The 144,179-nt window shown below is 38.4% G+C and overlaps 1 protein-coding gene across 1 annotated transcript; it reads left to right on the top strand.

Annotated features, from left to right (window-relative positions):
• The first annotated feature begins 37,538 nt into the window (after window positions 1-37,538).
• On the top strand, window positions 37,539-94,885 carry LOC132127563 (GDNF family receptor alpha-2-like). The gene is made up of 9 exons (XM_059539481.1): window positions 37,539-38,546; window positions 40,134-40,448; window positions 67,658-67,735; window positions 76,456-76,840; window positions 86,399-86,508; window positions 87,320-87,460; window positions 87,670-87,857; window positions 92,906-92,950; window positions 93,567-94,885. Exons 1-9 carry the CDS (start codon window positions 38,495-38,497, stop codon window positions 93,717-93,719), a joined length of 1,467 nt encoding a protein of 488 aa, XP_059395464.1. The 5' UTR covers window positions 37,539-38,494; the 3' UTR covers window positions 93,720-94,885.
• The last annotated feature ends 49,294 nt before the right edge of the window (window positions 94,886-144,179 follow it).

Here is a 144,179-nt window from a genome sequence, read left to right as displayed (position 1 = left end):
TGCTTCTCTCTCTGAAGAGCGAGAGAGAGAGAGAGAGAGAGAGAAAGAAAGAGAGAGAGAAAGAGAGAGAGAAAGAGAGAAGCACTTTATTATATATACCATCCCTAGACTTAGCGTCAGGAGATTTGCTGTGCAATTTTTCTTATCGTATCAAGAAAACCTTATATTTTGAGTTTTAGTCACTTCAGTAATCGACATTTACAAAATCTTAGAGTAAATAATTGACACACACACAGAAATGCAAAATTAGTCCAATAAATTTGCAATTAACTTTCATCTGCAAAAATGAAACAGTTTATATATGTTTCTATGAACACACATGATGTTTCAATGAACATTATTTCTGTAATGCAATATTTTTACAGATGGTTGCTCAGATTTAACTAGTTTATTCTTCAGCTGACTGTTCTAATAGCAACCCAGTGACATTAGAACTTGCATGAAGAGATCTTCCATATAGCTCAAATTACCATTGCATAACTATATTAATATCTCATCTGGGCTGTCACCATCTCTGGGGGGAGTTTTATTGCTCAAAGTTATTCTTTTTTTTCCTTTTCCAATGAATAATAAAATAAACACCTAAGTACGGTGGCCGAGAAGCTCAACGTGCTGCAACTTAAAAATAAATAAATAAATAAAATAAAATAAAATAGAAAAAGCACCAGCAAAACAAACAAACAAAAAAAAAGTACGCTGCGAATGCTCACATGCAAACAAATAAAGAAATGCACTTCAAATGCTCACAACGCAACCAAATAAAGAATTTTATTTGCAGTACGTTTCTTTGTTTGGTTGTGTTATGAGTATTTGCAGTGCATTCTTTATTTGGTTGTATTTTGAGTATTTGCAGCATGTTTGTTATCAAATTGATGAAGTTGTTTCTACATTTGCAGGATCTTTTTTTCTATTTGCAGTGCATTCTTTATTTGGTTGTGTTATGAGTATTTGCAGTGTGTTTGTTGTCAAATTGATCATTTCTGCCCTACAAAAGGCAAAAGACCATAACTCGCTAGTGTGAAACGGAGAAAAAAGCCTCTAAATTTTTTTTTTACTTGTCCAGCCAAATTAATTATAGGTAGGTCACTGGAAATTTAACAATTAGATGTTTTAGGAATTAAAATTATCTACATTAAAAAAATGGTGAGTTCAAACTAGATTTTTACCCCTATTTTGAAATTAATGTACTCTGCCTTTGCATTGTATGCCAAACGTGAGAAGTCCACACGTTTGTGTTGAGAGGTGCGTTGAAGCCCTGATGCAAGTCGTGTGAAAAATACTTTTCTGGATGTCAGCAGAATCTTACTGTAAGTGACAGTAAATGTCAGATAAAGGAAGAACTGAATGGTAATCTTTCACATCTTTTCCAGCTCCCCATTCTGATAACTGCTTTCACAATATGTGCACTTCTCGGAGAGAAGAGTTTTTGTCGAGAACATACATTAAAATTTAATCTTTTCAATTTCTTAATGTCAATCTCTGTAATGACTGCTCATTCAGAAGTCCTTCTTTCATGTTAATTTTCCTGGCATATCTCATTCTGTTCAGCTTATATTGATACCTTTTTAAATAAACTACCAACCTGTCACACAGGGGTGAAAAGCAGCACACAGCTATGGTACAAAACGATTAAGATTATCTGTCTGTGACAGGTCAGTATACAAAGTCATTGACAAAACGGTCAATATGTAGCTAAGAGCCAGACTTGAGTGAGCTGGAGTCTGAAACTCGCTAAAGGCAACAATCTATTAGAAAATAACACCAATACTCTGGGCTGCCTATAAGCTGCGGAAAGATTAAGTCTTTAATGATACACATCGATAATGATATAAACGTGATAACTCTTACTAATTGTGAATCCATATGGGTGTTCAAACTGTGCTATTGAGACACTGTATGAGGCAATTTTGTCATAATAAATAAATATTATATATATTATACTTTTCAAAATCAAGATTACAGTATTTTTTTTAGAGTTTTTTTGAAGGATTTAAAAGCAGAAATGTGTCTTGTAAATCAATTTTTTTTTAGTTTTGTTTGGTTTATGACATTCTGTTGTTATGGCAATATATTTATAAAAACGGATATAAGTTCACACAGAAAAGGTCAGCAAGCAATTTATTAGCACTAAAAACATGTTAACATTCATATTGTGTATGTCTTGTGGCAATACTACTAAAACAATGAGTGTTTTTATTAACTAAAGCTATTAAAATATTTTGCGAAAAAAAAAGAAAGAAAAAAAACAACAACAACAAAAAGAATTGTTGCATTGGCAGCTAACCACAATACAACAAGTTTATTTTGAAACTGAAATTTCTAAAACTTAAAGGGTTAGTTCACCCAAAAAAATTAAATTCTGTCATTTAATTTTTACTCACTCTCATGTCGTTCCAACACAGTAGGACCTGTGTTCATCTTTGGAACACAAATTAAAATATTTTTGATAAAATCTGAGAGCTCTCTGACCCTCCGTTGAAAGCAATGCAACTGCAATGTTCCCAGGTCCAGAAAACGTAGCAAGGACATTTGTAAAATAGTCCATGTGACATCAGTGGTTCAACCGTAATTTAACGAAGCTTCGAGAATACTTTTTTGTGCAACGAAAACAATAAAAACATGATTTTTTCAACATTTATTCTTCCCGAGTTACTGTCTACATTTTGTAGAGTATCCACTGAACGCGATCAATATAATCAGCGTTGTTTACGTTCAGTAGACAGCGTGCGCATGCTGAACATAAACAACGCTGATTAAATTGTTTATGTTCAAAGGATACTCTCCAAAATGGTGACAGTAAATAATATAAATAAATTAAATCGAAATAGAAACAAACAAACAAAAAAAGATAAAATTACTAAACCTTAAAATAATGCTGATAATAATAATAATAATAATAATGTAATAACTTTTATAATTGAAACTAATATACAAATTAAATACAAAATAATTCAAATATTATTAAATACTAAAATAGTATATAAATAGTACTAAAATGACACTATGAGTATTTTAATGTTTATGTATCGTTGCCATGCACTTCCATTGTACACACCTCACTATAATCCATATATTTGCAATAAAAAAAGAAAAACGAGACATGTAAGTTAGTTTTTGTGATTTTGTGTTTATGCCACTAATAATGCTGGCTAGACATACCTGTAGACATTAAATGTGTGCACTGAAAATGAACTGTGCCAGCATTACCACCCACTTTCTGCAGGTGTTAATACCACAATGTTAAATATAACCTAAATTTATAGTTGAGACACAAAACAAGCCTAATTTACATAAAAAGGAGGCATATATATACCAGTGCAGATAGCATCTAGTAGTGTGTGGTTATTGAATAAGACGCCCATTTGTGCTGAAATAAAATGCAAAAGTGACTTGATGTTTCAGTAAACTGGGCCTTAAATTTTGGGGTTGATGACACAATCACACATTTGAATCACATTATAAACCTGAAAATGAAAATACCAGTGTAGCCGACTTTGAGTATGAACTAAGAGTTCTGTAATTACAAAAGATAAGTAGTAATTTCACAGATGAATGATTATGCAGGGTGATATTTCCCCACCAAATCAAAGCAATCGACATCTCAGTAAGTAAACTGGCATGTGGCTCACTCCCAGATTCATTGAGAACAAATACAACGTGAAAACATCCATCAGCCTATTCAACATAATTACTATATATCTCTAAAAAGAAATAAAGAAATAATATTGCTTTGAAAAATGGCTCTCAGAATGCAAGTTCCCCATTCCCCATAGTGAAGCACTGCAGTCATACCCAACAGAAATACCCAAGCACTCAAGGAAATTGTGATGTTGTCATATGCAAGGGAACGCCTGAAGACTTCCAATAGCCTTTTAAAGTGAAGTGTGAGGTAAAGAACAAAACAGATGATTTGTTTGTAGTGCAGCGTTTTCAAAAAAAAGTTAGACGGTCATGATTTTGTAAAAAAAAAAAATTACAGAGTGTCCACTTTACAGAGGACCAGAGTTGCTAAGTGGGCTTGTAAATTATCTAATGGTCTTAGTGAGCCTGTGTGTCCTACATTATGTCTCCGTTAAGGATATACTCATTATACACAATGAGATAAATTTATTCTGCAGCTGAACCAGTGCCCTGAAGAAATTTCTTTTATATGGTGACCCTAATAGTGATATACCCTAAAAAGTGCACAAAAAGCTGTTAAATAACTGCCATAGTAACTTTGAGTTTTGTGTGTTTTTAGTGGTAGATGTGTGGGATTATGTAGGTCGAAATACGCAAACAGCTCAATTGAGACCCAATTATTTCCTGACCATTACATGACGTCTGATGATTGGTTCACAGCAGCTAGGACAAGCTTTGTTTTTGCATATGGCTATGCTAATTATGCTTTATACCCTACACTTAGTCCACAGCAATACAAGTGTCCTACTGTTCTTTAATTGAGTGTGCATTTTTAAAGGCTTTTCGATCCCCTAAAATGGGAAATGGGCAGAATCGTACCAGGAGACAAAGCTGAATCCATGAAAATGTAAAAGGACCATGGACCGTGACAAAGCAGCTATTATTTGGAAATTACTATGCAGTCACTTTCAAGTTAAGTCAAGTCGCAGCAGGTTCAAGTTAGTCTGGTGGATTAGTTGCGTTGACCAGCAGAAAGCTGCTTAGTTTGAAAGTGACTTCTGTGTGTGAATTGTGCTTTATACATCACTACAACAGCCCAGCTAGCAAATTCCCAGCCAACAAAGAACGTTCCCCTGACATTATTCTTTGGTTCCCATTAGTTTTTTTTTTTTTTTGAGAACCAAGAAATAACATTATAGGAATTTTCTTTTTTGGATTTTACCATAAAATAACATTCCTAGGACATTGCGGAGTGGTTTTTTCAAAAATAACTTGAATGTTACCTTAGGCCACGGTCAAACAGAATGCTTTTCTATTGGCAGTGAGAGTTTTGCGCACTGTTTATGCACTCCGAGCACCTCACGATTTATTCGCCTGCTGCTCCTCTATGGAATAAAATCACTGTCAAAAGTAATCGTACGTAATTCAAAACATTTGTGTGTAATTTTAATATACTCGTGCGTAATTTAAAACTATTGTACGTAATTCTGTTTTTTGTCAGAGTTGGATTCCAAAATCTACGGCCACGACAGTTTACAGATATGCGATTTTGTGTGTTTTTTTAGAGTACAACTCTAAAATGTACAACTGTGACAGTTTACAGACACGGCGCTTGTTTTCACAATAGCTCTGTTACACACACGACATGCGAATTACGACTACAAAGTGCGGTGTGCGAAACGACTGTCAAAAATACGTCATCAAGGTCACAGGCATTACTATCCGAGGGAAGATGAATCGATTCAACGAAGTGCGCATGCGCCCCACCAACGTTTTAAACCACTGGCGCCGAAATGGCGGATCAGCAGCCAATCGCTCACACACCTCGTCTCAGGTAAGTTAATTGTTATTATTTTTTTTTAATCTGACATATTTAAGCAGGGGTCATCAAACTTGTTCCAGGCGGTCATGAGGTCGAAGCTAAACTCTGAAGGACACGGGCCCTCCAGGACCGAACTTGACGACCCCTGTTTTTAAGGGTTAACGTTAGTTATAACTAATAACCGAGAGTAGCAATATTACAGAGATAGTATAGTAGGTAAGATAAGCTCTCAGAGTACATGTAACGTTAGGTGCTTAAAGAAGACAGTTGTTTAGGAGGTCATCACTGCAGCCTGTAGCGCGATGAGATAGGGTTACATAAAAGAATGAACAATTTTAAGTGTTGACTTCCTAACAACCGTGTTACGTGCACTGTACGTTAATACACAGGTCATGCTATATAAGTGTTCACTGTTTAAGTATTGAAGTCATATTTCATTTATCACTAATAGTCTAGTCAATTTAGGAAAAAACGTTGAACAAATTGCAACAGAAGCAGACTGATTTTGTATCAATATGTACAAAACATTGGGTCTAGCCAGGTGAAAATGTCTTGTTAAATTATGTTGACAAATAACAGTAAAATACTTGATATTAAGATCTGAGTGGAACCCATTTAGGCTACCCATGAGCATTAATACAGAGAGGCCGGAAGAAGTACTTTGGTTCCTACTTAGGCTGGTTCCTTTATTCATTTTTAAGAGATTATACTTGGGGCTGTTTCTGGGGGACGAGTCTGAGGCAAGAACATGAGACAATAGTAAGGAGAATGCAGAAGACAAAAGGTAGGCAAAATAAAAAGTAAATCCCCAGAAACAGTCCCACGGACCCAACCCCAAACCCCATCTTTGCATTAGTAATTAATAAAGGCTGGTTTCTAAAGTACGTCTTCCTGCCTCTCTGTATTAATGCTCATGGGTAGCCTAAATGGGTTCCATTCAGTATTTTACTGTTATCAACAAGATTGAACAAGACATTTTCACCAGGCTATACCCAATGTTTAGATCGGTTGTGGTATTTATGCAAATTAGCACATAAATTTATTTAAACCATTGATTTATCTCTATCAACATAATCACACACAATATTGTAGTAACAAGATGTTGTAATCTTTATTTGCTGGAAAATGACAATCAGTCAAGTTTGTGTTTGAAGCACATCTGACACATCCCTAAACCTGAAATGTAAAGCAGAACGTGCTCCACTGGCAGGTTATTGTAGAATATGTAAGCACACTGCCATATGCATAACTTATTTTTGCACTGTTAATCAATTTTACATTTTCACTTAGTGCAGGTTAATGTAAGGAAGATACTGTACTACAGGTATTTAAATCCTTTTAGTATGTACTCCACTTCTTCACTGCCTGACCATCATCTTGTTTATGCAGTTCAATGTTTTTATTATTTTTTATATCTAAAGCACCTTGTTCAGTAAGTATTTAGATGTTTTTCATATCTGTCACGGTCTAAGCATGATCTGTTTCTGTTGTTCTGATGAAGGAAGCTTGTGTTGGGGAGGATTCAGTGTCTGTTGAGGCACATGTGAATGTGCTACAAAGTGAGTTTCAGAAACACATTGACTGTCAGAGACCACACGACAGGAACATGCTCCTGGAGACGTTGAGAAAGCACGGAATGAATGTCAGTGGAGGATGTACTCAAAAAATACACATACTTCAGGACACCTGCTGGAGTGAGTATATTAAAAAAAAAAACTTATCAACTGTAAAATATCTTGTTTCAAATCTTTTCAGGTAATATTTTATTCTTCTGTACCCTTTTAGCCCATCTGTTAAAAATTTAAAGCAATAGTTTTAGAAAACAATGTAAGATTTATCAGTGTATACAAGAACATGAAATGCATGGTATATTGTGAACCTTATACATTAGCTTCTGATTATATCTGCAGTTATGCAGTGTATGTAGCTACACCGTCTGAGCCAAAGAGAATGCAACAGAATCTGATGAATCTGAAAAGTGTTTTCTTTTTTTCTCTTTATTTTTATTATTATTATTATTATTGTTGTCATTATTCTTTTTATTTATTTTATGAAAGGGGGACCCGGCTACACCTTTCCTACCATACACCTGATGGATACTGACTGTAAAATGGCAATCATAGGAGGAGGGCTCAGTGTGGTGACAGAAGATGGAATAGATGTGTGCCAGTGCACCAGCCTTGATGAAGCCTTTATAACAGCCTTGTGGATGTGTTTTGTGTTCAACATTGCATATCCACCACACCTGAGAAAGACACTGACTTTCCTTCAGAGGCACATTGTCAACATTAGAAGATGGAGACAAGCACTGTCAGTAACGTTACTCTGAATGATTTGCCTCTTGTATTAGATCCTCATGCCTTGACTGTACCATCGCCCAAAGTGCACTCGAATGACATTCACTCTTTTGAAGTTAATCCAACATGTTGGAGTGGTACATGCACATGAACCAAATAGCTTGCTCTATTCTTTTTCTATTCTATCTGTTTTCTTTTTATTTATATTATTTAAAAGCCCTTGCTACGTGTACTGTGTTAAGCTAACTGAGACTTGTTATAGCTCTTATATATCATTGCTCTTTTTGTTGTTTTTGATTGCTTCCACTTTGTCCTCATTTGTAAATCGATTTTAATAAAAGCGTCTGCTAAATGAATAAATGTAAATATTATTATAACCTGTGGTATAGATGAGTGCCAGTCAACTTATTCCTGATTCCATTCTTTTAGAAACCATGCACAGGAAGCATATGTACTTCTGGTACTCAGTGAAGAGTCAGTAGTACAGTTGTATTATAATATAATGGAGAAGGGTCTGGCTGCAGACTTGCACTCTCAAACACTTGCGCTTCTTTTTTTTATTGGATATTTTATTCTACTTATTGGTTACTATTTGTTTGAATCTCTCAACATTTGTTTTTCTCTTGTGTAGGGATGGTTGACTGGAAGTCTGTCAGTCCAGATGTGAGGAAGACATGCAGAGTGGAGCTGGAGCTCAGCAGATGTGTGATGGCTGTAGATACTGTGGTCTTGGAAAAAAGGGCATCTTCACAGCTGGATTCTGTTCTATGGACTGCTACTGCAGAATGAATGAATGAATGAGTGGTCTATCTATCTATCTATCTATCTATCTATCTATCTATCTATCTATCTATCTATCTATCTATCTATCTATCTATCTATCTATCTATCTATCTATCTATCTATCTATCTATATATCTATCTTTTTACTTGAATTGGTGACTGAAACTGAAAGATAAATAAATGTTTTAGTGGATAAAGCTGTGTCTGTTTGCTCAATTGGTTAATGTCACTTAAAACAAGGTTACTAAACTCTTCTGAGTAATTTTTAAATTTATTAGTTTTTATAAATTTTTACAAATTTTTCTTTATCAGGCAAAACCTAGTTTTCTAGTGTAACACTTTACAATAAAGTTTAATTTGTTGACTGATGTATTAACTATAATTAACTATGAGTAATGCATTTGATACAGTATTTATTAAACTTTGTTAGTTTATAAAAATACAGCTGTACGTTGTTTGTTCTTGTTAGTTCACTAATGTTAACAAATACAGCTGAATTTAAATGACTTTAACTTAAGAACAGCAAGTGCGACTAACCGTGTTAAGAGACGTTTGTATTCTCAAAAATAATTGTAATGTGTTTTTGATTATTGATAAACTAAGACCTAAACGTGCGGTGGTGATTACGTCAGTAAGCCGTTTTGAAGGTACTTTCGAAAGTAATTTAAAATAATATTATTTACATCATTAACGCTGTTTTTACATTGGATATATTTCTATTGGTTTTATAGGATTATGTGTTTAATTTATCGCTTTCTATTAATCTATAGGCCAATAGCGATAAAGAGTATGACTCTTCGTTGAATCGATTCATCTTCCCTCGGATAGTAATACCTGTGACCTTGATGACGTATTTTTGACAGTCGTTTCGCACACCGCACTTCGTAGTCGTAATTCGCATGTCGTGTGTGTAACAGAGCTATTGTGAAAACAAGCGCTGTGTCTGTAAACTGTCACAGTCGTACATTTTAGAGTTGTACTCTAAAAAAACACACAAAATCGCGTATCTGTAAACTGTCGTGGCCGTAGATTTTGGAATCCAACTCTGACAAAAAACTGAATTTTGTACAATAGTTTTAAATTACGCACGAGTATATTAAAATTACACACAAATGTTTTGAATTACGTACGATTACTTTTGACAGTGATTTTATTCCATACTCCTCACGTTTTTGTAGGAGCACTCTGAGCACCTGAAGTTGAAAAAAGAGCAGAAAAGTGCCCAACGTCATTCAAACTTTTTTTCCATTGTCCAATCGAACGAATGGAGAGATGGACCTTCTGTTGTGGTGACAAAAGTTTACTATTGCTTAGAAAGTCTGGAGACTGCAATGATGGAGGAGAAACTTTTGGTGTCTGTCGCGGGTTACCCAAAGCTGTATCTTTAAGGTTTTTGCAAATATGACAGTTTACTTAAAGGTGCTGTATGTAGGATTGACACAGAGTGGTTGAACTAGGTATTGCAGTCCAAATTCAAAATATTTGAGAGGGTTTTTCACCCAGTCCCTCCTCCTCAGACTTGACGCACAAGCAGGTTGCCAGGTTGACAACACAAACAGGAACAAGTGCACCTGACAATGGAAGGTGATCAGCTAATGTGTAAGTTTGCAATATTTGTATTGTGTGCAAATTATAAACCACCTCATTTGTATTTTGTAAACCTGAATCTGTGTCTCATTTTGGAGGATCCTGCTCCCGGGTTTTACAAAACAAAACAGAGATCGACATTCTGGCCTAGAATTCACAAGGAGAATAACTGACTGTAGCATTGTTTTTCAGATAAACAAACATGTTAACTTAGCATGTTTCTTCAATATCTGCAAACATATTATGGTATTTTTATGCTTTAGTAGAGTCAAAAACTTGCATACAGCACCTTTAACAGCAAAAACCAAAGATTTTAGAGCACTCACGGTATAATCCTTTGATTAGACTAACAGGACAGCTAATATGGTGGTTGCCTAGCTACAGAACAATGGAGGCTCTGGAGGACTATTTTAACCTGGCTCTGCAGTTGAGTGGCTCAGCCTTCAGGGTGGAGTTAGCTGCGAAGTCCGCTCACAGTTCTCCCAAAGCAGCAATCCAAGGGGCATCAGAGGCCTGGTCTGCCACTCCCATTACCTCAAGCCTGTTCCAGGAGCGTTCCCTGCTGAGACACAGCATGCAAGAACCCCCGCTGATGAAGCAGTGGAGCCTGCTGATGTCCCTTTGAGGCAACGGAGCGCGCGGCAGGCCTTCCAGAAACAGCGGAACCCTCTAGTATGCCCTTTGAAGCGGGAGAGCTCGTTTCATGCCTTCCCGAAGCGGCATAACCTTCTAGCACTCTCTACGAGATGGCGGGGTTTGTTTTCAGGCCTTCCCAAAGTGGTGGAACCTACTAGTGCTCTCTCTGAGGTGGCGGAGCTCGCTTCAGGCCTTACCAAAGCGGCGGAACCCGCTAGTATTCCATTCGAGGCACCGGAGCTCGTTCCAGGCCTCCCCGAAGTGTCAGAACCCACTAGTACTCTCTCCGAGGCACCGGAGCTCGTTCCAGGCCTCCCCGAAGTGTCAGAACCCACTAGTACTCTCTCCGAGGTGGCGGAGCTTGTTTCAGGCCTTCCCGAAGCGTCAGAACCCACTAGTACTCTCTCTGATGTGGCGGAGCTTGTTCCAGGCCTTCCCGAAGCGTCAGAACCCACTAGTACTCTCTCCGAGGTGGCGGAGCTTGTTTCAGGCCTTCCCAAAGCTTAGAAAGTCTGGAGACTGCAATGATGGAGGAGAAACTTTTGGTGTCTGTCGCAGGTTAACCGAAGTTGTATTTTTTAAGGTTTTTGCTAATATGACAGTTAACTTAGCAACACTGGAGGACTACATTAACCTGGCTCTATAGTTTAGCGGCTCAGCCTTCAGGGTGGAGTTAGCTGCAGAGCCCGTTCACAGTTCTCCCAAAGCAGCAATCCAAGGGGCATCAGAGCCCACTGATATTCACTCTGAGGCGGCGGAGCTCATATCATTCCATCCAAGGCAGTGGAGCTCGTTTCAGGCCTTTCCGAAGTGGTGGAGCTCTCTGATATTCCCTCTGAGGCGCCAGAGCTCATTTCAGGCCTTCCCAAGGTGGCGGTGCCTGCTCACATTTCCCCCGAGGCGGTGGTGCTTGCTTACATTTCCCCATGAGGCGGCAGAGCCCGCCATTGCCCGTTCCAGGATGGCAGCTCCACACACACCACTGTGGTGGCTGCTGGTTCTGCCCTGGGTCCCCATCCTGCAGGCTCTGACTCAGTTCCCAGGACTCCCTCTAGCATATGGACCTGGTTATTTTTATAATCTTATTATTTAAATAACTTTTATAATTTATAATACATTCTTTTCCATGTAAACATTGAAGGTATTTATGTGTAATGACCTAATCAGAGCCCTGACATTTGTTAAATACAGTATTTAATAAAATACAGAAATTAGAAGAATCAAAACAAGAACAAATAAATTTAACATCTGAGTACCCTGTAATCTTAAATATTAATTGACAAATTTAAATGTATTTAATCTGACACATGATGACTGATGTGCTCAGATTATTAATTAAACAATATATAAAAACAATATATGTTTTTTTATTATACTAATAAGGCTTGCTACTAGCTTTGCTAACAGATCATTTCAATGCTGCTATATTGGAGAAAAAAGGTTCGAAGAACTGGTAATAACATTAGATAAATGTTAGAATAAATCTGCAAGCAAAAAATAAAAATAAAAATATATATTAATATAATTATAAATATAAATATATATAAATATGTGGTTTCCTGAATTTTACCGTAATTGTTTAAAAAAGTTAAATACTCTAATTTCATGAACTAATATAATGTTAATATGTCAACCTGTTGAAGTACTTAAATCTGCTTTGAACCTTTGTAATACACAAATGCAGATGGTGATGAGAAAGTCGCATGATGAACCAAAGACCATCACAAGCATCTTTTAAATATTAACACATATAGAAGGTGCACAGTGTCATTCACACAGACACTAAATACCATCATGGTAACACACATGAAACTGAAATAATGCAATAAACATTAATTTAACAACATTAGGTTTAACCTAATAAACAAATAGATAAATAAATAAATAAATACAATTTTACATCAATTTTACCATACTGTAAAATTACATGTAATGTCTAATACAGTTTTTTAACTGTATATAGTAGGGAAATTTACCATTAACCATTTAACAGGTTTTTACTGTAGCATATTTACAGTCTTTTACTTTTAAATCACTGTAATTTTGATTTATATTGAAAAATTTCCTCAAGATAACATTAGGGGGCTAGTAAGCTAGCAAGTTAGCATCAGCTAACACAGTTTTTTTAATAGGCTTTTATAATTTTGTAATTCATAATGATTAATTAAGTGATGTTTTATAAACATATTTCGGGAGGAGCACGTATGGCTAATTAACACGGCCAGTTCATCATTAGTAATTACACCATCTATCCAATCATCCTAGGATATCTTTCGAAAAGAGTAGAAGTGTGACCTCGGCATCCTGGCTAAATTCGCCCATTGGCCTCTGACCATCATGGCCTCCTTAACAATCCCCATATCTGCTAGTTGTCTCCTCTCCACCAATAAGCTGGTGTGTGGTGGATGCTGCACACTGGTGGTGGATGAGGAGATACCCCCCGACAATGTAATGCGCTTTGAGTGACTAGAAAAGCACTATATAAATGTAAGGAATTATTATTATTATTATTATAAAGAGAAAACGTCTATAAATAATCTAGTATGTTCTACCTTCGTTATCTCTCGACTTTCAGCATCCCTTCGCCACCCCGATCCCACACCTTCAGCCAAGTTTCTACCCCAGCACAGAAAGAAGCACTCGAGGGAGCGCTTTGGGCCAGGCCAGACACCGAGCTCAGACACCTCTCCCTGGACAGCACGCCAAATGCACATAACCTTTATTCAATTATAAGTAAGTGTGAACTTGTGAAATTCTTTTTAATTTTGAGCAAAAACTGTGCATTTAACCTCACCCAACTGGGGCGTTTTGCCCCATAAATGCCCCTTTGTTACAACTACAATTAAAAAAAAAAAAAAAAATCTAATATCATGAAAGCTCAGGACATTTTTCATACTTTGTTTATAATTTATGTCATTGTCAGTAAAACTATTACACTTTTTTTTAACACGTTCAACTTTTGTTTTGTCCTCAAAGGGGGCATTTTCCCAACTCTACCATATTAGGGATGCATTCTCATTCTAGATAGCATTTGATCTGTGTTTAGTGCACTAATCATAAATATTTTGCTCCAAGGGAAATATTAAACATGTTTATTTGCTAAAAGTCGACTTTGCTAATTTAATGCTAGCAAACAGACATGGGCTAGAAGCCACAAAGCACTTATTTTTACTTCATGGGATCTTTAAAGCAAACAAACTCCTATGATCTCAGATCAAACTGGCCTAGCGACTCTTTTGGGGATCATTTTAGTCTTATTGGATACAGAAGAGTGCTAGACTGTATTAGCATGGAGATAAGCTAATGAAAGAAATTAATCTTGTTTCATTACTGATGGACATTTATGAGCCCCCTGAACTGTATTATGCTGTGATTTGAGTCCTGAGGGTCTTTTTTTTTTTTTTTTTTTACTAGCAATTAAGCATAAACTGGACGATGGACAGTTCTTATACTCTACAGTGTCTGAATGGTGTTAACCTCTCTGGCCTTAGATTCTCCCTGTAATTAGATTACTTAGAAATTATCATAGTAAAATAGGAATGTGTCTGTGAATAAAAGCCATGACCAGGCCCATAGACAGCTATGAGGTCACAGAGGTCCGGACCTCTGTAAAATTTTAATTTTCAAAATAAAATTTGTTCTCTGAATGACTAATTTGCTGTTTAAAACTCCTCATATGAATGTCTGCATGACATTTATATGACATTTAGTTTATACAGTTTGCAAGAATGTTTGAAATCGATCGTTGCGAATCGCTGAGATGCTGTGTGAGTGAACGAGTCTTGAGAGAGTTGTGAGTGAGCATTTGGGCACAGTCTATGTGTTTCCAGATCCAGTAATTATAAGCAATTTTGGACACGTTAATTATTGCAAAATATCATGATATTGTCTGTCAGAAACTTTTTCAATGCTTTCAAAAACAGTAGCATTTAAGCATTTAACACTAGTACACAGAACTGTACAAGTATGAAATGACATACCCCCCCCACACCTGACCTTACTAACATGGCCATGACATATGGTGGTCCAATCTTCAAAGGATTTACATTTTGAATTTATGAGAACCATTTCACTCTACAGCCATGATTTATACTATAAAAATCATGATGCAGCCAATTTAGTTCAAAAGTATATATTTTAGAAGCATCTTTACCAAAGTCCAGTGCAAAGGGATCATTATGTTCAGGAGAAGACGCTGGATAAATTAGTGTAATGACTCTTGGCTTGGTGCAGACTGACTTTAGAGATGAACACATCTCAGAGCTGGCATTTTCAAGAGAGTCCACTCTACTCAGTCTAATAGACTGTAATGATGAAAATGTGCCTGAAGTACCCAATCAAAGTTTTATTTCACATGGTTTGGCTGAACATAGCAGGTGCACTCCAGGAACAAGGTCATAAAAGGACCAGGGTGACCCAAAACTTTGATACCATGTGCACTTTGTCTGTCATCTTAAATGCTGTAATTAACTGCAGACTATGTGTGTGTGGCTGAGAAAGACAAAAAGAGAACTAGAGAAAGAGCATTTTGATTTTGAAGATCTCATGAAAATAAAATAGGCCCTGCCCACACAAACACGGTTATTTTTAAAACAGTAACTTTTTCTATGCGGTTTGGCAGTTCGTCCACATGCAAACGCAGTACCAAGTCACTGAAACTGAACATTTTTGAAAACTGCCAGGGTGAGGATTTACAAAAAAACTCAGGTTGTAGTGTTATCGTGTAGACAGCGAAACCGGAGATTTTGGCTTGTGATGCACAGCTCATTGCAGCACGGGCTGTTATCTCCGCCTACAGGAAACTTTTTCAAGCTTCTGATTGGCCAACATGGCTTTACGGTTGAGATTATATTGCCCCCTGTTGGATTGGCATACTCTTGACAGTGCTTCATGGCTTGTGTTTGTGTTTTTTCATGTGGACAGAGATTTTTTTTTTTTAAATGGAAGAATGAAAAACGCAGTTTTAAAAAAATACCCGTGTGCGTGTGGACATGGCCTTAAAGTCCATGTGCCACGGAGTTACGGTCACCACCAACTATGCTCACCATATCCCAATCCCCTGATTATTAATCAGCACCACCTCTCACTACTCATCAAGAGCACTATATCCTTGCACTCCTTGTACAGTCCTTGGCTGCATTCAAAATCACATACTCAATGATTAGGTACTTAATTTCAGTAAGTACTTAACGAGCGTTAAATGAGTATGTAATCTACAGCCAAATCTCTGCTGCATCCAAAAGCTCTAAAATGCTGTCTTTGGAGGTAGCATTCCATGGCAGGAAGGCAACAAGGCACATCTGAATCCAAATTATTTACTTTCTATCTCCGTAGGGCGGGACCAGCTGCACTCCCATAAGGATGGCCCTGATGTGATCTATGACCTTATAAAAAGCACAACAACTTAAAAGATACAAGTGACAGGTTTAATTGATCTCTCTGTAAATATTTTGATGATTGTGATTGTAGCATAACCAAATCAACTTCTAATGTATTAGAGAAAATAGTGCCCGTGTTGCCAGTCATTTCATCTAGTTCATGTGTATTTTGGGGCACAGAGAACAGTTTAGATAAATCAGGCAGGTTACTTGCGAATTAGACTTTGGTGGCTGGAGTAATAGTTCTGCCCAGATGCTAATGCTGAGTAGGGCTGGGCGCTATATATCTAAAATATATGTATATATATATATTATAAAAAAAGAATAAGAAATAAAATACTGCTGCAAAGTTCTCAACTAAATAAAATACTCTCAGTCTCAAACCAATATCACATAATAAAATATAATGAAAAATATAAATAAATAACTATGATTACAGTGCAGCATTACCAATCCCAGCTTGTAGGCCTGCTCATATTTAAAATATATATATATAACTTTCCCAAAGTGTAAAGTGCAGCAACAACGGTTTCAGTTTTTAGACCTGCTCAGATTTCGTTATAGCGTTGGCCCGATCGGAATTAAGAGCAAAGGTCTGTTTAAATGCCGACGGGAGCTGCATTTGAATTACGGTTGTTTTTTTCCTAGTTGTAGTGATGTTCACACTTTGCCTTTTGAAAACTTTAGAATCAGCTGCAGGGCGGGATTTGCGCTGAATGCGGAGACTACCGCCACTTAATATGTTCGTGTGGAAACACGAATATGTACCTATGTTCCGCACTAGGGCTGTCACGATATTAGATTTTTCATATCATATCATATTATTGTGGGCATAAGAATTCACGATGTTGATATATCGTGATATCTATAGAAACCTTGGGGTGGGGAAGATATCAGTCAAATTATTTTTTACTTTGTTTATTGAGTTTTTCTTTTTCACCCAACGAGCATAATATTGATACTGATAAACGCAGGGCACAAGACTCTGGCTTTCTCCATCTTCTTTGAAGCTCTTATGAAATAACAAGAGAGAAAATACTGTCAAGTTCAACAGTGTGATGAATAAAGATTAATGGTAACACTTTACAATAAGATGCCATTTGCAGGGGCGTCGGACTGGGGGTAAAACCAGTTCTGATTACCAGGGCCCCAAAGGAAGAGAGGGCCCTTAAAAAGTCTGAAATACATATTTCGAAGGGGAGGGGGGCCCATTAGGACTGCCTATGCATAGGGCCCGGGATCTTGTGCAGCGCCCCTGGCCATTTGTTAACATTAATGTATTAACGAACATGAATGAACAATGAACAATACATTTATTACACAATTTATTAATCTTCGTTAATGTTAATAAAAATCGAGTTATTCAATGTTCATGTTCATAGTACATTAATGTTTACAAACACAACTTGTGATTTTAACAATGCATTAGTAAATGCTGAAATTAACATGAACTAAGATTAATAAATGCTGTGGAAATATTGTTCATTATTATTTATGTTATTTATATATGTTAACTAATGTAATTAACTAATGTTAACTAATGAACCTTATTGAAGAATGACCACAGATGAGGCATTAAGTGCATGGCACTGTGACCAACTTAACATTTTACAGAGTTTAATGTAGCAATGTGGTCGCTCAGTTTTTCAAGATCCGTTTTAATCGTGTAACTGTTAATAGATTTGAACAAAGAAAAAAAGAAAAGTGTTACTACGCACAGGCCGTATTGATTGCAAATACAAAAATAAGACGAGTAAAGAAAACGCAGTACTTATTAAAATAATCACCCTTTACTTAAGTATATGAACACAGAAAACCGCTGTTAATAGGTTATATAATATTTCCCAGTCTATGACTAGTAAAATAATAACAACTTACTCTGATGAACACAGCTCTCCTCACAGTAGCTGCGAGTGCTGCGTCTTCTTCTTGTGTGACAGGCAGAGGTGGGTAGTAACGAGTTACATTTATTTCGTTACATTTACTTGATTAATTTTTTGGGGTAACTAATACTTTTCGAGTATATTTAAAGATGGGTACTTTATACTCTTACTTGAGTACATTTTTTGGGAAAAATCTGTACTTTTACTTCGTTACTGTGGGCGACGCTCCTCTCGTTACTTTATCTTAATGCAATAAATGTTATAAATGCTTCAGTTTATTCCAAACGCTCCGTCTACTTTTTTCTGGGCAATGAGCGATGCCCATTCGCGAATGATTCATTCTTTTGAGTCAATTCTGTTCAAAGGCTTAATCAAACCAATTTGCAAACGAGTGAATTGGTTCATGAATCAGTTTGAATGAGTCGTTCAGTTCCCTGCCGCACGCGCTGAGCGTCTGAAGTGGTTCACTCAGAGTTGTAACGTTTAAGATCATCAGCAGCGTTGAAAACGTGGCTGGAACTGCACTGAATTGAAAGCAAATCTGCAAAGGCTATTATTTGCTAGCGATGGAGATCCTTATTAGATGAACACCGCGTGTGCTGTCTACTGTTTAACAGGTAATAACTTGGGCTACATTCGATTACAGTACACGATACCACTGTGACATTAGTGTGTTGTACGTGTGTGGCTTATAAAAGAGGGGAGTCAATTTGAATGCAGCTTCCAAAAGACAAAAAATAGCCGATTAAAATTTTATTAATTTTAATACAGTCACACGGGTGCGAGTACGTTCAGCAAGTCCAGCTGCTAAATTCAGATCTGATTGCTTGCTGGCGCTGAGCCAGAGATAGATGCGTTTTTACAGCACTGCGCATTATAACAAATCACACATGATTCTTTTGAGCTTATTAAAGCATTGGCCAATCAGAGGTGTTCCGATGAGTCATCGCTAAAATGCCGGTGCTTCCTTCACTCACTGACTGAATACCTCTTTCTGGCGAATTCTCTCGTCAGAAACAACAAAGTGCAGATGTGTGTACGAATCTTTAATTAAGATATTGATTTCACAGTGTTAACAGTTTCACTGATTTTAATGGGAGTTTCTGAGAGTGATTGAAAACAAGACTGTCAGTGAAAATGATCTTTAATAATGTAAATGTTATTTGCTCTCTTTCTGAACAATTAAAGATTAGTAGCAATATTTATATCACATTAACTTTCAATGTTAAATTCACATTTAATATAAAGTCAGTCGTATTAAAAATATGTTATGGCATGACACCTAAATCTGTTACTTAAGTAAACAGACTGGGTTTTATAATAAATTACATAAATTGGGAGTAAAGGCTGATGAAATATATACATTTATACACGCATGCATACATTACATATATTTTATCTATATATCTAAATAAAAATAGGCTCAGTAGATATGACCCAAAGTAACTAGTAACTAACTACTTGAGTAGATTTTTTATCCGATACTCTTTTACTCTTACTCAAGTAACTATTCAAGACTAGTACTTTTACTTTTACTTGAGTAAATATTTCTAGAAATACTTTTACTTTTACTTGAGTACAGTTTTTGGGTACTCTACCCACCTGTCACTGACAGGTGTCAGAGTTAAGGCACGATACTGCCACCTGGGCACTCAACCAGGTACTGTTACCAAGTATTTACATGTGGTGTCATCATAAGAGAACTGTTCATTTTAAATATTGCAGTTATCACTAATACTGGTATATCCTCATACACTAAATTAACACGATATCGATAATTGTTTATTTGAATATCACGGTTATCGTCAATACCGGTATCGCGACAGCCCTATTCTGCACAATATATATATATATATCAATTATTGTCAATTTTTTACGATATTCGATATATCTCCCTATGTTTGCATTTGCATTTAAATAATAAAAATTCTGGGGGAAATAATTAAACTTTCTTTTTTACAAGTTTTTAGCTAAAAAAATATGTATTTGTATTTCTCTTATATATATATATATATATATATATATATATATATATATATATATATATATATATATATATATATATATATATATATATATATATATATACACAGTATATACCAAGTCTTATAAACTCTTATAAAACTCTTATAAAATCTTATAAAAGTCTTATGTGGAATTAGTAATTCCACATTGCCATAGCCTATGTTTCTCTATTCACACAATAGCGATTGTACGGTGGCGGAGAGAGATCATGAGAACATGTGCAACTTAAGAAAACACATGCAAATTGAAAAACACATGCAAATGAAGAAAACATCTTCATCAGTTTGACAACACAAGTTTTGCAAATCCTCACAACACATGCATATAACGAAACGCGCTGCAAATTCTCACAACACATGCATATAACGAAACGCGCTGCATATCCTCGCAACACATGCAAATTAAGAACCGCTGCAAATCCTCACAACACATGCATATAACGAAAAGCGCTGCAAATCCTCACAACTCATCCACATTAAGAAAAAATTAATGAAGCATTGAAAATTTATTATCATTAACCTTGAAATTATATTTAGCTGAGGATATTAAAGTTAGCCATCTTAAGTAACGTTTTACATTTAATCATGTAAATATTCAGCTTATTTAGGCTACTAATATCCAAAAGATAAAGGAATCATGCAATCAGGGTGTTAAAAAAAAACAACTCACATTTCAGTTCACCAACAGTTCACTCCACTGCACTGACCAGTAGCCACTGCACGATAAGCAAATCCCAGCCAGGTCTGACACTTTTTGGGGTCTCCTTGAAACGTTTCCATTGTGGTCAGTGCTATTTGCAGCGCGTTTGTTAATTTGCATGTGTTGTGAGGATTTGCAGCGGATTTCGTTAATGCATGAGTTGTGAGGATTTGCAGTGTTTCTTAATTTGCATGTGTTGTGAAGGATTTGCTGCGCGTTTTGTGATATGCATGTGTTGTGAGGATTTGCAACACTTGTGTTGTCAAACTGATGATTTTTTTTGTTTTTTTGCTGGTGTTTTTTCAATTTGCATGTGTTTTCTTAAATTGCAGCGCGTTGAGCTCTCTCGGCCACCATACAATTGAGTTTATATGCATTTATACAGTGATCACAATCACAAACAATACAGTCGAGATCTCATGACAGAACAAAGACCAGCTGAATGACACTTTTATTGAGATGCTAAACTACAGCTTTGTTTTTCAGATCACCTGCGGTGGCGCTTCCACGATGAGGAGCGAGTTTGCATGTACATGGTTGCCAGATTGCTTAAAATAAGCAAAACAGCTGGAAGAAAATGTATTTATGCTACAGTGAAGATCTGATACAGGGATTTGAACTCTTGATATCTGGCAACCGCACTCATGAGAGTTGACGTAGTAGAGGAATGTAGAGCAGTCCTTAATAACATATTCCCTTTTTTGGACATTTGGCGCATTCTTTTGGGAAAGTATGCTTGAATCTATCGCTAATATTCTATATATCGCCCAGTCCTAATGCTAGTTAATATCAGTGATATGCAGCATGCACGATGCAAGGATATGGTCGGTAACATCATCACTTTGAGGTACCTATATCAAGATCAATTCAATGCAGTATAATTAAATCTAGTGTATGATTAAAATGATGAGTGGGCCCGGTGACATTTTGCTTGACTCCAAAAAATTTTTTTAGGTCAGTAAACGCAAGTTCTAATGCATCATTTGTATTATCAACGTGAATATTAAAATCTCTGACAATTAGCATAACCAAATGGTCTGAGAGGAAATCTGCTAATTCTTTTAGGAATTCTGTATATGGCCATGGTAGTCTATACAGAGTAGCCAGAGCAAGAGATACAATAGATTTCATTTGCATATCTGACAGTGTAACATCAAACAGAAGTATTTCGAATGAGTTAAACCTGTATCCTGTATTCTGGGTAACATTGAGAACATCACTATATATTGTTGCAACACCTCCGCCACGACCAGTCTGACGAGGCTCATGTTTATAACAGTAGTTTGGTGGAGTAGACTCATTTAGACCAATATAATAATTTGGTTTTAGCCAGGTTTCAGTCAAGCAGAGTACATCAAAACTATTATCTGTGATCATTTCATTTACAATAACTGCTTTGGGTGTGAGTGATTTAATGTTTATGAGCCCAAACTTTAAAAATGGTTTTTGTTCATTTATTTTACAATTTTCTGGTTTAATCACAATAAGATTTTTTCTAAATCCTACATTAAATTTAATATAAATTTCTTAATAGATTAGACAGCGCAAGTACTTCTATCATTTAAGCAGGTAGAAAAAAAGTCATCATTTGCTTACTAGTCATACGGAGTAAAATGTCCTGGAGATGTTGTCCAAGAGGAGTTCCGCCCTGACTCTGCTGGGGTGCAGGCCATCAGCGCGAAAAAGCCTAGGACGCTCCCGGAAAAGATTCCAGTTATTAACAAAGAACAGTTTCTGTTCTTTACACCAGTGGTTCCCTACCTTTTTCAACTCGCTGCCCGCACAACCAGACACATATGTTTGCGTGGCAATGAATGAACTGGCAATGAACAGAAAATAACTCGGGCTGGCACCGCTTGGCTCAACTGCTTTTGTTCTGTAGCATACGCAGCTACAGTTTATATGTATTTTTTGTTAATTATATATATGAAATTATGTTCTTATGTTATGAATTAGACATTTTTACATATATGAACTATAATATTATTTCTTTTAATAGTAATTGGCGGCCCACCTGCACTACCATCGCAACCCACTAGGAGGCCGCGGCCCACAGGTTGAAAATCACTGCTTTACACCATGACAATAACCATTCATTTAAAGCAACAAGTCTACTGAACCTTTCGTGTCCTCGTCGATACGTGAGCAATGGTCCTGACACAATGAACATCGCCGCCATCGGCTAGCATAGCACGGACGATGGAGTCTTTGGTGTCGCGATCTGTCTCGAGGAGGGGAGCGAAGCGGTTCCGGGTGGAGATCTCGAAGACCGGAGGGGGAAAAGTCGTTGCCCGGGCCTGGCTCGCGTCCTCCACTATGGATACACCCTGGGTCCGTGGTGTCCCAGCGCCAGAGTGAAGGACATCTGATAAGATCACGTCTTAGGTGCACCGTGCCTGAAGAAAACACACAGAGTAGAAGTGGTGGGACTGTTAGCAGTAGTGTTAATTTCGTCACCTATTTTTAATTTAGTCTTAGTCTTAGTCTTGTGCCAAATGTCCTTGTTAGTTTTAGTCATATTTAGTCATTCACATATCTTTTTTTGTCAGTCAAGTTTTAGTCGACTAAAAGTCTCATCATTTTAGTCTAGTTTTAGTCAAAAGAAAACTCAAGGTATCTTAGTCGACTAAAAGTCTTTTAATTTTAGTCTAGTTTTAGTCAAAAATTTTTAGTGTTTTTTTTAAATAACACATTATTACTGATAAACATTTCAGTAAAAAAAAGTGTTTCACATATCTCAAACATTGGTTAAATTTCATTATACACTTGTTGAATGATTTTTGTTGGACGCAAATGTTAAATGTGTCTGGTTTTCAAATTCTGATTTAGGAGACACATTCACAAATGATTAACCTGATCACAATTTTTTACTTTATTGATACTGCTTTTAATCGTAATGCAAAGACCGGTCATCGGGACATAAGCTGTCATATACAATAAAAGAGCCTGCGCAGCAACAGGAAATTTTTTTTTATTTTGTATTTTTTGAGCGGCGTGTGGACAAATTCTTTTTACGCACACACTATTTTATTTCTTGATAACAGACCGCTGCTAACTATAACACACAAATATCGAGCCTCTTCCTTCGACATAGCATGTCGTCGGCGCTCGTCACTCTTCTTCGCTTCAGGTGTTGTGTGTTCAGCAGTTTCGTGTTGCAGCCACAGGCTGGCAGCAACAGGAGTATGAGACCTGTAACTTGAGCAACAGCGCGAAGCCGCAAACTTGTTCTGAATTTTTAAAGGCGTAACAGTTGATGAAAAAGCAGAGACGATTGTAGACGAAAATGAAGAGAGATTTTATCTTAGTTTTTATTTTATGCAAAACATTTTCGTCTCGTCTTTTTTCGTCAACAATAATGCATGTTAATTTAGTCTTAGTCAGCGTTTTTGGACAGTGGTGCAGTCTTGTCATCGTCTCGTCTTAGTCATGAAAAAAAAGGTTGTTGACGAACATATTTCGTCTCGTCTCGTCTGACGAAATTAACACTAGTTAGCAGCACGCAGTATACTTACACAGTGCTTGTGAGCATCAGCCCGGGAGGTTTCCAGCGTGGCTATCCACTCTCTCAGCTGGGCCTGCCTCACCTCCAGGTCGCAAATCTGCTTCTCCATGGCCTCCAACTTGAGCTGTCCTGACAACAGACATGTATTTACAGGCAGTGAATCCACATCCTACTGCCATCTCAACACAGCTGAGGCAGTTCTGCAGCTGACTACTGTGTCACCTGTCTCTGCTGTAGTCAGACTGAATCTGATCATGGATGGGAAAGGGACATCGAGGCTATTGTTGCCTGAATGCAGAGGATGAGGAAAACCATGATCACACAACCCTGAACAAGAGCAGGAGAACCTGTGCACTACAATCTGGCTGCTGCTGCATCTGCTTCAAACATTTGTGTGCTGCTCTCCATGAGCAAGACTATCTGTAAAATGTTTTATTCATTTCTGTAGTATACTCACTGAGAGCCTTTGATGGCAGCTTTCCTTCATCAGTTACTCTTTACTGGTTAAACACATTTCTCATCTGTGCCTCTAACATCCAGACAAGATTCAAGTCACCTCTGTGATTTATCTGCTCAATACTGCATTTACATGTTGTGTTAACTCGCTTTTTATCTAACACAAGTGCACCACAGTTTATCAACAGTAATAATGGACAAATGAAATAGATAACTCATGTTTAGTTACTCTATGTAGATTTGTTTATTAACATCACTTACATTCATCTAAAGCAGTGTTGACAACAGTGAATACTATATAATAGCACACATACATCACTCGCTAAGATGTCTGTTCATTTTGTGATGTGTTCATCTGCAGTTCTTTTAGAACATTTTCCTGTCAAATATGAAATATACATTTAGTAATCGTCTTTAAGATGTATATGGTTTATGTAAATTCACTTTGTTGACATACATGTGCTTACTGGAGCTCCCCTGTTCGTTATACTTAATACAATTTTTTTTTTAGCTTAACAAATACGTTAAGTATTTCTAATACTTACATTTGTAAACACTCATGTCGCTGTTCAATTATTAATAAAAAATATCAAAATCATTATGATTATTTTAACACTATTTTGCTCTAAACTTCCCTAATAATAATAATAATAATAATTACTATTATTATTAATATTATTATTATTGTAGTAGTAGGAAAGTTTAGTGCAAAATATTGTTCAAGCATTATTGTGATTAAATTCCTGTGGCTCAAGTTGTAGATCATTGCGTTAGCAGCACAAGGTTGTGGGTTTGATTCCCACGGAACACATGTTAGGTAAAAACTGTTAGCCTGAATGCACTGTCAGTCGCTTTGGATAAAAAAATCTGCAAAATGAATAAATTTAATTTACATTTTAAATAAATTAATAATAATAATTATTGTTATTACTATTTTATATAAAAATTATAATTTTATATCAGTTATTTGTATAAATAATACCATTTAATGTGTCATTAATAATGCTATGGAATCATTAGATTAATTAGTAATTGTTTCTTCATAATTATATGTCTAATATTGCAATGGAACAAATTTAATTGGCTAAATATGCAAATATTTTTATATATTTTTCAAATACTTAAATATTTTGCACACATTTATCATATTTTCATGTTTAACAGTACAAATGTCTTGACTCAAGAACACTTTTTCATTAATATTCTATTGATAGATTGAAAAGGCTCCTCCTCTAAATCTCTTTGAACAGCAAATAGCAAATCATGTTGATGAATGTGAAATATAGGCTACTCGATTTTAAAGCATTATATACTGTTTCAAAAGGATATATGTACATCAACACAGTAAAGAAAGTGATCTCATAGTACCTTTCGTGACACTGCCATAATGACGCATACTTCCAAAGTCTTTCACTGTATTTTATCTACACAACCAACCTGCAGAGTGCCTCTGCTATGGCTCATACCTTTAGAAAGTCCCTTCCTTGCTCATAATCAAGCACTTATGTTTGTGTGAATTCCCAATACTGTCAGAGGATCCTGCTGTGTCTGAGGAAAAAGATATTAATAGTCACTCTGTGAAACAAGAACTCCTTACTGTCTGTGAAATAGACCCAAATAAAAGCTAACCTAAAAACACTCCAAAATATTAGGCCATGGTGCTTATGCAGGAGATGCAGGTCTAAATACATTGTGACATGAACCCATTTTGTCCTGTTGATTCTCTTAAAGAAATAGAGAGAGAAGAGGAGTGTGTGTTGGTGGGGGTGGGGGTTCCTTTTACATAAACTTCCATATATCAGCCCATTAAAATACAATGTTTGTTCAAGGGAAAAAGGTGAGCAGAGGACAGCCTGTGAGACAGCAGAGGACACATAAACCCTCAGGGCCATTCTAAAGATATTTGTCAAAGCAAGTTTGAATTCATTTTTCGCTAAGAGAAATGTCCTAGGTCCTGTGTAACAGGACACAGCTTGTCACATTGACGTTTTGTACATTCATTACATTATATTCGCTTTTCTTGTTGAATATGTTCTAGTTATGAGTTTATCTCATATCTCACCATCTTAAAAAAGCTTAAATTAAAATTAAATATAAAATTATGTTCTTAAATCCATGACTACGCACACACACACACACACACACACACACACACAGATAGATATGAGTAAATGAATGAATGAATAAAAGCTCATTTATTTGAAATTTGTCACCTTTATTAACTACTTAACTAACAAAATAAAACTATTTAAACTGTACTTTAACATGTAAATATGATAACTTATAATGTAATCAATTTCATAATTTGTTTAATTGACTTGCCATGATTTGTGTCGACTTGCTGTTGAAGGCATATAAATGGACTATTAAATATTATTTTCACATGCAGAAGATCCTGCATAGAACAAACGAATTAATGAATGACTGAATTTTGCACATTTATTTATATATTCATTTATTTTTGACACTTCTGTTGGCTTCGTAAAAAACAACAACAACAAAAACAAAAAAAAAGCCTTTTTACATGTGAATATCCTAACAGATATATTTTAATTAGTCTATATCCATGCCTGTGTCATTGATTTGAAGTTAGTGGCATAAAATGAACCACTGTTAAGTATAATTTTCAGGTGCAAAAGATTCCGCATGGGATGAACAAAGTAATGAATATAGATTTATGTTACATATAAAATAAAAGGAAGAAACAAATTAATTTTATCTCCGTTTCTCACTGGGGAATGAGCAAAATTAAATTAAAGCTAAGTCGCTAAGGCAAATGTGCTAAAATGCATTTTAATTAGAACTTTTCTATCGAGTTCTAAATCTTCTGAGCCACGGACCAACCTCATCATTGTACCCAGCTCATATTTCCCACAGTCCCTCGGCTCCTTTTTGTGCTCTTGCACTCTCTAATTATCTTGATGGCTAAAAAAGCTTTGGCAACAGGATTCTGAAAGAATTGGTCGAAGATATCAGACCAGCTGACAAGTGAAATAGTGCTTGCAGCAGTCATAGAAAAGAACATTTTTGCTGTTATTATAGTCCACGTAATGCATTTCCCTAACTTAAAGATGCAGCGCGATGACTGATAGGCAGCAAAGAGCAGAGTGTAGTTGGAGGACTCTGGGACTCAAGGGTATGTGAACGAGCTTGAAGGGGAGATTTGTAAGAATAAGTTGTGACTGGAGGCTTAGAGAGAAGAGATGGTACTGCTTTGTGCCTTTCAAGACTGAGAGAACGGGAGTTTTTGTTTCGAGTGAGTGTTTGGGTAAAGAGACCCAGTTTAAAAAGTGTTGAGGCGACAAGGTCATCTGAAACATCTAGACTTGAAGGGAAATGGAAGCAACTGGAACTTTAGACATAATTGTTGCTTTTTTTGTGATAAAGCTGGTGACAAAATCACAGAAAGGGAAGAAGTAAACACTTTCGTGAAGAACTACAGAGAGATGGGACTAATGCTTTGTTCCAAAACCTTAGGTAGCTGACTTTTAAGACAGCATCTTATTAGAAAAGAACATCAGAGAACACACTTGGCTCACAATTAACTTCAACAGTGTTTGGCTAAGGTCATTGCATAATATTAAGCATAAAAATACAAAGATTTTAAATAGTTCACCAAAAAAAAGAAAAGAAAAAAAATAGGCATAAAGTTAGTTGATAATAATATCATTGTAATCCACTAATAAACTTCAGGACTCCAATTCATCAGTTAACATGTTAGGGGAAAATCTGTGTGTTTGTAAGAAAAAAAAAGTGCATCATTAAGGTGTTTTAACTTAAGACTGTCACTTCTGACCAAGATATGAGTCCATAATCCATAATAAAGCTTACTCCAGTGGAATAAGTGCATCCCACACTGTCCCCTAACATCAGAATCAACTGACATACTTGTTTAGAGCTTTTTTGGATTATTTGTCAACAGTGTTTGATCTTTGCATATTTCTCTTCTGATTCAGACAAGATGAATTTTTCACTGAATACTTTATTATGGATAATAAAGGAAAGTGTTGAAATATGAATGACTTGTTTTTCACAAAAAAGCAAAGATTTACTTCATAAGACATTAAATGATGGACTGGAGTTGTCTGGATGAATTGTGGATTATTGTGATGTTTTTATCAGCTAGTGATGTGATGCTACAGTAAATTGCTCCAAATCTGTTTCAGTGACGAAACAAACTCATCTACATATTTGGATGGTAAATTTGCATAAAATGATACTTTAACTTTTGATGAAACGATTCCTTTAAAATACTCCATGGGTAACTTTCTACTGTATGTTATGTTCATGAATTCCTGAATTGTCTGTGCCAGAGAGCTTTGAACAGAAACAAAACATTTACTTATAGCAATTAGCACATCTGCCATCACTGTTTCTTTTGGATATTATTTGACACACGATGAAGTCCCTTGTGGCATCACAAACTAAATACGGACTCTGAGATTGCCACTAATGAGGCAGCAAAGTGTCTCTCAAGACTTTGTTCATAAGTTTGATAGCTGTGTATTAGGTGTGGATAATAAGCAATATCCAACCATATGCTTCCCTGGAATCACTAATATCTTCAATAAAATCGTCAGAACTTTTGTTTATTGCAATCAAGGAGATTATGACAATAGACATCGTCAGAGGAAAGGATGATGCTGAATCTTTGCTAGAGGAGTCGTCCTTTGGGAAAGGCGATTTAAATTGGCTTAACGTTAATTAAACAGCACAGACAGTGTGTTGGAGTTTTTGGCATGCTTGATGAAACATGTAACAGTGCTATCGTTGGCCATTTCTAATTAAGCAACGTATCAAGTTCAAAGGCCTTTCTGCTATTTGCATGGTAATTGTCTTTATTGTTATAGATTCGAATATGTGAAGTTGGCTCAAACCACACATTACACAGCTCACTGGAATACTTCATTCTGATTGGTCAGTAACGACATTCTGAAGACAAATATTTTTATACAATGTTAAAATGCATAGTTGGTTGTTTTCTCAGCAATCAGTTTCCTTTACAGTAATTGTGGTAGTTTTTGCTTGTTTCTTACTGTATAATATATTTTTTCTTACATAATATTAATAATAAAGTTAAATGTTCACATTAATTAATATAATTACATCTAACATTTTTAATGCGAGGCATTTAATGCGAATACATACTTAAATATTGATTTGAGTTCTTATGTTAAAGATGCATTAACTTAAAGCTTCTACTTAATAAAATAATTGGTGTGGTGGCAAGGCGAACATTATTTATAAAATATCAGTAGTGCAGCAGTTGTGCTTTTATAAAACAAGAGAGGGTGGTGCGATATTAGAAAGATGTGAAAGTAGTGCTGTTTTCAGTAACCCAGATCAAAGTATACCTGTCAACCCTCCCATTTTTCACAGGATTCTCCCAAAGTTTAACATTCTATCCCGCTATCATCCCGTTTAAATATTTTCCTGTATTTCTCCCGTATTTTTCAACTTTCTATAAAAAAAATCCCACTGGGCGTATTTGATATCTTAGTTACATTCGTCTCCGGTAAAACTACCGTAATTTTTTGTTTTTTGTTTTTTTGTGGATACCACATTCATTTGAAGTGGAAATGTTCTTATTATAAAATGTATTTACTGTCACTTTTTATCAGTTGAATGTGTTCTTGCTGTATAAAAGTATTTTTCCACAAAATATTAAGCCTCATAACTGTTTTCAACATTGATAACAATAAGAAGTTAGTCTTGAGCACCAAATCATATTAGAATGATCCTTATGTTTTTATTTATTAATTTATTTTTTTAACCTTACAATATATCAGATTAAACAAGCTGCTTGATAAAACTCTGCCTTCACGGTCGCCATGATTTTGCCAAGACATGCTCCTGGATCAACATATTTTGATGATCCTGGTTCAACATTATTGTCCAAAAACATAGACTTAAACCAATCCCTACCCCTAAATTTAACCCTACACATAATTTATTCCTAAAATTAATTATAGATGATAACTTATTAACAAGGGTGCAGAGGCACCTAACCCTGATTGTAAGCCTAAAACAGATATTTCTTGAAAAGGTGTATCTCAATTCAGATTAGTTGATTGGAATGTTGTTCCAGGATCAACAAGAATGTTGATTCAGGAACATGTTGTACTTGGTGAAATCACACTCACCCTGCCTTCACCCTAAGCCTTTTCATAAGCCAGAAGCTGATTGGTTAATTTCCAGAGGACACTTTCAGAGAGCTAGCACAGCCAAACTGCTCTGGCTTTTTCAATAAAGCATCCTTGCAAACCCAGCCATGCTTTACCTTACAATCTCACTGCTCTGATCTTTCATCAGAATTTACTCTCAGAACGGTATGGGGCATCCCAAACTTTAATCATCCTTGACCTATAAACCTCAGCCACTACAGTGCAAAACTCCCCATAGAGCCACAGAGTCCTTTCTATCTCTCTCATGCACACACACAACAGTTGTTCAGCAATCAATTTACCTGAAGCAGTACCGCTGAAAATTACTTAAGGAGCTCCTCTCTGCATGGCATGTCCTTCATTTTTATTGCACAAATGAGGATGCCTGTTTTTCTGACAATTTGACAGGTAAGATTGTGTTTTTTCCATTTACAGCAATCACAAAACAAGGACTGCTTATACCTATAGAAGAAAAAAAGTGCAAATAATTGTAGCCTTTTTAGTATAACCAAAAATGATTTCAGACAACCTTGCATGTAGCACATGGAAACCTTGGCCAAGTGGTTAGTGCATATGCTAACCAGTATGCTGTGGTGCTTGGGTAGGAGATGCAGGTTCATATTTAATTTTAATGTGTTAGTGAAGTGACATACAACCAAGTATGGTGTCCCATACTCAGAATTTGTGCTCTGCATTTAACCCATCCAAAGTGCACACACACGGAGCAGTGAACACACACACACACTGTGAGCACACACCCGGAGCAGTGGGCAGCAATTTTTTTCTGCAGCGCTCGGGGAGCAGTTGGGGGTTCGATGCCTTGCTTAAGGGCACCTAAGTCGTGGTATTGTCAGCCTGAGATTTGAACCCACAACCCTAGAGTTAGGAGTCAACTCTATAACCACTAGGCCACTAGACCACTTCCCCACTAAATAGTTCTGATAGCATCCAGACATGTTCTACTGCATTTCCATCTATTTTATGCACTTAAAAGTGGAAAAAGTCCAGAAATTTGATATGCAAAAACCTGCTGTACACAATTTACTGTATGCTTTCTGTCATCTGATTAATTGTTCATGCTTATTTTTTTTAGCATGCAAAATATTTGTTTTTGTATCATCTGAAAACATCCCCTTCTTGTTATGGTTCATGTGAGTTTTTGCTGTGAAATCTTAATACATTTTTTTTCAACTTAAAGGTTTAATTCACCCAAATATTAAAATTATGTAAATAATAACTCACCCTCATGCCGTTCCAAACCCGTAAGACCTCCATTCATCTTTAGAACACAGTTTAAGATATTTTAGATTTAGTCCGAGAGCTCTCAGTCCCTCCATTGAAGCTGTGTGTACGGTCTACTGTCCATGTCCAGAAAGATAAGAAAAACATCATCAAAGTAGTCCATGTGACATCAGAGGGTCAGTTAGAATTTGTTGAAGCATCAAAAATACATTTTGGTCCAAAAATAGCAAAAACTACGACTTTATTCAGCATTGTCTTCTCTTCCGTGTCTGTTGTGAGCACGTTCAAAACACAACAGTTCAATGATATCCGGTTCGCGAACGAATCATTCGATGTAACCGGATCTTCTTGAACCAGTTCACCAAATCGAACTGAATCGTTTTAAACGGTTCGCGTCTCCAATACGCATTAATCCACAAATGACTTTTTTAATGTGGCTGACACTCCCTCTGAGTTCAAACAAACCAATATCCCGGAGTAATTCATTTACTCAAACAGTACACTGACTGAACTGCTGTGAAGAGAGAACTGAAGATGAACACCGAGCCGAGCCAGATAACGAACAAAAGACTGACTCATTGACAAACTGATATGTATATGCATTTAATGCATATAAATTTAAATGCACTGTTATAAAGATTTCATTGATTCACATTACAAGCCATCAGAATTTAATCTTACATCTTGGCCATAAAAACATCAGCCCCAACTGCACCAAATTGCATATTTTTTGTTCACTTTGGGCATTCAAATGATTTTCCTCCTGGAGTACGAGCTCTATATCCTCATATTTGATATGAATCATACAAACCTGATGTATCAAATATGATTCTCAACAAAAACACATACATAAACTTTGTCTATATATGCATATATTTTATCTAAAAGTTCAACAAACTGTTCTGTTTTTTTTCTGACTATTATTTTATATGTCAAGCTTCAAGGGGTTAAAACTGCATTTGGGACACAGTCTGCAGACTTAATCTTAAAATATACAAAATATAATGCGAAATTATGTAAGAATTCATAACGCTGTCAAGTTGAGGTAGCAGAAAAAGAGGGAGATGTTTCTCATTAGTATACAAACAGCCTGTACCGCCTCACTGACATGTGAACAATGTGGACAGTCTCTGTGGACAGAATGTTTTCCACTAGGAAAGACTGTCACATCCTTTCCTTTCCCATCATCACAAACATCACTGCATCGCTGATGACAGATAAGGAGGTGGAGTGTGTTTTTTCGTCTCACTTTAAAGTCACCTTTGTCTCTGTTGATGACAAGGTCAGTGATATCATATTTGGAGCCTGGACAAGGACTGTTGTTGTGTGACTGGTGGGTGATGTGTGTTGTTTAAATATGGCATTTCCTTTGCTGCTATTGTATGTCTGAGAGAATAACCTTACCATGTAGTTTATGGGCATGTGGTTTGAGTGAACAAACCCACGCAGATTCTTGAGCCTGCAGGTCAAAAAAAGCAGTGAGTGCTGGGGAAGAGTTGATTATTATTATTATTATTTTTTAAAAACAAATCATAGATTTTAATATTTTCACTGTAATTTTTTCTTTTTCTTTTTTTTAACAGAAAATTACTGTAAAAATGGTACAGTAAAGTTAATTGGTTAATGTTACTTACTATATACAGTACAATGGAGAAACTGTGTTCTAACCTGACATTTAATTTTGTGAAAAATACAATTTAGTGTTTTCAGGTAAAAAAATAATGAATTACCAAATAATTTATAGTGAAAAACAGTAAAAGGACATTTCCAAATGTCCCTGATTGACAAAACATGAATATATATACAGTATATATATACTGTATATTATATACTGTGATAGAAATGTCATGATATCATATATGGATATGGACCCCACAGACCCTTGGCCCTTTTATGATGAGTTTGGCTCAGGTTGTAAAACATTATGTAATGCAAAAAAAAAAAAAAAAAAAAAAAAAATTTTTTAAAGAATATATATATATATATATATATATATATATATATGAATTATATAAATTCTATGATATTTTGAATTAATAATTAATGATGATTATTAATATTAATGTGATGATGTCATAAGTCATCTTTAATCTTTGGGCTATGCCCTGTGTTTTTGTTTGGTTTATATTTGTTTGGATTATATTATTGATATGAATGTTTGTTTTTGGCTTTATTTTTCTGGTCTAAGGTGCACATTAGGTCAAGGAAAAGAGACGCCAAAAAGGGTTATTTTTGTAGTTATTTATTCAAAGTTTCAGTTTTATTTCCATACCTTTTTTCCTCTAGGCTCATGATTGCAGCATGGTTTGGGGATGAGGGTTTAAGAGGAAGTGCGGCCTTCCCGTTTCCTATTTTATACAATCAAATGGAATTCTGGGTAATGTAGGCATAGTCTACTGGCTAGTCAGAGCAGGGTGGATCAACGTTTATTGTTTATTTTGAATGTGTATATGTAAATGTATTGTTCAGTTTTTGAATGTATTTTTGTAATGTTGATCTTATGTTGTTTTGAACTTTATCTTTAATTTATTTTATTTAGCTGTTTATGTGTGTGTATATGATTTTTCTTTTTGTGGTTTTTCCTATAATTTGGGATGGTTTGACCCTTGAGTTTAAAAAGGGCATACTTGGCCTCTCAGGGTTTGGTGTTGGTTGGGGTCTCCATGAGGAGGGTCAACTTTAATGTCTCCAGTGTCAGATGTGAGTCAATAAACTTTTTTTGACTGCAAGTGTCTCCCCGCCTTTGTTCTGGTCATGTCCCCACAATTAACAATATTAAATTGGTAAGGAAATCATGTTAATGGTTTTTATGTAATGGTTACACCACTTGACATTTTAACACATGTAATCATTTGTAAAGGCTGTTTAAAAACTTAAAGAAAATAACAAATAAAAAATAAAACCAAAATTCAAAACATACATCCCTAAGACCCTGGCAAATGTTTATTACATTCATCAACACTCATTAATCATGGACATTTACATATGCAGAACTGCGATGGAATGGAACTGCCTTTTGCAGGCGGCATCTATCAGTTCACTTTCATGTGTTCACAGCCAGCTCTTGACCTTACCAATATGGCCGTCCCAAAGATGTGTGGTAATTAGTAAGAGCTGTTAATGCAGTTTCTAGGTATTTATATCTATATACACCATTAACTGCATACAACACATCGTTTTACGGGCAATCTCCATGTCAGCCAGAACTCGAAACAGTTAGCCAAACACAGTGAAGACATCATTAAAATACACAACATGGATTCAAACCACTGAACTCTTTGAGAATCTTGCACGTTGAGTCACAGAATCACTCAGTCTGCGTAATGTACGATGTAAGATGGTGGCTTATGCTATTGTGTGTGAAGTATAAAAACAGGATGTGATTATTGCATCAGATAACAGTGACCAAAACACAGTCAGTCACTCTTTTTCAGAATAGCAGAATGATGAGAACACTGAGCGTGCCAGTTTGATCCTGTGGAGCGAATGCTGATGGGGAATATTGAGAGACGAGCCAAAAAATATCACACGCACTTAAACGACAACAACACAACAGCCTGCCGAGATAATGATATTCCATCCTCCTTTGCAGTAAAAGCCTGCCTTATTTGAATACCTCCATCAGTTTTACATAGAACATTGAGCTACTGTATATAATAAATATTGATAGGACTGGCAACATCTATGTGTGAGACAACAAATCTGTAAACAGCATTTCACTGTTAGAAAGTCGGCAATGCTAAAGCTTATAGCACAAAACAGTCATTTTCCATTAGAGTAAAATCATTCGAAGTGTTTCACAGACGGTTGCACCCAGGTGAAAGGAATACATCGCCCTGTATGCAGCCGCCCTGTTAACCACTGCTGGAGTAAACAGAGCAGATAGGAGGAAATGTACATTACTGATGACTGCATTAGATAACTACATCAAAACATCTCGGCTTTGTGCAGGATTCTGGGGGACCTTGAAGGCTTCTGCACAATGAGAAGCGAGACAATTATTTTCTTTCTCATAATGGGATTGTCAAAGGCTGCTTTCAGCTCGCTAAGAGGAGCCCAGGATGTCGTCTTTTATGTCGACTGCCTGTTTCCCCTGTCTACTTAATAAAAAGACTTAAGGGGGAGGATCTGCACGATGACATGTTGACAAAGTAGCCCCGTTTCTCTTCCCTGACGGTCGATTTCAAAAAGCAATGCGTTTGTTTACTATATCACTCAGAAATGAGAGGCATGCATGATGACGGTGCAATTCTGTTTAACCTATTTTTCTTTCTGAAACAGCACGTGCAAATTTTATTACTTACTTGTATTATTTATTTTACTACAAACTATTTGATGATGTAATAAAATCAATATCAGTTTATACAGGTGACAAGCTCTAGCTCTATCTCTTTCTATATATATATATATATATATATATATATATATATATATATATATATATATAGGGCACAATGTATTATATGAAAAATGTCGAATTTTCTGTATTTATTTTATTTATTTATTTTACAGGTGTTAAATTATAGTAGGTACAATTCACTGCATTGTGGGTTCATTGAAATCTCTATGTAAAATTATAGAAAACTATCAATAAATATTTTTAAATGTGTTATTTAATGAGGATTTTTTTAATTAAATGCAATATGCTATTTCTCCAGAGGACACTGGAGAAGAATTAGCATACACTTTCTTGGAGTGATAACATAGATGATTAAGCTTTTGAATTTAATGCCTCTACTTAATCTTAAACAGTTTGTTTATGACAGGCAATGCATGTTTATAAATTTACAGATTACAAATGTATCTCTGTTTATATGGCTAATTAGCTAAACTCATTTAGAGACATCATTATACAACTGAAATTTCCCTCATGTTCTCATTTAGACATACATATTGATTTGCTCAAACATAAGCTTTTGACCGGTGATTTAGTAAGTATGAAATATATGAATGAATGAATAAAACTTTTTACTCTAGTAACTAATAGTAGACTTGATATTATTATTATTAATATTAATAATAATAATAATAATAATAATAAAACTTTAGACTTACACCTTAATGGTGACAAAAAACGTCTTGTGTTTGAACATTTGTGACAGCACGCTCCAGTAGTGGCAACATGTGCCTGTAGTAAATAACACGATATGGGGTAAATTGTCACACATAAAAATAAATAAATAAAATAAAAATAAATAATAATAATAATAATAATACAGGTTTTTGTCAAAAAACAAAAACAAGTAAATAATAATAATAATAATAATTATAATCTGATGTTTATGAAAATATTGTGATTGATGGTAAATCCCATTTTACTGTATATACTAATAATTCTCACTTAACAGTGGCGAATTATCCTCCATTAACTTATTCCATTAACTAATATGAAAATTCTAATTTATTCTTTTTAATTATACTAAATGTGAGCTGCTCCAATGCTGGAGGAGGATGAAAAAATCCTACCAAGAGTGTCAAAAAGTCCTATTTGTGGAGCGCAAGGTCGTCTCAGACATGACTGTGCTGTGGTGCGTCGATGCCCTTGTGCACTCAGCCAGTGAGCAGCGGTCAGATTCATGCGGTGATATGTTTTCATTGCGTCCGCTCTGACGTGAAGAGCGACAGAGCCCCGAGGGTCGGACATGTAACTTCAGTTTCGTGGGAGAAAGCATTTCCCTGCGCCAGAGAAAACAGACGATAAGTGGACCTGGAACTGGAAGAGCCCTTTCCCTGTTTGTTTTCTTCTCTATCACCGACTCGGAAAAACTACGGCAGTTCTGAAGCCACAGGCACGCTGGTGGACACATAAGGATTTTCTGATGAAAATCAAGGTTGTCTGGCTTAAAGTCGAGGTTATCCAGCGAGGAAGATTTATTACTTCTCACAGGAGTCCGGGGAGATTTTTAGTTCACGCGATGAGCCAACTTCTGTTTGAAAGAGCTTAAATATGCGTTTATACGAATATGAAAGACGAAAACTACGTTCTAAGTTTAGTCATTTGTGACACAACATCTCTGAAATTAAAGTTTTAAAGATTATCTAACGTCCGTATATTAAATAACAACCCATTTAGAAACGCGGACTAAAACGTTGGCTCCTTTTTGTTCCAAATTTGAGGAATGCTTCGACGGTCTTGTGGAAAGGATATGTTGGACAGTTTCTTTAAATAGACGTCAATTAGTCTTTTGTTTACTATCTTAGCCTACTTCTCAAAAGTCCCAAAAGGAGATTTTACTGGAATTGTACGGTTTGAACTACTTCTGACGCTATTTCATCCAGCGACTGATCTCTGGAAATGAACCCGAGGTGTATAAAAGACGTCCGTTAAATATCCGTTGGATTTTGTCGGCGAACGTTACCGAATTCTGGGATCGTAACCGCTCACTGGGAGTTCGAATGGGATTTATCATGATTTTACTGAATATTCTGAGCGTCCTGTTTTTATTGGGTAAGTGATGAATCGAATGTTTTATATATGGTACGAAAGAGAAAAAGTAATAACCCATGAGGATGAAAGAGTGACGAGAACCCACGCGGACAATTATTTATCATTTTGAGAGATTGTAGACATGTGGTTTAACTGCCTGCGTACATTTGACGGTCAAAGAGACAGTTTACACAATAAACTCACTCTTTCATATCGACAGCCTCTATACTTCAATAGTCTCATCTCTCATTCAGAGGAAACATCAAGATTAAACAAACTGTGTAATATTACAGAAGTTGGGTTTACGTTACAATGCAGTAACCCGTTTCCCAACTAGAAGAAGATTGCTCGTTATTTAGAACTTATGGGCATCGTTGCGTGAGCTATCAGGTCCAAAGATGCTGTGCTTTGACCAGAAAATAATCGAAAAACAAAAACAAAAACCTCAGAAAATTAAACATTTCTGAGTTTAAAAACATAACAGAGTTTTGGCTTCGGTAATACAAAAAACCATGCAGTGCAACATAAATTTGCTGTTTTGTCTTGAAGGAATGGGATACATACAAGTACAAGTGTCCAAAAAAAGGCGATCCCAAAATTCAGAGGAAACAGAAATTGCGTTCGTCTCAAGTAACCATAGCAACAGATCTCAACTCCTGCAGTTTGGAACGGTGTCCTATCAACCGCTACACCGGCGAAATATAAATACGTAAATATTACTATAATTTTATTAAAGAACCACATCTAAAATATATCACCAAGATAGCAATTAAAACTTTTAAAGACAGCTTTGATGAAAAGGCTACAAGACGAACCTCAACAGATTGTGCCCAATCATTATTTGTAATTAGTTACTTAAGGGTAAAATAGGCCTGCACAAATTTATGGTCGGTCATGCAGCTAAATTTAGGCCTAGCATGTTGGATGTGCAGACATTTGTAAATGATCCAAATGCATTAGTATTATTTATTAAGTGTCCCTTTGTAACCTGTGAAAGTGAAGCTCTAGTTAATTAAATGACGTTTTTACATGCAAATTACTTAATGGCACATTTGGGAAACATGCTAAAGAGATTTAGTACTACTTAAGCTCTTATTAACGTTCTGTTTAATGTTTTGGGAATCAGGTTATCTGAACCCGGAATAACTGAGAGGAACTGTCCATGGTGCTGAAAACTTGCAAAAACCTCTTAAAGGCACATAATAAAATAACTCCTGCAGTATTTTTTTTATTTTTATTTTTTTATAATATCCACGTTTTTAGATTGTACTATTATTGTATAGTCACATTTTAAATGTTTTACTTAAATGTTTTCTTCATAGTGTGTTTGATATGACAGTACTGTTAAGTAAATTAATTCACTGCCATCTGGTGCAGTTTCTTGCCCCACCGACAGGAGTCGCTGTCATTAGGGTTTAATGCTTTCTGCTGTGTCACTGTAGAGAAAAAATGGTAACTTAGGACTGTCTTGGGTTTCTACAAAAAACTTAATAAATATTATTGGTTTTGTTATTTTCTAAATTAACCAGCCATATTAAAAGCAAATAAATAAAAACTTCATTCACACCACCTCTTACCCAGTCTGATGATGCCCATGCCTTCCCACAGATGAGGTGGTACTTTCCATGACCAGCCATTCTACCTTGTCAGGGCTGGAAACTCATGGTTGGAGAGCCCCCATGGATTGCCTGAGGGCCAGTGAGGTGTGCAACCAAAACGCACAGTGCAGCTCACGCTTCCGCATCATGCGCCAGTGCTTGGTAGGTCGTGACAGGACTACCATGCTGGCCAACAGGGAGTGTCAGGCTGCCCTTGAGGTGCTGCAGGACAGCCCCCTGTATGACTGCCGCTGCAAGAGGGGCATGAAGAGAGAGCTCCAATGTCTGCAGAGCTACTGGAGTATTCATATGGGTCTCAATGAAGGTAAGGCTGTGTTTTCGATCTTAATGTTTTTTTCTGTCTCATCCTATATGCAAGCCATTTTCGAAGGTGGATTTCTGTGAAAAGTGTAAAAGCTGTGGGATGGTTTGTTTAGGAATCTTGCTCATCCCCAAAAGATTGCATGACCAATGGTGTGAGTATGGGCGGGACAAAAAGGTAGGAAAAGAATCTGCAATCTCTGAAACAGTTCGTATACTGGATCCCATGGATGAAATATGATGTGTTTTCCACCAACTGGCAACCCAGGGTGTTTAAAATACTATTGATAGCTTTTAGTCATGTGACCGGCTCGAAGATCTGGAGGGCAAAATATGCATAGAACTGCAGCACGAGCATATCAATTTTCCATCTGTTCTACAGCGACACATATTTATATCACCTCTCAAAATAATAAAACAAAGGTATGTGAACAAAATGCAAGCTTTGGCCATTTGCAATCCATATAAAAGATCCGCAGCAATATTTTAGAGCAAAAAAACATTGTAAAAACACTTAAAGTGCCTTAATATATTTAAAACAGTGATATTAAATGATCAAATTCAGTAATCACTATATTAATGATGCATAGTTTACAAAGGCAAGCAGATGAGGTTGAAATACGAAAGCAAACCACTTATTAGTTCACTGTTTTCCTAATAATGGTTTTCTATGGGAAACCATTTAATGTGAAAAACAGTTAAAAATGTCATTATTTTTACCATCAGTTCAAGCCTGAAAGGTGTGAACAGAGTGGCGTCACAACAGCGATGAAACTCCTGTGTGTCTGCAGTACACAAGCCACAGACGATTAAGACAGCTGACTCCACTGTGTGATCCTGTATCTCTCTCTCTCTCTCTCTCTCTCTCTCTCTCTCTCTCTCTCTCTCTCTCTCTCTCTCTCCCTCTCTTTCTCTCTCTCTCTCTCTCTCTCTCTCTCACACACACACACACACACACACACACACACACACACACACACACACACACACACACACACACACAGAGAGACACACACACATTTATATTCTGGGTTCATATAATTGCCTGTACAAAATATACATAATCAATAAGGTGTTTATTGAAATTTCACCTTTTAATATCTGTATTTTACTACATTAACTAATGCAAACTGCATGAAAATAACTGGCGGTCAGTGGAGCACAGCTTCGTTTTGCCTGCCAGGTGGGCGTTCCTATGAGTGTGTGACGTCAAGTGAAAACTATAAATTTGGTAAATTGGTAGTGGGCCGAATCCGTCAGACCAAAACAAAGCATACATTCTAAAATTGAATGCACATTTCAAAGTAGAATAAATTGCTGTAGCATTATTATTATTATTATTTTTTTAGAGAAACAAGTATGCAAACATATTATGGCATTTTTATTAGTTTTAGTAAAAGAAAGAAAAAAAATTATGATACGACAACTTTAACTAAATCTATATATAATTTTTTTTAATTGAAATAAAGCTGCAATAACATAAAGTACAAATACAAAAAAAGATAAAACAGAAATAAAATTCAATTAAACAAACAGTGATGCTTAAAAAGGACTAATAAAAACAAATACAAAGACTGAAAATGTAACTACAAATATAATTAAATAAAAAAAAAGAAAAATCTAATTCAAAATATTAATATCTATGATAGTATAAAACATAACGTTACACTGCTGTGAAACACAAAATAATCTCTCGTGTGTTCAGCAGAAGAAAGTGAGTAATGTCAAGCCATTCCCACAACTTTATAATTTGTTCCTTCATTTTATTTAAATCATGGCCATAAATTAAGAATTCATTCCCTTGTTTTATTATTAGAAGTCTTTAAACTAAAACAAGGGTATAGAGTAATAAAACTAGTGAACAAGTTCTTAATTTGTGGCCTCAATATATATATATATATATATATATATATATTTTTTTTTTTTTTTTTTTTTTTTTTTTTTCATGTCATGTCCGAGAGTCTGTAGAAACAACATGGTATTTCATTTTTCTCCAAACTGTTCCTTTAAGTGATATTTGAAATAATTGTGCATCAAAATTTTGATGAATTGTGCATCAAAATGGTCTTGGTGGAATCTTGGAAACAAATGGCTTTGAGTTGCTTTTCAAAGTGCTGCATAATAGGTGATTTGTTTTTTACTTGACACAAGGGAGATCTGTAGCATAGATTTAGGGTGGTGTCGATGTGCGGAGCAGACAATTAACCAGATTGCAGAGAAAGTCAACGTGAATCTGCTCTCTTTACAGTCAGTCCATTATAGAAGCGTTCAGACTTCTGAAATGGCAGTTAGCATTTGCCTTTGGGAGTGTAGGGGAATCATTATAAGATTTAAGCAGTGCAAATCGGCCTGAATTATAACCCATCTGCTTTGGCAGTTGCTGCGGGAGTCACAACAAATAGGGTCCTATTGATGCGAGTAATCAGAGAGCCTTTTAAAGCAACTGCCCCTCTCAAGTCTGGCATTTCAATGAGGCATTGTGGACTGCTGGGCCTGCTTACTGCCTGCTGAGGTAAGGGGAACAAATAAAAATCACACAGCTTCTTTTCATCAGAAGCTGTTTGCAAACAGATTAGGTACTGCATAAAGTTAATTCCATGCAAATTTGCCACATTCCAATCCTCACGTTAGAAGAAACAGAGAATAACAGACATGTTGGCAGAGATGAAGGCATTCATACAAAGCATTAGCAATTAGCAAAAACTTGTTTGGGTGTTCCAGATGTTAAGAAACAACTTGTACTTATATGAACTTTGCCTTCAGTTTCCAAACAAACAATTTGTTCTTTAAGTGTTTCTCTATTGAAAATTGTTGCACCCAGTTTTATGTCCTACTTTGGACAGCTCCAGTCCTCATTATGATGTTTTTCTTGCAACGTTGCTCTTCAATCCACTACAGCCATTTCTTTGGCTTCAGAAAAATACAGGTTGCTCTCAAGTGGCAGTGAGGGACCATGCAGCAATGATTGCACCTTGACAGAACTCTATCAAATCCACTGATGCTACACAATTGGCCCAACGAACACTCAACAATCAGCCAAACTGAGAGCGGCCCCATCACAGTTTCATCTTTGAATGAATTTAAGTTTGAATGGAGTGGATTTTATATTTCTAAAGAAACCAGCCTCCATAAAACTAAACAAAACAGGTCAAATCTTGGTCAAACCAAGTTTGGATATAGAAAAAAAAAGAGAAAAATGGGAATGGCATTGGAGTGAGAAGGTGCTGAAGTTGTTCTCAAGCTCAGAGGTTTGAGGTTTTGCCAAAGCAAGCAAGAAGCCAGAGTTGTCCCCCATCGCAGTGCTAAAACTATGTTCTGTTGGAGGATAGCCCCTTCCCCTCAATCGTTCCCTTTTGCCAAGTCAAAGCCCTCACAGCCTGGGCAATATTCATTCTGATCCATAACACAGACAGGCATGTTGCATTCAGAAACTCACCAACAGACACTGCCAACTAGGATGCCTGGGACGTCTGCTCCAGATTTAGAAACTCAGCCCTAGTTGTGCTTTGCAATTTACATGAAGCTCTCCGTCTCCACTAAAACCTCCTGTTGACCAGAATTTACAAACCTACTGGATTTGTGAGGCCAAACATCAGGTGGTGAAAGCAGAATCAGAATAGGGTATATAATAAAGGAATAAAGTGTACAGAATAAAGGAATAGCTCACCCATTCACCCTTGGCCATCCAAGATGTAGATGTGTTTTTTATTTGTTATTTGTTTAGTACATTAGAGAAATGTTAAGCTCAAAACATTATGTCAAATGAGCTATGGTGTCTTGGTGACCTTAAAACAAACATTTTGATTTGTTATTGCAGTTAACAAACTAAATATTTGGTATTCGTATTTGCTATAGTACATTTTAGCTGGATGGCTTGTTTGCACTGTCGATAGAGGAACACTAATGAATACATTAATAGTGTGTGATTATTTCAAAGCGTAATGATTAGTTTGTGCTAATGGAAAGATAATGGTTGTTATAATTATTGTAAATTATTTGATAATTAAGCATATTTGTTATTTTTATGGGAAAAGCACTGCACTTCTGCACTACACTTTTATATATACCTATCTGGAAAAATGTCCTTTGCATTCATTACTGTAGGAAGCTATTTGTGTCTCATAAAACTGCTGGTGTAACCTAATGTAGTAATAATAATTTATCAATAAAACAGTTAATCTTGATATTACCACATGAAACGGAATATGTACATACTGTATTTGTATATGTACACCATATATTTAAATCTACATTATCATGCAAGTTTAGGGTGCAGTAAGATTTTTTATTTTTCTTCTAAAGAATACTCTGTTCTTTAGGAATGGTTTTATTCATTAAAGAATTTTTTAAAAATGTGTCATTTTTCCACAAAATTATTAAGCAGCACAACTCTTTCCAACATTATAATAAATGGTTCTTGAACACCAAATCAGCATATTAGAATGATTTCTGGACGATACTGAAGATTGGAGCAATGATGATGAAATTCATTTTTGCATCACAAGAGTAAATTGCATTCTAAAATATATTCAAACAAAGAAAAAGTTATTTGTATTATTTGTTTATATTGTGTATCCCCCCCCCCCCCCCCCCCATAAAATACATGCAGCCTGGGTGAGCATAAGAAAGGCCATCTTTCTGACCCTAAATTTTTGAGCTTATTGACTGAACCCAATAAACATAGAATGTATTAATGGAACATTATAGTTTTCATCAGAATAAGAAGAGCGCTGTGTAAAACAGATATAGAGCATGAAGTGTAATCTACACTAAACCTAGTGATTTCCCTCTCCAGCTTCATTTTGACAATTTTAATAGCACATTTATCCTGGCATGTAGTTTGCCTGGATCTCTGTCATTTTACACTGGGGGCAATTATGTAATTACAGTCAAATCTGCAGCCTCTGACCTTAGCTGGAGCCGATGCAAATGTGTATTAGAGCCATCCTTGTTAATTAGGACATTATACTAGATTTTAAATAAGGATGATTTAGACATTAAATAAAGCAACTAAGAATGTCCTTTGACATAACTCGTCGTGTGACTTATTCTGTAGTGCAAAACTAAAAATCACACTTAATACAAGCCAATACAAGCACGGGCCAACTGTTAAACTGAGAAGAAAACACAATCAAACAACAATCTTGTAAAGTATAAACAGATATTATAGTCAATGATAGTGAGGTTAGTTATTTTCTAAATGAAGACAAACTTAACAGCTGTTCTTTGTTACATTTGTGCCATACAATGTGACATTGTTATGACACTTTAATCACTTTTTAAAGTGAAATACAGCAGTTTATGAGCTAAAACAGTACCTGTTATCAATGCACTGACATATAAAATAATAATACTGTTTCACGCTGTTATTTAATGGACAGCATCCTTGATCCAATCAAATTCCAATTGATCTCTTCACATATTTTTTCCTCATTCCCTCACTGGAGTAAATGTATTTACTAAATATGCAGTCCCACATGCACTCTGCATTCATAAGCATTTCAGTACATAATTATATTAGTAATCAAAATATTGACATTTTGTCATATGGTCTAATTTTAGCAACATTCTCTGTGAATGGTAATGATACATGGCCAAGCCCATCACATCAGTCAATGAGTCAGAAAAGAAATATATAAAACAACAGCCCATCATTATGAATTTACCAGCTTTATTTATGCTGATTTGGTACTAATTACCAGAGGTGGGTAGAGTACCCAAAAACTGTACTCAAGTAAAAGTAAAAGTACTTCTAGAAATATTTACTCAAGTAAAAGTAAAAGTACTAGTCTTGAATAGTTACTTGAGTAAGAGTAAAAGAGTATCGGATAAAAAATCTACTCAAGTAGTTAGTTACTAGTTACTTTGGGTCATATATACTGAGCCTATTTTTATTTAGATATATAGATAAAATGTATGTAATGTATGTGTGCGTGTATAAATGTATATATTTCATCAGCCTTTACTCCAATTTATGTAATTTATTATAAAACCCTGTCTGTTTACTTAAGTAACAGATATAGGTGTCATGCCATAGCATATTTTTAATACGACTGACTTTATATTAAATGTGAATTTAACATTGAAAGTTAATGTGATATAAATATTGCTACTAATCTTTCATTGTTCAGAAAGAGAGCAAATAACATTTACATTATTAAAGATAATTTTCACTGACAGTCTAGATTTCAATCACTCTCAGAAACTCCCATTAAAATCACTGAAACTGTTAACACTGTGAAATCAATATCTTAATTAAAGATTCGTACACACATCTGCACTTTGTTGTTTCTGACGAGAGAATTCGCCAGAAAGAGGTATTCAGTCAGGAGCGAGTGAAGGAAGCACCGGCATTTTAGCGATGACTCATCTGAACGCCTCTGATTGGCCAAATGCTTTAATAAGCTCAAAATAATCATGTGTGATTTGTTATAATGGGCAGCGCTGTATAAACGCATCTATCTCTGGCTCAGCGCCAGCAAGCAATCACAGATCTGAATTTAGCAGCTGATAATATGACTCGCTGAACGTACTTGCACCAGTGTGATTGTATTAAAATTAATAAAATCTTAATCGGCTATTTTTTGTCTTTTGGAAGCTGCATTCAACTTGACTCCCCTCTGTTATAAGCCACACACGTACAACAAACTAATGTCAGTGGTATCGTGTACTGTAATCGAATGTAGCCCAAGTTATTACCTGTTAAACAGTAGACAGCACACGCGGTGTTCATCTAATAAGGATCTCCATCGCTAGCAAATAATAACCTTTGCAGATTTCAATTCAGTGCAGTTCCAGCCACGTTTTCAACGCTCTTTCTGTTCTTAAACGTTACAACTCCGAGTGAACCACTTCAGACGCTCAGCGCGTGCGGCAGGGAACTGAACGACTCATTTAAACTGATTCATGAACCAATTCACTCGTTTGCTAATTGGTTTGATCGAGCCTTTGAACAGTATTGCCTCAAAAGAATGAATCATTCACGAATGGGCATCGCTCATTGCCCAGAGAAAAGTAGACGGCGCGTTTGGAATAAACTGAAGCATTATAACATTTATTGCATTAAGATAAAGTAACGAGAGGAGCGTCGCCCACAGTAACGAAGTAAAAGTACAGATTTTTCCCCCAAAATTTACTCAAGTAAGAGTATAAAGTACCCATCTTTAAATATACTCCGAAAAGTATTCGTTACCCCAAAAAATTACTCAAGTAAATGTAACGAAGTAAATGTAACTCGTTACTACCCACCTCTGCTAATTACATTCCTACAGTTTATCAGAAGATTAGCATTAACGAAGCCACGTTTTATAAGCTAAATTGATTGAAGATAATTAGCAAAGTACACCAGATAGTCAAGGATTTCACCGAAATGGAGGTGCAGGTTTTAAACAGCACGCTTAAACAAATATCAGTGTAGTCCATCCTTTCTCAAAGCTTTAATTAAACAAGCATGTAGATACGAGGATGGGAAAGGGCAGAATTCATTAGCTATTGTGCACCTGACAAATTGTAAAGCAAAACTGGGCCCTCCGCTGCCAAGTCATTTGGTATTTGTGGATTAATGAATCTGCTTAGACTGCACAACAGATTTACTTTGTTCCGTCGAGGCAATGTATCAGGCAGTTGTTCTTTGTTTGCTAATTGCATCCTTTGATTCCCACCAGGCACAACATGAGGGAAATGTAAGCCTTACCTCCTCCTGAAAATAAGATAATAACTGTCTCCAGACGTTTCAGAGATATTTTCATAATAAATCTTACCGTTACAAACCATTTCTCATCAAGCCCAACCTCCAGCATCTTACTTTGCCTTGAATATTCAATTACTCAACCCCATGCAAAATTAAATCACTTTAAATGGCATTTAGGTCAGTTTGTGTGACCCTCATTACTTATAATCCATCTGAACTAAGAAAACAATAGGCTATTGTTGACCAAATTATTATTATTATTATTATTATTATTATTGCATTTTTTTAAACGTAGATTGTATGTATCAGTATATCTCTCTACACAAAAACATCTTTAGGTACATATCTTTTGAGGTTCATAATATATATGGCGTTTAAACGATGCTCAGCTGGTACTAAGGGGCCCAAAGTGTGCCAAGAAAATACCCCCCACACGTTACACCACCACCAGCCTGAACCTTTGAGACAAGGCAGGATTCATCCAGTCTTTCATGTTCTTTACGCCAAATTCTGACCCTACTATCTGAATGTCACAGCAGAAATCGAGACTCATTAGACCAGGCAACGTTTTTCCGATCTTTTATTGTCCATTTTTGATGAGCCTGTGTGAATTGTAGCCTCCATTTCCTGTTCTTAGCTGACAGGAGCAGCACCCCAGCGACTTAAGACTTAAGGTCCAAGGACACATATACAGATGGATCTTGAAAAATTAGAATATTATTTTTCTTTTTTCTTATTTCAAAAAGTTAAACTTTCATATATTCTAGATTCATTACATGTAAAGTAAAACTTTTGAAAAATCTTGGAGACATTGCCACAGTTCTTCTGGATTTAGTCTGTATCAGTTTGTTCTGTTTCTTCATGTTATTCCAGACAGACTGGATGATGGTGAGATCAGATCCTTCCCGGTTACTTAACTGTAACCTTGTTCCCTGAGAAAGCGGAACGAGATGCTGCACTGCTCAGCGCATTGGGAAACGTCTTATTCGTGACCAGCTGTGAATAATGTGCGTAACACGTCGATAGAATTGACCCAGCGGTAATATAGCCTCGGTTGAGACGTCATCGGAGCGCACCTGCAACACGGGGCTATAAATAGATAAGCCACAGGTGCATCAACAGGAAATTTTGTCTGAAGAGAATGTTCCCTTTCGAAAGGTTCAGTCGATGCTGCGCTGCATGGCGCATTGGGAACGAGAATACCCACGCCGCCGTGCTTGAAAATGTCTGGACCCCTAAGGTTGTGCAGGTGTGCTACCAAACCACAAGAAGGCCTCAGACATTAGCTTGTGATGTTGACTCAAGGACATGAGAGCCCGGAGTAGCATGAACATCCAAATTATAAAATCTTATTAATGTGTGTGGAGAGGACCAACCTGCCACATCACAAACATGTTGTAAGGGGGCACCCCTTGCTAAAGCACTAGATGAGGCGTCCCCCCTTGTGGAGTGAGCTCTAAGACCCATAGGCGAAGCTTGACCGCGCACCTCATAAGCCAAAGCAATAGCATCCCTGACCCAATGAGACATGGTTTGCCAGGTGGCAGCTGCTCCTCTGTTACTACCACCATAACAGATAAACAGTTGCTCCGACTTATGCCACTGGCTAGTGCGGTGGACGTAAGTCTGAAGAGCATGGACTGGACACTGTCTATAAGATTTCTCCTGCTCCAGCATTGTGAACGGCGGAGGGCAGAAGGCCTCTAGAATGACCGGATGTACAGCCAAAAAAGTAACCTTAGGCAGGTAATCAGGATGAGGATGCAAAATCACTTTCACCCTCCCTGGGGCAAAGTTTAAGAATGATGGTGAGATAGACAGAGCCTGCATATCCCCAATTCTCTTCAAAGAAGTTATTGCCATGAGAAAAAACATTTTTAGAGTCAGAAGTTTATCAGATGCTGAATCTAAAGGTTCAAAGGGGGTTTCAACCAGACCCTTGAGAACTACAGCTAAGTCTCAAGACTTCTTGGTTTTCACTGTAGGCCTCAGTCGTCTGGCCCCACGAAGGAAGCGAGAGAGCAGAGGGCGTCTCCCGAGTGGCATCCCGTCAATCAAGGCGTGGCAAGCTGAAAGAGCGGCCACATAAACCTTAAGAGTAGCAGGGCATGTGCCTGTTGATAATTTCTCTTGCATGAAGTCCAGAACTGAATCAATATGGCAGTTGACTGTATCTACATTGTGTACCACACACCACCTCTCAAAGACACCCCATTTACTGGCATAACTCTGTCTGGTGGAGGAAGCCCTAGCACTTGGTATTAATAACATCCGGTGAAAGCCCTGCATTCCTCAGTTGGTACCCATGAGTGATGCGCGGGTTGATCCAAAATGAGCTGGTGCCTCCGGTCACCCGTGGTTACCCGCGGTTACGAGTCATCCAAATTTTTTTTTAATGATATTTGGGTCGCGGTCGGTCGGGTCGTTTGAAATAAAGATGGCAATTAAACCTTTGTAGTTCATATAGTACTAGACACAATTTTGAAATACATAGGCCTACACTTATTGGCTGAATAAATGGCACGATTATAGAGTGACCACCTGTCCCGCTTTAAGTTGGACTGTACAGCAGTTTTACCCTTTGTCAAATTGAAGAGCGTGCGCGCTGTTCGGTCAGGTTAAGTAGTCATGGCCATTGATGCCACGAAAAAGAGAAGATGCATTTTTAATAGCGAATGGACCGCAACATACTCTTGGTTAAGACCTGTAGATGGCGAAGCAGAGAGAGCTTTTTGCATTTTATGCAAAAGCAGTTTTTCTGTGGGACATGGTGGAGAATACGACATGAAAGCGTATGAATGAGTACACAGAAAAAAAGCACATCATCAAGAAACATGCATATCAGTGCAATCGTTTTTCAATAAACCAAATGACCCACATGCTGACAAAGTTTCGGCAGCATAAGTGACGAGCATTTATCATGCCGTACATCACACACATTCATATCGCTCTACCGACTGCAGTAACAAGTTAGCCCCAGTCATTGACCCAGAGAGAAGTAGAGGGGACATTGCACTGTTGGGAGGTGAAGAGGTCCACCCCAGCTTTGTAAAAATTTTTCCCAATATGTTTAACTACTTACGGGTGGAGTTTCCATTCCCCCATCGGTAGTGTCTAGCCTGACCTCGCTCATGGTCTGCCAAATGGTCTCGATTCGAACGGGAGACAGTTGTGCCCGCATCGTGATCGAATCCCAAACGATCCCGACATAAGTCGCTCTCTTGGCTGGATAAAGAACACTTTTCTTGGCGTTGAGTCTCAACCCTAGAGAAACCCTAGATGAGCTAACACAATGTCTCTGTGTTGTAGCGCCATCTCTTGCGATTGTGCTAGTATTAACCAATCGTTGATGTAATTCAAAATGTGAATGCTCTGGAGTCATAATGGAGCCAGCGCGGCATCCATGCATTTTGTGTACGTGCGGTGTGATAAGGCTAGGCCAAATGGAAGAACCTGATATTGGTACGCTTCGCCCCCGAAAGTGAACCTCAGGAATTTCCTGTGTTGTGCTGTAATAGCCAGACTCACTCCTTGGAAGAGGAACATGTTCTATGGTCTCTTTTCTCAGAAGAGTTTGCATCTCTTATGACAGTACGTGCATCAGCTCCGGTTTCACGGAAGTAGAGACCACGCCGTTGAAACGTAGAGGACGACGAATAAATTGGATCCTGTACCCTATCTGTACTGTGGTTAATACCCACACATAAATGCCTGGCAGAAGCTTCAACGCTGTCAGACTCTCTGAGAGTGTTACCAATTTTAACACTTCCTTTTAGACTACTGCCACCCCACTCAAGTCCTTCAACAGGTCAGCCTAGTATGCCTGTAACACTGCCATAGTGTGCAGCGCAGCACCAGCCTGACCTGCAGCCTGGTAAGCCCAAGAGGTATATCATCCCCATTGTGAACTGAAGAAGCACCGGAGCGCGCTTCGAGAGCCCCACGATGATAATGTGGGTGTGGTCTGGAAATAGTTCAGACGAGAGCGAAGCATTTTCTTCACTTTGAACAGTTCACAATGCTTGCACTTTCCTTTCTCTACAGCCAGAACCGCGTGCTCTTCCCCAACAAACAAACGAGTAATCATGTGTATCCAGTTCAGACATGGAAAGTGAGCATGGAGGAACACAACACTTACCAATTTAGTTGTCTCATCCTAACGAAGTTTTGTAGCAGACAAAATAATTTTCCTGACGCAAACATGCACAGAATGATCTGAAGACAAAAGACCTGTTGATGCACCTGTGGCTTATCTATTTATAGCCGCGTGTTGCGGGCACACTCCGATGACGTCATCAACAGAGGCTATATTACCACCGGGTCAGTTCTATCGATGTGTTACACACATTATTCACAGCTGGTCCCGAATAAGACGTTTCCCAAATGCGCTGAGCAGCGCAGCATCGACTTAAGCTTTCTAAAGGGAGCACTGACTGCTGTCTCCTTGTGCAAACAAAAATATCACTATATTATTACAATTAATCGCAAAAATAATGTTTGGAAATGTAAACTGATATTTACTACTGACACACTACAGCAAAAGAGAGATATAACTGACTTGAAACCATTTATTGTTGGTGAAAATACTAGTGGCCTAAGACTTTTGCACAGTACTGTCCATGTAATACAATCATTTAATATATTTAAAATAATTAAATCTTTCTATACTGTATGTTTGTGTACACACACACACACACACACACACACACACACACACACACACACACACACACATATCCCTTACATAATTTGTTTCTAGCAGGGAATTTGTGTGGTCTAATTGATTTTAAAAGAAGAAAGCAATTTCAAAGCACCCCCTAAAGTCTCTTTCTGAACAGTGTTGTTGTTGTTCTGAATACTGCTGACTGGTTTTGTTCATATCTGGGGGTGGCAAGAGAAAAGAAACGCAGTGACAGTGCAATGCTCAGCTAGACTAAATCAGTTCGGATAGTGATAATAATAGATCAGGCTCATATAAGCAGTAACAGTTACATGTACAGCACGTTTGTGAAAGACACCCTTCTCCCATCATATAAATTCACCTGCTCATATACAATCTGCTTGATTTAGTCAAATTTAATCACAGTGCATGTACTGGCAGTAATTGTTTATTGTAAGGTTTCAAAAGCTCAAAATGTTTTATTCAATCAGATCCTGGTGCTTCTCAATAGTGGATGTGACTAATGGATTCTTTTCCTAAAATTCATGGCAGGAACACATTTTCCTAATGGCAGTTACTGTTTTTTGCAAAGCCATAAGTTAGTATAATGGAGCTGTGTGGCATCACATGTGTATTTTCATTAAGCAAGTACAGGTGCATCTCAATAAATTTGAATGTCGTGGAAAAGTTAATTTATTTCAGTAATTCAACTCAAATTGTGAAACTCATGTATTAAATAAATTCATTGCACAGACTGAAGGAGTTGAAGTCTTTGGTTCTTTTAATTGGGATGATTTTGGCTCACATAAAAAAAAAAAAACATCAATTCACTATCTCAACAAAATTAGAATATGATAACATGCCAATCGGCTAATCAACTCAAAACACCTGCAAAGGTTTCTGGAGCCTCCAAAATGGTCTCTCAGTTTGGTTCACTTGGCTACACAATCATGAGGAGGACAGCTGATCTGACAGTTGTCCAGAAGACAATCATTGGAAGGAAAAAGTGTGGAATATAAAATATGCACAACCAACCAAGAGAACCGCAGCCTTATGAGGATTGTCAAGCAAAATCGATTCAAGAATTTGATTGAACTTCACAAGGAATGGACTGAGGCATTTTACCTGGCCTAAGGAGAAGAAGAAATGGACTGTTGCCCAGCGGTCCAAAGTCCTCCTTTCAGATGAGAGCAAGTTTTGTATTTCATTTGGAGAAGTGGAGAAGCTCATAGCCCAAGTTGCTTGAAGTCCAGTGTTAAGTTTCCACAGTCTGTGATGATTTGGGGTGCAATGTCATCTGCTGGTGTTGGTCCATTTTTTTTTTGAAAATCAAAGTCACGTTTACCAAGAAATTTTGGAGCACTCAATGCTTTCATCTGCTGACCAGATGCTGATTTCATTTTCCTTGACAATCTATGTATCAGTATAAAGATCTAAGCCTCAAGCATCGACGAAAGATCACTGTTTTTCAATGGAAAGCTTATAAAGACTGTATTTGCTACATTTGTTTAAGCAGTACACATACAAACATGAACAATGGAAATGCTGTACATACCAGATCCGTCGTAATAACGAGTCATAAACACATCCACAGCTGTTAATCCCGGTTTAGTTAGAAAGGTAAGGGTCCACTGAACGACATCTCATGAAGCACGTTTAGTCCAACGAAGCAATAATGTTGTAATATGGATCATAATTCGTTTGTTTACGTTTCAGTTCTTCAGCGACAGAACTGTTTTAGTCCGTTATGGAATAACTCACGGAAGGAAACTGCGTCTTGGTAGTAAAAAAACGGCATGGTTTTGCAGCGTACAGTGTCACAAACAGAATGAGGCGATCCACCAGAAAAAAGAATGAATGAAAGATAGGCGAAAGATAGTTTATTTGAATTTTGCTCTCCCTCGTGACGCGCTCTGACGCACCTGTCAGCTGATTGAGGCGGGACTTAGCGATCGCCCTTTTCTTTGTTTGTTTTATTTTTCAACAGTTTTTATATATGTGAGAGTGTGTTTTATGTTGAATGTGAATGTATCTGCATGATTACCATCTGTTTGAGTGCAAATCAGCCCAAATCAGCTTGCTATTACTGTATGACCACGGCTATCAAAGTGAACGCGTCTATATGAATAGCGAGAGTGGATTATTTACATTATGGCTCATTTGTGTTATTACCATCTGTATAAGTGGCCATCAGCACATCAGCACTTATTTGCATCATAATTCATTGTTAATGCTGCATTTCTAGCAATCTTATGATTTTCTGTAATTGGCAAACAAATTAAATCTTTTTTTATTTTTCTTATTATTCTTATTTTTCTTACTCCAATTATTCTTATTGTATTTTTCTAGTGCTCAAATAAATCACTTATATGATGTCTAAGTTTCTGTCTAGTGTTTTATAATTGAAAAAAACTATGCAGTGGTATGTTTACTGACTAAATAGTTCGTAGAAGCCTTCAATACTATTGGGAAATATATTTTTGTATATTTGGGGGGTGGGGGGTGTAGACATAGTCTCATAATAATATTTGCAGGAGTCTCATTTTTCATGATATCTTTTTCAGATTTGAAATAGAAACTCATGAGACATGTGGCTTTCAACCCATTACTTTTCTAGATTGCTCCAGGACTCATTTCATGTATTTTATATCAAATAAAAAAAATATTTAAGTGTGGTAAAAAAAATTCAAGGCACTTCGGTGTCTATAACTTTTAATATTTTTGAGCCTTATCAAATCTGGTTGATAAAAAGAAAAGCCCAAAGGGTCTTCTTTCCAAAGACACCAAAATTCAATTGTAACACGCTGAAGTAGGAAACTATTACAATTATAAGTTAGGTAGAGCACTTTCAGCTGTGAGTCCCATAATGGGGGGTGCTGGCTAACAGGTTGGTGTGCTTGACTGGCCAGCAAACTCACCAGACCTGAACCCCATAGAGAATCTTTTTGTTGGTCTTATGAATTATTCCAATTTGTTGAGATAGTGAATTGGTTTTTGTTAAATGTGAGCCAAAATCATCACAATTAAAGAACCAAAGACTTAAATTACTTCAGTCTGTGTGCATTTAATTTAATACACAAGTTTCACAATTTGAGTTGAAATACTGAAATAAATGAACTTTTTTTTATTGAGATGCACCTGTACATTACAAACTGAGGTTTACTCAAGAACACTTATTAGACATCAGATGAGCTGGTAAGAACTGATGCGCTAAATGTTACAGAATAAAAATATACCGCCACTTTAAGTTTTGTTCTTCACCATAGATGTCATGTCATTTAACCAAAATATCAACACATTTATTGAATGGTTATGTTGCTATAAAGTTGGACTTTTCATCTAAACATCATCTGAACAGCTTTGAAGGTAATTCATCTATTTAATTATTTCTCCTTTTCTGACATAAATGCATTTGAAAAAAAAAAAAAAAAGATTTAAACAGAATATTCAATTTAGCATTTTACATTAAAGACACCTTTAAAAAATATGATTTATGAATGTATGAATAAATAAAATGATATTGCCATTATCATATCATAATTAAAAATAAAATAAAATTGTGGACTGAATTAATGGCATTTTTAATTAAATAATCATATAATTATAAAAATATTAGGATTATAAATATTAAAATAAATGAGTGATTATTATTATCATTATTATGTTGGTGATGAAAAGATTAAAATACTTAAAAATAAAACAAATAATGTAATAAAATATATTTTTTACATTTAAATGTATTGCAAATGATTGCAAATCACTAATAAAATATAAATAAATTATCATTATAATATCACAATGACAAAATTAAATAATTATAATTATTAATGACATTCAAAAATTAATCATATAATTATACAAATATTTAAAAGTTTCTTTATATTATATATATAAAGCAAACAAACAAATAAATAATTAATAATATTAATTGGTAATGCAAAACCATATACAGTATTAGAGTATATGAGATTAAAAAAAAGAACACATTTGTGGTCTGGTGTGAATGAAAGGGTTTTTGAGTCTCACTGATAAGGCAGTGGTTGGGAAACGCAGCTCTACACATCTTCACAGTTAAAGTTTAATTCCAGTCTACATGGACTGAAGAGAGGATGTTTTCAATGCCGTTACATCTATACCTCCATGAGGAGAAGACACAGGCTGCTGAAATTTTGAGATGGGGACAGTCTCTATCTGAAAGTCATGCTCCCATAACAAGTCTGAAATATGCAAATGAAGATGTTTCTCCAACAAAGTCTCTGACTTACAAGAAGAAAGCACAGAGCGGATTTTTATGACAGAGAGGTTAATTAGAAATTATGCCAACTTTATTGTCAGAGGTAATTAAAATTGGTGACACAAAGACAGTGAAAATGTAATGGCACACTTTAATCAAGTTGGTTTGGCAGCTTTTTTGACTTGTGTCTGCTGACTTGTATCCACCAGAGCCAACTTAATATTCAGCTTTGATACTATAAACCCACAGTCCTTGTTTAATCTGTTTTCTGCAATGCACAATATATAACTATAGAAATTATTGCAGCCCACAGAAGAGTATAAATCAGGTTGTTTTTTCCAAGGTCATTGTTTGGCAGGCTAAGTAGTCAGTTTGCCCATCTTTCTCAATTACAGCCTTTCAAAAGCAGCAATGTATTAGGGCTGTCAAGCAATTCAAAGTTTAATCTAATTAATTACATAATGTGCTAATGAATTCATGTAATTAATCATTATTTAAAGGGGTCATATGATGCGATAATTTTTTTTTCTTTCTCTTTGGAGTGTTACAAGCTCTTGGTGCATAAAGAAGATCTGTAAAGTTGCAAGACTCAAATCCAAAGAGATATTCTTTATAAAAGTTAAGAATCATACATGCTTACCTAAAATGGCTCGTTCTAACATGCCCCCACGTCTACATCACGATGTGGACGAACTTTTATTCTTGCTGTTGAAAAGAATAAAAAAATAAAGTGTTTTGTATATTATATTATATTATATTATATTATATTATATTATATTATATTATATTATATTATATTATATTATATTATATTATATTATATTATATTATTTGGGCTGTCAAATTAACGTGGTAATTAGTTATGTATAAAAAAACTATTAAAATATTTAATTAAAATTATAATGATAAAAATAAAAACATTAAAAGGATAGCTCACCTCCCTCCAAATAACAATAATAATAATAATAATAATAATAATAATAATGATAATAATAATAATAATAATAATAATAATAATAATAATAATAATAATTTTGTCATCGTTTACTCACCCTCATGTCTCTTCAAACCTTTCCTTTGTGGAACATAAAAGAAGGTGTTTTAAAGACGGTTGGTAATAATATTTCTCAAATTATCTTCTTTTATGTTTCATAGTTTATGCAAGATCTAAAGCACACAATACAGGTGCACTCAGGGTGTGTCCAAATTAGTGCTGCAACGACGCTTCGACGTCATCGATTACGTCGACTACAAAAATACGTCGACGTGCGTGAAATGTGTCGATACGTCACACTGTTTACATCTCGCGTAATGGCATACTGGGAATGGAGAAAGTTGCATTCTATCACAAAAAACAGAGACCACTGTTATCAAAAGTATGGGAATACTTCAAACAGAGGCCAAATAAAATGGCCGTTTGTTCCCTTTGAAAAACCGATATGGTGTACCACGGCAGCACAACTGCAATGCACGAGAACCTCAGAGGAAAACATCATGGCGCTTTCCGGTGTTAAAATGAAAAATAAAGTAAGTCTGTGTTGACGCGGGTTTCGAACAAGCGTTAGAGGCCGTACACATATCGCGCCTAAAAACGTGTGGAAAACGCTAGTCGCGCTGCTTTGTCCTTCTTTCCAAAGCACTCGGGCAGTTGCACCCCTGGGATGTCTGTCGTTGCTAAGCAACCATGATGTACTCTCTCCTTGAAGATGCGGAAATTTCAGCAAAGGATAAATGGATTTGCAGCACAAAAAATCGCTCTGCTACTAAATTTATTTCAAAATGGCAATCCATATACAGCTATGATCAGCAGTTCCTTCATCTTAGCTGAGATTTCAACGTTGTTACGGGAAAGGATGAAGCTGATTGGTTAGTTCTTGTCACATGACCCGCGGTGCGCTTGCGGCATTCAGAAAAGTTGAGATGTTTTTAACTCGATGCGGTGTGGACGTGCCTGTTTTCGCGAGCGCATCACTTCCATTATGAGCGCGCATACCGCACGCCTACATTGGAAAAAAGACGCGATATGTGAACGGCCCCTTAAAAGACCACGAGACAACAGTCACAAATCACCGAGCTACCCCAAATCAGCTCCAGATCTCTGGAAACCATGCTAAACTATAGCAGAACCCTGACTACATTTTATGGTTTGTGATGCTAAAGATCATTTCATGACGTCTCAGACAACTGTAAATTTGTGGCTACTGTGGTTTAATTGTAAGCGATATCGTAAACTCATATTTACCATGGCAAAATAATTTTCTTTGCCTCTCTATTTTTGTATACTGTAAAAACTTCAACCTCATTGGTTGAAAATGAAGAAAGGTTGAAATATTATATTAGAAGTTGTACTTATATTTTTTTGTAAAGTTATCCAAAGGATTCATTAGCTAATCAAAAAAAAGAACATTAGATTAATTATTTATTGTAATAAAAATAATCGTTAGAGTAGTCGACTAATCGAAAAATAATCGTTAGATTAGTCGACAGAAAAAAAATCGTTAGTTGCAGCTCTAGTCCAAATCCACTTTTGCTAGTTTAATGACGAGAAAAACTAAAAGGGTTGTTCCTATTGTCTTAATGAGTAATGGGTGTGTTTTGGGCATAACGTGCAATAAACCAATCAGAGTCTCATTGGCCTCCGTTACACCTCAAAAATAGCAATGTGCCTGAACACACCTTGTTTTCAGACCAGCACGCCCATAAGCGCATGAATGGCTGCAAATGCATTTGCAATTAAAACAACGTGGCACGGGACATGTAAATGTTAACTGCGTTGGCCTGAAACTAGCAAAAAACGCTTGCATCGGGCCTGGCGTTGCATTGCACCAGGTTTATGATAGAGCCCTACATGTTTGTGTAATAAATGTTATGTTGGATCAACCTAGTATTTCTAAAGCTACAATTCTTAATGTCTACTTGCTACTTTCTCATTTGACACAAAAATAGCTTCAAATAATCTTTTGTGGGTATTTCACAATCAAATTTATTTTGTGATTAATTAGATTTAATCATTGAAATATCATCATTTCATGTTTTATTAAACAACACTTGCCTCACCTTTGATGACATTTTCTGGCATTCACTGTTATACGGTAGTAGTCGCTAGTACACATCTTCTGAAAAAGTACTACATTTCTGGATCAAAATACAATGAAGAAGCAGAAACAAGCGATCGCATTTGTAAGCAGATGCATATGTAAAAGAACTAATAAATAACCTAATGTTACTGAATGAAATTTTGACCCAGGAAGTGGTATAGGACTGTGCAAGCTTTGGGGGTGCTGATGGACTCAATCTACTTCATCTATGCTTTGATTAATTCTGAATCTTATCCTATTTTCTCAGCTTTTCCTTTAAAATAGTTCTTTTTTTTATTAAATAATCTAAAACACTGTGATGGTGAAAGGTTCCATGGTTGGTAAATGTTCTTGATTCTTTTTGGAGGGCGGTATAATGAAATTCAGTTCTGTTGTGACAACTCTCTGACAGTTAAGCAGGGCAATGTACATGACAATGTTAACGTGTTTGGTCTTAGCAGAATAGATCTGCTACACTGTTGCTGCTGCTGTGGCAGAGCAAGTACAGAGAATTACTACTGCACAGACATACCGCTGTGAGCATGTAAGAAATACTGCTGCTGCACATATTATATACATGAAATTACCCCGTGGCAGATCTATACAGGTGGAGCTGGGGAAGGTGGAGGGTTTCTGAAGTGAGCTGCAACTGCTATGCATTTGTTCAGCTGTGCTGTAGTCACCTCTGGCTCACCTCTGGCTGGTTACTGGCCCATTGACGAATATCGAAGCCACCTGCAGCTAGAATGGTTCTAAGCTTCGTCACGAGGTTCCTGGCTTCTACTACGGTGGGTAGACTCTGCAGGCAATTGTCGACGTAGAAAGAATTGTCGACTGTTCCACACTGTGGCGGACATTTTCTCCTGGTTGACTTGACTCATTGATGTGTTTCTGAAGAGCAAAGATCGCGCAGCAGGGACTGCACGTCGTCCCGAACAGCAGAACCTCCCACTGGTACACTGATGGCTGTTTGTCCGTTTTTAGATCCCTCCAAAGGAACCTCAGCAAAGGCTTGTCTCTGTCCAGCAGGCGGACCTGGTGAAACATCCCTTTAATGTCTCCACTTACTGCGACTCGATGCTCCCTGAAGCGCAGGAGGACTCCAAGGAGTGAGGGTCCTAAGGCTGGACCAGGAAGGAGGTAGTTATTCAAACTTTGTCTGCCAAGCTGGAAGCTGCAGTTGAAAACAATCCGCTCCTTGCCATTGTGTCTGACCATGTGATGGGGCAGAAACCACGACTCCTTGGATGAGTCCACCTCACAGGAGTCAATCTTGGTGGCGTACCCAGCAATCTCAAGTTTCTTGATCTCCTCCTGGTAGGTAGATGCACGCAGTGGATCTTGTACTAACCTCTTCTCTGTGTTTCGCAGGTTCTTCATCACGACTTCCTTTGAAACTTGCAGCTTGGGCATGTTTGGGACTCGTAGAAGGGGTGTAGCATACCGATGCACTCCATTTACTTCTACACGGAAGGTCTCGGCCTCTAATAGGTCCACTGAGTACTTGTCCTGTCTGGATCTGGTCACCAATCTCTCACTTTTGAAAGGTAGTGTATCTAACTGCCACAACCGTTCAACTTGACTGAACAGCTCAGCAGAAGGGGAGGAAACTGTGGTGAACAAGCACTGTGTGGGGGGAAGCTGTTGCTGCAGGTATTTTGCTGGACCCTGAAGTGTCCAACCGAGCTTAGTCTTGACTGCTGCAGGACCACCAGGGGGACCAAGATGCACTGGCTCAATCGGAACGATCAGATCAGCATTATCCGATCCAATCAGGAGGGTTGGCTGAACACCATCAATGGGTGGGATTGCCAGACCTCGTAGATGGCGATATCTTCTCTGGAGCTGGGTAACCGGGTAACTGTACTGAGAGAGGCCTAGGTGTTCACCTGTGAATGCGCCTTGAATGGAGAACCTTTTTGTTGGTTGGGAAGCTGGAGTGATCGTAAAGGACACACGTGAGCCTGACAGTATCTTGATGTCTTGGCGGATAGTACGGAGTGTGAGGTCTTCTACTTGACCCTGTACTCCTAGGTGGCGTGCTGCAGACGAAAGCAGAATGGTTCTCTCAGAGCCATCATCCAGCACTGCATACGTGTCAAGCACTTTATCCTGGTATTGCAAATTGACTCTGACAATCTTTAACAGCACCTGGCTATATCTATTTGGCTGATCCAGGTAGTGAGTCTCTGCCGTCGATGTGATGGTGGGCTCGTTCCCACTCCTCTGGTTGACCTCGTGAAGGACAGAGAGGTGTTTCGACTTACAAAGGCGACACGGCTTCTTGAGGTCACAAGCAGAAGCTAGGTGAGAACGTCCACATCTCCAGCACCTCCTCTTGACTTTAATCCAGTCCACCATCTCTGATTTGGTAAGTCTAGCGAAGCTCTCACATTGGCTGAGGTAGTGTTCTGCCTCACAGTAAGGGCAGGATATCTTACCCTTCCCTTGGGTTCGCATAAAATGAGCTGCTTGAGAGGGCGTGTCGGATGGATGGTTACTTGAACTGTCTATCCCATGCATAACCGTAGTAATCTTAACCTTGGACTTCTGCTGCTTAAATTCCCTCTTATCCTTCTCACTGTGAGCTTGAAGTGAGGGCTCAATGTCCAGGCATCTGACTTCTGCCTTCAGCCACTCTGAAAATTCAATGAGCGTTAGCTTCAGTTTATCCGGGTCCTTCCTATACTGTTGACGACGAAATCTCTCTTGCTGGTGCTTGGGGAGCCTGCTTAGAAGGCGCTTCACATTGGAGCCGCAGTGGAGTTCCTCATGGCCTTCACCTCGGAGAGCTTTCAGCATCCCTACCAGCGACTGCACTCTGATGGAGAACTCGTCGAGAGCTCTATCATCTCGGATGGGGGGTAGGCGTTCCATGTCCTCTATCTCCTTCAGCACAAACTGATATGGACGTCCATAGCGTTCATCCAGTGCTTTCAGAGCTTCAGAGTAGGGCATACTAGACTCTGCATGAGCTAGCACTAGGCGATGTGCATGTGGCACCTTGACATGCTTCAGCAAGATGGCATACTTGTAATGCTCGGACTGAGAAGGATGGAGGAGTGTACTAAGGGAAAGGCGTAGCTCCACATATTGAGCTCTGTCCTCCTTGGTAAAGTCAGGAAATGTTGGGCCTTCTATATTGGGGGGTGTATGCTGATATCCAGTGGATGGATAATGGGCCAGCATGGCTGGATTCCCTTGGTAGAAAGGTTGGGGTACATAAGGAGGCTGAGGTATTGACTGGTGCACAGGTAAAGGCATCATCTGATCGAAAGCTGGATTTCCATGTAGCGATCTGGGAGGAGCCACATGTGAGAGATGTGATGTATGAGGCTCAGGTGGCACCAGATGTGGATTTTCCAACTGAGGCTCCCTACCTTTCTCGTATTGGCTGCCGGGTGCCGCTGCACTGGGCTCACAATTACCCGATATAGGGTAGGACGAGAGTGAGCTATATGATGTGGCATTTCTTAATAAGCCTACTGATGGCTGTAGACCCTGGGTTGACTCTCTGGGATAGCTGGGCTGAAGGTGAGCTGGTGGATCATGTTCAGAATCCTGCTTGATAGCTTGAACACCATAGCGTGGAACGAGCGTATGCTGAGGGGGTTGAGTGACTCGGCTGAGAGACGGAGGAAGTGTCATTTGTTCTAGCTGATGGGTTAGTTCTGCAGCTACACTTGGGTGATCCTCAGTTCTGTGTTGGTGAGGAACAAGGGTTGGCAAAGGCTGTGGTTCACCTCCTCTGTCTGGGTAGAGTTGGCGTACTGGGGTCTGATGCCGTGATGACCTCCTTGACGACTGAGCTGAGGTCCGAGGGGAATGATGCTGCAGGAAAAACTCCAAAAGCTCTGTTTGTTTCTTAGCAGTTTCACTCTGTTGCCGCGCTGTCTCCAAAGCTTGATGAACAATGGCTTCATTTGCATTATGCATTGGTGACATTGAGGATATGCTTCTAGCAGGACTGCGTAGCTCCCTCTCCTCTTCGTGCCTGTGCATCTGCGCTAAGCTATGCTGATCTGAATATTCGACTAAAAAATCATCCAGATATCTTGGGCGTTGCAGTGAGCGTTTGGGGCGCACTGGCGAAACAGGGAGGCTGATTCCTTCTTTACTGGTTGCCATATCATTGACACTATCCGGCTCGAAGGACCATAAATTGTAGTGGGGCTCTGGTTATGAAAATTAGTCAACGATATGGGGTGTCTAGTCAGGACACGGAAGGCAGAGATATACGTTGAAGGCTTTAATATATCACTTTGGAATACAGATATATCACTTCTGGAATGCAGATGCACACTTTGGGAATACAGATGCACACTTTGGGAATACAGATGCGATGCACAGGCACTATTCTTTATGGTTTTACAGTGTAGGTGTGGTTCTAAATGAAAGGAAATAAACATCAATATTACTTCCATAAACACAATTTAGTTAACTGAATAACTATCTCTAGTCACTTAAACAAGCAGTGCTAAACATGTCCCGAAACGTAACCACAATGGGAATAACATATAAGTCACACATACAACAGATATAAAGGCTGTCAATGACTATCAACGTTAACATAAATTACTAATATAAACTATAATCTATATGATATAGTTCCAACTTACTTGTGGTCACTGACGCACACGAACACAATGCGAAGATTAGCTCAACTGAAACTGAAACTAAACTGACAGCCGTTCTCTACAAGCCAGGGCATGTCGCAACATGTCAGAAAAAAGGCGTGGTCTGAACGAACACTCGCTGTACATACTCTGTCCATATTCACATCACTTGAGCCTTTTGCACATGTGCCATGTGAATAACGATGTCATTATGTCAGATCGAGTTATCGTCCTGCGCCATCTAAAGTTTTCATGACAGAACTTTGGATTTATATGTTTAGATCTGCTGCCCTCGGGATAGAGACAAAGGGTTTTGGATGGTGAGCACTCTGGTTTTGCCATCAGCCAGTCATGATGTCATTTTCCAGTGTCTGCAAAGTCGTCTGAGATGTTTGATGGTCATGTTATCTCATATTTTGATCCATTTTTAGAAATAACGTCCCCTCAATAGTGTAAAAATCCTGATAGGTCAATTGTATGACTCTAAAATATGGCATTTCACACATTTAAAGTCTTTCCAGCATCCCAATGCTGAGTGTAATTTCAGTATCTTGGGAACGTTCTCCATCTGTTGAACCCTTCAAGTCACAGCATTTTTTCACAGTGCAACAGACAAAGTCAGTGCCAAGGACAATGTCAGTATACGTTTGTGTTCTCTGAATTGTTAAATCTGCTTACTTGTTTAACTCGCGGCCAATAACAGTCTTTTGCATTTATCATGCCAGCATCTGTGCTCTGTAATGTCCTGCTGAAAACTCTCGGCAGGATCAAGTTTTGAAGATTACACTCTCCTAATTTATGCTAAATACATGCCTAGTACACTCCACAAATATGACGGGGGACAAACGCCTCTATCCCGAGATTTGTGTGGCCACTTATTTTATGCCACTAGCGGTTCCCCCTCTGGAACTTGCCAATATTTTCTCTGCGCAGGCACTGTGGGCTGGTACTGCAGAGATTAAGGCTGTGTGTGCAGGATTAACTCATTGAGGAACAGAACATAAAGGTGGCCACACAGCAGCAGCAGAGCTGGGAGGCGGACAGCGGAAAGCTACAGTGACACAGCAGATAAATTGATCCAGGATGATCCCATAAAATAATTGCCAGCCAGAGGTACATTTGGGTTGCACACAAAGACACTGCTGAGACCAAAGGGCCATCTGAGTCCATTGGGCTTGGAATAGGGACACACAAGCTGGGGATGAGAATGATGTTGAGAAGCATCATAGGATGACGGGGCCACCTGGCATCATAATGTGGAGCTATGACCGGCATACAGTATGGCACTTAAGGCCAGCCAATGCACAGAAGTCATTATTTACAGCTCGACTAAGTCAATCTGTAACTGATGTGATCTTCATCGTTCCTTCAAAAAATATAAATGTAAACCCATTTTTTACTGGAAAACTGATTCAAACCCATTAAGCCCTTTTAAAATTCCCATTTAAAAGGACAGTTCGCCAATAAATTTGGTAAACTTAAGGATGAGCTCATGTCATTCCAAACCCATATACATTTACTTTCTTGAAAAAATTTGATTCTAATACATTTAAAGGTTTTACATGCAAAGAATGTCTCATCTGATAGTGTCCATACAATCCACATGGAACCCCACTGATTTTCTATGGAAGCCTGTTTCCACCACAAAAAATAAATAAATAAATTAAAGGCAATTGCTTTTTATCACACAATTCTATATAAATTGATATAAACTTGCAATTGGGAGAAAAATATGCAGTTCATTTTTCAGAGTATGCAGTTCATCAACATTTTTCTCACAATTGTTGCAATTCTGAGCAATAAAACTCACAATTATGACTTTTGTACTCAGAATTGCAAGTTATTAAATAGAATTGTGACATATAAACTTGTAATTTTTAGAAAAATTCATACTACTGAAGTCATTGGGGACCAACATTATTCAAAACATTAATTTTTTTTTATGTTTGTACACACTCAAAAAATTAAGCCTTTAAAAGATTTAAACCATTTAATAAATAGTACAATTCAATCAGGATGAATTGAATGATCCTTATGTATTTAACTGAAAATCTGATTATGGATTGTTTTATTATTAATTTAAAATACGTAAAAAATATTCAATTCAATTTGACAGAATTTTACTATTAGTAAATATATATATAAATATATATAAATATATATATATATATATGCAGCAGGCTGTCATAAATCTGGAACGAGGAACACGAGGGTCAGTAAATAATGGCAGAATTTAATTAATTTTTTATGAACTATCACTTTAATTATATTAATCAGCCTGAATCCCACCAGATTAGAAGCAGACTGCTAGAATAGGTGCATGACACAGGGCACATTCAATCCTACATTTCCCAAATGAGCACCATGTGTTAATCTGTCTGGAGAATCTGTGCTAATCACCCAACAGAAACTTTTTCTGTTGATCTCAAAGGAAAATATTAAAGAGCTAGACAGCTGGAAGTCTTTATCTGAGAGCCTCGCATCAGTCTGTTGAAGGTCTAGTGTCACAGCTTTCATTGTTATAGCGTGTCCTCTGCTGGGACCAGTTAGCAGATTGGTTGCACTTCTTTGTGGGCTTGGATTAGAAAACAGCAGACTTTCTGGACACATCCAATGGGATGCAACACCGGGGACCTAATTTGTGATTGTTGGCCAGTACAAATCTGGACAAAAGACTGCTGAGCTGTAATTCTTGAGAGTGTGTACTTAAAACAGTGTGAGATTTTAGAGGAGTCTGGCCTTTTCAAAGCATTATTTTAAGGAATCTTGTATTAAAGAATTTGTATTTATCTTTATAACCTTTGCAAGATGTAGATGTATTTGAAAAATACTTATAAATTAACCCGTATGCCCTGTCCTAACCAGAACATTATATTCCTGTAAAACCCAAACAATGCTAATATCTAATATTTTTCTGTTTTTGTGTTATTTTGAAGGAGAAGAACTGTATGAGACCTCCCCATATGAACCAATACATCTCTCTGATGAGTTTAGACTTGCCTCCATTATATCTGGTAAGTGAAGACATCTTAAGAGCTTTTCTGTGTTTTTTCAGCGGTTAAAGAAAGCCCAGGGTTTTTTTTTTCTGTTCAAGGTTAGCACTATCCTTTATATCCATACATCTTCTCATACTCTCAGACAGTTTTTATTTATTGATTTATTTATTTCTACAGAACTACAGTTTGCTGTGTAGCAGTAATGTTATATCGGCACATTCAGCATGATAAAAATGTCCAATTGTATCCATTCAACAGTGAAAAGAACTATTGCTTGCATATGCCTAAATGCTTCAGTTTCAACACACCCAGAAGTCTTTTTTTTTTGTGGATCCAGACTTTGTATTTTAAAAATAGTGTGTGTCTTAGGGGTGTGAATCGGCACTGGTTTTACGCTTCATTTCAGTTATGATTATCATATCAACGATTCAATTAAATTCAATATAATGATGCATTGTGATCATATTACATTTATTTTGTACTTTTTTATACAATTATATAAGTAGGCTACTTTACAAAATAATTATGTAAATTACTTAATTAATAAATAATATATTAATTAATTACTATAGAATTTATTAATTATTGTTAAGAATTAAAAGTAAATATAGCTTTTAAAACGAGCAAATATAATGTAATAAAGGGGGAAAATACAATTACATGGGATAAACAGCACTTTCATTATCTGGGAGTGCTTTAAGTATCCAAAAGTTGGCTGCTGGAATACGGTTTATGGGAGGCAGAAACCAGTTGGCAGGGCTTTTGGTGAAAAGGTAAACAGAAAACAAATAAATAGAAAATCAAACTCATGCTGCGGTTTCACTGACGGCTTTTAACAAAAGCTATCCACCACACAGCCACAAAAAAAAAAAAAAATTGTTTCCTATTCCTTATGCGACTGTTCCCGTTTCCCATTTCTTCAATCACAGCAGAGATAATCTGTAGCCTTATATAAAACCGACTAGGAGGCCATCTGAAAAACCATCTCTACAGGTTGCAGATGCTTTAGACTATGTACAGGCATATATGCAGTCATATTGAGAATTATTTGGCATGTCAGGGACATATAGGTAGTAAATGCACTATTAGAAAATGCTATTATGTTATTGGCAAGGAGGTGTTGTGCGTGAGAAGCATGGCAGTTTCAGTTATTTCTGCAGTATTTGTCTTACAGCCGTTTTGCTGTTCTGCCCTTTTATATTCCCACATCATGAAATGTGAATTTGCTTCATTTTAGGTTTTATTTTATGCAGCTTATTTCAGAGCCAATACCTTGTATACTGATACTAATTTTGGGTGTTTCTTCAGTGAACATTTATTTATTCATTTATAAGTATTTAGTGCTGAAAATTAAATTTACGTTGTTTTTGTAATAAAATGGCAGAATCCTGTGCTACCTTTCTTATGTGTTATTTTATTTATTCTGAATACAAACAAATAAATAATGTTAAAAATATGAAAATTAAAATGCTAACTAGTGGAAAATTGTTGGTCGAAAACCAAAAGACAAATGACAAAAAGGCAAAAGGCTAAAAGAAGTATATACTTATATATAATACATATATTTATGTTAGTTTCATTTCATATATATATATATATATATATATATATATATATATATATATATATATATATATGTATATATGTATATATATATATATATAAATATATATATAAGAGACTAACATAAATATAAGTTAAAGTATTAAAATGATTAAATCTAAAACTGATTTATTTATTTATTTACCTAAAATAGATGTTTTTAAAATAAAAACTATTATAAAATATCAAAAATACTAAAACGAAATTAAATGTAAATGAAGAAGCCAATTCAAAATATGAATAAATATCACAACAGTATATAAATAACAAGGCACAATGAATTTTTTTTCTCTGTTTATTTCTTCTTGTTTACTAGTAATTAGTATTTTGTGATGGATTTTCATATTTCAAGCTTAAAAGTCAGGGACCTTTATAAGAAGCAAAAATAAATTAGGAAAGCCTAGTGAGGTTATTCCAAGAATTCTACAGCGACTTTCATAAAACAACAAAAATAAATAAATAAAAAAAGGTGTTAGTTTGAATAAAAGGCTACCCTGGGGATACACATGTGCCTGTAATTGAAGAAACACTCATTTACAGGTTTGTGTAATCAAATCTGAACCCTCTAAATAGCTTTTCTGCAAGATTAAGAAAAAAAGACTAAATACATGGACTAACAAGCACACTCGAGATGGTGTTTGTATTAATAATCTACTAAGTGACCTGAATACACAGGGCGGCACTGATCCTTGAATATTTGCATAATGCACATAGATTGTGAGTTACTTCTAAAGTGCCTGTATGCGACGATAAAAAGCACATGTAACACATGAATAAATGCTCAAATTATTACTGTACACTTCAACAACTGCCTTAAGCAAAGTCTGTACAGAAATGCCACATTGCCACAAATTAGCCACATTTGAACAAATCCTCACATTTATTGCATCTTGAAATGAAAATGCACTCAAATTTACAGTATGTGAGCAATTTGAAGGAAGGATTTTGGTATTTTTTTTTTTTAACAGTTGTATGTATGTTTATATATGTTATATATAAAAATACATGCTGATTCAGATTACACCAGATCTCTGATCACAAATTGAATTATAAATTTTTTTTTACGTTTTTACACTACCTAGTCTCCCTTAAATATGACTAGTCGCTTCAATCAAATGCAAAATGTGCGAGATGCAGTCTAAAATCAGCAGATTTCCTCCTCTCAGGGCTGAGGCCAAAACAAAATCAAATATTTTCCTTTCATAATTCCTTTCCCTCTCTGGCGAAAGCCTCCGTAAGCTGGCTCTCCTTGAAGATTTGTTAGAGACCCTTTCCCTCTGACACGAGATAAGATGAATATCAGGACCAAAACAACAAACCTCTGAGCGCACGTTTCGCTTCTAAAGCAGGACTGGAAAAGCACTCATAACGTAAAACTAATCAGACATCTTGTTACATGGATCTCCTGTTAATTTGTCAATGAACAGATGACCGCTCACATCTGCTTGGTTCTTTAAAGAATTGTCATGGGACACTGGTATGATAGATTCTCAGAACAGGAATGGGAGATAAGAGGATAATAGAAAGGGACTTTATATATATAAAAAAATAATGGCCACACTATATAGAGAGAGCAGTGGAACATTAAAGGATGCTTTCGATGAGTGTTTCCAATTGATTACTGTGGAACAGCCAGCTAAGATGGGAGTGATGTTGAAAGAGTGTTTATGCTCTGCAATTGCCAGCGGATTTAAAAGCAAGAAAAGGTTCTGAGGAGCATGGATTCATTTTTATTTTAACCTGGTGCCAGATGCATGATAATCACATTTTGCGGAGTTGGTTTATGGTGAGCGTGATGAATAATCAAAAAGAAAGTTTCAGGTGAATGATAGCACTTTAAAGTGGTCAGGAATTGAGCCTTGATCTTTTGACATGTGAGAGGTCATTGTACTATAAAAACATCCTGTGCATTTCAGAGCTTAGAAGTCCTATTATTTTATTTCAGATTAAAGTCACTTTAGGATGTAAAAATGCAAACGAGCAGAATCAGATAAACGCCTATTTCTACAGCACTGCATCTTTGGTCCCGCCCACTGGAGTGTTAGTGGAATGAGAAGGAAAGAGGAGCTAAAAATAACATTACTTTCCAACGGATTTTAATAAGGCCTGCACGATTAATCAAAATTGCAATTGCAATTAGGCAAAAGTTGTGACTGTCATGCATATCTTTAAGTGAAGGACACTTAGTAGGACAGTAGTAGAAACTCCAAATATGCCTCACAGAAGAAAGGTAGCACGTCATTCCAGGAAACAGAAGAATAAACTGCTTTCAATGATTCAACGTGAATAACAATTTTAACAATTTAACAATTTAATTGATTTCAAAATAGTGTGATTAAATCGGTCTGCGTTTTGCATAGCTTGTGAGTGAACTACGGCTTCATTGTTTGTTTCTGGCCGCAGCGGATATCCCTTCTAGCCAAAACCTTGGAATGACATTCATTTCCTTTCTTCTGCAGGGCATAAAGCGCCCTCTGGCCTTCGGATGGAGATTTACTACTGAACACAGAACCGTGCTTCAGTAAAAGATATGCAATGCAATCGCATTCAATTAATCATGCAACCCTAATTTGAATCCTAGGAAAGTGCTTATTTATTTTCAACTATGTGAATGTCTCAGTAGAATCAAAGGTAAATAAGTCTTTGGTAAATAAGTCGCACTTTCGGTCCAAACAGACTTGTCTGCGATATTTGGACCTGGCAGTAATACCACAATATAGTAACCACAGTTATTCTAAAGCTCATCTGCAGTGATTTTTAATACATAATGAGTTTGTGTACAGTCAGATGTTCTTTGTCTCAAAATCATTTATTGCTTTTTTTTGCGTCAGTAGATCAAGCTAGAGACTAACATGTTGTTTCTCTTAATTTAGTGAAAATAATCAGTTATTTAAATTGTGATTAAATTATATACAGAAAAATATCAATGAATGCTCTATAATCGCTGGAATTACACAGCGTAACTTTATTATCAATGATACAGTCTACACTGCACAATGAATCTCTTATTTACTGTACATCACTGTTAGTTGTGATCACTGCAGTTGCAATGATGAGATCACTGTATTCATACTCTCAACAGTCTGTCATCTGGTGCAATGAACCTGAAACAAGGAGCTCTGAAACTCTCAGCATGATTTTATGGTACGATTACCTCTTACATGCCAAAAGATCAAAGAAAATCTTATTTTAATCCATGACCCAATTCAGAACAAATAGACATTTCTCAATGGCCATCAATACAAGAATTGTATTCTTTTAAAAAGAAATGAAGACTTCTATTCCGCAATGACATATTAAAATGATCAATGATACTGTATTTTTGATCAAATTAAAGCTGCAGTAGGTAACCTTTGTAAAAATTTATTTTTTTACATATTTGTTAAACCTGTCATTATGTCCTGACAGTAGAATATGAGACAGATAATCTGTGAAAGAATCAAGCTCCTCTGGCTCCTCCCAGTGGTCCTATTGCTATTTTCAGAAATACACCGCTCCCGGTAAGAAACAACCAATCAGAGCTGCGGTCCGTAACTTGTTTTGTGTTAAAAATTTACAAAATGTATATAATAAGCGAGTACACCATGAATCCATTTTCCAAACCGTGTTTTTAGCCTGTCCTGAATCACTAGGGTACACCTATAATAAGTGTTTATATTCTGACTATTTTAGATTGCTTCGAGGGTACCGCGGCGGAGTAACCCAATACCCTTGTGATTCTTCATAGACATAAAAAGATAGTAGTTCTGGCTACAGTGTTCTTCCGCAAGACGCAAGCAGTTCTGTTTATTCACTGCTAGAGCATCAAAAGTTACCGACTGCAGCTTTAATACCAGACATAAGATATTAACCAATCCATTTGAATACAATACAGTGTATTGTAAAAACTGCATTCATTAAAAAACAAAACAAAACATTAATAATACAATAAAAAAAAAAAAAATCCAATATTGCCCGATAACAGGGGCGCCCCCAAGGGGTGGCCAGGGGTGGCCGTGTATGAACTCTGGCCACCCCTGCGGCCACCCCTAGGATTATTTGCAGTGGGTCCTATTAATTTAAATGCAGAATGTAAATTCACAATAGTTTAAGAAGTGAAAAAAAAGTGCAGCAGCTGCTGCAGCCACAGTTTTGCGTCTCTGAGCAACATTAAAGTGTTTCGTTCCTGAATGAATCAACCGTTTAAATGATTCGGTTCAATCGCAATGACTCACTTATTAACAGTGACCCGCTGCCACCTATTGGCGGTTTTATTTTCACATTTAATGGAACCTTTTCATTTTTTTAATAATTTCAAACATCAGTTTTCAATGTTTTATCTTTAAAATATCAAAACATTATTTATTCATTTGTAACTGCAGGTTAAAGTATTCCATGTTCCACGGAGCTGCATTAAACAGTGTGTAAAAACATCGAAATGGCACTTCAGATGCAGCTTCTGTTTTATCTGCATTGAAAAGATCAATTTTGTTGATACTGATTGCATTTGCTTGGTAACAGCCCAAATGCAAATATAATATTTGCACACAATATTTGCACACTAAAATATGGTGCACACTTTTAGAAACAATGGTGTAAAGGTAAAAAAAAACAAAAAAAATCAGGTGTCAGCACAATTAAAAATAAGATATCAGCACAATAACACTCAGCAAAATAGTGTAATTATCGTTATCAATAAAAATCCTAGAACTCACAGAGATATAACTTTTCGTCTATATTGCAAACCCTTATTTTTTTTTTCTTTATTTTAATGTGCCACCCCCAAAATTTACTGTGGCCTCATTTGGCCACCCCTGTTAACATTTTCTGGGGGCGCCACTGCCCGATAACCAATATGGTATCAATATATACTGCACCTTTTGAAATTATTGGGTATTTTCTCCCCAGTAATCCACATAAAACCGCTCTTTGAAACCGCAAGAAAAACGAATACCAACAACAGTAGCAGTACTGAAGAGAACTCAAACTTGCATTACTTCATGTACCCTTAAGCTACCATGCTTTGAACATACATAATTAAATTATTAAAGCACAAGGGCTTATGGATATTCCCCCCAGTCTTAATTTTGTACTTGATTATTTTGATTTAGCACATAAAATATTAATTATACAAATATTGAAGCCATAAATATTTTTTATAGCATAAATATTTGAGCTATGATTCCAAAACATGCATTTTAAGTTTGTTTTTACCAGTTCCATTAAGAACAGGCTGTTTGATGAACACAGTCCTTGTCTGAGGACTTCCAGGGGTTTCTGAAGAAGAGATTGTGTTTGCGTCATAAGTCATTTGGAAAGAAGGGTGAGGAGCTGTTGTCTGGCAAGAGAGCAGGGATGTTTTTGCTAGTGAGGCAATCAGCAGACAGGTACACTTTCCACTTACATGACCTTGTGAGAAGCGAGGCCTCAGTGAGATCTGTTTTGAAGCCCCTGCCTGATTCCCTCAGCTTTAATAAAACATGTGCGAGCGTGCAGCGAGGAAACTTTGAGCCGGGGATACTGTAAAAACCTTGTCTGTCAGAGAGATAACAAGGTAGCTCTGGCGTAGTGCTAATTGGCCATTGCTTTCATATATGCAAAGAATATTTATCACTTCTGGCAGGACTTGAGAGCTTTTCCTTTTTTTTTTCACTTGAACAGTTTTGCCCTTTGCAAACTGTGAGTTTTATCAGCGTATTTTAAGATGCAAAATGAGATAATGAGTTTTGGAAACATGAGGAAGTGTTGGCCGGTGTTGCTTTGGGGTGGGATGTTAAGACTCCTTAAAAAATACACTGGTTAGAATAAATCAGAACACACACACTCATTACAGATAAAGGAAGTCTCCAGGGGCTGTCTCTGCTGCCAGACCCCACACAGGCAAAAACGTTGTATTTGTCCCAACAATATTTCCCATGTGTTTTGCTGTATGTGATTGCTTCATTACAGTATACATACAACAATGTTTTTTTTTTTTTTTTTTTTTACCAAAATAGGTTTCTTTCTTTTGGCTCATACATAGGATGTGCAGCACGTTTTTGATACACTAAAATGTTCAGGAATCAGAGTACACTGATAATACTTGATTTTAAGCGCCATCTGTCAGGAATAACACTACAATGACTGCATGTTTGTGAATCACCAAAATATAGTTTTCATACTTTTGGGAATCTGACTAAAACATGGTCACAATTTATGTTATAGATTCACCTAAAAGAATTAACTCATAAGGGTGATTAGTTCATTTACACTGTCATGTTGTATTTTATAAAACATTGGTTATACTGAATTGATTCACTAAAAAGAATACACACAAAAATGCAAGTTCCAGGAATGCTCAGCGAAATTCATCCACATCATTCAGTTCTGTTATTTTTTGAAATATGCATCCAGCTCCACTAATGGACAGAATTGAATGTAAAAGAGCATTCACAAATATCTAAACCAAAAGGACTTACATAACAAGTTAAATATCACTGGGTAAATATTGCCTTAACAACCTTTAGACTAAGAGTGTTTCCAAAAGTAGATAGTTAAATATGATTCACAAAATCATGCTAGTGTGACCAGTCTCAGTCTGGAGCATGACAATGACAAAGCCATCTCGGTAAGAATTTCAACTCAGAAAAGACTGAGACTATCTTCTAAATGACAAGCAAGAGCTATTTCACTGTGAACCACCCAAGACGTCTAACAATGGCTTATCCAGCAGTTCTCATTTGGTATAAAATCTAATTAAACATGCTTCAAAAGACAAAAGCTTGACTAGCATGAAGCCGCCTGTGCATGTTGGAATGAAAAACGCTATTAGAGATCATGTCAGCTCTTAAAAAAAGTCAGAAAAGGTCATAAAATGTCATAGTTTTCAAGCAGAAATGTAAATAGAGGCTAATTTGGAGGATGCGTGCAAAGCCAGGGTAATATTTGATAAATGTGCTTGTCTTGATTATTTTCATGTACGAGTATTGCAAAATACCTTTATTAGAGGAATACATGGGCACTGACATTTGCAGGCTCAAAAGCTGAAGCTACCTGACAGTGCTTCGCCTGTGTGCCTGAGTAGACACATCTAAATACTTATTTTCACTCGAATCTGTCTTGTCTTTGTTTAACCAAGCATGCCGACCCTCACTGCTCTCCTCTATCTGTGCCAACAGCTATGGACTCCGCTACTGCAAAAGGGAATCTGTGTTCTGACACGGGCAAGCACTGCAATCCATGCCTGGACGCAGCAAAAGCTTGCAACCTCAACGACACCTGCAAGAAACAGCGTACTGCACTCATGGCCACCTGCAGCCCTGCAACTCCCATTCAGCAAGCACAGGAGCCCTGCAACCGAAAGCGCTGTCACAGGGGTCTGCGGCAGTTCTTCGACCGCGTGCAAACAGAATTTAGCTACCCGCTGCTCTTCTGCTCCTGTCGGGATAAAGCGTGTGCCGAACGTCGCCGGCAAACCATCATGCCTGCGTGTTCTTTTGAGGAGAAGACAAAACCAAACTGTCTTGAACTAAGGAGGACCTGCCGTTCAGATCCACTCTGCAGGTAAGGTTATTTCGTCTGGGACAAGGCACCAGAAATGTAACAAATTGGCTGACTGCTTGGTAAGGCTGAAGCTAACACTTTTGATAAAGGATTTATATATGCATGCTCTATTAAATATTTGAAGGTCTAACAACGACAAATATATTTAACCCCTCCCTTGACCTGACTCTATTAATTTATTAAAAAATACAATCTAAAAAAAAATCTATTTATACCTACAATGACTTTTGTCAAAATTACTTTTTCATTTCTAAATCTAAATTAGGGTTGCATGATAAATCGGAATGAAATTCCATTCGTGACAAGGTGAAGCTGTTATTATCATGTGTATCTTTCAGTGAAGCACAGTTCTGTGATCAGTAGTTAATCTCCATCCGAAGGCCAGAGGCCAAACTCTAAATACACCCCGCAGAAGAAATCCAAGAGATCCCTAAAGTAGTAGCTGAATAAACAGAAGATTTAACTGCTTTCATTGATGCAACAATGATGACTAATAAACACAGGATTATGACAATATGTGATTTTTTTGTTGTTGAGTTTTTATAGTTATTTTATCATTTTAATACTATGAAATATGTTGTGTGCCTTATTCTGTTTAAGAAGCCACATCATCTCCCAGAAGGATTTATTTCAAACACTTGACTGGCATTATGAGGTTGTTTTGGAGTATAAACATGTTATTACATGTGTTATTTTCACATGCTTTCAGATGGAGCAGTATTTATACACAGAGCCATAGTTAATTTATTAATTTATTTATTATTTTATTTTCTAATTTCAAATTTATTCATTATTATTATTTTTTTCTCCCACAAAGTAATATACCAGGATGACAGGTCTGTCCTGATATCATAACTAAGAAAAAAAAAATATTTTGACAATAAAATTACTTTAATTTAATGTTTTTTTTGTTGTTGTTGTTTTTTTAATTCAAATTAACATTGATAATTTTAGGCCACAAAGTCGAATTATAAAACTGTCCAGATATAATTAAGAGAAAAAGTTTAATTAAAAAAGTTAAATGACTTGAATATACCTCTTTTATTTATTAACTTACTTGTTTAGTCTCTGAATTAAAAGTATACATATACATTTTTTTCCTAGGAAACAAAGTCAAAGGTCACGATGACACAACTGTCCTGATGCCATAATTACATAAAATATTATCATAAAAACAAATAAATAAAAGACTTGGATATACCTCTTTTGTGTACACCATGTCATAATAATATAACTGTCCTGATATCATAATTAAGAAAAGAAATGCCTCAAATTGCTCAATTAAAAAAATTATAGAAATAAAAAAAATAAAAAATCTTAGAAAAAAAAATTAAACCATTTCACTGCTTATTAATATTTAATAACATTTCTGTCAAATCAGAGTCATGCGGTTAAACCAACGTGCAGAATCCCTGAAGTCAACAGTGCAAACACTCGAATAAGAAATAATAAAATTAATTGTCTTTTACTTGTATATTATTGACTATTACTGAGTAGCTGTTGTAGGTCAACTCTAAATAGAAACAACAGAAATGACATTGTATAAATAGGTGATCCATATTTTCAACACGTATTACAAACATTGAATCAGCAGGAGATCCATATGCTCAAAAACATGGTAGAGATTGAATCCTTAGGAGGTCAAAAAACAGAAGTACAGAAGTAACCGATATGTAATCTTCAGTATATAGCCAAGGACACACAACCCATTAAAAGCTCATTGACCCAAACGCTGACAGACAGCCACTTGCAGCACTGCATCGACCATAAGGTTTGATCATTATACGGTATATTCAAGCATGCAATGTCTTGACCCTGTCTTATCACTTAATGTCAGAAAAACAAAAAAATCAGTGATCAATCATGCAACCAGTGAACACTAACAGTCTATTAGCAACATGTAGAATAGATGTTTTATCGAGTGGGGAATGGTAATTAACCTAGAATTGTGAACTAGGAGAAAATCGATGGGCTAGGTCAAATGAAACATTCTCTTTTGAGCCTGTGCTCAACTCTCTTAGTTCATGTGTCATTCATCAACAGTCCCCTGGGACTGCAAGAGATTGCCCGAACATAAAAATGTCTCTGAAATACACTGAAAGAAATAGCAGCTCTAAAAGCCAACTTTTTACTCATGCTTAAAAACAAGCTGGGGGTCACAAACACTATTTAATTCAATTGCAAGACCTAAAGATTGCATTAAATGAAATGCCACAGTGCTGTTGTCATTTTATGTAAAAGTGTTTAAAAAAAAAAAAAAAATTCTTTCTGGCGATTTTTTTGGAAAGCATCTAAATAAAATGATGCATCCTTAACTCCTGCACTTATTACATGTATGGCCATTGGGCTCCAAACCCTTAGACCTCAAACACTGTGTGATGTGTGAACTGAGAGAAAAGTGAGGGCCCCCACCAGGCCAACCTGAGGACTTTGGCTGCCCTTTCTATCTGTCATAGCCTCCAGAAATCACCTTGCCTTTCCCATAGCAGGAGACTGGAGGACATCCAACAACAGAACTGACTCAGTGCAGTGACCAGGCTGAGGATACAGTGAACAGACAAACTCATATGTATTGTTATATTTGAATAACTTTCTGAGAATATGTCATTCATTTTGTCCTCTGTAAAGGGCATTTTGTTTGTAATCTCAGTGTATCTTATGGAGGACATCCTGGACTTTTCAGAGACACCAAATGGCCCATAGTTTTATAAAAGTACTTTCAAATAAGGACATTTAAAATAAATAAATAAATAATAAAACACAGTATTTAATGTCTTCTTTATGTAATTATAATAAATATTTTTGTTCACAAGTGACAAAAATATTTAGCTGGATATGTAATTTAACAAAAACTGGTGCTAATTTACTAGTAAGTGATAGTTTAATTCATTAGTGCCTCATCCATCTCTATGGGCCAATTGCTAATCTAAATATTTTATGTAGGATTTACTTACTTTAAAAGGCCTAAAAACATTTTGGCGGCCACATCTCTCTAATCATTAAAGCTCCTGGTTGCTTTCATCTTTTACTTTAACATAAATGCATTATTTATTTGTTAGCCAGTGTTTAGTGGTGCATTTTGATACATTCCATACACTTTTACATCTCATACCTGAACACAAATAAGATTAATCTGAGCTTTTGAAATTGTCCAAAAGCATTTTGAAAAAGCTAACAGATGAAGCTTTGGCTTAAGCTTGAATGCTGAAAAAAGCCAGTCGTAGACTCTTATTTGAGTCATGTGACATGGATATTAAATTCAGTGTGCCTTCAGGAGTTATGTAAATGATTCATGGTCTTTTTGCTTAGACTTCATGGTCATGTTCCTAAATCCCGCTGGACATCTTAGAAGAGGCTAATTTAACCACACAAGTGTAAAAATATTCACACACATGCAGTCACAGGAAATAAATCACATTAAAAATAGGTACAAGTTTAGAGTTTATAAACAGTGCTTCCCTTTTATTTAATAGCTAAAGACTCCAAGACAAAAATTCCCAAATGAAAATATGTACATGTACTTATTATTACATTATATAGTCAGGATATGTTCAATAACTCTGTGGACATGTTAAAGTTGAAGTACAATGAGCTGAACAACCTAACAGCTGAAGGACAATTTTCAAATCAACTATAGAAACAGAAAGAGTCATAGCCTGTCTGAAATATTTGGCCTTGATACTCTGCTTGTCCAAGTACGTGCTGTCTATTGTTTGCGGATATCCATGCTGGGCCGAGGCCAGAGTATAAAGAGGACAAGCATCCCAACCATCTGTTCCTAAATCATCAGTGATAAACACTTCAATTAGGAAATGAGTGGGCTGCCATGATTCGCTGCTGAAGAATGAAAAAAAATTGTCATCTTAATGGTACACAAGTGATTTTGTTAAAGTTTAAAAAATGTTTTGCTTAAAGAAATTATCATTAAACAGAAATGTCAATGAAAGGTTACAGATTTATTCTTAGACTTTCAGATATATTAGTTGCGTACTCTTCATGAAGTGGATCTCCCCCAATGAGCTGCACAATGTTTAAATCATATCATAAATCATACTAATAATAATACTTTGTTTTATATAGAGCTTTTAGCTGGTGCTCTTTACAGTAAACATATTAGTTACTAAGACTAAACGAAAACAACAAATGCAATATACTACAAATACTAAAGATTCAATATAATGTATACCAGAGTATTGATCAGCATGTATGTGATTCACCATCTGAAACGGAATAAATAAGAAATCAAACAGTTTTGCAGCTAAACAAACTGAATCATCCAAGCCACTAGGTGTCACTATATAACACCAAAAACACTGGGAAAAGAGGTTCATTTATTGTAAAGTAACTCTTTTTGAAATGGCTAACAATAAGTAACTAACAATGTTTAAACTATTAAAAGTCTTTTTCAAAATAAATGAGCAATTTTACATGAGTAGCAGTGTGATATGCTGATACACAGCCATAGCGCATGGTTACGAGTGTGATATTTTGCATTTATGCAACAGTTCAATGGTACAAGTGTGTATATACATAAAGTGTCTTTAAAAACCATCTTTTGTGCAGTACTACTTCCTTACACCACGGATTCTAATCACAATTTCACAGTTTAATGGTTTAGTCCAAGCCTCCGTTACTAATTCATAAACTTCACTTTAGAACTAATAACAAAGGAACATTGAGCTGCTTGATTAAAAGCTTATTGTATTACTGTATTAAAAGCTCACTATATTATGTAGTGTAGAGCAGCAGTCCCCAACCTTTTTAGCGACAAGGACCGGTTTAATGTCAGACAATATTTTCACGGACCGGGCTTTAAGGTGTGACGGAAAAATACAACAAAATAAAATGATACGATTGGCATAAAAACTGTGGTATATTGTAAATATAGTAATAACATGAATCCACTGTGTATTCGTATGCAACTTTATTAGCAGCGTCCTCATAACATCACGCCAACAACATAACATGAATAACCACCACCATGTTTGTTCGTGTTGCAGGTCAGAGTGTACTGTCAGTCAGATTTACAGCATGTGAATTCATCAATGTGCACGTCTCTCTCTGGCTCAGCGCCAGGTAAAGCACAAATTCACAGAACATTCTAAATCCCATATGTGGGACCATACTCCCAGGGGCATGGAAATAAAAATCCCATATGTGGGACGGTACTCCTAGGGGCATGGAAATAAAAATCCCATATGTGGGACCTTACTGCTCAAAGGGTTAACACATTGGTTTGAATAGACAAATTCCATCCCAAAAAATTTACCCAATAGGCTTTAATATTTTCCTTAGCTAGTGTAAGCTGCTAGACTGTCTAAGACCATCAACAAAACCAGATGGCCATATTAGCCGAAGGTAGGGTGACCACCTGCTAATAAGCCCAAGGGGGACAGGGGGTATGTTTCTGGGGGACAATGTGGGACACTGCCTTGCGTGGCGGTGCCCCCACCCCATGGGCAGACTCACTGATAGTGGTTTCCCCATTTCTAGCGCATACCACCTTACATGGTATATTAATAATGCCCTATTCCCCTAAACATGTGTAATTGCTGATGTATGCTCATGACAGAATTGACAGATGCACTTCCACTTACGATTTACTTTAGCTATTTTATTTATTTTTCATTACAATTTATTCACTTTAAATAAATTATAATATAAAATTATAGGATTAAAAAGAATTGTAGTTGCTCAACACCACAGGAACTAGTTAAAAAAAAGTCTAAACTCACAACTCCAGAGGTTCACGGAACGAGAAGGGGGAGAAAGGATGGTGAACTTGTATGTTTTTAAAGGCAGGCTCATGAAAAAAAAAAAAAACAGTTTGAAACAGGACACACCTTCTCTTTTTTAATTGATGATGGCGGTGGCTCACTTTCTCCATTTTTCGAATTGGAAAGCATGCATCTAAAAGTTCCTTCCCAGTGTGTCTGGTATGCATGTGCGTGCACTGTCATGACAACAACTAAAATGTTGACAACAACCCAGTCAGCAGTTCACCTGAGGGGTGGGTGTGGCAACAGTAGCGTGCTGAACTGTCAAGTAATGTTCGTTTGGCTGCCTGGGGCTCGAGGATATAGAGCGATCAACTTTTTTTTTGAGCAAGCATTGATTATGCGTGACACAGTCTCAATTTGTGGGACGCATGAATTGGGCTTCAAACGCTGTGCGCGCACGCGCTATGCGGGACGGGTGGTCATCCTAGCCGAAGGTGGTCAAGCTAGTTTTGGAACACGTTTATAGGCTAATGATACCAAATAGCATGTTCCAAATAACAGCTTCCAGGCTAAAATGGATTTAGCAGAAATAATATATTTTTACAATCAGAGCAGTTTTATTGGGTACATAAACAATCTCATGAAGGCCTACTGAAAAATATAGGTAAATTAGTAATGCTTCTGCATATATTTAGTTGCTACACTGCATATGACTATCTGTGGCAATTCATGAGTATAAAGCATCTAGACCATTGTTAGATTTAGCACAATTATGATTAAACTGGACCAAATTTAAAACAGCAAATTTGAAATGTGTTCATTTAATTGATTTGGGATTGCTGATTAAATCTGTTTGACCAGCTTAGACCAGCTAGCTTCAAAGTAAAAATGAAAAACCAAACCCTGTAACAGTAACTCTTGTTCATCATCTGCAAGTCGCCACAGGTCTGACCAACTCTATGTACATGATGCTTGGCAGTGAGAGGGTGACATCCGTTTAGAGATGTCCCTGAATAACAGGTAACAATAATGAGAATGAGCTTTATTTAATGCTGCTGATGACGGTTTAACACTCCAGCCCTGCAAACCTCTTACCAGGGGCATTCATTTACACATCACCCACCCTTCTGCCTCCTTGAGCCAGCCAGAAGGTAATTAACAATGTAAATCATCAGCTCCACTGAGGGATTCGTTAATTTAGGCAAGCATTGTTATTATGTTCCTGGTCTAATAGAAAAACAAGACAGGCCACGTGCACCTTTTCTGTTTTGCCAAAAACTCAAACCTCATCATACAACAATATTATGAATCTGTTGGAACATTCCTCAGACCTAACATAGCTCTCTCGTTTAATTAACATATTTTTGAGAAAAAGATTTTTTATTTTCTATGATAATACATCCAGATTTGCTGTAAAAAAAAATAAAAAATATATATATATATATTTTTTTTTTTTTTTCTCATGTTGTAAGTTCAACCTTGTAACCAGTGTCAAGTGGATAATTTGAGGAAGTGTCAAACTCTTAAAATGCTTTGTCATGTTGGATATTAAAATACGCTCTCTAATTTCTACCTAATATGCAGGAAAATAGTCATTTGAAGGTTTGTTGTTTATAAAATAAAACATTTAGTTTCTGTCGTGCTTTCAGTTTCTACACTGCTACACCAATAGTGTGAGTTTGGGGGTGGGGTTATCTGTTTAGCTGAGCAATGGCAGGTAGGGGAGTGTTTTAGAAACATGTTTGAAAACAATCATTTTGTTCTGTTTTACTTCACATTTAACTTGTTTTCTTCAAATCAAATAAATGAATGTAAAAAAACAAAAAACAAACAAATCTGAATACATTGGATTCAGAGAATGAGAGTAATTCTAAGGGCCGAATGCAGAAAAAAAAGCTCCTTTAGGTAAAAACTACACATTCACTTTTTTCAAGAGTATTTACTGCCGCATCTACGAACTTCTCGTATCTGCTTCAGGAAATGGCTGTTAATGGGGTTGAATCATGATGGTAGACTGATATAATATTCATGTTGAATTCACAGTAAACTTTCTTTCAGTGGCCCTAAAATAACTTAGCATTATCATGCTGTTTCAAAAAGAAAGGATTAAAAATAATCTCTTGACAGGATCCTGAGAAAAACTGAATGACAAGAAAGTAGTATATTAAATATCTATATTTTTCAACTGTTTCTGTTTGTTTGTGCTTTTTAATTCCCATATGGCTTTTCATTTGTTTTATAATCTTCTACATTTATTTGATCGAAAATACAGTAAAACAATAATACTGTGAAATGTTAATACAATTAAATTAACTGTTTTCTATTTTAATATATATTTAAATGTAATTTATTCCTCTGAATTTTCAGCATCATTAGTCCAGTCTTTAGTGTCACTTGATCCTTCAGAAATCATTCCAATTTGCTGTTCAATAAATATTTTTTATATATTTCTTATTAATATTAAAGCCGAAAATAATTGTGCTGCTTCATATATTTGTGGAAACGTTTTATTTTTTATGCAATGTCCTATTTTGTGTGTCATCTTTGGACACTGGTTATTATGTATGTATAAGAGTGTAGCTTAATTCTTATTGGTTAAACTGACTGTAACAGCTGACCCCATGTTTCATTTTTCTACAGTCTCTTCTAGTTGCACTATGTTAGCAAGGTCTTACACTCCAGCTCTGTTAAAAATGAATCTATAATGTAGTTGGTAATTTAAATAATTGAGTAATATCTTTGAACTGCTAGTGCCGTAATTCGGGAGCACTTCAGTTCACCCTTTCAGAGCGGTCCACTTTGGATTGCAGTCTCATCAGCATGCATCGCTTCTTGATTGCTGATTTCACACACCTTCATGCCTCTGCCTTTTTAGCAGTGAGTCACGGCAGAGCTTATCTGGAGATAAAGCTTGAGGGTAAAAATACAGCACAAAAAGCATCAGAGGAACATCCATTTCCATGTCAATAAAGAAGAGTAGAAAGGATGACCTTTTCGGCAAGAACCCATGAGAGCAATGCAGATACCATTCTTTGTTCTGGGAGGTAAACACCCAGTAGGCAACACCTGTGGACCTAACAGCAAGAACGGTTCAGTTAATATTCACACTGTAGTTGAGTTAGTGAGTCAGGAGTCCATACTGCCGTGTAGGATGATTCACTATTAATCAAGGTCTCGCAGGAGGGCAGCGAGCCTGAGTTCTCCATCTCGCCGGCATTATGTGAAGGAAGGATGCGCGGGGCTATTATTCCGAGTTTATGTGTATGTAAAGTGCTAGGGGAGAGAGTTTATACTCAAGAATAAGTACTAATGTGACCCCCTGCCCACCTCAGGTCTAGTGCTTGGAGCAATCGTTTCTGAATGCAGGTAACCCCCAGGAAGAGGCTGTTTGAGGCAGATTGCTTGAGTTTGATCAATACCACATGGAGTCAAGCAGAAAATGGCCATGAATTGGAACCCCACCAGACACTAGTTAGGCCTGACAGAATACATCTCATATTGCAAATTTACTGCTGCGTATTGTTTCGGCCTTGGATATTAGAGAGTTGATGATAGCGGATGCAGCTGTGCTGATAAATAACTATTAGAATAAATCTTCCCTTATAGCTTGATCCAAAAGTGTGTGACTCTTGGAGCACCTTAAAAAGAAGGTGCAGACAACTGGGATTTGAGAATTTGAAAATCCATTCCTTCTTCAGCGTCATGTACTGTAATCGTGCTTTATAAATATAGAAAGACTAGTAGCTTATTCAAGTGTGCATCCAAATCCTATTCAGTGAATGTGCTAAAAATGTTTCAGGCCTCTTAAATTCTATAATTTGTTTTGTTTTTGGACTAGATCCAGGCTGGCAGACTTCCACATGAATTGCCAGACGACATCGCATTCTATAACAAGTTGTCCTAATGATAACTACCACGGTTGTCTGGTGTCCTACGTTGGACTCATTGGTGAGTGATTATGAGAAAAATCTGCTGCACTGCAATAATAAGAATTTGGAATCGCAGTTTAATGAACTGATTCTTTGGAACATGTATTTTGCCTTCTTTAGCTGTTTTAATTAGTGATGCATCAGGAATTTTATTTCAAGAGAGATTATAAAGAACAGGAGAACAGATGAAGGCATGGTATATTCAAATGTTTTGAAGCCGACGACCCCAAATATAACAATCCCCTTGGAGTCCCTTTTCCTAAAATTTCAAAGCCACTATACTGTATATATCATTCTTTAGAAAAAATGTATATGTTGCCTTTATCAGACTACTTACTACTATTTTATATATATATATATATAATTTCCATGAGTGCAAAGGACCAACACAGAGCCATACATTATATTAGTAGCTGTTTTACTAAGTAACAGATACATTTTTTACAAAATGCAAAAAGGTTTGTTTGGATATATTCATGTATTATTTTCCCTAAGGCACACAAGTATTATATACTTTCTTTTCCTTCTTTATGGCAATTTTCATAAAATAATTAAAAATAATTACTACTTCTGGTGTGTAAATTAGGCCTGCAAACCATCAGAGAAATTTTTTAATTGCATCCTTTTAGCCTTTTACCTGAAATGGATCCTGGAGGGTTAAGAATCCAGTCATGCTGTGAACAAACGGACCTCTAAAAGAGAGCAGACCAACAACCTCTGGCCATTATACTCGGCCAAACAGCACATTATACTCCAGACAGAGAGATTTATAAACCAACATGTTCCCACCTAATGAATATTTATGAGAATCTCTACCCTTGGCCTTACAGGATCAGATGTGACTCCAAACTATGTGGATGCGAGCCACACCAACATCACAATTTCCCCTTGGTGTGGCTGTCGAGGCAGTGGAAATCATGAAGCTGAGTGCGAGGTCTTCCTTCGAGACTTCAGAGAGAACACTTGCTTGAGTGAGTCGAGATGAAACCTCACGTAACCTCACGGCCTGAACAGCCATCCTAATGGGCTTAACCTAAATAGCACATTAATGAGAAATGCTATGTCTTACGGCCATGTGATCTCTTTTGCTAAAGGGTTTTTTTTTGTGCCACATTAAAAATGCATGGCTTTTTCATGCGTGTTTTTATTTGCATATGTGTGTGTGTTTGTGTTTGTGCAGGAAATGCTATCCAGGCATTCGGTTATGGCACGGATGCAGATCTAGTTCCCATCACTGAGTCTCAGTCAGCAGTCCCATCAGCACGGACCAATTTTCAACCGGGTATCATCACCAAACATGTCATCAACTCAAATGATGTCAAGCAAATAGACAGTGCATGTGTTTTCTCCACATGCGCCAACCTTCAGGTAGGTCTGAAAATTTGTGTTATTCACTGCACTGTGTTATATTATTAACCAGTGAATCCAAAGCTAAAAAAAATGAAGCAATTTAAAGAAGAAATGTGCCTTTATTATTATTATTTAATAACCTACATTCTCAGAAAAAAGTTACAAGACTGTTACTTATACATACACTTTAGGTACTAATATGTAACATTTAGGGGTAAATAGGGTACAAATATATACCTTTAGCTTTTGAACCTTAGGACACCACCCCAGTGACATCTTTGCACATTTTTTCTAAGAGGCCAGTATGCAGAGACAATTATAAGTAAGCTATCTGCAGGATGATTTCATTAGAAAAAGTGCAAACACTGACATGCTGAGGTGTTTTCAAAACATTTGTTTGAGAATTTCAACTAGCCTGACACAACAACAGCTCAACCAATGGCGTGAGTTTGGGGTGGTGCTATATGATTGACTAGCCAATAGCAGACAGATGGCCTTTCCTTTTAAATGGTTGCTGTGGGTTGATTTTGACCCCCGGGTTAAAGGTTCTACATTGTGTTAATTATATTTCACTGGAATGCTTGTATTGGATTATTTTACTGTACACAATTAATGTTCTACGAATGCTAAAATTCTACTAGTTGATGAGACAGATGGTCTCACCAGAGCCTGTACAGTTATGATTTTGATTGTTCATTGTGTTGATCTGGCAACTCTTGTGCAAGTGGCACAGAAATTGCACAGTTCAATTGAGGGCCCTATTTTAACGATCTAGGCGCATGGTCTAAAGCGCACGGTGCAGGTGCACTCAGGGTGTGTCCAAATCCACTTTTGCTAGTTTAATGATGGGAAAATGGTCAGCGCACCCGGGCACTTGATCTAAATGGGTTGTCTCCATTTTCTTCATGAGTAATGGGTGTTTTTAAGGTGTAACGTGCAATAAACCAATCAGAGTGTCATCTTCCATTCCCTTTAAGAGCCAGTTGCGCTCGTGCCATGGTGTATTTGCTATTAACATGGTGGAATTGGCAAGCGAAAAGATAGAACGTGTGTCCAGAGATGAAACGGAGCTGTTTGTGCGTGAGCAAATAGGCAGCCTAATTCTGATACATGTAATGGCTAGCCATTATGACATGTAGGAACTTTAATATTCATGTAGCCTACACAATAATAATCTATTACATTTTAATATTTTATTGTTTCATATTTAAAAATGTTTGTGTGCTGCTGCGCGTCCCTCCATGTAATAACCAAAGTGAACTCACATTGTGGACCTGCCCAGAGGTGCAGTTTCTACTAATGCACTCTTTTAATAACAAAATAAATATTGTTCCATTGACTTAAGACTAGGTTTGAGTTGGTCTATGGTCTATTTCCAGTTCCTTAAAATAGCAATGTGCCAACAATGCGCCTGAACACACCTCTTTTTTAGACCAGCATGCCCATGAGTGCACAAATGAGCGCAAATGCATTTGCTATTTAAACAACTTGGCGCAGGACTGGAAAATGAGAGCTGCGTCGGGCTGAAACTAGCAAAAACACTTGCGCCGCATTGCGCCGAGTGTATTATAGGGCCCCTAAAGTCATAAAACACATTCATTACCCAAGATTCTCCTGGAAACCCATTTTTTGTTAGTGTAATGCGCAATAGTGCTAGTATTTCTGTAAGCCTACATTCAATTGGGATAGTCCTGAATTGCCCTGAATGTCAAGATCAGTGCTAAAACCTGTACCGCTGCTTTGTGCATGTACAAAAGCAAAACACACAAGTTCCATTAAACTCCCCTTAAAACTAGGACAAACCTTGAGCACACCAACTATTACAGTCATTAAAATAACTGAGGGAAGCAGAATTCCTTTTTGTGGGGGGGTCATGTTTTACCTGAAGATATGCAGAGTGTCTAGTGGAAGGTAAAACACTTTTCTATAATTCAGTATGCAGGTGAATAATTGATAAGGTGAGAGCATTTGTCAGCTCATGCAGAGGCCATTTAGAGCAGACCTACAGCATGGCTGTCCACATCAACGAGGTCTGTAATACCTGAAAATCATGAAATATTGAGCCTTGGTTCTCAGAATGAAGATTAAGTTTTGAATCCGTCTCTATACTAGATAGTGTATGTTGATTCTCACATTGATTTCAAGGATGTTGGTATGATTTGTCATGCATACAGGAAGCTATGTAATCCCATGTAAATGAGTGATGTCATCACAAACACTAATTTGTCAGCTAATTAGAGTTTGAAAGGACCTGAATTATAGAGATATGACTTAGTGTGACCACTTCCATCCTATCGTGCCTCGCAGTTCTGTCCTAAGTCCTGAGGATTCAGTTATAAGCCCTTGGGTACTGAAGAAAATGACTGTACTCTCTCATCCATGCTGAAACAAATTATAAAAACTCCACAGACAGAAATATCATGTAGTCGCGTGGGAAATAACTATTTTAATTCATGTCTCCGGCAACTGTCATACGAGGCAACAGTCAAATCTGTGAAAGGTGGTTATCTGACATGGCTGCTTGTGTCTACTTGATTACTTGGTGCATTTACAAGTTGAATGTATTAAACTTGTACTCACAGTAAATAATTTTAGAGTATGGAATGTGTTGATTGAATAAGCAGCCATACACAAAAATGTCAACTCTCTGATTATGTGTGTATCTCATTGTAAATATTCCAGCTGTCCATAAAACATCAGTTTTCATAATAGTCAGTTTTCACCTGATACATATAAAGTATATATATCATGCTTTTAATGATTTGCTACTCTGTCAGAAAAAATGTGCAAAAAATATACTTTTAGGGGTACAATAGCTTGTCATCCTCAAAAGAATACTCTAGCAGCCACACAACATCATAAGACTTATAAGACGTTGATATTTGGTTACATTTCGGTTGCAATGTTGGGAGGCCAAAATTCAATGTAATGTCGATGTTAATTTGATGTCCAATACCTATGTTAACTGATGTTGATATGTTGTTTTTAGGTTGTGTAACCAAAATCCAATGCTAAGTCATCGTCAAATACTGACATCAAACCCAAATTGCATTCGACGTATCTTACGCCATGTCCAAACTCATCCTAACGTTATATTGACGTCCTGTGCCTGCTGGGACTTTTGTACATTCTTTACAACTAAAGGGTGCATTATCAATACCTTAGGATGTACTCTTATGGTACCTTTATGAATCCTTTAGCAGTAAAAATGGTACAAAGGTGTTCCTTTGAAGCCCCAGTGACACCTATTTTGTTTTATTTATTTATTTTTCCTGAGAGTGCAATTTTAACCACAAAAAAGTCCACTTTGGGCATTTTAGGGTGGACATTGTCAGACATAACACATCAGATTTTGTTTGTTTCAAGATTGCTTTACTTGATAATTGTGCTGGCTAAATCTCTGTTCAAACGCTATTCCACCCATGGCAACATTTTATTATGAAGAAGAAAATTGCTATAGTTGCATAAAAAGAAGGCATGTTTCTGAAAAGAATGACAATAGGTGCTTTAACAAATGCAGGTTTTCCATAAATGTATTTGCATGTTTCTTTTGTGTGTTTAAAGGTCATGTGTGAACAGAACCAATTGTCGACATGAAGAAAAACTTTTGAAAAACATGATTATCTACATTGTGGAAAGAAATGTCATGAAACTGGACAGATGCTGAAACAAAAGAGCAACTTTCTATCGAAAAAAGGTGGATAAATTAGAAGAAAGATTACTGGATCTGCTCAAGACTCTATTAAATATGAAAAATACCCAGCCTTCGTTAGGAACAATGTATTTACAACACTGAAAGCACGTGACATCACAAAATAATTTTGTAATTTATGTTGCTACAATGGAGCAGAAAGGACTTTGTTAAACTGGATTACAGGTGGTGGGTGAATAATATAATACAGTATACAGGTTTTTGTGTTAAAATAATGTGGGCGTAAAATGGCCACTTCTGCTTAGCAAATTTTTCATGGAATGTTTATAAATGGGTACAAAAGGAAATTCATGTTTTCCGAGATAAATCCATTTCCCGATGCAGCCTGCGATTTGATTGCACTGTTAAATAGGGCACTGAAACGATCAGTTATTAATAATGCTTATTAATGTCAATGTGAAGTTCTGCTTGGGTTTCTGTTTGTTTGCCTTTGTTTTAAGCAGCTTGTTAGTCCTCTGAAGTAAGTTTTATCATAAAAAAAAGAAAAAAAAAATGATTCCATGCTTTCTTTCTTACTATTGCATTGTACAGCACTGCCTTCTGAAACATAAACAGCTCAAAAACTTTGCATGTTCCTTGTGGGAAAGGCAATTCAAAGAATCAATCAAGCAAACAACTGCGTTTTTTCGTAAAACTTCTTAATTATGGTTTTACATCAAAGAGGCTGCATTTGTTGTTGTTGTTTTTCTCACAAAGACGAGGTGTTATGTTTATAATTGTTTCGTAGCTAACAAACCATAACCTGCTGAAAACTTCTTGAACATGTGAAGTGTTTGCATATGTGTCATAGCTTTCAAGTGTTAGAGTATCTAATGCATTTATTCTGCTTTATAGCACGAGAAAAAACACAGGCTCAACGCACCTTGAAGTTGATATGAGTGAGATTTTGCACAGAAGTGACATGACTGGCCACATGATTTCCATCTTTAGAACAATCGACTGATTTCTCTCATATACTGAGTATTAAAGGGTTAGGTTTGTAATGTCTGAACCCCCATCTGTCATTGGTCAACCAAACAGAGTTGCATGCCATTGGTTGTTGTGTCTAACTATTTAAAAATGCCACAGTTTACACTTCTCAGGGGAACCAAACTACAGATGAATTACAATCTCTTCATATTAAGCTTATAAGCTTATGTATAAGCTAAGTAACATTCAACTTTAACATCAATATTACACAGTTCTACTACAGCTTAGTGTAAGTATTTTTTTAAACCCAGGACTGAAATTATGTACAGTAGATTATGGTGGAATGATGAATGGAGGGCAGCCATACACAGGTAACACTGAACAGTACAGTATGCAGGTTATGGTCTCATGATGCTAATAATATGAATTATTTCTATTTTCACAGGACAGTGAGCAGAAGTGTTCTAACAGCTTTGAATGTGCTGAGGAGGTAAGACACATTTCACCTGTACAATACATCATTACATAATTATGAAAGTCGTTACTACCTTAAAACTTAATATTTCTCTACCCAGCTAACAAGGACCTTTCTCAGAACTTTTTCTTAAAGTTCTGGAAAGGTTCTCTTAAAGCTATGAACAAATCTTCTTCCAATAACATCAATGGAATGTTCATTCAGAGTTATCTAGTCTTTACCAATGTTTAAAACACACACACACACACACACACACACACACACACACACACACACACACACACACACACATTTAATAGGTATTTCCAGTGTCCTCAATATCACTTTCTATCTTTTAGTCTAACTTTAATGATATCATGCTGCAGGACGTGACTTCATTCAGGAAAAACAGCAGTAGTAACATTAAGTCAACAACAGTCACTGTCAATGAATAAGCATGATAACAAATCAAGTTAATATGAATAAAGTTTAAGTGCCTAAGCTTTACAAGAGCACATTTATAAAAGTCTCCTGTACACTTTTAAAGACATACCACATACAGATGCATTTTTTAAACGTTAGTGAGTAGCGAGTAATTTTGAATGACACAATCTTAATACTTGAACTGAAAATGCTTGTAATATTTCCTTAGAATGTGCTGAACCCCAATATGGAGGGATCCATTGACTCGGTGGACTCTCACCAGGCTGACAACAACAGAGCCAGACATTCATCTGTGACTTCAATCAGTGTTTCTGCCGCCACACTGACACTGGCCTTTGCACTGGTCAATCAGGTTCTGTAAATACAGCCTGACTTTACAACACCAGGAAGCATCTGATGGATTCTTCTGACCTCAATCAAAGAACTTCTCTAAAGTGACATTGATCTTTCTCTCTCTCTTAGTGTGTGTGTATGTGTGTATCACACGCCATCTTTAAGAACCAGTCGGACCGAAAAACAACAGATCCTTTGCAGGAGCTTCTAAATGACTAGAAACACCACTGCCCCATTGAAGAGAAAATGAGGAACCCTTGGTGGCTGACACTGAACATAAAAAAAACTTCCACGAATATATTATGCTAGAAGGAAAGCAGGCCACCGGGTTCCCCAAAATCACGATTGATGTTTGATCAAGAACAGGCTATAAAATGCAGTCATGTGACCCACTGATAAACTCTCTGTATATTTACCTAGAAATAGAGAGCATCCATTATACTTTTTGCTATCTCCCCAGCGCACATCAGTACAATAGTGTTCACTGCCTTGATCATTACCAATAATTTCATGTAAATGTTTTAGTTTGAAGAAAAAAAAAGGATGAAATCTCAGTTGGTGCCCTCAAATTCTGGCGAACTATGTACAAGGGTTCATCCGTGACACGTTTGGATCCTCCAATCTAGCGAGATTTGGATCATACTGCCCTGTGTACAATGTGTATAATGATGTTTGTAAGTATATGAGATTCTTTTTTTTCCTGTTTTATCTCTAAAGAACCTTTAGCATGTGCTGGAAAGCCGAGTGACGCAGGAACTAGAACAAAAGCAGAGAGCCGCGTGAAATGTATCACCATGGAGAGCCGTCAGTGCCAATGATGTTTAGGCTGTTATTATGTGTAATCATTTCTTTCTTGCCAAAAGACTTGGATTATATTCAAAGAAAAATACTCTGGGGAGAGCGGAACAAAAGGTCCATTTGCGGAGAGGATCAATTGTTGGTGTATTTTATAGTGTGCAATCTATTGTGTGGCCTTACTTTTTTGTCTTTGCTCTATTCCACTCTCTTATTTAATGGTTTCAGACCATACCACTTGCAGAGTACTGCCAAGACCAACAGATATGATTTCAGATGTTCAAAAATAGCAGCTTCTATGACTCAAAAAGGTCTTGGTTCATTTGTGATGCTTTAAAATGAGGCCCAACAATGTGTCCGAAATATTTGTTTAAATCTAAATAAAAACATAGTAATGTCTCGAAGAGTCGTGACTTTAACAGAATCTAATTGCAGAATTAAAATAAGTCTGAGTGATTCTTTTGGAATAAGTTTTTATTCCACTTTGTGTAACCTAAAATGTAAATACTTAAAATCAACACGAAATCACAATTGTGACACTGGACCACAAAACCAGACATAAGGGTGAATTTCTCGAAATTTAATTTTATACATCACCTGAAAGCAGAATAAATAAGCTTACCATTGATGTATGATTGTTAGGATAGGACAATATTTGGCCGAGATACAACTATTTATATCTTTAATCTGATTGTGTAAAAAAATCTAAATACTGAGAAAATCACCTTTAAAGTTGTCTAAATGAAGTTCTTAGCTATGCATATTACTAATCAAAAATTAGGTTGTGATATATTCATGGTAGGAAATTTACAAAATATCTTAAATGGAACATGATCTTTACTAACTATACTTATAACAATAATTTTGCCCCTTACAAATATATATATATATATATATATATATATATATATATATATATATATATACAATTTGTTTCTTTTCTTTTTGTTTTTTTTTTTGGCTATTGCTTAAAATATACCCCAGTGAGTTAAGGTTTTGTGGTCCAGGGTCACAGTTGACCCTGTTTAACATTATTCTAATGAATAATAATAATAATAATAATAATGCTTTCATAGTCTGTTCATATCAATGTGTTCATAGAAACAGTCAGCTTGATCTTCACCTGCCATGTTCTGCTGATGTTTTCAGTGGCCTTGCTTCTGCCAGTATTGTTCCATTCATTTACTGCAAAGGTTTTTTTTTTAAAAGTATTTGTTAAAAAGTTATTAGTCATCAACCAGTGCAACCAACTATGAGGTGCTTCACAACATTACAAACTGTGATTTGAGAAAAAAAAATAAAACGTTGAGCTCCTCTGTCCCCTCAGCAGCCAGACGCAGTAGAGTGTCCGGCGCCAGGTCCTCACTCGATGAATCTGCGATAACCGGTAGAGGGCTGGGTTCCAGATGTAGAGAACTAAGTGGATCCCATATGTGTAAAGTCCACGGTATAGCCTCGGAGCCTGTGTTTCCCCGGCAGACCTTACAATCACCTCCAATCTTCCATATGCACAAAATGGTTGTTCATATGTGTAATTGCTTCCAAAACCTCCTTCAGGAAGGCTGGGACTTCTGCAGCATTCCTGTTCCAAGTGGAGTGGTATGTTTTCCCAGTGTTATCCAGCCTTACTGAGAAGGTAGTGCCATATTAGAGGTAGCTGGTCTTCTTGTGCTGAGCCCTGGTCTGCGCCAGAAATTAGGGGTGCTCGGCTCCTCAGCAAAAACCAGAATAAGTGGTGCACCTGCTGCCTTCTTATACTCAGGCTACTAATTGCATGCCAATGTGCATTGGCTCGTTTAGGTTACACTCGAAGTACATTGGTCTATCTGAGCGATATCCCAATTCATCGGTCATCTGACATTACGTCTCTTTTCCCTCCTTCAGGCAACAAGGGTTACTATACAGTACATAACCAATACGTTACATTTCACTCTGCCTTTAAATATAGCCCTCATCATGTGTGAACAACAAATAAAATGTACTAAATGTTGCTTGTTTTGGAAGAAAACAAGTCTAATCAGACTTTTTCCCCAAGAGACTGTCATTTCATAAACATAGTAAACAGCTGTGAGAAACACAGCTGCCCCACAGAAATCAGCTCAAGGTCTGATGATAATCCTTTGCAGTTACAAATGGAATCAACACAAAAACACATGGACGTTGTTGCTGCGAGATGTTTGCTGTCAAAGTCCCTGCCAGTTTTGGCAATTCAGCTGCTTTTACTACTTTATGATGCTTCGGCTTATCTGCTGGAACTTCATTGGTTATTTTTCTCCCTAAGATCATTAATGCATTTTAACCTAGTAATTTTATCAAAAATTACAGAAAATACTCACAGATGCTCGGCCAACACATTGCAAGCTCACTCTTGTTGACAGTGACAACAGCACTCACTGAGAGTACAAAATATTTAATTATTATTAAGGTTAAATGTCACAATTGTGACGTTTTAAGTTGCCAGCACATACTTTAATCATTAGACTGCATAATGGCAAACTTAAGTATAATATATATCCATGAGTTACTGCATTTAGCTTTTTCCTGTTTGCCATCTTGATGTCCTTCATCAGTGAGCCTCCATCTGCTCCACTTTCCCCATCATCTCACCATCATGTGTCTATCTCTGTTCACTAATTTGTCTCAAAACATGACAGCTAATTAATAATCTATAGGCCCACATCTGCTGTTCAAACTACAAGGGCAGTTTAAAACAGCAAAACAATTCATTCATTTTCTCATTTGAGACAGTTTTCATTACATATTTGTATAGAATAAATGTAGAAAGATGAATCCTAATACTTTTTAAAAAACAAATGCAAATTGTTGACAGTCCAATGAGATTTCTAATGAAAACATATACAGTACAGTATAGTCATAAAAACTTTATTTTTATGGAAAATGGAAACCCGTAATAATTATCCTCAACTTTCTGTTCAAATCTGACTTCCATCTGATGTAATCACTTAAGCATAGTCATATGCAGGTATGTGTGAACTCTATTAGATTCCATTCAGCCACAAGCACTGCCTGCGGCCTTCTGGGAGTTCATCATGCCGGCTGGTTAACATCTGCTGAAATTTGCATTGCACTGCATAATAAAGTGCCAAATAAAGAAGCGCTACCTGTATGTAAAAGAATAGCAAACATGTCAAATAATAGCATTGCAGTATTAATGCAAGAAAATATATTATATTCATAAGTACTCATTTTACAGGTAAAGTAATATGGCTTTAAGTAATATGGCTTTAACATTTACATTTATGGAGACTACATGAATGGACTAGTTATCTAGTCACATTGGAAATGCAGCACAATCTTTAAAAAAGAAATAGCATATTATTAAAATGAAAAGTCACTACCGGCACGACTATGGATAAAATAGGCCCCGGAGAACACGTCATTCTCTTCTTTGTCTTCACTGATTTTTCTGTTTGAAGCATGCATCTGAAAGAACTGGTAAGAGCGATCTTTCTCTGTCTATCATGGCGACTACTAGCAAGCGTTTAGACAGTGTGTGCATCCGTGTCGGCGTTATTTGACACCAGATGACACACACAATCTTTGCGTCATTTGTTAGGGTGAAGAGTTATGCTGACATCGAGGCGAAAGCGGCTATTAGAGGATGCACCCCTGTAGAAAGAGCTTTCTTTTTGTTGGAGGAGACGTCTACTCTTAATCTTCCTCCTTGCCATCTAAACCCTTCAGGATACATCTAAGAATAAAAAAAAGCTTAAATGGCAAGGCATATGCAGCAGCAGGTCAGGCTGTGGCTTCATTACACACGATGGCGATGCTTCAAGCATATCAGGTTGATCTGCTAAAAGACCTGGATAAAAGCGAGGGCCTTTCTCCTGATTAGGTAGCCGAGCTGCGCCGCACCGCAGATCCCTCTCTCCGTGCTACCAAGCAGGCAACAGAAAGACATCTGTGGGTGAACCTGGCAGATATCAGGACGAAAGAAAAGGCTTTCTTCTCTATGCTCAGGCTTTGCCTTCCGAAATATTCCATACCTCCATTTGATCCGTCGTTACACAAAGGTCCAGTTCTGAACCCAAACAACAAAGGGATCCGGGTCCATCTCGATCTGAGGATCAGAGATGGGTACAGAAGACTTGTGTCACGACTCATGCTCCTCCCCCACATGCGGGTAGGGGTAAAAGGAATCGTGGGTCACGGGGAGGTAGGCAAGACCTAAGGGATGTGATCCAGGTGAGGCATCAGCATTCTCATCCGAATCAGAGCGATACTAAGTATCTACTCATTATCTTTGGGGGTTTTTACATCTGCCCTTATCCTCCCCTTCATAATTCCCGTGTAACCACCAGCTCTCCACCTGACCGAGGTTAAGTGGGCACTTCTTGCATAACAGTCTCCTATGCTGGACCTACAATGTTTCGGTTGGTTCTACTGTATGTTCATAGTAACCAACTTACTGATGGTTCGGACTAAAGGGAGTCGCCCCTTGAGTGGGGCTCCAGCGCAGGAACCAGGGTGGGTCAGTATGAACCATTCTGTATATACTTGTATATGTATCAAATTGCTGGTGGTTATGTGTGTACTAATCTTCTGTGAGTTTCTTTGCAGTGCTCAGTTACAGTGTTTACTAAACACTCATCTGCATTATGTCCAGCCGGTATGATAGCCCTGATTCCGGCTTCATGTTTCCGGTATCAGGCGGCTAGATCACAGGTTTCTGTGGGAGCCTTCTTGATCATCAGGCCTGGCACGGCACTGCAAGGAATTTCATGGATGTCCAGCCAGGTCAACCTGAGGGGCTTCCTGACCACTTAGTTGTTGCTGATGCATCAAGCGGGAAGCGGAGGTGGCAGTTACGGTAGTCTTCTTGTATATGCTGCCTCAGGTTATGCTCCCCTCGCCAGAGGTTTGTCAATTTGAGCTTGCCTCTCCCGTGCGGTTCGGCACCTCTGCGATGCTTAGGAACCTTTAAGTACGCACGCTAAGCTCTGTGTACTTTTTGAAAACCACATGGTGGTGAGTGTACACATTGAACACTTTGCGCACTTTCTAAAATCCTGTACGGTAAGGGTTACGCGCTCTGCTTCGTTACCTTTTTTGAGATGGTTAGACTTTTGTTCCTTGTTCCTAGATCTTGGGTGCCTCTCCACCTATGTATCCTCGGATACCCACCTAAACAGGGTGTTGCTACTAGGGATTTGTTGAGACAGCTCCTTCAGCAAGCTTATCCAAGAGCGAGCGGTAGCCCCTGTGTGACAAGCAAGACTAAGTATAAAATGCTAGGTTCTTTGCCATACCCATTTAAAGGAATCTTTCTTGATTCCAAGCCTTCAGCTCTTTCCCGGGCCGAGGCCCTAATGAGTAAGGTGGGTATGTAGCCTAGGCCTTTGGCCGTAAGGGTTAATGTCAAGGACAGCTGTCTAACGTCCCAGGGGCAACTCCCATGGGAATGGTAGAGTTGGTACTTAGTGTTCGCCATGATTCTGGCCTGCACTACCCTCAGCATGGCATTGTGGGAATACTGTTCCCAATAACGACCCCTAGAGGTCCCAATTTGAAGTTCCCTTTAAAGGGAACGTCTCAGGTTACGAATGTAACCATGGTTTACTGAGTAGGGAATGAGACACTCGTTCTCTAGCTCTCTGCCATGCTTTGGACGCAAGCTTCAGATGAAGAAGTGAATAACGTGTTCTCCTAGCGCCTATTTATCCATAGTCATGCCGGTAATGATGTCAGGTGTTGTCGCCGGCCAACTCGTTGGTGTTTTTTCAATGTATACTTCAGACATGGGTCACGATGAGGTGTTCCCCATAGCGAGCCCTAGAGGACACAGTGTCTCGTTCCCTACTCAGGGAACCATGGTTACATTCGTAACCTGAGAAGTTCTTCTCTAAAAACCAACTCTCTGATTTTTGTCTGAAATTGAAGTTGCTCAATATTAATCCAAAGAAACTCCAGATGGAAACTGATAGATTCTAACTCAATCAGACATAATGACATCATTATACACATGGTTCAGCTGATTGGTTTCTTTTCACATCAGCAGCCAAGGAGCTTGCAGCTCAGCTTTCAAATACTAGGCTAGAGCTTGTTGCAGCAGTTGTGTTGAGTTTCAGAAACCCTCTGCTTTCCCCAGCTCCACCTGTCTAGATCTGCTAGAGGGGGATTTCATGTATGTTATATATAGGGGTTATTTCATCTATATTTAGAGCCATCTTTATTGTTTGGTTTCTGCGTAGAACTGTGTTCACTTCTGTCATAATTAATACATGCATGAATCGGTGGGTGAGGCTAAACAGGCAATGGTGTTGAAGCAGGCTTCGATCTTCTTCTGCAGAGGTGGTGTTTAGCCACACTATTACATCATAGAGTGACATGTTCCACAGACTGGCTTTATTATAAGATGTTTTTAGATTAATTACAAAGTTTTGAGTTTTGAAATTTACAGGATGTTTTTATAGCACAAATACTTCATATATCAAAATACCAAAGGAATGTACAGTACCTTTTAAGTTACTTTTGCTTAAGTTACTTATGCTGATATCTTTCAGAGATAATAAATTGTTAATTTAGCACAACTACACTCAGTAGTAAAGGAAAAATCCATTCTGCCTCAAATTGCTTAGCAACGAGAACACAGGGATTATAGTAATTGTCTAATCCATGCAGTAGCACCATCTTGAGAACCTGAGGGAGTTCAGACAGACAAAAGTGGCTGATTAGAGAATATATGTTCTGTGGCTAATATGTGGTGTAAACTACTGCCAGATTTTGGGGCTATACTGACACTGGGTGCTCAAAGGAAAATGAAGTGATTATTTTCAAAGTAAATTAAATTTAAAATCTGCTTTTACAAGTTGATCCATGATTAAATGGCATTACACTTTTTATTTAAAAAAGCATCCTGATCAGAAGCATTATTTGCATTATTACTTTTTACAGACTCATTTTCACATTTAACACAGTAAATCTAGCAATTTTCTGTATATTTATTTATTTATTTTTAAATGAATGTACATTTATAACACTATACATGGTGTTATACATTACCTTGGCATTAAAATACAGAAAATGCTGTTGTTTTTCTAATACAATATATGAGGGAATGACTGCAAACTTTACATCTGTCACTCTTCTGAACAATGTAATCAATCTCTCAGTATTTCCCCCTTTTGTAAAGTCATATAAACACTATCTTAGATTCTGTATTTTGTTATTTGAGCAAATGGGAACTCAAAAATTATATTTGTTGTAATTTCTATTCACTGCTTTAGAAGTTTAATGACTGCTGTCGCTTCTGAGAACCTCAGAAATATGAAAAGCATTCACTGAAATCAATTGCTAGTCAAGTCCCTAAATTTGTGTGCGAAGCGTTTGAGCTACTACTTAAGTAGAGCACCCTAAATCGACAAAGAGTGAAGATTTCATGACCATTAGGATGCTGCCTTGAGATTTTAGGCAGCGAGGCGGCACACTAGTCACTGGGATGGAGCCGTGCTCTGACTTTTGGTCAAAATTGCTGCATATTTCAATGAAAGCACTCCATTTAAATAACTATGTGAACATTTCTGTCACTTTTAAATTGGAGTCCCTGAGTGCTGAATTCTCAAACAATATTATATTAGGTGCTCTATTATGGAGGTTTGAAACATGCATGCGCCTAATAAAGCTGATACAAAAGGTGACATTGAGGAAGAACTCAATAGGCTGGAAATTAGCCAGCTCAGTGGGCAGATGGGCTTTTGACAGAAATATATTGAGCCCCAGCAGTCTGAAATGGGTGGAACAGCATAAGCAGAACTACAGAAAAAAAAGAGCAGCAAATGCAGAAAATCAAATCAACAGCTGACAGGTCTGTCATCCCCAAGGAAGAATGACATACACAAACATAAGAGCAAACATTATCTGAGCAGGTGGGTGGCAAAACGTTAAAATAGTCAATGATAGAGATATGCCGTCTGCATGACAGAGATATGCACATTGCTCTGACAGGTCAGTAAAAGCTTAATTCTAGTAGTGCACTGGGTGACCAAAGGTGCCTTCAGGCAATGACGGCAGTAATTATCATCATGGCACGGCATCGTTTAATAGCAGAGATGGATATGTCAAGAAAGATCTCTACAAAAAAACAGAGGGTCTCAACCTTCCAGCGGCACCAAACGGCATCTTAACAGCAATCTTCAGAAGAGGAAGTCTCGACTGAAAGACTATAAAAGGACTGAAAGAGAGGTTTGATATAGCCGCTTGATTCCAGAGGACAAAAAGGCACCGTGAACTAAGAATGACTAAAACATGACACATACATCTTTATTCTTGACCCACTTGATGCTTATTCATTAGCTATGCTCTGATTGGTTGTTTAGATCATACATTACAGACTGTATTAGATGTCATAGTGAAAAAGAGGGAATGAGTTATACTGAAACACAGCCATGTACTGTATGGTGCAGACTTGACTTCTCATTGCGAAATTGATAATAGGCTGTGCACATAAGGCTCTTTAGCACAAAATGGATATTGAGAAAATGTGACAAGAAAAAAAGCCCATATGGTATATGCAGAATCATTTAATTGCAATTAAGTGTGTGATCTCGCAGTTCTATTTTAATTAGCAAACTGACACATACTTAGACTTTTTCTCGGTTTATGTGTTAACCTAATCTTATATTATAGTGATTCTCAGGTGAATTGCTTCAGATTTAATTTGGGGAATAAGTGTCAACAGAATATATATTATTCTGCAGCCTTGATGAGCATAAAAGAAAAAAAACTTTTGAATGACAGTGTATATTAGTATATTACAGTAAATCTCACATTCCTAAAATAAACACCACACAAGGGTTCCTATTTTAAATTAGTGAAAAAGTGAAAGTGAAAGTGACTTGACATACAGCCAGGTATGGTGACCTACACTCAGAATTCGTGCTCTGCATTTAACCCATCCAAAGTGCACACACACAGCAGTGAACACACACACACACACCGTAAACAAACACCCAGAGCACATAACCAAATATGATTCACGTTTCAAAGTCAGTAATGAACTAATAGCATTGAAGGATTCCAGGAGTGAATGCTTGTTCACACAAAGAATGATACCTCTCCACCTTATTCCATGCCCCATGAGTGAACAGACTGAGGTTTAGAGATCAGTGGTGCATGGGGGGAAATAATGATATCATTGAACTCACTTTCAAAAGTTTTTTTTTTTTTTTTAAATTCCAGCTGATGAATCATAAAAGTATTGACAGGCAATTAGAATCCACCCTACTTTAAAGGTCATTTAAAAGGGCAGATGACATAACTGCAGCACACTAATCAAAGTTATTGTTTGCTGGTGTGGCAGCAGGGATGGTGTATTTTAGCACTTCAGGATCTGTCAACCTGAAGTCATTCAATTTTGTTAATACCTGAAATAAGGTCTGCGGCTTATGCAAGCTCAAGATATTTTTATGTTTTATTCTATGACATAAAATACATAAGTAATATTTATTTGTAATTGTTTTAAAGCTTTTACTTATTTTGAAAAAGGTGGTTGCTAACAAGTGGCTAAATAGAACTAAAAAAGTTGTCAGGGATTATAAAAATCACAATGAACAGGAAAAATTCATCTACTCTTTATAGTTCAAAATTAAATGAAAAATCCTGTTGGGTTTCTTTTGAGGAAACCAGGGTGATGCAAACTTACAGTATGACCTACAGAAATCCATCATCCCTGCAGCACTCTATGGTGGCTTTATGTATTTTAAAAAGTGATTCTTATGCACAAAAATAATTTTCTTTTATTATGCTTCTAGTCTGTAATCTATACAGCACAGAGTCAATGACATGGCAGATACTGTGATCGTGGAGGATGACTTTGTTAAAACCAATTAATTGCAGAGTATTTGATCAGAGCTTTAACCATCATTCATCGCTCCCATACTGCACTCCTAACCCTTCCATTAATGAGCTTTTATTAATGTGAGCAGTCAGGGGACTGTTCGCCCCCAGGGCTAAACCATTTAGAGTAATCAGCAGCACTGAATGTGAATGATGCTGAGCCCAGATTAATAATTTACCAAGTACATGTAAGGACAAGATCATTCTTGACCAAGCTCATCCTGCAGAAAAAGGTTTTGTCATGCCATCACTGATGCTGGGACAAAAAAAAATTATCTTCCATAAAACTTCTTTACAAAGAGGAGTTCAATGTCTAGTTCTCAGAAGCCAGTCAATGAACATTTGTGTGCTTGTAAGCAGCCATGTCCAAAATGATCATTGCTTGGATACAGTGCTGTGAGAACATGTTGAGTTTACCATGTGATATACCATGTCTACACTTCTGATCTGCTCAAACACTCGATCTGTGTTGGGATCATCAGTGGCAAATCCTTTAAATATGTAAACATACTTACAAACTCTACCATGAGTCAGAAGCCTCAGGCTGTCCTCGCAATTATTGAACTGTCTCACTTTATAAAGACAGACACCAGTTTCACCAGTTCACCTTGCAGTTAATAAAGCGAGAAGAGTAGCATGCCTATTTGGCATGCTGCCCAGGGAGAGGGCCCCGAGCTCGGCATCGGCCCGAATGCTGAGCGCTCACTGACCACCCCGGATGGTAAGGAGTCGCTGGTGGAGGGATGCTAACAGACTAGAGAGAATGAAGGTAAGGTTGCTATGATTATTTATAGTGGTTCTCTCTTGTGGTGGTTGGGTAGAGGATGTGATTACTGATGTTGAATTTGCTGCGTTGATTATCTGCGTGTGGCTCTCTCTCTCTGGTTGGATGGTTAGTGTGGTTATTACGAGTTGATTATCTGTGTTTGCTCCTCCAGACATTTGTCAATAAAACATCATGTTGTAGGCTACTCTCACAGGAAACATTCCCTATCCTCCATAAAATGCTTAACACACATATTTGGGTTGAACTGTTCCGGAACAGTGTTGTAAATGTGTGTTCTCTTTTGGAAGGCCAAACATCGAAAAACACAGCTTCTCCAGGACATGGCGGCGACAATAACAGTGAGAATAAAAGTTACACCTTCTTTTTTGTGTGAGAACATTTGAGCGACGTTATGCAAATCTTTCCACATCGTGATGTAGACACGTGGGGGCATGTTTAAACGATGTGTATTAGGAGGGCGAGGTTGACTTTTATAAAGAATATCTCTTTGGGTTTGGAGAATTTAGTCTTTGCAACTTTAGGGATCTTATCTATTCACGAACAGCTTGTAACACTCCAAAGAGAAAGGAAAACTTGAAATCGTGATGTGGGAAGATTTGCATAACTCTGGCCAAATGTTCACACAAAGAAAGGCATAACTTTTATTCTCCCTGTGGTATTGTTGCTGCTGCCTTGTTGTGGATACAGACGCTGTGTTTCATTTTGAAAGCAAAAATACTTAGTTTGGCATTCCAAAAGAGAAATCAGTGGTTAAGTTGTATTTACAACACTGTTCCACAACAGTTCAACCCAAGTCACTTTTCTCTTCAGCTCTCAACGGAGGCGGTCGCATTTCTTTCCTTTCCTCCCTGCCTTCCCTGCTTCGCTTGTTTTCTCTTGTCTCGTCTACTTTGAGAGACTCTATCTGCACTGCTTCCCTAAACTGAAACATGGATTTGATTAATTGGTCTCTCAATGCAATTGACAGCATCTTCTTGACGAGGAGCTTGGGTTTGGGGGAACCTGACTGCCCTGCCAAAACATTCGCAGGTGGCTACACGATGGACGCGTGGGCGAATTGGCGGGTCAGGCCGTTGACACACTGGCTGCGTGGCGGCTGCCTCGCGTTTTCTGTGTCTTTACACACCAGAAGCGTGCCTGACGCAGCACGGCGCGTTGCTGCTGCTGTAGGTGACATAGAGGGAGACCGCTGACAGACCAGGCTCTTGTCTTCATGACAACAATATCAACTTTTTTTTTACACACCTACACCTACGCCTACTGATAAAGGACACCGTCAACAGTATTGATGGCAAAATATACTATGTTTGACAGGTGCAATATTTGAAAATCGATAATTATTTATTTATTTTTTTAAATTACATTTATATCTGAATTTATGTCAACCTATAGACTTTCAAACATCAAAATGTCATGAATTTATATGTATTTGTGTACAAAATTACATATAAACATATTTTCCTATTATATTTTGCCTGGAAACGCTTCCAACACGCTAGCATGTCGCATGAAAAATAGGCGTTGGTTCTATTTCTAGCATGCACGCGTTTTACGCGCGTCTCACGCAGGCAGTCTTCAAGCTCTAACCTGTTAACATGGGAGCCGAATTAAAAACGGACACGCCACGCGGCTGAGACGCTTGCGCCACGCATCCAGTGTGTCGCCGGCCTCATGTGGTCTGGCGGCTCTTTTGGTGGAGGACATTGAAGACATCTACCTATTCTAAACCATGATAACAGATATTCTGATTATTGGATTAGGCTTTGTCCTGGGTTATCAAAAATTCAGATGTAGGGAACAGCTGTCACGTTCGAATTAAGGACAGGAAGCAGTTGCAAGTAAATTATGTTTATTAGAGAAGTATTGCCAGGCTGGGTTGATGGTGGGTGACGCAGGGACCTCGATGGCAGCAGAGACTGGTGAGGAGGTGATTGACCTTGGGTGATGGTGAGGGATCCGTATGATGACTGGTAATTCCAATAGCGACCGAACAGGAACAATACACAAATGTAGCTGAGCAGATGGAACACAGACAAGAATCACGGAGGACCGGAGGACCGGAAAGACAGGGCATTAAGTAGGCTGGTGGAATGAGCTGCAGCTGCCCATATGAAACAATCAACATGACGTAACACGAGAAGAGCAGGAAACGGTGCATTCATGAACCGTGACAACAGCTGTCCAAAGCCTCATAAGGCTGCCCGTCATGATTGATGCAGTGGGCAGAGCAGTCAACATTGAGACTGGGACTATTAACCGCAATATGGATAACATCACGGAGAAGCTCACGACTTTGGAAAGGAAATTTGAGAATTTGGAGACCAAAAATGTACAAATGAACAATCGTAGTGACCGCCAAATGGAATGCGGCTACTAGACCAAACAACTGGTATCTTATCTTTTTTCGGCTTTCTGTACTATCTGGCCTTGGCTAGCTTGGAACAAATCTCCCGTGTGAGCATTGCAGCAAGACTCAAGACAACAAGACAACTTGCTGTGATGCTGTATAATCTGTGGACTAAGGCATCTAGAGAGAATCGCAACTCTCCAGGCCTACTAATACACAAACTCTTACCCATATACAGATATGCACTCACCTCCCAACCCCCATCCCTTTGTACCGCCAGTCTGGCAAGCGGGTCTGTGACCAGCGCTTTAATAGCTGCAGGGTAGGATGACTGCTGCCTGCACTGGATTACCTCGACCCCCCCAATTTCTGTCCCCAGTTGCAAAGTTGTGTGTTTATTGTGATTATGCTTTTGTTGCTGAGGTGTTTTTCATGTTCCCATACTGTACTCCCAAAAGGAGCATAGTATGGGTGTTGTTGTTTTTTTACTCACTTCCCTAATGTTATGCTGTATTTCTTCCTCAATTCCCTTCCTGTCCTGTTTACCCCCTTGTTAAGTATGTTTTGTATGTATGGACAGATTAATGGCTAATTTCGCTGGTACTTGTGACTAGTGACAATAAAGGGCTACTGCTACTACTAAGTAATCAGGTATGTGCAACGCATTTTATAGAGGACTGTTTCCTGATCCTGGGATAGTAGACTACAATGCCTGCTGTTCTGACTTACAGTCTGTAAGTACGTTTACAGGTGTAAAGGATTTGGTATTGATGATTCAAACACAAGTTTTGAGCAGTTTATTTTTTTTCCACTTTAATTTTTATTGTATTATTAGTATTTCACAAGTGCTTACAATCAAATAAAACTTTCCAAATAGAAGTAAAGGCTAATTTGAGTCAGACAAGATAAGCCATTTCAATAACAGGCAAAGAACTGAAACAACCAGAAAAAAATAAAATAAAATAAAATAAATAATAAAAAAAATAAAAAAATAAATAACTTATTATACAATAAAAACAGAGCCTGTGTTAAGAATACTGTAGAAAAAGTAAAAACATGGTGCATACAGAAAGGGAAGACAATTGGGTATACTTATGTTCAAAACTTTGGTGAGTACAGTCTGAGAGCCAGTGACCTTATGACTTGTCAAAGTAAAGTTTCCATTTTTGCCATCTTTTGGCATACAAGTCCACCTTCAATCGTAACACACCAGTCCTATGCTCCAACGCCCTTATTTCCTGAATTACATCAAACCATTGTTGTGGTTCAGGTGAATCAGGCTTATACCAGCTTCTGGTTATGGTTTTCCTTGCTGCTGTAAGGAGTGTTTTTACCAGGTATCGATCCTCCTGAAGTGTAACCAGTGAAATATGACCCAAGTACAAGACAATACATGACAGTGGAATCTCGTATCCAAGCACCTTTGTTAAGGTTAGATGTACATCTTCCCAAAATGGCTTCAGTTTTTCACAACTCCAAAAAATGTGAGTATGGTGTGCTTCTAAGCAGCCACATCGTCCCCAACATTGTTGGGGTGTAGAAGAAGCTTTACTGCTGATTTTAGGTGTAATAAAGTATCGCACCAAATTCTTCCAATTAAATACCCTCATTTGTTGCGAGCTTGTGGAGGATTGTTGAATTTCACACATATCAAACCAAACACCTGGTAGAATTTCTTCATTTAATTCTTTTTCCCACCTTGATTTAAGGTACAATGTTGAGTTGCCCTTACTTTCCATAATACTTACGTAAAACATGGAGATTATTTTTGCACTTTTACTATTTGATTTGTATGCATTCATCATAATCTTTACGACTGGATTAATTTCTTGTGAAATTTCCATTTTTATTTCTCTGTTAAAGTAATCTCTGAACTGTATATACCTAAATAGGTCCTGATTGGTAAGGGAAAATTTTTCTTTGAGTGTTTGGAAAGTCAGTAATTCCTCGTTTTCCATTATTGTACATATTGCACTAATGCCTTTTGTTACCCATTGCTTAAATGTGGCATCTCTTTCACCTGGTTTAAATTGAGTAGCAAAGGCTATCCATCAAAGTACTTTTTGATCTTTGCTTAATTTAAATTGTCTAGCAAATTCAAACCAAAATTACACTGCTCCAGAGGTTATTGAATCCAATTGACTTTTGACTACTGGAGGGATTTCTTTTTCTCCAAGAACTGACTGAATCTGATAACCCACCATATATGTATCAATTTCCTTCCATCTAGCAAAATAGTTGTTGTTACACCAAAGAAAAAGTGGACGGAACTGAGCTGCATAAAAGCAATCTTTGAGATTCGGCAGGGCTATTCCTCCTTTATGCTTGGCTAATTGGAGTGTTGTGTATCTTATTCTATAGCTTCTTTCTATCCCAAATAAACCTGGAAATAAGTTTATCCCAGATTGTAAACTGGTGTTTAGGTATATCTGCTGGCAAAGCTTGAAATAGGTATAGCAATCTAGGTAATGTTTTATCTATCTAGGTCTATGTTTGTTTTAATGACGTTAATCTTACTGGCGAAATCTAATGGATAGGTAGACCACCTTTCCATATCGCTTTTAAAGGAGTCATACCCTCGTATTACCTTGGATACCTACTGCTGTATTATAGTCTTTCAGGCCCTTCTAAAAAAGAAAAGTGGAAAAAAAATAAACACAGAGCTCCTCAGACCCTTATTTCTGTAGGCATTATTGTCTCGCGAGATCTGATGCGATATTTTGGCTGTCGTGGACGGTCATTATAATAATGCAAATGAGGGGCGCGTTGATTGGTTGCAGGAAGGGGGGGGGGTTGACAACGCAGGTAACGCTTTAGCATATCATTACAAACTGATATCATGGCGCAAGTTGTGAATGAACGCGACCGGCATCCCGGCCAGTGTATAAGTATGAGGCGCCGTTTAGGGCTTAAATCAAACTTCATTCACGCACACATATGAAACACGCTTGCATATATACTAAGTGGTCACACATACATGTATATGAACTCATGCACATAACGTTACTCATATGAGACACGAGCACAGCACACACACACAAATATAAGATGAGCACAGCACACACACACAAACTAGACGGCGTCTCATATATAAGCGTTAGGCAACAAATAAACAATAACCAAATTCATGATGATCTCAGTCATTTGTTTTTTGCAAAGTATGTTAGCAGCCATTCCCCATACCTCGAAGCTAATACTCCTGCCAGTGTTGTGCCTGAACGCGTTCATTGAACGATAGTTCATGAACTCGTTCATATTTTGGGCGAACATGAACTGAACGTACCGCATTACTGCCTGATGAACGTTACTGTGAAGTCGTTCATTCTGGTGTCTGTGAACGCCACGCTCTCTCTCAGTTTAACTTCGTTCAGTAGGATGCCAGATTTCTATAAAGCCTTCCAGGCGAAAACCCACCTAAAACCCACCGTAAACCGGCCTTAATATGTAGCGGAAAAAAACACCCAATCTGGCAACGCCAGACTCTCTTGTTCAAGCTCGTTCATCAAAATGAACAAATCTTTTTTCGAGTCATTTCGTTCACTTAAGGGGCTTTAAATGTTACTATTAACTGGTAAATTCCACGAACACATCAACCTACGCAATCTTGATCATATTCTGAATTAAGAAATCATTATAATGCAGTCAAAAGTCCGTTTTTGCAGTCAGTTTACAGGGAACATAAATAATTACTTCACCACGAGTCTTTCGTTTATTTGTCTAGTGACAGACGCAATAGCATACAATAGCGCATTAGCAGTTAGATGCTGTTTGTTACACACAGTAGAGCAATAAAAACACAGTCTTACCGTTTCAATTGCAGGCAATTTTGTTGGAATGGCGCTTTTCCCGAGCTTCGATGCCAACTTCGCCTGATATTGCCCCAAATTTGTGAAGGATTTCGGCGTACAATGTTTAGCACAAACACGTAACAATAAACCAGTGGAAGGGTTGAAGGAACCGCGTCATTAAAAATGAATTTAATCCACTGGTCTCTGATAGCTAGGTCCTTTCTTGGTAGAGAAAACACATTTACATGTTGATTCTGGCAGTCAACCACAGAGCAACTCACGTGTGCACTAGTTCCAGCGTCTTTCTCAACTGAATATGAGGGGGAGAGGGGAAGGGCGAGCTTCCTTGTAGCTTGTAACCAGCAAAGAAATTAAATTGATCAAGGATTTCCATCAGTACAGGAAGGGAAGCCTCGGGATCTGTTAAATGGATCAATACGTCATCCGCAAATAAACTAATTAAATGATCTGTATGTCCTATTGTAATGCCTTGTATTTGTTCATGTTGACGGATTGCCTGGGCCAGGGGTTCAATATAAACAACAAATAAAGTGGGACTGAGGCAACAACCCTGTCTAGTTCCTCTTTGCAAATTAAACGATGGAGATAATGACCCATTAATTTTTATTTTGGCTGTTGGTTGTTGGTAAAGAGATCTAATTATATTTACAAAATGTTTATTGAAGCCGAATCTGTCCAAAGTTTGATAAAGAAATTCCCAACTGACCCGATCAAAGGCCTTTTCGGCATCAAGGCTTAGTAATACTGCAGTCTTATTTTCCCTAACTATTTTATCTATCAAATGTAGAGTCCTCCTAATATTATCATGTGTTTGGCGGCTTTTTATAAATCCAGTCTGGTCCTCGTCTATTAATTCAGGAAGGATAGTCTCTAGTCTTTTTGCTATAATTGCTGTATACATCTTATAATCCACATTAAGAATTGAAATAGGCCTATAATTGCAACTAAATTCCCTGTCCTTACCCTCCTTTGGAAGTACTGAGATAATTGCCTCATTCCATGAAGGTGGAAGTTTACATTCTTTTTTAATCCAGTTAAATGTTTTTAACAGAAGTGGGGCTAGTTGTTCTTTAAAGGTTTTATACCATTCTATTGGAAAGCCGTCACTACCTGGTGTTTTAGATGTTTTTAAACTCCCAATCACTTTATTTATTTCTTCTAGTGTGAAATCTGCTGTGATGAAATCGTTTTGTTTTTTGCCTATACTCGGTAAATCCAGTTCATTAAGAAAATTTATTGTCGCTTCCATTTTTGAATCAGAGGTATCCGTATACAGTTGTTTATAGTAATTTAGAAAAATGGCCTCTATTTTCTGTGGATGTGAATCAAATTATTTGTTTGTGTGTCTCGTATCCTATGAATGATCCTATCAACTTGCTGTTTACGTAAGCGTCGGGCAAGTAATTTGGCTGCTTTAGGGCCGGATTCATAGTATGTCTGCTTATAGAATCGAGCCTTCTTCTCAACATCTTGTTCTAACAGGTCGTTAATCTGTTTCCTTAATTGCTGCATACGCATTAGTAGTTTTAGGTCCCTGTTGATTTTGTGTTGTTGCTCCACATTTGATAAATCTGATGTCAGGGTATTATACTCCTTAATCCTCTTTTTTTTATTTTGAGCTGATAGTGCAATCAAATTCCCACGCATCACAGCCTTCAATGAATCCCACAATATAGACGGGTCTACCTCTCCATTATCATTTATCATCATATATTCTTTGATATTCAATTCAATCTGATCTGCAACTACTTTGTTATTTAACAAACCCACATTCAACCTCCAACCTGTCCTTCTCTTCCTTCCTTCTATTTGAACTGTCAGGTACAGAGCACTGTGGTCAGAGACATCAGTTCCCTTTCAGTCGGTCACTCTCGACGCCACGTCGGTGACCGACGAATATGGGATATCGCTTCGATAGACCAATCTACTTTGAGTGTAAACTAAACGAGCCAATGCACATTGGCATGCAATTATTGCATCCAGCTGCCGCTGATCACTGCGTGAGTATAAGAGGGCAGCAGGTGCAATGCATACCAGCTTTTCGCTTCGGAGCCGAGCGTTAGTATCGCTCTGCTCAACTGTGTCTGCTGTGAACTACGAGTTCAGCACGCTCTCGGAAGCTTCGTGTGTTGGCGAGACGGCGCTTAAGCGGCGGTCGTTCCTGTGTCGAGTGGATTGCACACTTCAGGCTGCACTACCCCTGTCGTGTTGCAAACGGCCAATTCCCCTGTGCGCCTCAGCACTAAAAGAGCATTTCCTAAAGAGCAAATTTCTCTAAAAGAGCTTCACGGGTGCGTCTTTGTAAAGACGACAGATCGTCCTTTTCACCCGTGCGTTTCTGGGTGCGGTCGTTACCTGGCAACGGGTGATGGTCACGATCGCTGCCTCACGTGTCTGGGCGTCGAGCACGCTGAGGTGACTTTCGTGGATGAGTCATGTTCTCACTGCGGGAATATGACCATCTCGGAGCTGCGAACCAGGCTCCGCTACCTTCAAGGGGGCGGAATACCGCTGCCGCGGCCGCGATCTGGGGCTCGTTCTGGCGGCCGACAGACGAGAACCACTTCCGGCAGTAGCGCGGATGGTTTGAGGGTCACAGTGGTGGCAAACCCCGCAGGGAACCAACCCTCTGGGGACCACCACTCCTCTTGCACCTCCGATCCAGTGGAGCAACCCACGGAACGCACTGGGCCCTCTATAGCGAGCGTACCAGTGGTATCCAGTGGGCCTCCCCCCGACCGGATGTCGATCTCAGCATCGGAGGGAGAGCTGTCGGACGAAGATTCGGCTGCGCTGCCGCCCTCTGGGACGGTGGCAAGGCCTGAGTCGGACCCCGAAATGTCAGCTATGCTTTCCCGGGCCGCCGAGAGGGTAAGGCTCGAGTGGAATCCTCCACCGCGTCCCGAGCCCTCGCGGCTGGATGATTGGTTTCTCGGGGTGGCGCGCACTGGTTTTCTTCTTTCCGGAAGTGCATGACGAGCTCACCAGGTCGTGGACGGCACCTTTTACTGCCAGAAACCGGCCGGTGGGCTCCTCCTCCCTCACCACCCTCGATGGCGCTCCACTACAGTGAAAGCATCCGATGCCCCTGTCCTGCGGGAAGGGATCGCAGTCCTACTGGCGAAGGACGCGATAGAGCCGGCCCCTCCAGCCGATATGAGGATGGGGTTTTACAGCCCGTACTTCATTGTACCCAAGAAAGGCGGTGGGTTACGACCGATCTTGGATCTGCGAGTTTTGAATCGGGCCCTCCATCGGCTACCATTCAAAATGTTGACACAGAAACGCATTTTCGGGTGCGTCCGTCCCCAAGATTGGTTTGCAGCGATCGACCTGAAGGACATGTACTTTCATTTGTCCATCCTTCCGCGCCACAGACCTTTTCTGCGGTTTGCGTTCGAAGGACTGGCATATCAGTACAAGGATCTGCCCTGCAGGCTGTCCCGGTCTCCCCGTGTCTTTACGAAAGTCACGGAGGCAGCTCTCGTTCCTCTCAGAGAGCAGGGTGTTCGCATTCTCGACTACTTAGACGATTGGCTGATACTAGCACAGTCTCGAGATCAGTTGTGCGAGCACAGGGATGTGGTGCTCCGGCACCTGAGCCTGTTGGGCCTTCAGGTCAGCTCGGAAAAGAGCAAACTCCTGTGGAGGATCTCTTTTCTCGATATGGAGTTGGATTCGGTCGAACAAACAGCACGCCTCACAGAGGAACGTGCGCGGTCGGTGCTAGCCTGCTTGAATACGTTCAAGAGCAGGACAGCGGTCCCACTGAAAATCTTTCAGAGGCTCCTGGGGCATATGGCGGCCGCGGCAGCACTTACACTGCTCGGCCTATTACATATGAGACCGCTCCAGCACTGGCTTTATGGCCGAGTCCCGAGGTGGGCGTGGAAGCGCGGCACTCACCGGGTCCAAGTTACACCGGCCTGTCGCCAAACCCTCACTCCGTGGTCAGATCTTGCATTTCTCCCGGTAGGGGTGCCCCTAGAGCAGATCTCCAGGTATGCTGTGGTTTACACGGAAGACTCCACCACCGACTGGGGGGCCACGTACAATGGGCATGCAGTCTCAGGGGTTTGGATGGGCCCGCAGCTGCAGTGGCACATCAGTTGCCTAGAGTTGCTAGCAGTACACCTTGCCTTGAACCGTCTCAAAGGTCTCTTGTGAGGCAAGCATGTGCTGGTCCGAACGGACAACACTGCGACCGTTGTGTACATCAACTGAAAAGGTGGTCTGCGCTTCCGTCGCATGTCGCAACTCGCTCGCCACCTCCTCCTTTGGAGTCAGAAGGTTCTGAGGTCACTTCGTGCCGTTCACATTTCAGGCCTGCTCAATCGTACAGCCGACGAGCTGTCTCGAGCAATGCTCCCGGGAGAATGGCGACTCCATCCCCTGACGGTCCAGCGGATTTGGAGATGGTTCGGAGCCGCTCAGGTAGACCTGTTTGCTTCTCCAGAGACCTCTCACTGCCAGTTGTTCTACTCCCTGACCGAGGGAACTCTCGGCACGGACGCACTGGCAAACAGCTGGCCGCGGGACCTACGCAAGTATACGTTTCCCCCAGTGAGCCTTCTCGCACAGACACTGTGCAAAGTCTGGGAGGACAAGGAGCAAGTCTTGCTAGTAGCGCCGTATTGGCCCATGTGGACCTAGTTCCCCGAACAAGTGCTTCTTGCGACAGCCCCTCCTTGGCCAATTCCTCTGACGAAGGATCTACTGACTCAGAGATGGGGCACCATTTGGCACCCGCGTCCAGACCTTTGGAAACTCCATGTCTGGTCACTGGACGGGACGCAGAGGTTCTTGGTGACCTACCCCAAGAGGTAGTGAACACCATCACTTCGGCGAGAGCACCGTCTACGAGACACGCTTACGCCTTGAAGTGGAACCTGTTCGTTGAGTGGTGTTCTTCTCGCCGAGAAGACCCCCGAAGATGCCCGATTGCGGTCGTGCTATCCTTTCTGCAGCAAGGGTTGGAGCGAAGGCTGTCTCCCTCCACCCTCAAAGTCCAGGTTGCCGCTATTGCTGCGTACCATGACCCCGTGAATGGGAAGTCTCTGGGTAAGCATGACCTCATCATCAGGTTCCTTAGAGGGGCCAGGAGGTTAAATCCTTCCCGGCCCCCCGTATACCCTCTTGGGACCTGTCTCTAGTGCTTAAATCACTACAGCAGGGCCCATTCGAGCCTTTGCATTCAGTCGAGCTAAAGTTTCTTTCATTGAAAACTCTGCTCCTGCTTGCACTGGCCTCCATCAAGAGGGTAGGGGACCTGCATGCATTTTCGGTTGACGATTCGTGCCTACAGTTCGGGCCGGCTGACTCCCAGGTAATCCTGTAGCCCCGGCCTGGCTACGTCCCCAAGGTTCCCACTACACCCTTCAAAGACCAAGTGGTGAACCTGCAAGCGCTGCCCCTGGAGGAGGCAGACCCAGCCCTGGCTTTGCTTTGTCCCGTCCGAGCATTAAGATGCTACGTAGACCGGACACAAAGCTTCAGGACCTCAGACCAGCTCTTTGTCTGTTACGGAGGCCGGCAGAAGGGGAGTGCCGTCTCTAAGCAGAGGATGGCCCACTGGATTGTGGATGCCATAACCCTGGCTTATCAGGCTCAGGATGTGCCCTGCCCGTTCAGGTTGCGAGCTTACTCAAGTAGAAGTGTTGCATTCTCCTGGGCGCTGGCTCGTGGTGCCTCGCTGACAGATTTTTGTAGAGCTGCAGGCTGGGCGACCCCTAACACGTTTGCTAGGTTCTATAGCCTTCTTGTAGAGCCGGTATCCTCCTGTGTTCTCACCTCAAACGTGTAGTGGCACTGAGAGGCCCCGATTAGTGTCGGCTTGCTTAAACCGCTCCAGAGTGTCCGTATTGTAGACCCTGTTGAGATCCTCCATCACCCTAAGCAGCTGGACCCAGCAGAACGTCCGGCGCCAGACCTTCATGATGAATCTGTGAGAACCATGGAAGGGTGGGTTCCATATTGAGACCTAAGCGGTACTCGTATGTGTATAGTCCACGGTATAGCCTTAGAGCCTGTGTTTCCCCGGCAGACTTCTGCCTTGCCAAGAGGGTTTTAATCACCTCAAATTTCTCCTTATACTCCTAAACGGATGCTATATGTGTATTTGCCTCCGAGACCTCCTTCGGGAAGGATGGGGCTTCCGCAGTGTCCCGGCTCCAAGCGGACCGGGTACGTTTTCCCAGTGTTATCCAATCTCACCCAGTGAGGTAGTGCTTTGACAACGGTGAGTGGAGCTACTTTTTCTGAGCCCCGGCCTACACCTAATAGGGGCGCAGGCGGCTCGCACAGGGCACTGGAAGGGGCAGAACCCATGGCGCTTTGATAGGGATCCCATATTCGTCGGTCATCGACGTGGCGTCGAGAGTGACCGACTGAAAGGGAACGTCTCGGTTACGTATGGTAACCCTCGTTCCCTGAAGGAGGGAACGGAGACGCCACGTCCCGTCGCCATGGTTGCTGTACTGCCGCTGAGCTGCCGGGTCCCCGGCTCGGCTCCTCAGCGAAAAACCATATGGTATGCATTGCACCTGCTGCCCTCTTATACTCACGCAGTGATCAGCGGCAGCTGGATGCAATAATTGCATGCCAATGTGCATTGGCTTGTTTAGTTTACACTCGAAGTAGATTGGTCTATCGAAGCGATATCCCATATTCGTCGGTCACCGACGTGGCGTCTCCGTTCCCTCCTTCAGGGAATGAGGCTTACCATACGTAACCGAGACGTTACTCCAATGCTACAATCTCTCACCCTATAACAGTCACTTTTTGGCATAAAAAAATAATCAATTCTAGAGTAAGAACGGTGAGGAGCTGAGTAGTGAGTGTAGTTTTTGAGAGACGGATTAATATGTCTCCTAACATCGCAGTATCCTATATCATCCCAGGCTGTGTTAATCAATTTTGATATTTTGCTTTTATTTCTTTTGTTGCTAGTTGTGTCTAAATGTTGGTTTAATACCACATTAAAATCTCCACCACATATACAGATACCCTCTGCCTCCAATACAATTACATCCATTAAAGTTTTGAAGAACAGTTTACTAGTATCGGGTGGTGCATACACATTTACTAATGTTACTATTTCTTCCTCAATTTGACCCTTAACGATGAGATATCTCCCCTCCTTTTCTTTTATTTCCTTATATGATTCAAATTTAAATTTATTAGCGACAAGGATAGCAATCCCCCTTCTATGCGTATGCTCATATGAGTTATAGTAAGTATTTTAAAGCCAAACCTTTTTCATTTCTCATGCTCTTGTTGGGAAAGATGAGTTTCTTGCATAAAAATGATATCCGCTTTCTCTTTTTTAAATTTGGTCATTACCTTTGACCTTTTAATTGGGTTACCCAGACCATTCACGTTTAAGGACATTAGTTTAACCTCAGTAGACTGTGCCACCATCAAAACGAGTCATTCTTACACCACTATGTTTCCACAGGCTAACCTTAAATAAAAAAATAAACTGTAACACGGTAACAAGCCAGGAACTGCTTAGAACAAGCATTATAACAGAAAAGTATACGGACTTCCAAAGTCTGAAGAGCATTCTCCAGTTTTCAGCTGAGGTGGGGGAAAACCTCTCTCCGGGAAAGGGCCAACAGGTGGCTCTTACCGGGCGATCTCTCGGGCACCTCCACGTTGTATCCCCGCCGATGCAGATCCCGCGCTGCCTCCCAGGCACTGCCGTACACCTGCACACTGTCCTCCCAATAAATACGTATCCGATTGAAAGGCGTCTGGAAACAGATGCCCTTTTTTTTGAGAGACTTTTTGATATTGTTGTACGCCTTACGCTGATGAAGAACGGCGGCTGTATAGTCATGGTCGAAATACAGCGGTTTCTCATCTATCATGATTTTCTTTCGCCAGGCTTTTTGGATAACCATCTCCTTGGTGATGTACTGTTGGAAATTTACTACAATGGACCTCGGACGCGAGTTTGGGCCTGGTTTGGGCACCAGGGCTTTATGTGCACGTTGTATTTGCAAGTCCACATCACCAAGATCAAATTCGGAGGGAAGCAGTTTTTCGACAAATTCCATCACCGAGCCTTGTTCAGCGTTCTCTGGCACACCGTGGATCCTGATATTGTTTCGTCGAGCCCTCGACTCAATATCGTTCAGTCTGTCCTCTAGTTTCTGCTGATCCTTTATAGCCTGTTGAAGGGCGGCGTTGGCCTCCGCACTCCATGTTTCAGTGTCGTCAATCCGCGTCTCCATCTCGTTGATTTTCTTACTGTGTTCTTGCATGGCTAGCATGTTTGTTGATAGTTGTTGGTTAACTTCTTGTTTTAACTCAAGGAACTCTTCTCTCATATCATGTTTAATTTCGTCTTTGAATGTTCTTAGATCTTCTTTAAGTTCCGACTTGAGTTCGCTGATCTGCTTGCTTATAGTTTCAAGCCCCGTGTGCACATTCTCCGATGTTGTTTCGTCTCCATGATGTCGGATCTCTTCTCCCCGCATGTCGTCCACTTCGTCTTGCTCTGCACGGTGCGGATAGTTATTCATTGTACTTTGCGTCCCTTTACCTCTGCCTTTCTTCCCCCCCGTCATATCAAAGAAAAAAAATCACTTTTTTGAATCAAAAATAATTACACGGGGTAAATATAACGCCGACTTGCGAGAGCTAAGTGCTCAACCTGCCATTTTGGTCTGCAGCCAAACCGGAAGTCAGTTTTGAGCAGTTTAGAACAGCGATTCTCAATTCAGCTCTCGCGCCCCATGCTTTGCACATTTTGTATGTGTCTTTTATCGCTTCAGACGTCTGTTCTATCCGCCATGATTCCAGTTTTATGCAAACATATATGTTCCATTCAAAGTGCATTGACATGTGCGAGATGTGAATTTAAATTATATTTATTTACCGAGGTATATGATGTCACACTTGTCCATGTGTGAAGACATTGCACAATGCAAATCCGTGAATGAATGTTCTGAAGTGAAGTAAATGTCAACATATTTTCCCTGCTCAGGGAGTAGGGAGCAATGAACACTGTGTAGAGAACATGTCAGTCAGAACACAGTTCATGTACAGAGCCAACTTCTAATGAGCTAATTATCTGAATCAGTTGTGTTAACAAAGAGAGACACAAAATGTGCAGAGCAGAGGGGCGCAAAGACTGGAATTGAGAACCGCTTGTTTAGAGTATGCTTGTAGTTTATCATTTCTCTGATCACAAATGCAGACATGGTTTTATGTTTATGTGGCGTGAGGCAATGCAACATGTAAACAGACAGTATAAGTCATTATAATCATTAATTATGTCCCCATTTGATGCAAAATATGCCTTGGTTGTAATGGGTTTTAATGTTTTTGTCTTGTCCTGCCGGTTTTCTGACCAGGACATGCCATCACAGTATAGTAAGGAGCATAACATTTCCGTCACACGTAACATTGCTGACGTTACAATTTGTGATGTGAAAAAGGTCTATAGTACATCAATGACATATTGGTGTCTATTAAATTATTAATGAGACTGTGTGTTCTTATCATATGAGAAGACAATAATCTGAAATAATCTGTCATTAATTACTCACCTTTATGTTGTTCCAAACCCATAAGACCTACCAGATCATAAATTTAGATATTTTTGATTGAATATTTTCATTGAAATAGTCCATGATACATAAGTGGTTCAACCGTTAATTAAAGTTATCAGAATACTTCTTGTGCTACATTTGTGATTCTCTCACAAACATGTGGTGGAGACTATTACGGCAGGGAAGAATTGTTGACTGAAGTCGTTATTTTTGTTTTCTTTGCACACTAGAAAACAAGTCGTAATTATTTTTACCTGTTTATGCAGGGTCAGAAAGATTTAATCAAAAATATCTTAATTTTTGTTCTGAAGATGAACAAAGGTCTTAAGGTTATGGAACGACATTAAGTTGAGTAATGAATGACAGAATTTTAATGTCTGGGTGAACTATCTATTTAAAAAGTCAGGTTGCCATGGCTTACAGTACATCTGGCCAAAATGTCTGGTTTTTGTGTCAGTTTACTTATTGTTTTCTTTCTTGCTGAATGTAAAAACTGAAAAGTAGTTCAACCAGTAGCGTGCAGGCATTGTACGCAACTGACCAATTGTGGCATGCAAGAAGGTGGAATCTACAGAAAACGGTTTAAAGCATTGCAAATATGTATACGTGTAACATATGAGGGCTGCAGAGAGGCGTGAATAAAAATAAACATTCCAATCAATTATTATCTTTAATATAAATGTACTGTACATTGTTTGTTATTACTACAGCCCAATTTCGGTTAAGAAATGTAGTAACATTTTGGAATAAACAGTTTGTTGTCTTAAACTATTTATAAAATATTCAATAGGCTACAGTACATGGAAACTCCTGAGACGACAACACTTCAAAATAGCACAGCAACGGTAAGATTTTGAACAAAGGAACAAATGCATCCTGACATCACAAGACAGCAGGTTACAAATAAATGAGACAAAATTGTAAAAACAGCCAAAACAAACAGTCAAACCTAATTAATTATGCATGCACCAGTGAGTGCTGGCAATGGGAGAGAATGGGATCCACAAAGCGCTTATTACAGGATTACAGGATTACAGAAGACCACAGGAAACAGATGATTCTTCTGCACAATCTGACTTTGCTGCAGCCTGGTATTAAACTACTGGTTTCATCTGGTCAGAGGAGAACTGGCCCCCCAACTGAGCCTGGTTTCTCCCAAGGTTTTTTTTCTCCATTCTGTCACTGATGGAGTTTCATTTCCTTGCCGCTGTCGCCTCTGGCTTGCTTAGCTGGGGTCACTTCATCTACAGCGATATCGTTGACTTGATTGCAAATAAATGCACAGACACTATTTAACTGAACAGAGATGACATAACTGAATCCAATGATGAACTGCCTTTAACTATCATTTTGCATTATTGACACACTGTTTTCCTAATGAATGTTGTTCAGTTGCTTTGACGCAATGTATTTTGTTTAAAGCGCTATATAAATAAAGGTGACTTGACCTGACTTGACGAAGTAATAAATATACTGAAATGTACTTTGAAAGACAATTACAACAAACAATGTACTGTAATAAAAGATTCACATTCATCTGTTTTGGATAAAATTGAACATGCTTTTAGTGCCACTAACTGGACATTTCATTTATAAACTGAAAGGTTATCCGACCCTCTGTTATACTGTCAAAAGATTTGCAGTTCCACCGGAACCCAAAGTGAGTTAAATCCTCAATATTTAAATTAGAAAATAACAGAGCACAGTTGCTTGACAGTCTAGTTAAATATGTGCAGACCACATACTGTTATGGTATAAATGATCAGAACACTATGTCTTCTCTTAACAAGGCCTATGTCTAATGGTTTTCATCAGAGCCAGACAGTTCTTGAAATAACCCTCTCATGTTGAAAGAAAGGCTCACAGCTTTTTTTTCTCCTCTGTGTATCTCAGAGATCATTTTCACAGATAATGAGATTTGTTAACTTGGGAGATCAATAGAAAAGCTAGACTGTTTCCGCTTCTGCAGGCTAAAGGTTTTGACCTAAACAGTGAAACATTTAAATAGACAATTTGTCATTAGACACATAACAAATGTGTATATAACAGCAGTTTGACGGTATTCTGAAATGATGGGGTCGATTTTTCTGGGCTCTGTTTTAATGTTCCATTTTCATTTGATGTTTTCACAGTTGTGTCATTTACCTTGAACTATTAACAAACAACACGTACTATAATGATTTGTATGCTTATAGAAGAAAAAAACCCCAATACAAATAAAAACCAATTTTTTTATAAATTTATATTTAAAGCTGGATTACATTTTATCTTAAGGCAGGGTTATTCAATTCGCTGCCTTCCATTCTTCTTCATCCGTCCCGGGAGAAGAGTTGCACACATGCCTCGGATTGTTTTGTTCTAATTAGTTTGTCCACAAGGTGGCAAAACTGGCCCGGGCCATTGTTTCACAGCCGAAAAAGAAAAGGAAGATACTCACCTACAAGTACTCATGTGAGAGGAGTATGAGATATCTGCAACTCTAGTTTAAACGAGTATAATGACTGTGCAATCTGTCACATCTTCTAGCGAGAAATAGCACAGAGACTGGACAAAGTTGATTGTCAAATGGAGTTTGAAAGGCTGCACGTTCGACTTTCCACATACGCTGCTGAGCCGCTTCAGCAGACAAAAACACATGAGATTATGTTCAAATGTGCAGTTTTGGCGAGTTACCTCGTAAACACGGTCTTAAATGAGTCCTAAATTACCGTAAAATGTTTGGAGAAAAGCGAATGTGTATGTCAGATCTGCCGCATGTGCATCAAGTTTTAAATAAATAACACTGCTTTTAAATTGAAACCTGATGAAGTTTGTCATTGATGTAAATAAATGAACAACATAAAAAAAGGAGAAATCACTACACTGCTCTAGTCGCTGATTATCTTTTGTAGTTTAAATAAAGATACATTTAAGAATTTTTATTTTTGTTTTTTTATAACCCGACATATCTGTGCACGCCCAACTTATGACCGGGTTAAGCTACTGTCCATCAACTTAACTGTGGATGAGTCGCTGACGACAGATTGTACAGGAAAGGGCTGCAGTCCACCTCCATTCCTGACTAGTGTTCCTAAACTAGATTTATGGCGTTTGGTACATGACGTGCCACGCAGTAAGCGCCACAGGAAATGAGGACGGCATGGAGGCATAGCCGTCAAATTAAAGATGATGTGGACATTAAATCGTAAGTCCACAGGTTTGCTTTCATTGCTCTCGCAGGCCAGTGCTTATGACCGGGTTGTTTCATGGCGTTTCTCGGAGGGGTTAGGGCAGCTGGATTCAGCCGTTGGGATCGAGGAAGGTTCCCTCCACCACGATTCCAGGGAAGAGGTGTGGATCTCAAGAATCTTTGCTGCTTGCTTCGTGAGAAATTCCATGTTAAGTATATAATACCAATCAAGATGGCCCTGACAAATGCCCGCTCGGTGGTAAATAAAACTTTTATCTTGAATTATTTTATTATGACAAACGGACTGGAATTTCTCTTCATATCTGAAACCTGGCTAAAGTTAGGAGATTCATCTGAACTCTTGCCAGAGGGATATGTTTGCATTAATTCACCTCACTGGTCGGGTCTCGGGGGAGGTTTAATGAATATTCACAAAAAAAAACCTCCAATGCCAGCTACTCTCTGTTGAACCACCATAGAGTTTTGAACTCCAACTGTTTAAAACTGCACCCTATTCCTGTCGCTCTAGTGTATCAGCATCCAAAACCAAATAAGAGTTTTTGTTAAGGAATTTTCAGATTTTTTGAGTGAAATGTACACACAATATGATCGTGTTTTAATACTGGGTAATGTCCATATCTGTTGTGGCAATGACATGCTTTCAAGTGAATTTATAAATTTTCAGGACCAATTTATTTAGGGACCTTGTAACGATTACAACTACATAATCATCGGGAAGAAGGAGGCGGGAACCGGCGGACAATCAAATCAGGTTTTAATAATCAAAATAAATACAAAACAGCACGTCAGCCCCTCACGGCCGACTGACGTGCACAAATAAAAACCAAATACAAAAAAAAAGTCCAGGCCTGGTCCTCTCTCATCCGTCACTGTCGTCGCTCCGGTTTTATATCCCTCCATCTCCTCCGTGGGACTCGAGACCGGTAGGTTGAGCAGGTGTCGCTCATTTCCAATAACTCCAGCAGCCTCGCTCCTGTTCCCACGTCTCTCGGCCCCGCCCCACTCGTCACATACCCCCATCGCCCCTCGCAGGCCGGGGGGTACCCTTGAGACTGCGCTCTATACTCCACCCCCCCCCCACCTGCGGGAACATGGGGGTAGGACAGACGAGGCGAGAGAAAAGGAGATGGAAGGAAGAGCGACAGAGACGAGAGAGGAGAGAAAAAAAAATTCCAGTTCCCAGACGCACTGCTGCTCGGCCCTCCACCAGCTGGATGATCTCCTCCGCGGTGCCTGGCGGTGGCACTGGATGGCCCTCGGCGGACGGCACGACACTTCTCCGCCGCCCAGTGGATGGCGACGGCTCCTCCAGTTTTGGGCTGCCGGTAGGAGTCCCCCGTTCCCTGCTCCTCCGAATTCCTTCACAGAGGCTGCAGGCCCCGGCCCCCTGGCGAACAGCGCCGACTCCTCCGCTCCCTCACGGACGGCAGCCGCCTCTCCACATCACGGCCGGCCGGCAGCGAGCTCGCCCGTCCCCGGCAACTCACTCCAGCCCACTGACTCGAGTGTCCTTGGCGGCACACTCGGCACAGCGGCGAGGGATCTTCAGCAGCGCGTCCCTCCTTCTCCCGGGCTTCGGCACCACTGTAACGATTACAACACCATAATCATCGGGAAGAAGGAGGCGGCAACCGGCGGACAATCAAATAAGGTTTTAATAATCAAAATAAATACAAAACAGCGCGTCAGCCCCTCACAGCCGACTGACGCGCACAAATAAAAACCAAATACAAAATAAAGTCCAGGCCTGGTCCTCTCTCATCCGTCACTATCGTCGCTCCGGTTTTATATCCCTCCATCTCCTCCGTGGGACTCGAGACCGGTGGGTCAAGCAGGTGTCGCTCATTTCCAATCACTCCACCGGCCTCGCTCCTGTTCCCACGTCTCTCGGCACTGCCCCACTCGTCACAGACCTATTTCACCATTCACTGGCGTGATCACTCAAAATTAATCTAAAACGGAGCTGCCCTCATGTTTTGATGCAAGACAGCAAGTGTGAGTAAATTTTCTGTTGCCTTTTCAGGACCGTAATACAAAAAGCAGGCATGTAAATATCTTTAGAAACCACTTGGAAGTGAATAGCACATAACCGCAATTAACTCCTTTGCTTGCAAGCATCTCTGACGGCCCCAGTTTATTATTGTTTCACTTTCACAGCACGTTAAACATCACTCTCTTACTCGATCTGGACAAACTGTGCATCAATTGAAAGTTTAGAGACTCTAGCTTCGATATTTGAACAATGTTTTGATAAAACATTGTTGCAGTGACATTTATTTAGTAATTTATGTCAGGAAAATTATTCTGATTCCTGAACAGTAAACTTTGAAGTGTCTCTTCATATCTGAAACCTGGCTAAAGTTAGGAGATTCATCTGAACTCTTGCCAGAGGGATATGTTTGCATTAATTCACCTCACTGGTCGGGTCTCGGGGGAGGTTTAATGAATATTCACAAAAAAAAACCTCCAATGCCAGCTACTCTCTGTTGAACCACCATAGAGTTTTGAACTCCAACTGTTTAAAACTGCACCCTATTCCTGTCGCTCTAGTGTATCAGCATCCAAAACCAAATAAGAGTTTTTGTTAAGGAATTTTCAGATTTTTTGAGTGAAATGTACACACAATATGATCGTGTTTTAATACTGGGTAATGTCCATATCTGTTGTGGCAATGACATGCTTTCAAGTGAATTTATAAATTTTCAGGACCAATTTATTTAGGGACCTTGTAACGATTACAACTACATAATCATCGGGAAGAAGGAGGCGGGAACCGGCGGACAATCAAATCAGGTTTTAATAATCAAAATAAATACAAAACAGCACGTCAGCCCCTCACGGCCGACTGACGTGCACAAATAAAAACCAAATACAAAATAAAGTCCAGGCCTGGTCCTCTCTCATCCGTCACTGTAGTCGCTCCGGTTTTATATCCCTCCATCTCCTCCGTGGGACTCGAGACCGGTAGGTGGAGCAGGTGTCGCTCATTTCCAATAACTCCAGCAGCCTCGCTCCTGTTCCCACGTCTCTCGGCCCCGCCCCACTCGTCACATACCCCCATCGCCCCTCGCAGGCCGGGGGGTACCCTTGAGACTGCGCTCTATACTCCACCCCCCCCCCCCCACCCCGGGGGGGGCCGCTCACGGGGACCTGCGGGAACATGGGGGTAGGACAGACGAGGCGAGAGAAAAGGAGATGGAAGGAAGAGCGACAGAGACGAGAGAGGAGAGAAAAAAAAATTCCAGTTCCCAGACGCACTGCTGCTCGGCCCTCCACCAGCTGGGTGATCTCCTCCGCGGTGCCTGGCGGTGGCACTGGATGGCCCTCGGCGGACGGCACGACACTTCTCCGTCGCCCAGTGGACGGCGACGGCTCCTCCAGTTTTGGGCTGCCGGTAGGAGTCCCCCGTTCCCTGCTCCTCCGAATTCCTTCACAGAGGCTGCAGGCCCCGGCCCCCTGGCGAACAGCGCCGACTCCTCCGCTCCCTCACGGACGGCAGCCGCCTCTCCACATCACGGCCGGCCGGCAGCGAGCTCGCCCGTCCCCGGCAACTCACTCCAGCCCACTGACTCGAGTGTCCTTGGCGGCACACTCGGCACAGCGGCGAGGGATCTTCAGCAGCGCGTCCCTCCTTCTCCCGGGCTTCGGCACCACTGTAATGATTACAACACCATGATCATCGGGAAGAAGGAGGCGGCAACCGGCGGACAATCAAATAAGGTTTTAATAATCAAAATAAATACAAAACAGCGCGTCAGCCCCTCACAGCCGACTGACGCGCACAAATAAAAACCAAATACAAAATAAAGTCCAGGCCTGGTCCTCTCTCATCCGTCACTATCGTCGCTCCGGTTTTATATCCCTCCATCTCCTCCGTGGGACTCGAGACCGGTGGGTCAAGCAGGTGTCGCTCATTTCCAATCACTCCACCGGCCTCGCTCCTGTTCCCACGTCTCTCGGCACTGCCCCACTCGTCACAGACCTATTTCACCATTCACTGGCGTGATCACTCAAAATTAATCTAAAACGGAGCTGCCCTCATGTTTTGATGCAAGACAGCAAGTGTGAGTAAATTTTCTGTTGCCTTTTCAGGACCGTAATACAAAAAGCAGGCATGTAAATATCTTTAGAAACCACTTGGAAGTGAATAGCACATAACCGCAATTAACCAGTTTATTATTGTTTCACTTTCACAGCACGTTAAACATCACTCTCTTACTCGATCTGGACAAACTGTGCATCAATTGAAAGTTTAGAGACTCTAGCTTCGATATTTGAACAATGTTTTGATAAAACATTGTTGCAGTGACATTTATTTAGTAATTTATGTCAGGAAAATTATTCTGATTCCTGAACAGTAAACTTTGAAGTGTCAGCTTTGTGGACAAATGTTGATTATGTATCTACGTAGTCAGAAAGAATCATGAGCAGAAACCTTTTTATTTTGGGTATGTCATTTCTGTTCTCATACCAAAAATGGGGGGTGATTGGTAAGGGGTTAACGTTACTGCTATAATCATGTCTTTTGGTACAATGTTTTACAAGACTAAACATGCTTTATCGTTTTCAAAAGCCTCTGTTTCCACAGTCCATACTACAATGTGTAAACAGCGTTCCAAATGTATCCGCTCTGGAGACCGTTTAAAAAGGCCGGAGGCCAAATGAGAGGAAAGATGCTTTTCCAACAGGAACATACTAATGTGGACAAGGCTTGAGGAATTGTCAAATCAGGCAACCAATTGCTAAGCTGGCAACACAGTAGGCTACCCATTCAATTTTAGCTTGCCCCATCAAATGTTACTAACCCTTTTACTCTTTAGACGTGTCTGCTCCCGCAGGAGACTTTTCTATATCTCCTCACTGCCACAGCAGTGTCTGCTCCCGCAGGAGCCTTTCTTGTATCTCCTCACTGCCGCAGCAGTGTCTGCTCCCGCAGGAGCCTTTTCTGTATCTCCTGACTGCCGCTGCAGTGTCTGCTCACGCAGGAGCCTTTTCTGTATCTCCTCACTGACGCAGCAGTGTCTGCTCCTGCAAAAATAAATAAATAAATAAATAAAAATTACCACATCGACATCACCTCCGCTTTAAAGTTATGCCATGCATCCTAGGTTGTGGTGATAGTACCACGTATCGACGATAGTCAAGACGATATTAGGCTCATTCTCCTATCAACGTTTTTTATCATCATTATTAGGCGGCCTACCATAGTTCAGCTATCAAATTGCTCCGTTATCCCATCTCAGCACTGCATTTCACGCTCGCCCGTGCTCTCAAAGGATGATTTGAGCATGTAGGTGGCAAAGAAGTCTCCATCCACAAATAGACATACATCGTTTGCAGATATAAGGTATTTCATTGTACTTTAACAGGTAATCTGATACGTGCCATATTTTAAACGAGCTCCCACTAACGGATTTTAATGCCACAGTTACGTTAGAATGCATCTCATTCTTGTTTCTGTGGCGGCATGTCGGTCTCATCATGAGGCATGTGGTCCGGAGCGCGTATGACCAAGGCATCAGTTCAACCAAACTCACTCCAAATATATGAACTTACCTGTTTTTGAATACTTTATATTTAAGGTGTTTGTTTACATCCATATTAGGGTAAAATCGTTGGACTTTAAATGAAACCTACTATTGTTTTGCACCGTTGACTGATTTTGCAGAACATTTAGACTGATAACTTCCATGCGCAGATGCGGCAAATTTGTCACATGACAAGCGAGATGACCGTAGTGCTGACTACATGAATTAGCTGTTTTAAATATAGTATTTTATATTTAATGCCAGTTTATCAGTACGTCTGAAAGTATATTTTTCGATTATTGGTGATTCCATAGGCTCTTTTTCATGCACCTGCATGGTTAAATGGCAAATAGTAAGCTATGACCATAAAGAATATTTCTCTTACTCCACCCAGATATGTACCATAGATCTCACGTGCTGACAATATGATGATTCGACAACGACCATATCGCTGATTCATGGCACCTATTCGGGGTACACTGGCATAGGAAATTCAATTTATTTTTCGTACACTTAATTTTGAATACAATGACTGCACCAAGATTTTCTGACACGTTATCGGAAGCAGCTCATTGGATTTGCTAAAGAATTATTCAAGTAAGCCTCACAGCATCTAACCTTGTAGACAACCAAATTGTTCGTAGTATTGAACTCCCTGTCAGGCGCTGCAAGAGTGCTCCCGGCTGAGCCAACCTTTGCCTTCTCCATTCAACTAACAGCAAAGCTTACTCATATGACATCGCGAGTATTAAACTCCTGTCAGATGCTGCAAGAGCTTTCCCGCTTAAACTATCTTGGCGTTTCCATCTGACCACCAGTGACACTTACCCGATTAATGCCGATTAACCCGATTAAAAAAAAAATTCTCTTTTCAGTGCTTCGCAGTTAAAACAATTTTCCCTCTGATAGCGAGTCGTATCCATCCAATACTGCAAATTAAGCTTTCGCTGAACACCAACGGGTGCTTCGCAGATAAAACAATCTCAATTTTCCCTGTGATGGTTGGAGAGACTACCCATCCGGTGTCGCTAGTAAAAAAAAAAGGAGCACTCCCACTTGCACTCCCTTCGGAAGAAGGTGAGAGCCCCCGGCTACCTTTCTTGCCGTTCTGTCTTACATACGGAGAGGTTTACCCATTCAATGCATGGAGTCAGGGCTCCCATTGGATGTAGGTGAGAGCCTCCCGGCTAGACAACCTTACCTTTTCCGTCTTGTTGCCAGCGAGGCTTACCCGTTCTATGCCGGGAGCTAAGCTCCTATCGGACGTCGGTGTGAGGCTCCCGGCTAGACAACCTTTTCCTTCCTTCTGCCAGAGAGGCTTACCCATTCGATGCCGGGAGCTAAGCTCCTATCGGACGTCGGTCAGAGCCACCTGGCTAGACAACCTTACCTTTTCCATCCTTCGGCCAGCGAGGCTTACCCGTTCGATGCGTGTGCTCCCATCGGACGCCGGCGAGAGCCTCCTGGCCAGACAACCATTACCATTCCACGTTGTTTAGGTCGCGAAACCGATCTACCCATTATGCAAGCCGTCCGATGCCGCAAGTATCAAACACACAAACAAACCCTCCTTCTATCCTACGGTCATCGAGGCTTACCCGTCTCATGCCGTGAGTAGCGAACTCCCATAAGACATCGACGAGAGCCTCATGGCCCTGTCAAAAGTAAGAAATGCAAAAAATACTTACTTCTCTTATATTATCAGGGCAAATATTAACAACTCGAAACTCTTTTTTATGATTAATCCTGTAATTCAAACCTTTGAGTAATTTGTATCAAAAGTCCTTAGCAGTGTTGGGAAAGTTCACTTTCTTTCACTGAACTAGTTCATAGTTCAAACTACAAAATTTTGAACTAAAGTTCACAGTTCCAAAAATGAACTAGTTCATAGTTCTTTTTTTCCATACGTTGCTGCAAGCTATTATTTTTCAAAATTATTGCCACAGCCCATATAGAATCACAGACAGCAATTATTTTATCAGTTTTAACAATGAAGCTATGCGTCAGATTTCATTTTCATATCCAATTTTGAATCCTTATCCAACCAGGGTTTACATTAGCATTGAGGGGACAGCATTTGCCCATTTTGCTTTAATGCTTTGTCTCCCATTCTCACCGGCCTTGTCATAAACATCAAAAAATTCTTTTAAATGATCATACGCCTTCTTGCTACATGCTGCTGTCGTTTGCTGTTTTTTTTTTTTTGATGACGCGTCACGCATGCGGCGGATGGCGGTGCAACACTGGTGACTGGTGTTGCCAGATTGGGTGTTTTTCCGCTACATATTAAGACCCGTTTACGGTGTGTTTTAGCCAGGGTTTCGCCTGGAAGGCTCTATAGAAATCTGGCACCCTATTGAATGAAGTTAACCTGAGAGAGCGTGCCGTTCACAGACACCAGAATGAACGAGTTCACAGTAACGTTCATCAGGCAGTAATACAGCACGTTCAGTTCACGTTCACCCAAAATATGAACGAGTTCATGAACTATCGTTCAATGAACGCGTTCAGGCACAACACTGGTCCTTAGTTATTTCCTGTGAGGACTTTCTAAATTTATTTAGCCAAAAGATTGCTGATCAATGTGAACAGAGACTTCTGGTGAAAACTGATCCATCTGACTATCCTGCTTGCATTGCTGAATTTAGGGTTTTTGAGCCTATTACCTCGACAATGCTGCAGGATATTGTGCTAAAAATAAAAAAATGCTGTGCAAATGATTTTATACCTAGTTGTTTGTTAAAGCAGACCTTTGACTGCGTATCACTGAGTTTAGCACATCTGATCAACAAAAGTTTGTCTAGTGGAATATGTCCACTATAGTTTAAACATGCTGTTGGTGACACCCAGTGTTGGGGAGTAACTAGTTACATGTAACGGCGTTACGTAATTTAATTACAAAATTATTGTAACTGTAATTAGTTACAGTTACTAAAAAAATGAGTAATTAAATTACAGTTACTTATAAATTTGTTTTACGATTACAAAGGGGATTACATTTGAATATTTACACACATCCACATACAGATTTAACTGATTTCTTTCCCAAATTGCACTGACTATTCTGAGACATACCGCCCTAATAATTTCCGGGATGCGGAAATACAGTCTGGTTCGTAGAATCCAGTCATAAAAACGAAATGCCTAACGCGGACGGAATATGCCACATTTCGGATGACTAAATCAAAAGTAGGTCATTACACTTGAATCAAAACATGACATCGACTACTGTCTGTGAATATAAAGCCCCAAAAATGCAATATATGACTTGCACATTCTGCGTGTCTGTGGAAATCAGGCGCGGACTGGACACCGGGAGAACCGGGACAATTCCCGGTGGCCTGGCAGCCGATTTTGCCCCACTATTTAATATCATTATTGTATAATTGCCTGCCGAATGTACTAAAGCGATCATTTGCGAATCCGCCATTTGATAGTTAAATCTCTAATAAGTCATGAATTGTTAGTCATGACTCGCGCGCTCTCCGCGCCTCCGCCAAACGGTTTGGATCAGACTCCGAGTAATCATTGCGAGAGAGAGAGAGAGAGAGAGAGAGAGAGAGAGAGAGAGAGAAAGAGAGAGAGAGAGAGAGAAAGAGAGAGAGAGAGAGAAAGAGAGAGAGACAGAGAGACAGAGAGAATAGAGTGGACTGCTGGAGCAGAGAAGCAGAACTCCTGTTCGGGGTTTCAGTTCAGTTTCATCTGTAAAGATGCTTTTTTGTCTTTGTTTTTTTATTTATTTAATCAAGCAGCAGCACGTTGCTCACCAGTCATCACTCAAAATACTATATAAAGGACATCATTATTATCTGTTGTAATGTTACAGTAGTAATTTAGCTGAAAAAAAATTCTGATTTTTTTTTTTATAGGTTTGGGGGGAGCTACGACAGACAACACAACCCTTACGAAAATTAACATTTTAATATTTAACTATAAATCCAGAGAAAATGGTTACTATTGTTTAACTGTGATAACCAAAAAATTTAAAATTATTTTACAAATGTATTTATTTAAAAATATATACAAATCCATTTGCAAAAAAAAAGGTTATTTTACTTTTATATAGGCTAATAAAAGCATGGTAATTTTTTGTAAGGGAAAAACATGACTCGTGTACAGTATTAGGATTTTTCTATAAAGATATTGTAGTATTGTAGAGTATTGTATTGTAAAGTATAGTTTTGTTCAATCTTGAGTATTAAAGTCATGAAAGAGATGGATAACAGGGCATAATAAAGAGACTGAAGAGAAAAATAGAAGTGAAGGTGCAGTTCAGGACAGAACTTTTAATTATTTTGCATGTCCCCAAATTAAAGATTTAAACCTTCTTTTATGTCAGGTCCATACAAAAAATAGTTTTGTCCATGAATTTGTTTGTATGAGTTTGAATTTTCCAGTCTGAGTTTTTTTCCCAGTCCGCCCCTCCTGTAAATTAATGGCAAAGACATGGTTTCATTTACTAAGCATAGGCCTACTGAAGCTCGCAGTGTTTTCAACCCCTGCCGCCTCAATATAGGAGTACACGAGCACATAAACATAATTTCTAGAACTGCTCTGTGTCACTTCAAGTGCATTTTACTTATTTTGAGAAAACTATCATCATATACAAAGAGACAGTTTAAAAAAAACACCAATGTTTCAGGAGTTTATTACACAGAATACATCACATGCTTATTAGATAACTGTATTTAAGTTGATGTATATGCTTTTATTTATTATTCTTTAATTTTCACAAATTTAGAAAAGTAATCAAAAAGTACTCAAAAGTAATTAGTTACATTACTTTAATAAAGTAATTGAAAAAGTTACACTACTATTACATTTTAAACAGGGTAACTTGTAATCTGTAACCTATTACATTTCCAAAGTAACCTTCCCAACACTGGTGACACCTCGGCTAAAGTGACCCAATTTAGCTCAGGATGAAATACAGAATTATAAACCAATCTCTCAGCTGTGCTTTGCCTCAGAAATCTTAGAAGAAAAATTGTATTGGCAGCAACTACTTTCCTTTGTAAGCAAAAACTCTATAGGAGAAAGGTTTCAATCAGGGTTCAAAACAGCTCACAGCACTGAGACAGCTTTATTGAAACTGTTAAGTGATGTCTTATTGGGTTGGTTAGTCTCGCAATATACACTTTATACAAAATATACAATATATTTGATCATAATATGCATAAATATATACTATTTATTAAAAACGCTTAAATTCACATACATATATATATATATATATATATATATATATATATATATATATATATATATATATATATATATATCTTCTTTTAAATTACTTACTTGAGTAATATGGATTTAGAGGGTGACAAAGCAGCAGACTCAAAAGGGCAGCTATGGCAAATATACCAGGGCACTACATTTAAGGCACTTGAACACCCGTAAGAGCAAGGGACTTCAAAATACATTGAAATGTCTCAAAAACAGTAGAAAATAATCAGATGGCTTCCAGTCTCACTGGATGGTATCACTGTCAGATTCAACAGTGGCACAGGGATAATTATTTCATAATGTCTCCGAAAGCAGTGAAAAGAGAGCAGTCAGTCATTTTATTTTTCAGGATTTTTTGATGAATAGAAAGTTCAAAAGAACAGCATTTATTTGAAACAGAATCTTCTGTTACATTATACATGTCTTTACTGTCACTTTTGATCAATTAAATGCAACCGTACTGAATAAAAGTATTAATTTCTTTCCCAACATTTTTTTATAAATTCTAACCACAAGCTTTTGAATGGTAGTGTATAATGCTACAAAAGTTTATATTTCAGATAAACTTTCTATTCATCAAACTAAATTTTTTTTTAAAATACTGTAAATAACGGTTTTCAACATTGATATTAATCATAAATGTTTGTTGAGCATCAAATCATCATATTAGAAGGATTTCTGAAGGATCATGTGATGAACACTTGGAGTAACGATGGTGAAAATTCAGCTTTGATCACAGAAATAAATTATATTCTATTGTATTATTATTTTACATTGTAATAATATTTCATAATTTTACTGTTTTTACTGTATTTTGGATCAAATCAATGCAGGCTTAGTGAACAGAAGAGACTCTTGAACTTTTGAATAGTGTACATCCAACCGAATGATTCTAGCTTTATTTACCAATGTAGTATTTACCCTAAAAACAACTGGATGATTGATGTGACAATGTGATAATGTTTGTTCCAAAAGACTTGATTAAATGCATGAAACTTGTTTATTATAAATTGTGGCAAAACATGCTGTCAGCCTGTGTGTTGGTTGGGATTTTTCAACTATTTCAGCACATACGATTTTTAAATAGTTACGTCCAGTAGGTGGCGATAAAGCACTGTCATAAGTGAGTGAGTCAGCAGACTATTCAACCATTTCAGTGAAAAAGGCAGCTTTATTCATAAACAAACAATACTATGGCAATCAAAATAAATCATTGCTATTTCAAGAGTGAATCCCGCATAAATGCGTATGTAATTCCCAAAACTTTGCCGTGTTTATACAGCCTTTGGTCCTAGCAGCATGAAAAACAAGTCATATACAAATAAATACAAATTCTGAATGGATATTAGAAAGCATAGAAAGCGCACAACGAGCGCTCCCTTTATAATTACTAAAAATCTGTTATCCATGTTCATCGAGATCTCTAGCAATAGCACTCCTGTAGAACCAGGACTGTTAATTATGAAAAAAATAATAACGTAAGCCTAAATGTTTCCAATATATGCTAGGAATATAAAAGCCCCGACATGGAGTGGATAACTGTTAGATATAAAGTAGAAAGATATATAGCGAGAGACAATTACCCCTCAAAAAAGTCAGTAAGAAGCTTTCTCTTCCCGACTGCGAGTGGAGGTTTATTTTTCTCCATATTTTAAAAGCTAAAATTAGCTTCACCGGAGCGGCGCCAAACAAACAGTCCTGTCGACGATGTCATGCGCGCGCACAGCGCTCTTTAGGCGGGACGTTTACATTTTAAAGAGACATGACAACTAGCCTATAAACACACTTAAAATAAATTATTGTAAATAATCAATTCACGATATTTACTGTATCCTTTGCATGCATTTATTTTGATTTGTCATTATTATTTTTACTAAAATAAAAATATCCGAGGGACCCCCCTAATTCTATTTTTTACTTCTTATGGGGGGTCCCTAATACCTTATTGGGGGTCCCGGATCCCCCCAGCCCCCCTCAATTCGAGCACTGATTCCCTGCCTTCTTCATCACAGTTATGTTATACATTGCATGCCACATAAAGTAACATAACTGAATTTAGCTAGCTGCTGAACAATATCCCAATAATATCAATAAGCATTAGTCTAAAAAACGAAAAAACACTCGACATGTCAACAAAACGATAACAGAACATCTTCCCAAACACATATCAAGCTTATTTAAAAACCTCGAAATCATGAACACTCATTCAAAGTACCTGGAAAAGGGAGATGTAAATAACCATAACCATAATCATAAGTTCCCGCCTCCTCAGCACGAGCTGACCGATAACACCCCAAGAGAGGCGGGACTTAAGGCAGAACAGCCAATCATCAGCCGGTCACACTCAAAGACGGTGTCATGTTTGAGAGGGAGGGGGGAGGAGGCAGCCGCAGCGAGCGCAGACACAGAGCGGCCAGAGAACGGAGGAGCGACTGTAGTAATGCGTTTGTGCAAAACTGCGGAAAAACTGCAGAAAAACGTGGGGATGTTGAACCCTCTCACCGGGAAAAGTGTGGGTGTTAAAACACCCAGATCCCCCAGGTACTGTCCTGAAATGGTTTCAGTCCTATTTGAGCGATATAGGTTTTTCAGTTAACTATAATAATAAAATTTTTGGTAAGAAACATCTGCCTTGGGGGGTTCAGCATGGCTCTATCCTCTAATCTCATATAATCCTTTTAGAACACTACAATCAGAAAATCAAAAAGTACCTGTAGTGCCTAAAACAAATCGCCTATATAAAGGCAATTGAGCCTATACTGTGATAGGGCCAAAACTTTGGAATGAGTTGGCCCTGCCGATCAGGTCTGCTGAATCACTGTAAATCTTTAAGAAACTGCTGAAAGTAAACCTAATGTTGGTAGCATACAATGATTAGTTGTGGTGTTTTATATGTCGATGTGGGATTTTATGTTGTCAATATTCGTTTCCATTCTTGTACTTTTTATGTAAAGCACTTTGGTTCAGCCATGGTTGTTTTAAATGGTGCTATATAAATTAACAAGAACAAGAACTATTTACATTAATTTTATAGTTGATACGTAGACCTATACAATTTGTAGTTTATGTTTTAAGTTCACTAAATTAAAAGTTGTCATTTTCAGAGCCTATTAAGTGTTAAAAATAATTGGTCATGACTCACAGCCTGTAAGTACTATTTAAATAATTTGCCAATGATGATTCAAACGTGAGTTTTGAGCAGTGTAGAGTAGGCTTGTTTGTTGTTTCTCAGATCACAAATGCAGACATGGTTTTATTTTTACACAGCACAATACGCAAAGCAACGTGTAAAGTGACAGTATAATTCATTATATTCAGTAATTATGTCCCAACTGGATGCAACAAATGTCATGTTTGTAATGGGTTTTATTGGTTTTGTCTCGTCTAGTGATGTCCAAATCGCAAACAAATCTTTCTATTTCACCGGATCTTCTTTTTCAAGATTCAAGATTCACTCATTTTTATTCGTCACATACAAAATTATATATAGCATATATAACCAGCAGTGAAATGTGAGTCAGGTCTGCTCCATGGACAGTGCAATTATTAAAGAGAACAACACAGATGAAAATATACATAAATATAGCTATGTAAGAATGAAATAAAAGTAAACAGTAAAAATATAAGAATAAAACATAAAAAAATATGTATATTGTAGAATTAAATATAGAACGCAAAATAATGTGCATGAACGTAAACTGTAGTCTTAAATATTAAGATACACAGGGATGTACAATGTGCATATGTGCATTATACTGTAGTAGTGTTGTCACGATACCAAAATTATTGTTTCGATACCGATACCCTTTTCCTGAAAAGGGGAAATACACAAATATCATTGCTGTGCTTTATTTTAAAACCGGGACAACATTCTAATCATATAACACACTAATAAATGAACATATGAACAGCAGATATATTAAACATTTGAACAAAATATGAAATATCAAAATATAAAAAATAAAATAGAGCAAAGACATTCAAGGTAAAGAAATAATAAATTTAGCAGCATTATCTCAGTTATCATAAGAAACATAAGAGTAATAAATTTATCTTGATTCTGAACTTTGAATAAAAATATGAACAGCGATTATATTAAACAATGTTTCTGAAGTGAGATGATTAAATGTCAAAAGATAAATAATATCAATTTAAGCAATGGCATTCAAATAAAAAATAAAAAATAATTTACAGTATAGTATTATTTATTAGTACTATTAGTATAGTATTAGTATTTCATGTTGCACACACCAACATGAAATATGTCTCTTACAAATCTGGAATGCAGTCATTCTTTGAAGTATCGATACTAATAAATTTAGGAATCGTGACGTATTTAATTTCCGAGAAACGCGATACTTTTGAAGTATCGGTGCACCGTGCAACCCTATACTGTAGTCTTAAATATTAAGATACACAGGAATGTAGGGCTGGGCGATATACAAAAAAAAATATCTCGATATTGTCACATTTTTTACGATATTCGATATATATCTCGATATGTTTGCATTTAAATAATAAAAAATAAAACATGATTTTCTTTTGCCCATTAAATAAAAAAAAAAACATTTAGATTAAACAGCTAATTTAAGCAGTTAAAAAATCTAGACCAAGAGATCACTTACTGCTTTTTATTAATGAATACATGTAGGCCTATATGTAACTGAAGCAGTGCAAATTAAGTAACAGTTACAGAAAGTGCATTCTGTCAACTTTTTAGTGCATGCAATTCACAATTTAAACTATGCAACTGGGATAAGTATTTTATTTTAATTTTTTAACAAGTTTTTAAGCTAAGAACACAAGTCTGTCAACTGTCTGTGGTTTTAAGAGAAGCTCTGTGGCATGAAACTATGTTCCTACTGACACTAAAAACCCTCTTAGATGGGGAGCTAGTTGCTGAAGCACATAGCTATTTCTTATATATAAACAGGGGCGTAGCCAACTTTTCAGAAGTGAGGGGGACAGAAATTCTCGAGACAGCATCATTACTCCAGTCTAGTGTCACATCCTTAAGAAATCAAATCATTCTAATATGCTGATTATTAATATTTAAAACATGAGTAAAAAAAAAATCAGCATTCTTTGATGAATAGATGGATCCAAAGATCAGCATTTATGAGAAATAAAAAGCCTTTGCAACATTATACAGTATATCATTCAAAAATATATATTTTTTTGGAAAAGAAATTATAGATATGAATACTTTTATTTAGCAAGCTTTAAAATCTCAATAAATAACATTTTGAAATATATTCAAATAGAAAACAGTTATTTTAAATAGTCTAGTAACAATATTTCAGTTTACTGTTTTGCTGTACTTTGGATCAAATAAATGCAGGCTTGGTGAACAGAAGAGACTTGACTGGTAGTGGATTGCTTGACAATACAAATAATAATGATTTTTTTAAATATACTACAAACACTTATTTATCACATACTAAGGCAGAATCTATACTGTAATAAATCTATGTCAATTAGCACTGTTTTGTTGATATACTGCACAATATTTATGACCTGCTGGAGAAGACTTGAAAAAACATATATTGTCGCAATCGTATATTAATGTCTTCGTGTTTCCAAAAGTTTCAGTTCTTCTGTCAAAACAACTGTTTTCATACAGCGATAGCTGGACGCTGTTGCCCATATTAGGAGTTTCCTGTTAATGCTTTCTGCGCGAGAGCGCGCTCCGGCTTCGAGGATGAATGAAACACACACTGCACGAACGTTTAGCGCTTCTGGGTCCGAATAAAATATCAGGTCATGCGCAGACTATCCTGTCTCTTTGAGTTTAAATCTATATTTATTCACACCAGCTCTTGAAAACATCTATGCGAACACATTTGACTGAAAAAGTGCCCACTTAAAAGTGGGGGGGACACGTCCCTCGCGTAATCTACGCCCCTGTATATAAATATATATAAATGAATACCAAAGACTTTTGCATTCTCTCTGTCTATATTATGGAAACTGGTAAACATATCAGTGAAATTCCCCAATAGTAATTCCAAATGGCCATATGTTTCTCTATTCAAACATCAGCGGTCGAGTAAGTGCATTTATTTTGCGATCACAAATGCAAACAATACAGTTGAGATCTCACGACAGAACACAGACCGGCTGAACGACGCTTTCATTAGATCGCTCAATTCCAGCCCTACAGGAATGTACAAAAGGCAAATGTGCAAACAGGTTGATACTGTCAGTATGTCAATGTGAGGTAGTGGATGATGAATATCTTACTGATAAAGTGAACATTAAGTGGAGACATGAAGATGTTAAGAGGCTGGTTTTGAGTTTAGGAGCCTGATGGCCTGGGGGAAGAAACTCCTCCTGAGTCTCTCGGTTTTTGCCAACAGGCTACGGAAGCGCTTACCAGATGGCAGCAAAATGAAAAGATGGTTACTGGGGTGGGTGGAGTCTTTGATGATTTTAGCAACTCTGCTTCTGCAGCGTTTGAGGTAGATGTCCTGCAGAGAGGAGAGAGCAGACCCTGAAATGCGCTCAGCTAAGCGCACAACTCTCTGCAGGGCTTTGCAGTCTTGACTGGAGCTGTTCCCATACCCACTGAGATACACCGAGTCAATACACTTTCTATGGCCCCTGAATAGAAAGTTTTCAGGCTTGCTGGTGAGACCCTGAATTTCCTCAGCTGTCGCAGATGGTACAGTCTTTGTCTGGCTTTATTAACCTGTGTTTGAATGTGTGCAGTCCAAGTTAGGTCCTCGGATATGTTTACACCAAGGTACTTGAAGCTGCTCACCCTCTCCACAGGTGTCCCGCTGATCATAAGAGGAGTATCTTGAACGAGCCTTTGTTTATATTCCGGTATGAGGAAAATGGCGGGCTGGTCCGATTTGTCGAAAGCCGGTCGTGAGCGAGCTTTGTAGACATTTTTAAACTGAGTGTAGCATTGATCCGGTGTATTCGGTCCTCTGGTTGGACAGGATACATGTTGATAAAAATTAAGCATAACCTGCCTGAGTTTGGCTTTATTAAAGTCCCCAGCGATGATAATAGCAGCATCAGGATGTTTGTTGATGTTACCGCTGAACGCATCATGAAGCTCAGACAAAGCCAAACTGGTGTCTGCTTGTGGTGGGATGTAAACAGCAGTTATGATGATCGATGAAAACTCCCGTGGCAGATAGAATGGGCGTCAAAATAATGGATAAATGTTCCAGATGAGGAGAGCAGGAGCGCGGCAGAGTGGAGATATTCCTGGGGTCACACCATTTCTTGTTAATCATGAAACACACTCCTCCGCCTTTGGATTTGCCGGCCTCGACTATCCTGTCCATCCGTAAAACAGAGAAGTTTTCAGACGGCGTTACAGCAGTGTCCGGGACCAAGGGCGTGAGCCATGTTTCAGACAAACAAAGGATGTTACAGTCCCTAATGTCCCGTAGGAAACTTATCCTGGCTCTGAGATCGCCCCTCTTATTCTCCAGAGACTGGACATTGGCGAGCAGAATGCTCGGTAGAGGAGGGCTGTGTGCTCTTTTCCTCAGTCTGTTGCGAATCCCAGCACATTTCCCGCGGTGTTTCTTGATCCGTCGACTCGGGTGGTTATTCAGGTGGCCATTGTTCATCTCGGCGTTCTGGAGAATCTCAGATGGCCACGATGGGTTGGAGGAAAAAGTGTCCTTAAACAGGTCAGTGAAGAGGTGTCCAGTGTCCAAAAGTGTTTCTTTGTCGTATATGAACAGTGCAGAGGTAATGTGTGTAAAAAGAGAAAGCAAAATTAGGTAAAAAAGTAAATAAAAACATAATATAAACAGAGCGACCCTGGACGGCGACCGGACTCGGCGGTGCCATCTTGAAGTCTTTCTTACCGAACCTGTTGAACCAGTTCAGCAAATTGAACTGAATCGTTTGAAATGATTTGCGTCTCCAGTATGCACTAATCCACAAATTACTTAAGTTATTTGGTTTACAAACATGCCTTACACTCCCTCTGATGTGAAATAAACCAATATCCAGAGTTACTCAGTTACTCCTAACAGTACATTGACTGAACTGCTAAAAGGGAACCGATGATGGGATGTGCACAAGCAGAGCAGCTGGAATGAATCTTGTGCTGCTGGCCTGGGAGACGGCATATGTTAAGGGGCGTAACCTTTCTGTCACACGCTTGCGGCATTCGGCCAATCACGACGCACTGGATAGCTGGCCAATAAGAGGACATCTCGCTTTCCAGACCAATGAGCCTTATAAAAATCAATGCGTTTCAGAAGGCGGGGCATAGAGGAGAAACAATAATGTTCATTATATGGAATTAATGTGTTTTTTTAACCTTAAACTGCATAAACACATTGCATTACACCAAATACACAAATAATGTTCTTTTTAGCAGCATCATATGACCCCTTTAAGGGAATTAATCTGCCCAAACCTAATAACTGGTTGTGTCACCCTTTGCAGCAACAACTGCATTCAAATGTTTGCAATAACTGGCAACAAGTCTTTCACATTGCTGTGGAGGAATTTTGGCTCACTCTTCTTTGCAAAACTGTTTTAATTCAGCCACAGTAAAGGTTTTTGAGCAAGAATGTGCTGTTTAAGGTCATACCACAGCATCTCAATCGAATTTAAGTACAGACTTTGATTTGGCCACTCCAAAACCTTTATTTTGTTTTTCTTAAGCCATTCAGATGTGGTATTGCTGGTGTGTTTGGGATCATTGTCATGCTGCATAACCCAAGTTCGCTTGAGCTTGAGGTCACAAACGGATGGCCGGACATTCTCCTTCAGGATTTTCTGATAGAGTGCAGAATTCATGGTTCAAGTCGTCCAGGTCCTAAAGCTGAAAAGCAGCCCCAGAACCAACACAGCATTTCAAAAAAAGAACATCATACCAACAGTCAAACATGGCCAGATGTAACAGGACACACACCTTCCAAAAATGTTCAACTTTGGTCTCATCAGTCCACAGAATATTTGCCTAAAAGTCTTGGTAATAATCAAGATATTTTTGGCAAATGTGAGACGAGCCTTTGTGTTCTTCTTCGTCAGCAATAGCTTTTTACTTGGAACTCTCCCATGGAGACCGTTTTTGTCCAGACTCTTTGTTATTGAATCATGATCACTGACCTTAACTGAGGCAAGTGAGGACTACAGTTATTTAGATGTTGTTCTGGCTTCTTTTATGACCTCCTGGATGAGTCGTTGTTGCGCTCTTGGAGTAATTTCTGGGAAGGTTCTCCACTGTTCCAAGTTTTCTCCATTTGTGGATAATGACTTTAACCGTGGTTTGCTTGAGTCCCAAACCCTTAGAAACAGCTTTATAAACATTTCCAGACTGATACATGTCAACTATTTTGTTTCTCATCTGTTCTTGAATGTCTTTAGATCGCAGCATGATGTGTTGATGATGTGTTAAAGC

The sequence above is a fragment of the Carassius carassius genome, chromosome 45 (assembly GCF_963082965.1).
Source record: "Carassius carassius chromosome 45, fCarCar2.1, whole genome shotgun sequence".
NCBI classification, from domain to species: domain Eukaryota; kingdom Metazoa; phylum Chordata; class Actinopteri; order Cypriniformes; family Cyprinidae; genus Carassius; species Carassius carassius.
The sequence above is the reverse complement of the archived record's forward strand: the minus strand, read 5'-3'. Positions and strand labels throughout refer to the sequence as shown.

What these genes read in the sequence shown, in the direction of transcription:
- LOC132127563 (XM_059539481.1), top strand. Translation starts at nt 38,495, where the DNA reads ATGGGATTTATCATGATTTTACTGAATATTCTGAGCGTCCTGTTTTTA. An exon ending in TCATATGGGTCTCAATGAAG is followed by an intron (nt 40,449 to 67,657) that starts GTAAGGCTGTGT and finishes GTTATTTTGAAG; the next exon opens with GAGAAGAACTGTATGAGACC. An exon ending in ACTTGCCTCCATTATATCTG is followed by an intron (nt 67,736 to 76,455) that starts GTAAGTGAAGAC and finishes CTGTGCCAACAG; the next exon opens with CTATGGACTCCGCTACTGCA.